The sequence below is a fragment of the Cynocephalus volans genome, chromosome 4, assembly GCF_027409185.1.
Source record: "Cynocephalus volans isolate mCynVol1 chromosome 4, mCynVol1.pri, whole genome shotgun sequence".
NCBI lineage: Eukaryota > Metazoa > Chordata > Mammalia > Dermoptera > Cynocephalidae > Cynocephalus > Cynocephalus volans.
Genome location: NC_084463.1, coordinates 84,578,052 through 84,722,230, shown reverse-complemented (window position 1 = coordinate 84,722,230; position 144,179 = coordinate 84,578,052). Strand labels below are relative to the sequence as shown.

At 37.2% G+C, this 144,179-nt stretch overlaps 3 protein-coding genes and 5 pseudogenes across 3 annotated transcripts; 3 read left to right on the top strand and 5 right to left on the bottom strand.

The window, feature by feature from the left end:
• Positions 1–3,809: 3,809 nt before the first annotated feature.
• LOC134376249 (tripartite motif-containing protein 51-like) lies at positions 3,810–13,935 on the bottom strand (annotated as a pseudogene).
• A 244-nt stretch (positions 13,936–14,179) lies between these two features.
• Positions 14,180–18,060, top strand: LOC134376248 (ferritin light chain-like; annotated as a pseudogene).
• An 11,482-nt stretch (positions 18,061–29,542) lies between these two features.
• On the bottom strand, positions 29,543–35,169 carry LOC134376247 (tripartite motif-containing protein 64C-like; annotated as a pseudogene).
• A 5,806-nt stretch (positions 35,170–40,975) lies between these two features.
• LOC134376246 (L-lactate dehydrogenase A-like 6A) lies at positions 40,976–45,713 on the bottom strand (annotated as a pseudogene).
• A 466-nt stretch (positions 45,714–46,179) lies between these two features.
• Positions 46,180–79,415, bottom strand: LOC134376244 (putative N-acetylated-alpha-linked acidic dipeptidase). Its single transcript, XM_063094864.1, has 11 exons — positions 79,185–79,415; positions 76,702–76,786; positions 73,306–73,388; positions 71,777–71,840; positions 68,166–68,233; positions 59,355–59,446; positions 58,442–58,532; positions 49,923–50,187; positions 49,543–49,624; positions 47,717–47,809; positions 46,180–46,369 (listed from the first exon to the last, which is right to left on the bottom strand). The coding sequence occupies exons 1-11, from the start codon at positions 79,413–79,415 to the stop codon at positions 46,180–46,182; spliced, it is 1,344 nt and encodes a 447-aa protein (XP_062950934.1).
• Positions 79,416–90,870: 11,455 nt separating this feature from the next.
• Positions 90,871–96,698, top strand: LOC134376243 (tripartite motif-containing protein 43-like). The gene is made up of 6 exons (XM_063094863.1): positions 90,871–91,266; positions 91,948–92,043; positions 93,470–93,700; positions 94,379–94,401; positions 94,939–95,036; positions 96,124–96,698. Exons 1-6 carry the CDS (start codon positions 90,871–90,873, stop codon positions 96,696–96,698), a joined length of 1,419 nt encoding a protein of 472 aa, XP_062950933.1.
• A 21,986-nt stretch (positions 96,699–118,684) lies between these two features.
• LOC134377019 (prohibitin-2-like) lies at positions 118,685–119,616 on the bottom strand (annotated as a pseudogene).
• Positions 119,617–121,093: 1,477 nt separating this feature from the next.
• On the top strand, positions 121,094–122,308 carry LOC134376242 (upstream-binding factor 1-like protein 1). The gene has a single exon (XM_063094862.1). The coding sequence runs from the start codon at positions 121,094–121,096 to the stop codon at positions 122,306–122,308; it is 1,215 nt and encodes a 404-aa protein (XP_062950932.1).
• Positions 122,309–144,179: the final 21,871 nt, after the last annotated feature.

Sequence of the window (144,179 nt, the reverse complement as noted above, 5' to 3'; positions counted from 1 at the left end):
GGAGGGGAGCCCAGCAACATGTTTTAACAGGCCCTCCAGGTGATTCCAGGTTTTGCTGTCCTATTGCATGGCTTCTAAACTGAGCTACAGCTTTATGTTATATATTACACATAACTTCAAGTAATAGTACACACATACCCACACCTTTAAACACACAGATACATAAATACATATAGAATAAAGTTGAGAATTTTTTATTCAGTCCCGTCTAAAAGGCTTTTGCTTCTCTCTGGGTCTAATGCGAAGACAATGATAGTCTACAATCAAGAACTCAGTTATGATGTGTATGTATATTTTCTATGTTGCTGCAAATTGTAGGATTTTATTTTTCTTTTTATAGCTAAATAGTACTCTATTGTGTATATATGCCACAGTATTTTTTATCCATTCATCTACTAGTGGGCATTTAGGTTGATTCCATGCATTGGCTATTGTGAATAGTGTTGCAATGAACATGGGAGTGCAGGTGTCTTTTTGATATAGTGATTTCATTTTCTTTGGGTATATACCAGTAGTGGGATAGCTGGGTCATAAGGTTAATCTATTTTTGTTTCTGTGAGGAACCTCCATACTGTTTTCCACAATGGCTGTACTGATTTACATTCCCAGTAACAATGCAGGAGGGTTCCCTTTTCTCCTCATCCCCATCAGCACTTGTTATTTTCTGTCTTTTTGATAATAGTCATTCTAAATGGAGTGAGGAAATACCTCATTGAGGTTTTAATTTTCATTTTCCTGATGATTAGTGGTTTTGAGCATTTGAGTTCCTTATATATTCTGGATATTAGCCTCTTGTCTGATGTGTAGTTTGCAAACATTTTCTCCCATTCTATAGGTTGTCAGTTCATTTTGTTGATAGGATCCCTCGCTGGGCAGAAGCTTTTTAGTTCGATGTAGTCTCATTGGTGTACTTTTGTTTCAATTGCCTGTGCCTTTGTAGTCTTGCTCAAAAAAGTACTGCTGAGTCTCATTTCATGTATCACCCCTCCTATGTTTTCTTCTAGTAGTTTCATAGTTTGGGGTCTTAAATTTAAGTCTTTAATCCAATTTGAGGTGATTTTCGTGAATGGTAAAAGATAGGGGTCTAGTTTCAATCTTCTCTTAGTGGATATCCAGTTTTCCCAACCCCTTGTGTTCAAGAGACGATCCTTTGCCTACTGTATATTCTTGGCACCATTGCCAAAATTCAGTTGGCTGTAAGTGTGTGGATTCATTTCCAGGCTCTCTCTGTTCCATTTTTCTATTTGTCTGTTTTTATGCCAGTAACATGCTGTGTTGGTTATTATATCTTTATAGAATATTTTGAAGTCAGGTAGTGTGATAGATCCAACTTTGGTTTTTTGTTTGTTTGTTTGTTTGTTTGTTCAAGATACTTTTAGCCATATAGGGTCTTTTTGTGGGTCCATACAAATTTAACAACAACAACAAAAAAGAATGTTATAGGTATAGCAGATTATTTTAGACTAATAATAACTTAATTTTGGTGTCTAAGAAAAAAAAACAACTCTATGCTTTAATGTCATTACCCCTTTACCTTTTGAAATTCTGTTGTTTCAAGTTGCATCTTTTAATATCTTTTATATAATTGTTGTATTTGTTGTTGTCTTCTGTTTGCCTTTAGTTTTCATACTAAGGATATAAGTGGTTTATTCACCACCCTTTCAACTTTATGTTCTCTATGTACTTACATTATTCGTGAGTTATGTAACATCAGATGTTTTCTTGCTGCTCTTTAGGCCTCTCAGCAAGGGCAGGAAATAAAATTTTCTGCCTGACATGGCCTGACCCATCTCAGATGCTAAAGGAGAGAAAAGCCAGGAAGTCCCAGTTCAGGGAGCTCCTTGGGTCAACTTAATTTATAACTTGCATTACAACAAAACAAAAACAACAACAATGGTAAAAATGAGAAAGAAAGAATTTTTTAAAAAGAATAACTCATATTCCCACTCTTCTACAATTTGGCAATTAAATATAGATGACCTTTTTGTTCTTATATATTTCTCACCAAATGACTCAGCTATGGGAATGCAATATTTGGAAAGAGTGGGAATTATTGTCTGGTCTTTCAATCTTCAGAAATAAATGTATATATACATTTCACATGGAAAATCTACTAAGTCTTTAAAATTTTGATTTTTGAAGGTGATCTTAGATTTCAAAAGCACAATCTCTCTCTCTTGGGGGCCTACAGATAAAAATCTCAAGGGCTTTATTTTCCAATTCTTAACCAATTTTATTAGCACAATTATTTTCTCATTGAAGTACAGAAGTGTGTATTTATTTAAAAAGTAATATATTTTTAAAAAATATTAACTAGGTTTTCTAGGGATGATATTAAAGCAATTTTATTTTATCCTTTTTTCTGTATTTTATAAAATGTTAATGAGAAGACTGTGGTATTTGTGTAATCAGAAAATAAAATATATATTTTTTGGTCCCACTTATTTGTAAGAAAATAGAATGGTTGATCCTTACAGTTTTCCAGGCATTTGGGGCTAATTTCTAGCCCTGCATAGAAGACAGACCTCTATGTTTCCTGAGGAAAATCTACACCAGATTCTACAAAGGTGATTCTATAAAGTGATATAAAGGTAAGATTCAGTTTTGAGTTTCACGTTCCTTTGAACTTTTCTCTGGTAACTACTGCCATCATCCAGGTGAAAATAAGGTAGGACTCTTTGACAAAATTATTCTCAACAAACCTTTATCTGGTATCTTTTCCAATAAATCTAGAAACTTGAGATGCTGAAACTAAGCTCTGGGAAAAGTTCTGGGTGGTTGGCAGAAGCCAAGAATGAACAATGCTTCAATAATCTGGTTTAGAAATTTCACTTTCCTCACCTTCAGCACATGCTTTTCTGCAGTATCCTGACTTGAGGCTGCACTCTAAGGAATACCCCATGTTCGGCAACAACCACATAAGAGCAGACCAGGCAGAGCCCTCCATCCATATCCTGTGTGTCACAGAGAAAGCTTTTCCCTCTGCAGCCTCCACAAGGCTTCTTCTCATTTGGGTGGCCTTTTTGAGAACTTCCCCTTTTTATGCAGATTAATATCAAAAATGATTTTGCCCAGTATTTACTAAATATGATTTGTAGATGCACAAACAAAAAGAACCTAAAACACAAAAAATATACCAAATTGGATGGTGCAATGTGGAAATATGGGCCTTCAATTTCCACTATAAGTATACCGTGCTGGTGGTGAGGTGAGAGGAAGTGTTGGAAAAAGCAGCTGCCCTGAGTTATCCTGGGCTTCATAAACCATCAGAAGGACCAGGAGACCATGTGGCTTTTCCCAGAATGGCAGTGTTACATGAAGACAGCACCTGGTGTATTATTCAGGGTTCTCCAGAGAGACAGAAACAAAAGTATATGTCTGTAATAAATATATGGCAGTGGATTTAGTAGGGGAATTGGCTCACAGGATTGTGAAGGCTGAGGAGTCCCACGATAGGCCATCTGCAAACTGGATGCCCTTTAGCGTGGCTCAGTTGAAGTGTGAAAGCCTCAGAACAAAGGAAGCCAATGGTGCCGTTGGTTTAAATGCTGGAACACAAGAGCTGAAGAGTCTTGAGTTCTGATGTTCACAGACAGAAGAGCTGAATGTATCCCAGTTCTTGCAGATAAAGAAAGATTCATCTTTTCCTCTGTTTTTTTTTTTTTCCCTCTCAGGGTCTCCAGCAGATTGGATGGTGCCCACTCATCTCGAAAGCACATCTTTCCCACCTAGTTCATTCATGCCCACATGCTAATGTCTTCTGGAAACACCCTCGTAGACACACCCCAAAATATTGCTCTACCAGCTTTCTAGCAAAAAGGGATGCTGTATATAAGGGAAATTTTAGCAACGTTAATAAAGCACACAGTTCTACCTTCATAATCCATGAATACTCCTATTAGATCAATCACCCTTGGCACATAATGCCATAAAAATGGGGAGATGGAAAAGACATTGCAGTGAATGTCCTCCTTAACACATCCAAGAAGAAAGAATCCCTCCTTCTCGTCTATCTTATCATAACTATTCTTCTCTTTCTAATAATCATTACAGACACCAAAAGACAAATTCCAAGAGTCCCCCACATCCACCTCCCTGTAATGTCTGCCAGAGGTAAAAGTCTGCACACCCCACACAAGAAAACATCCAGGTTTTGGAGAGATATAGGATGCATCATGAGGATCACATCCAACACTAGTCCTTCTCAACTCTCCATATACGAGGACTTGACTATTGACTCTTTGAGGATCCAGAGAAACATCCACTCAAAAAAGAAAAAGCATACATAGACATATATGTAAATAATGAAAATTTAAAGCCCTGAGATAAAAGTTGTTCTACCAAAAGGTTAATTTCCTGAAAAATATAAGGTTACAACAGTGAGAATAGCTTAGGTTGTAATATCTAATAAATTATAGGGATGATGAAAACATCTACAGAGCAAACAAATCCCTAACCAAAAATATTGAAAATTTTTGAGAATTCAAATATTGAGAGTCAAATGTAAAATCAATCTCTTTCAATTCAGTTTTCAAATCAAAATAGCCAGTAATTTATCTCCTGAACTTTCTTTTTAGTTATACAGGTTAGTATCAGAAAGACATTTCTTATTTCTAAGTAATAGTGTCATCATTTTGTTTTTTTTTTAAATTTTATTTTGTCGATATACATTGTAGCTGATTAATGCTCCCCATCACCAAAACCTCCCTCCCTTCTCCCTCCCCCCCCTCCCCCCCAACAATGTCCTTTCTGTTTGCTTGTTGTATCAACTTCAAGTAATTGTGGTTGTTATATCTTCTTCCCTCCCCCCCCGATTTGTGTGTGTGTGTGTGTATGTGTGTGTGTGAATTTATATATTAATGTTTAGCTCCCTCCAATAAGTGAGAACATGTGGTATTTCTCTTTCTGTGCCTGACTTGTTTCACTTAATATAATTCTCTCAAGGTCCATCCATGTTGTTGCAAATGGCAGTATTTCATTCGTTTTTATAGCTGAGTAGTATTCCATTGTGTAGATGTACCACATTTTCCGTATCCACTCATCTGATGATGGGCATTTGGGCTGGTTCCAACTCTTGGCTATTGTAAAGAGTGCTGCGATGAACATTGGGGAACAGGTATACCTTCGACTTGATGATTTCCATTCCTCTGGGTATATTCCCAGCAGTGGGATGGCTGGGTCGGATGGTAGATCTATTTGCAATTGTTTAAGGAACCTCCATACCATTTTCCATAGAGGCTGCACCATTTTGCAGTCCCACCAACAATGTATGAGAGTTCCTTTTTCTCCGCAGCCTCGCCAGCATTTATCGTTCATAGTCTTTTGGATTTTAGCCATCCTAACTGGGGTTAGATGGTATCTCAATGTGGTTTTGATTTGCATTTCCCGGATGCTGAGTGATGTTGAGCATTTTTTCATATGTCTGTTGGCCATTTGGATATCTTCCTTAGAGAAATGCCTACTTAGCTCTTTTGCCCATTTTTTAATTGGGTTGCTTGTTTTCTTCTTGTAAAGTTGTTTGAGTTCCTTATATATTCTGGATATTAATCCTTTGTCAGATGTATATTTTGCAAATATTTTCTCCCACTCTGTTGGTTGTCTTTTAACTCTTTTAATTGTTTCTTTTGCTGTGCAGAAGCTTTTTAGTTTGATATAATCCCATTTGTTTATTTTTCCTTTGGTTGCCCGTGCTTTTGGGGTCGTATTCATGAAGTCTGTGCCCAGTCCTATTTCCTGAAGTGTTTCCCCTATGTTTTCTTTAAGAAGTTTTATTGTCTCAGGGTGTATATTTAAATCCTTAATCCATTTTGAGTTGATTTTAGTATACGGTGAGAGGTATGGATCTAGTTTCATTCTCCTGCATATCGATATCCAGTTATCCCAACACCACTTGCTGAAGAGGCAGTCCCTTCCCCAGTGAATAGGCTTGGTGCCTTTGTCAAAGATCAGATGGCAGTAAGTGTGTGGGTTGATTTCTGGATTCTCTATTCTATTCCATTGGTCAGTGTGTCTGTTTTTATGCCAGTACCATACTGTTTTGGTTATTATAGCTTTGTAGTATAGCTTAAAGTCAGGTAGTGTTATGCCTCCAGCTTTATTTTTTTTGCTGAGCATTGCTTTGGCTATTCGTGGTCTTTTATTGTTCCATATAAATGTCTGAATAGTTTTTTCCATTTCTGAGAAAAATGTCTTTGGAATTTTGATGGGGATTGCATTGAATTTGTATATCACTTTGGGTAGTATGGACATTTTGACTATGTTGATTCTTCCAATCCAAGAGCATGGAATATCTTTCCATCTTCTTGTATCCTCTCTAATTTCTCTCAGCAGTGGTTTGTAGTTCTCATTATAGAGATTTTTCACCTCCTTGGTTAACTCAATTCCTAAGTATTTTATTTTTTTGGTGGCTATTGTAAATGGGCAGGCTTTCTTGATTTCTCCTTCTGCATGTTCACTATTGGAGAAAAGAAATGCTACTGATTTTTGTGTGTTGATTTTGTATCCTGCTACTGTGCTGAAATCATTTATCAATTCCAACAGTTTTTTTTGTAGAGGTTTTAGGCTGTTCGATATATAGGATCATGTCATCTGCAAACAGGGACAGTTTGACTTCATCTTTTCCAATCTGGATGCCCTTTATTTCCTTCTCTTCTCTGATTGCTCTGGCTAGTACTTCCAACACTATGTTGAATAGGAGTGGTGAGAGTGGGCATCCTTGTCTAGTGCCTGTTCTTAAAGGAAAAGCTTTCAGCTTTTCCCCATTCAGGATGATATTGGCAGTGGGTTTGTCATATATGGCTTTAATTATGTTGAGATACTTTCCCTCTATACCTAACTTATAGAGGGTCTTTGTCATGAATGAGTGCTGAACTTTATCAAATGCTTTTTCAGCATCTATAGAGATGATCATATGGTCCTGGTGTTTGAGTTTATTAATATGGTGTATCACATTTATTGATTTGCGTATGTTGAACCAACCTTGCATCCCTGGGATGAATCCCACTTGATCATGATGAATAATTTTTCGTATGTGTTGCTGTATTCTGTTTGCTAGTATTTTAGTGAGGATTTTTGCATCTATATTCATCAAGGATATCGGCCTGTAGTTTTCTTTTTTGGTTATATCTTTACCTGGTTTTGGTATCAGGATGATGTTTGCTTCATAGAATGAGTTTGGGAGATTTGCGTCCATTTCAATCTTTTGGAATAGTTTGTAAAGAATCGGTGTCAATTCCTCTTTGAATGTTTGGTAAAATTCTGCTGTGAATCCATCTGGTCCTGGGCTTTTCTTTGTTGGGAGCCTTCTGATAACAGCTTCAATCTCCTTTATTGTTATTGGTCTGTTCAAATTTTCTACGTCTTCACGGTTCAGTTTTGGGAGCTTGTGTGTGTCCAGAAATTTATCCATTTCCTCCAGATTTTCAAATTTGTTGGCGTACAGTTGTTTATAGTAGTCTCGAATGATTCCTTGTATTTCAGATGAATCAGTTGTAATATCGCCTTTTTCATTTCTAATTTTTGTTATTTGAGTCTTCTCTCTTCTTTTTTTTGTTAGCCATGCTAATGGTTTGTCAATTTTATTTATCTTTTCAAAAAACCAACTTTTTGATTCGTTGATCTTTTGAATTGTTTTTTGGTTTTCAATTTCATTCAGTTCTGCTCTGATCTTAATGATTTCTTTCCGTCTGCTAACTTTAGGATTGGATTGTTCTTGTTTTTCTAGTTCTTTAAGGTGAAGTGTTAGGTTGTTCACTTGCCATCTTTCCATTCTTCTGAAGTGAGCATTTAATGCAATAAATTTTCCCCTCAATACTGCTTTTGCAGTATCCCACAGGTTTTGGTATGATGTATCATTGTTTTCATTAGTTTCAATAAACTTTTTGATTTCCTGCTTGATTTCTTCTTGGACCCATATGTCATTAAGTAGAATGCTGTTTAATTTCCATGTGTTTGCATAGTTTCCAGAGTTTTGTTTGTTATTAATTTCTAGTTTTAATCCATTGTGGTCTGAGAAGATACATGGGATAATTCCAATTTTTTTGAATTTATTGAGACTTGATTTGTGACCTAATATGTGATCTATCCTGGAGAATGATCCATGTGCTGATGAGAAGAATGAATATTCTGAGGTTGTTGGGTGGAATGTTCTGTAGATATCTGCCAATTCCAATTGGTCTAGAGTCTTGTTTAGATCTTGTGTTTCTCTACTGATTCTTTGCCTAGATGATCTGTCTAATATTGACAGTGGAGTGTTCAGGTCCCCTGCTATTATGGTATTAGTGTCTATTTCCTTCTTTAGGTCTAATAGAGTTTGTTTTATAAATCTGGCTGCTCCAACATTGGGTGCGTACATATTTATGATTGTTATGTCTTCTTGATGGATCAGTCCTTTTATCATTAAGTAGTGTCCCTCATTGTCTCTTTTTATGGTTTTTAGTTTAAAGTCTATTTTGTCAGATATAAGAATAGCCACTCCTGCTCGTTTTTCTTTTCTGTTTGCATGGTAAATCTTTTTCCATCCTTTCACTCTTAGTCTGTGTGAATCTTTATGGGTGAGGTGGGTCTCTTGTAGGCAGCATATAGTTGGGTCCTGCTTTTTGATCCAGTCAGCCAGTCTGTGTCTTTTAATTGGGGAATTTAAGCCTTTAACATTAAGAGTTGTTATTGAAAGGTGTTGATTTATTCCTAGCATTTTATTGGTTGTTTGGTTGTCTTAGGTGTCTTTTGTTCCTTGCTTTCTGATTTACTGTTTGGTTTCTTTGTTTGTTGGTTCCTTAGGTTGTAGATAGTGTTTTTGTTAGCTTGTTTTCTCTTCATGAATGCCATTTTTATTGTACTAGCGGGTTTAGATTTTTCTTAGGTTTTTATGGCAGTGGTAGTTATTTTTCGGGAACCAAACCCAGTACTCCCTTGAGGATTTCTTGTAAGGGTGGTCTTGTGGTAGTGAACTCCCGCAGTTTTTGTTTGTCTGAGAAATATACTATTTGCCCCTCATTTTGGAAGGATAGCCTTGCAGGGTAGAGTATTCTTGGCTGGCAATCTTTGTCTTTTAGTATTTTGAAAATATCATCCCATTCCTTTCTAGCTTTTAGGGTTTGTGATGAGAAGTCTGATGTTAACCTGATTGGGGCTCCCTTATAGGTGATTTGATGCTTCTCTCTTGCAGCTTTTAAGATTCTCTCTTTGTCTCTGAGTTTTGCCAATTTGACTATGACATGTCTTGGAGAAGGCCTTTTTGGGTTGAATACGTTTGGAGATCGTTGAGCTTCCTGGATCTGAAGATTTGTGATTTTTCCTATACCTGGGAAGTTTTCTGCCACTATTTTGTTGAATATGTTTTCAATGGAATCTCCATTTTCCTCCCCTTCTGGAATACCCATGACTCGGATATTTGAGCGCTTGAGGTTGTCTGATATCTCTCTCAGATTTTCTTCCATGTCCTTGATTCTTTTTTCTTTCTTTTTGTCTGCTTGTGTTATTTCAAACAGCCCATCTTCAAGTTCAGAGGTTCTCTCTTCAACTTCGACAAGCCTGCTGGTTAAACTCTCCGTTGTGTTTTTTATTTCGCTGAATAATTTCTTCAGTTCAGCAAGTTCTGCTACATTTTTTTTCAGGACATTGATTTCCTTGTATATTTCCTCTTTCAGATCCTGTATACTTTTCCTCATTTCATCATGATGTCTAGCTGAGTTTTCTTGTATCTCATTCAGTTTCCTTAGAATTATCACTCGAAATTCCTTGTCAGTTATTTCAAGGGCTTCTTGTTCTATAGGATCTAGAGTATGAGATTTATTAACTTTTGGTGGTGTACTTTCTTGATTTTTTGTATTTCTGGTGTCTTTTTTTTGGTGTTTATTCATTGTGGCAGGGGGTTTCACAGTCCACCGGTTTGAGACTAATGACTAACTAGGATGTTGCTGTGGTTGCTAATTTGGTATGGCTCCCGCCGTGACTGCTCAGTTGGCCTCTAGTGTCTTGTGTGTGTGGTTGCCTCGGGTCTTGGGCTTCTCCGGGGATCCACCTTTCTGGTCAGCTTGTACTCTGCTGGGCTGGTGGATCACGTACCACAGGGTGTGTGATCTCTGTTGAGCTTTCACTTTCTGTACAGGACTTCTCCCCGTTCCGTGTGCTCTGGCCCAGGCTGTTAGATCGTGCAGTGGCGACCCCACCGGGTGTGTGGTTTCTGTCGAGTCTCCCCCCTCTGTGCACACTGTGCTGGGCTGGGGCGTGTCTTCTGCACCCCTCGTCTATCAGCTGGGCCTTCAAGACCCTGCTCGGCACCGCCTCGCCCAGGAAGTCTATCAGGTTTCTGCTAGGCACAGACAACCGGTCTCTCTGGGTGCCTTTGTAGCACTGTGTAGATCTTCCTCGGGTCTTGTTCACCTTTGTATCCCCCCGGTATAAACCGAGTCTAGTGCCTGCCTGCAGCCTGCTCTCCGGCAGGTTCAAGCAGACCTGGGAACTCTCCTACCACACTATTCCCAACCAGAAATTCGTTAGGCTTTTTTCCAAACTGGTGGTCGCAGAGATGTTATCTGCCTCCCAGTAACAGGAAGTTTACCGGGCCGGAGTCCAGGGTGTGGTGGAGTGACAGTCGGCCCGCCCGTACTTTCTAGCCCTCCCAACACTGGTCGGGACGCCCCACACCCCCAGCCCCGCCAGAGAACCGGGGAGGGAGTGGGAGAGGAGGCCGGCCAGCAGGGTCCGGAAAGCCCCGCGCCAGGCCAAGCAAATGGGCTCAGTGATGGCCGATCAGGGCGGAGCTGCCCGCACCTGGGAAAATGGAGGCAGCACCGGGGCAGTGAGTGGCCTGGTGGTGCAGGCGGGAGCCGCGTGGGCCAGGGATCACTCACAGTGCTGTGCCAGGTCGGGCGCTCGCTCTGTCTCTGGTTTGTTGCCTTCCGTGTTCTCGGCGCTGCCGCCTCGGGCTGTTCAGTCGCGGCGCCGCTCGGGCGCTCCCAGGAATCTTCTTTAATGCCGGCCTGAAACCTCGAATCCTGAATAGGGCAGCTGGCCGCCTTCAGTGCGGCCCCAGCCTCCGGGATCCTGGCTGCATCCACAGCAGCCCTGGCGCCGTGTTCCCTGTTTCAAGACTCGCTTTTGCAGCTAAGAATCAGTTCTTTTCCTGCTCCACACTTCAAAGCTGTTGCCTGTAAATGAGGCAGCCTCTCCTGCCGGGGGCAAAGTGGCGTTGAGCCCCCACGACCGGCCAGCAGCAGCAGTCCTCCCTTAAGAGATGGCCAGAGGAAGGTCCACAAGTTTCCCGGCTGCCTGAGGCCCAGTGGCCACCTTTTCCACCTCAGCTACTCCGCGCCAGCCGCCGCAGCCGCCGCCATCTTGAAAACCCAATAGTGTCATCATTTTGAATGAGATGTGAAGATATTCCCTTATCTAAGAACCTCTAAGGGAACTGGAAGAAAATCTATATGTCCATATGTGCATTTTTAAATATAACATGCAGCTTTTTATATTGTAAACTGAAATTATTTTTGTTTTTATTACTACTTTAGTCTATAAGAAATTCCTTTTACTTTTTTACATTGTAACTCATATTTTTTACATTATATGAATACAATCTATCCACTGTGAAAAAAATTAAAAACAAACAAGCTCTAGCAAGCTATATATCCCCCCCAAATTGCTTAACAATTCAAAATTAAATATACTGAATAAATGTATAATTTTGTATGTAACAGTGAGAAATTAAGCTGAAATCTGATCACTGATCCATTTATTAAAATTTTCATTTTCTATGTGTCATTCCTTTTACTAACTGTATGACTCACTACATATGAACCTGGGTCATATTTATGTTTTGCACTATCATTAACTCTTGATATTGTAAATCTGCCTGTAAGGACATACTCAGTTAAAGGATTGCATAGTTATATGATTCATTTCTGAAAATATCTAAAACCATTAACAAAGGGGAAAATATTTCTCACGGGCTCCTAACAATAAATACTAGATCACGGGAATACAGCCAATGGGTTGACACTCACCTTGGAAGTGGTTGAGCCCATCCATCAGTCCAGTGATAGGCCCCACACTGATCTCTGGATGCAAAGGTTGGGGCGTGTGCACCAGCACTGATGTACTCCTGCAAGGACAAAGATGCAGGGCAGCCATAAAAAATATTATTCTTATATATAAGAGACTTCATCAGAATACTTTTAATGCACTAATTTTGAAATTTAAAAATTACCACCTTGTCAAATTCTTATTCACAATTCCTGAATTTTTAAGTATATTGCTAAAATGTCAGCATTTAGTCTAATTGCTCCTGCTATTGCCCAGAAATCTGTAAAGATCCTTAGTCTCTTATGCCCTTGAGCATATTCAGGAATGAAATTCTGGTGTCCATTAGCAAACTTCACTGAAATCTCCATCTGGAAATGAGGGGTTCTCTGAAGACTGGTGTGTCTGTTGCTATCTTCACAGGGTAGAAATTGCAGAACTTCTCCAGACAGGGAGATCTGCTTCCTAAAGCAGAGCTTTCCTAGAGGAAAACACAGCTGTTAACACCTTAAGGGTTTGTTTCATCTATTTTTCAAAACTTGTGCATATAGAGTCTGTTGGTATACTCTCTCTCTCTCTTCCTTTCTCCCCAGCATCTGCTGGCAACCTCTGTGAGGTATTTGACTTTTTCACCACCTACAAAACTCAGCGGTCCTCCTTCATACATGTAGGCTTTGGAGAACTAAAAAAAGTCAGGAATGAAGGGACAATTTTTTATCATTTTGTTTGTTTGTTTTTGCAACATTTGTATTAAACCTGCCAAATAAAATCACTCAGCATGACACTAAAAAGATGTATACCTGGATGGGAGAGGGGAAAAGTAGATCCAGGCAGATATTGAATTAATATCCCAATAAATTATGCCATCACTTTTGTAGATCCTGCCTGATATTTGGGGAAACTCTGAAAGATCATCTGCTGGAATCCAGGTACACACTCACCTGTGCATTATGTCTCCAAAAGCCCGTGAGAAGAAAAATGGAAACAGTGCTTTTCACAAGATACCTCTTCCACTAGGTCCAGGGTAAGATTGTGAAATGGTTTCAGAAGTTATTATTTCCCCACTGTCTTTCTTCCTGGGAAGCATTTTCTATGTCCTAACAACAACAACAACAACAACAAACAACAACAACAAGAAGAAAATCAGTCTACCCTACTGTCATAAATTAATGTCCTGGTAAAATCTGATTTTTGAAGACATTCTCAGTGTGAGAAAAGGGGGAGGAGGCCTGGGGAGTCTCTGTGCTCTGCTATAACTATGAATAAGTTAATCAGCTATCGTTCCCAGGCCCTAACTAATTCCAAAGTTGGTATACCCCAAAATGATAGTAATGCAAGCCTAGATTCCCAAATTGCTCCATCTTTCTATGTCCATGAGTTAACCTAAATGTCAATAAACAGCTTATTCTTTTTTGAATTTTCAAAAAGTCAAAATATATTATTAATTTTTAGGTGGGAAGTATTTCTTGAGGATGTTACCTTAACCATTCTACAAAATTCTGTTGTTCATGGATAAAGTAGGAGGGATCTCTGGTTTGTAGAATCCCTTAGAGAGGCAATGTCCTTGAAACTAAGTAGCTGCAGTTTTAGAACAATGTTTTTGGAAACAAATGATGAAAATAGAATAGGAGATGGATTTCAGTTGAGACAGAAAAATAACTTCACATGAATGTTCAACATCCTGATACCCCATTTGTCAGTCATTACCTGGAACAGCTCCATATCTGTTTCCTTCAGTTCCTCATATGTCCTTAATATTTCCCTCTTTGGAGCCATTCTGAATTTACTTTCCTCGAGTTGCTAAAAAATGTCCTTGCCCTCCTTTCATAGTCTCTCTAACTGATGTTGCTCCTCTTCATGAAGAATTGCAGGCATCTTCTGACGTTCAGCTGTGGTTGCTTCTCTCCTTAAACTCATAACCCTGCAATGACACTGGGTGAGTCAAACCATCAACCTATTTCTCCATCTCCTACAGAATCTCATTGATTCTGTTTTGTATCAATTATTTTTAACCCTCCAAAAAAATTTTATTCCAATTTTTTTGCATTAGGATAAACATAGTTTTATCCAACCAATTACAGTCACTTAATTCATGATAAAGTGTTTTCTAAGACAGTCATAAAGAAAAATTAACTTCATTTCTTACTTGCAACCCCTATGTATGGAAAGGAAACCCAGTTCACGCTTGATAGATGGATTTTACAGCTATAGCAACTGGACTGGAATCTATTATTTAGCCCTATTTCTGAGATTTGGGGCAAGGTACTTTAAACCATTTTATATGTGGTGACCTCAGACTAGCCTGTTCCTTTCCATGCATTTCCTCCAGGCAAACCTGTTCTATTAAGGCTTCATTTACCATCTCACCTCCATTATCTCTCTGATCTCCTTTCCTTCAATTCTACTGTTACTCCATTCTGCCACATAGACCTCACGGTGGTTCCTTAAACCACCTTCCTACTCATGTTCCCAAATGCAATAACATTGCACGGGCTCTCTTTGCCACCTAGAATTCTCCCGCTGTGTACATGCTCATGATTGCCTTTCTCTTCAGGACTTTGTTTCAATGTGAATTTTCTAATGAGAACTTTTCTGACCCCCCATCTAAAACTCAACACGCATTTCCATGACCTACTCTTCTGTACTTTTTGTCAACTCCCCTCCTTTATTATTCTTCAAGAAACGTATCATGCTCTAACATATCATATATTTTACTTATTTACATATTGACCATTTGCCTTTATTTAACCTTGTTAGGGCAAGGATATTTTCTGTCTTGTTTACTGTTACATTTTCTAGGTTAACAGTTGGCATAGTCTTGGTGCTCATAAAATATTTTTAATTAATATTCATTTAAATTATCACATCCTCAAGATAACCATCTACAAAGAAAAAATCACTTATTTTAAAAATTCTTTTCAAGTACTCAGACTTCTCCTTATATTTATATATCCATTTCCATATTATGGCATGTTTACATGTACCCCTCAACATACAAAACCACATCTCTCATCATATTCCCCCACCACACATGATATGTTATTCAATTATAATTGCTTAATTTCAGGGTGTCCTTAGATTTGAGCCACTGCTCCCTCTGCCTGAGATTTTTCATCCATTTCCAAATGCTGTTTGTTCACCAGCATTCAGATCAATCCTTACCCTGCCTTTGAAGTTTCACTGGAATCTTCGATGCCTCCCAAATATCTCCTATACCCAACATTTAACCCATCCCAGCATATATGACAGTCTGTCTGATGCCTCATGTAGTTGTTGGTGTATAAGTACCGTGTTGCTTTACCAGGGAATAAACTAGCATGCTTTCGGTGATATCTGTGGCTTAGCTAGAAATTCAGCACTAGCCTTCTAAGATCTGGTTGTGGTAGTTTCCATATTCAGGTTTCTGTGATTTTCACAAGCTTTTTGCCATAAAGAGTACATTTTTCTTCTTAGGCTTCTCCAGCAAAATAACCATGAATTGGAGTGCCATTGAAAAGAATAATGTAACATTCATACCCTAACATATGGAGGGGGTCCAGAATGAGAGAAAAACCAGCCCCATTGAAAATAAAGAGGTTTTAATGTTTCCCTTATTTACCTCAGATGTTCGACATATCTGGGAGGCTTGAGGCAAAGGAACTCCAGAACAGACATTCTGAAAGGACTACACTAATAGAGTCCTCTGATACCCAAGGAAACCGACCCACAGGAATTTTATTTGTCCTTTACAGAAATGGATCTTCGGAGGCATCACTTGCCCTGTGTTCCTCAGCAGCCTACTAAGATACAGTGTCTGTGAATCTTGTGCTCCTGAGATTGACAGGAGGGCAAATAGTGTAGATTTTTGTCCTCTTCACAGAAGATCTCCTTTATCTCCTTGTGGGTCTTACACATATGTTCCTCAAAACTCAGGAATTGCCAGAGACTGGCTTTTCTGGCAAGGGAACCCAGTTTCTTCATATGAATATTGGTTTTAAGTCTCTCTGCTATGCTGATCTCTTGCATTCACAACAGTGAGCAGGAACTGAGATGTCTTGCCAGCAGAGGTAGAGACATGGCCTGCAAAAGCTGCACCCACAGCCCATGGTGACTAAGTCAATGAAGTACTTCATGCAGATGGAGCATGTGAGACCCTTCTGGAAGAATGCAAGATTCTGGGATCCATGTTTCTGAGAAAGAAGTAACAGGTCATTTCTGGGCCTGGGTTGGCGAGAAGTTTCTGAAGTTCTGTGTGCATAGTGATGGCTATACCCTCTTTTCTTAAAAAATGCTCCTTAAAGCAGGATACGCTCTATTTATTCTAGGACATAAATGAAAAACTGAGGCACAAGGAGAGCTGTCAGCTTTATAGCAGACCTTACTCTGACTACAAAACTTACCACCCCTTCCACTCCAAGTTCTCACTCCCTAAAAGAATTCACATTTGTTCAAGTATTGATTTCTTGGATGTGGATATAGGATTTGGGTTGTGGTCCTAATTGCTCTAAAACAGTCATAACTGTCCCCATTATTCTTTCCAATAAGTGATAATAGATTCGGGAGTGAGTGAGAATCTCTATTTTGGCCAATGAAATATGAGAAGACGGTCAGAGGGTTCTATAAAATGTCCTTAGAGAGAGGAACACAGAAGCACAGCTCCTTAAAACACAAACAAAACAAAACAGAATACAAATCAAACCAATCTAGGTTCATTCAAATAAAAAAAAAAAAGATAGAAATTGGGGTCATTTATCTTCCTGGGGATTAAATTAACTTCTGCCCGGTGCAATACAAACTCTGAACTGACTTTAAAAAATTTTTTTTAATGAACATATATTTTTATCACAACCCTAACTGGTGGGTACTATAAAGTATTATAATTCTGCTTCCTGGCAGAAAAATTGAGGCAGAGAGTTTAAGTAACACATCCCTCTAAATTTGTTTTAAGAGTTTATTTATTTATTTTAATATGAAATATATATAATCACATTTCAGCTGCAATATTTATTTTGGCAGTTCTACATAGTCAACTTTACTGTCCTTTCTTTAATAACACTGAAGAATTTAATGAAAGAACCAAGAATCTTAGAATTACAATTAGATTTGACAGGCCAGAGTCATTGTCAGGAACTTATTAATAGTTTAATAAAAGGAAAATCTCAAATCTAATGACAACGTGCCACACACATAAAATTATTCCTTAAAGTAACAATTTATTTGGTCTAACAATCAGGTTCTGAATTCTAAATTAGGATATTTCGGGAATCTCCCGATTTCCCTTCTAGTCACTGTTCTACATTTCTCATTATTATTTTAGGAATTTAAAATCAGTCCACCCAGCGGTCCTGCGGATGTCTCCTGCTTCAGCAGAGCTTGGACGGAACAGACCGGGGTGCTGCTTCCTCTCTCCCAGCTTCGGACTGCCCTCCAATCTCCTCTTTCATTCACAACCTCTGGCACCATGTTCTTGGCCACCTCCTGCTTCAGGGACTAATGAAGAGCATTTTTTGTGGTGAGCTCCTTATTGACAACCAATCACCAGCTCCCAGATTCATCACAATTATTCCACCAAGGTGGAGGCCGCAGTCAACCGCCTGATCTATCTGCATAGATCAGGTGGGAACACCCACCTCTCTCTGGGCTTGTGTTTTCACTGTGAAGATGTGGTTCTGGGGGGTGTGGTCTACTTATCCTGCGAGTTGACTCAGGAGAAGCGGGAAGGTGACGAGCATCTTTTAAAGATGCAAAACCAGCGCGGTGGCCCGTGCCCTCCTCCAGGACATACAGAGCCGTCCGAAGATGAGAGGATAAAACCCTGGATGCCATGGAAGCCACCATAGCCTTGGAGAAGAACCTCAATCAGGCCCTTTTGGATCTTCATGTCCTGGGTTCTGCCTGCAGAGACCCCATCTCTGTGACTTGCTGGAGAGCCACTTCCTAGTTGAGGAAGTGAAACTCATCAAGAAGACAGGTGACCACCTGACTAATCTCTATAGGCAGGTCGGCCCCAACGCCTGGCTGGGTGAGTATCTCTTTGAAAGGCTCTCCCTGAAGCACGACTAGGAGCCTTGTTGGGACAATGGAATAATTTCATCAGGCCCCTTGCCTTAGGTCTGGTTGGGGGTGGTGCTGGGCATTCTTTGTAAGCAAGTTGTGTGTGGGTGGAGTTAGTGTGCACATGTGCTGAGTGCCACCTGGCTGGTGTTGACTGCCTCAGGTGTCTGCCCTGCGCAGCCATGTACTCCATTCTATGGCTCCAAGAACTGTTTTTGCTGATCACCTAGCTCAGAGACCTGTGAGTGAAGGGTTTGTGACCCAGTCTGTGAATGCACAGGAGAAGTCTGTGAGCTCTAGACCCAGTCCTAGCTCGACAAGCCTCCAGAGCCCAACAGCCTTTGAGGGGTCTTTCTGCGTCTTCTGGTATCAAGGCTCCTGCCTGGGCCTCACCTTCCAGCCACTAGGCAGCTTTTTAACCACCCTGGAGCAGCCCTTTCCTAAGCCTTGGACCAAGTGGAAATAAAGCTTTTTGCAGGAAAAAAAAAATAGAAAGAAAGAAATTAAAATCAAGCCTAAAAGCTGAAGATTATGAAGGGAAGCATTTAGAATATTCAACAATAACGTCTTCTTAGTAAATTCAAAGTACCAATATTAATATACTAATTACATATGTGTGTATATGTATTAACATGAACTCTATGTATTCACTATACATACATACCTATAGCAGCAAACTCTGAATATTTTAGAGACTTTGCTGTAAAATTACATGATTTTGATAACTATCTTCTGAGCCCTAACAATATATTAAACAACCACAGAATATACAAAATAGAAACAATTAATATCCTAATAATCCATAAAATGCTTAGTAGGAATATGAGTTACAACTGGTATAATTTAGTAAATTTAGGATAGTAGGACATTTTTAGTACACAAGTTTATTAGTTTTTAAATAACAATAGAAGAAATTTCCTTGATAGTAGGCTTGATAGATAAGCTTACCCCAGGTTCAATTAATGATTTCTGCACTGATTCTTCCAAAACATCTGTTAAGTACAGCATAAGATCAGGAGCTCACTTGACGCAATAGTAACTTTCACAAAACTCCACAGTGCGGCCAACTCTAGGTGCAGTTCTTCTCTGGAGAAAAATGAACTTGTCTCTCATAGGTCCTTTTATTAGACTCTTTGAAGATCACACCCACCTCTTTAAAGCAATTATAGTCTCCAGGCATTTAAAAAGGTGCTATTAGGTTTATGCAGTGTTAGTAACACACCTCTGCACCATTGATTAAGTTGACACTACACTTAGTTCTAAAAACCAAGGTCTAAATGGTGCATCTCACACATAAATACTCTCATATTAGATGTATGCCAGTAATTAACTAAGATTCATTTAATAATGTTTATTGAGTTTCTTTCGAGAGACACACATTCCTCTAAGTGTTCCTCTAATACATCTACAGGATACTCCTGGAGTAGACCAACAGGGATAAGTCCCTAAACCTTAAATTCTTTTCCCTTTCCCGCACTCTAGGAGAGATCATTGATTAACAAATTAATCCCGTTCTCTTAGGGGTTGGTATCAAATTTACAAATATTTTGCCAATTTCATGGATGAAAAAATGAAATTATGGTATTATTTCAATTATTTTGTCTTCATTATTAATTAGAATTAGCTTCTTTTCCTGTTTACCAGAACTTTCATTTTCCTTGTCATGAATTAGCTCTTCATTGCCCATTTTTCTATTGGGCAATCTATTTTTTTCTGTGTATAAGTACAGGTTCTTGATTGCATTCTGCACACAAATTCTTTTTAAAACAAGTATGACATACAACCCATTCTTCTTGTTCATTGTCCTTACATCCTATAAAGTGGCCATAAGCACTGTGTTAACCAATATTGAAGCATCGCTGCTAGCTGAAATACGGATTCCATTCCTATGAGCCTTTGGCTACAACATTTTCATCCTTCAGTCAATACATAACCTTATTTTATTTGGGTTTCTGTTTAAAGACACCTTATTTAATACATATTATTAATTCATTCACGTTGAACTCACAGCCAACAGCACTGTAACTCGGGCCTTCACAAAGCTTATGTGACACACGTTATTTTCATAAAACACATCACAGACTTCTTGTGCTTAAAAACACTAGACGCTTCAGCTCTACGTTTGAGGGCCATTTTAAACCGTGAAATCAACAAGAAAAAGTGCAAAATGCGGCACCTGATATACTATGAAAATGACACTTGTTTACAGTATGAAAGTTGAAATAGGAAGGCAGATCGTCACCATTTTCAAAATTAGCTGGAAACATGCCTCTAGCAGGACTCAAATTTTTGCAGCTCTGTGCATATCCATGAATAACCAAGAAAGTCCTTTTCATATTGGTTTTTACAAATAAATTGTAGTGAGTAGGCAAATACAGAATTTGAATATTGCGGGTCGACTGTTTTTTTCTTTGTATGCCAGATTTTTGTGTTTTATATGAAAGTCCAAAAAAAAAAAAATCCCAAAACGATTTGGAAAGAGGCTATCCAAATATTTACTGAGACAGCAGTTTTGTGCCAATGGAGCACACAACCTATGGTTGAATTAGCTTCTTCTGTTGCTGATAACAGAGTAGTAGAACTGGGTAATTTATAAAGAAATGAAATTTATTTCTTACAATTTTGGAGGCTTGGAAGTCCTAAATCTAGGGAAAATATCTGGTGAGGGCCTTCTTCCTGGTGGGGTGACTCCCTACAGCCACCAAGAGTATCATATGGCTAGAATAAGAGTGAACTAATCTTCTCACTAGCTCTCCTTATAAAGCCATCAGAACAACACCCATGACCACCCATTAAACCATCAATGGATTAATCCACGCACAATGGCACAGTCCTCATGATCCAATCACCTCTTAAACGACCCAGCTTTCAAATACCAAAATTGCATTTCCCACCCTCTTAACACTGCTACAATGGAGATCAAGTCTCTAATACATGAACTTTTGGGGGACACATTTGGCCTGTAGCAATGATCAAGACAGTCATAACAGTGAAAATAAAATTTATTGGATCAAGGTGCTGGCATTTGGTGAGGGTCTTCTTGCTCTGTCATCTTATTGTGAGAGGCTGAAGGACAAGACAGCATGATCCTGCAAGGGGGAGAGAAAGGCGGAGAGGGAGAACTCACAGCCCCAGTCCTTTTTATAATCGACATGAATCCATTCATGAAGGTAGAGCCCTCATTACTTAATAATGTCTCAAATGTCCCATATCTTAAGACTGTTGCATTGGGGATTGAGTTTCCAATACATTCTTTTTTGGGAGATACATTCAAACCATAGCACCCATATCCCTACATATTTATTTTTCTCTCTTTCTCTAATAGAAACAGTGCCACAGTATACATCCTTGTACGTAAACCCTTGTGCACATCTGTGGGAAATTCTATAGTTTTGGTATTACAGGGTAAAATGTGTGTGTGTGTATACACTGTTAAATATAATTTTTCTTAGGAGAATAATCTGGATGAGGCGCCTGCATTAAGCCTAATAGAGTTTAACCACAGTAGCTGAGCTTTAGTTAATTATAGGATGCTCTGTAACCAATTAACCAATTAAGCTATAACCAATTAAGTTCTTCCTACCCTGAACTCCCATATTCTGTAAACATTGTCAGATCACATGATTGGTTAGAGTTGTCTGAACCTGCTGTGGTTCTGAGATCTGCCCCATTTGCAAGTCATTTTGTTTGATTTGCTTTATTTCTTTCTGCTTTTCTGTTTTGTTTTGTTTTTCTTTGCTTAACTAAACTCAAAGTTTAAAACTTGTCTCTTAACAGCACTCAAATGTTTAAAATTCCTCCAAATTGCCCTTTCAAATAGTTTTCATGTTAAGAATAATGAATACTTACTAATTAGTGGATAAATTCCTTTGAAATTCTGAGGTGATTGAATTTAGCAGAGTGAATATTTGCATTAGGTTTATAATGGGATTTAATGATGAAAGAATCAGGGTGTGTTGGTTGTTAATTAGCACATGAGTCAAGGGAAGGCGTGGGTATATTCAGAAGCCACAAATTTGACAGAATAAAAACAAAACATCACAATTCCATTTTAAATGTCTCTTTACTATGGTTTTATCTTCCATTTCTGCTCCATATCAAACACCTAAAGCAGTTGTCTTGATCTTGCACCCTCTTCCCCTCTCTCTCGGTGCTCTCAGTCTCTCTCCCCCTGCCATTTCTGCTTCTCCCTTTTCTTTTCCCCTCTTCTCTTGTATTTCATCCAGATTATTCTCCCACTTTTCAGTTTTCAGGTAGGTCTTTGTAGAATAACTTTATGTCCAACTATATGCAATACTTGCTCCTTTTCATGCATTCACAACACATACTACTCCAAGAAAAGTTTTCCCATTTTCTCAGCTAGCCGCATTGCTGACTCAGCCGCCCAAGTTTCTTCTATGCCAATCTGGTGAAGTTCTCAATTCTGACAGAATTATTTTTTTTCAGCAAAATGTAAACAAAGGACACAGGTGTTGCAGGAACTTTTGATTTAACCACTGCTGGGATCTGGGGGCCACAGACTGAGGGACTGCAAATGCGCACGCATCACCTCTAAGGCACTGCACTCAAGAGGCAGCATAAGACGTGTACAACAGTAATGTAAGAGGCAATGATTATTTTTTAATATAGTTTAAACATAGACAATCCTGCCTATTTGTTTAAGGAATCCGAAAATTTCACTTATGCCCGATCTGACTCACAACCTCTTTTCTCTGTGTAAAGACCAGCCACATAGGAAAGATGGGAGAAACCTTTGTTGTGCTCAATAACCCAAATATATTGAAGTTCTGAAACCAAGGGTTCTGTATTTGAAATTAGAATTGAGGAAAGCTATAGATGAAAATAAAATAATGTTGATAAATCAGAGATTTTCTTAAAGCTCGATTTTAATGAGGATATTAAAGCCAATAAATCCACAAAATTAAAGCAAAATGTTAAAATGGCATAATTTTTAAAAAATGGTAATATCAAAATGGGCTATTCCTCAAATTCTGTTTACTTTTACATTTTGTAATTTTTTTTAATGGTGAAAGCTTATCACTTAGTATTTGTCAGAAAGACAGTTTTCCTCTTCAAATAATATATTTTATTAAGTTCTACATTAATCAAAAAAATGCAGTCAGTTCTTAAGAACAGATTACTTGGTTTTCTGAAGGGTGGGTTGGGACACATGAGTGAGGGGGTCAGAACAGGCTGCAGGAGGTGGAGGCAGCCAGTCCAGGTGGTGGAGCTGCATCCAGGGAGGCCAGGCTGCAGGGCTGAGGGGAGGGGCCACTCAGAGCCAAACTCTCATGATGCGGATGCAGGCAGCAAGCTCACTGTCGCCTGGTAGCCGGGGTTCTTCTAGTAAGGTTCTCTCTAGAGGTCATTTTGTAAACAGTCATACTAATTTCTATTATTTTTGAAAATGCATTTCCTTCCCTCTAAACTTCCCTTAAATATGAAGTAGGAAATGTGCCCAATTGATGTTACTTACATGAAATTTATTTTCTTTTTTCTTTTTTTTTGTGACCAGTAAGGGGATCGCAACCCTTGGCTTGGTGTCGCCCGCACCGCACTCAGCCAGTGAGCGCACCCGCCAACCCTAGATAGGATCCGAACCCGTGGCGGGAGTGCCGCACTCTCCCGAGTGAGCCACGGGGTCGGCCCGAAATTTATTTTCTGAAAAAGGTCAAGATGGATGTCCTAGGTACCTAACTCTAGAGCTCTCTTGATTTCAGTTTTCAATAATATAACCTCTTATACTTTTTGCCAACTCCTAGTTCTACTTCCTTTCCCCATTTATTTTTTACGTATCTTCTTTCTTTTGTCCCCATTGTCCCAGTTCTGGCCGATATTTATTTTACTCCCAATAGTTTCCTCACAGTATAGAACTTAGTCCTAGAAGGGAAATATGACTGGTATGTTTCAGATTTACATAAGGAAGAGATGGCCTCAGCCCCATCACACCTTATCATGGACTCCTTGCATATTAAGGTGTACAAATGACCTTCAACATAGTTTTAGCAGCTTTTCTGATATTGTACTGCCAAACTTTTTGATGAATCCCTGTTGGTGACTTTTGGGGTTCTCAAGTTTATCAGATGTCCTGTCCCCTCTATATGCTTCCTCCTACAGATGCTGATACCCCACAGATCTCACAGCCGAGCCTGGATTGTCTGCACCAGTTCCCTATGCTTTGACATCACTACCACTAGCCTTTTCTCATTTGACAGTTTTTTGTTTCTGAAGACCAAACCCTGGAATAATTTTCTTTCAGAAAATTGTTTGCATTTTAAAAATTTGCTGTACTTTCTATCAACTGCAATTGCAGCCAAGTATCTCTCCCACCATTATCATCTACAAAATATATCAAAACAGAGCTGGTTTTATTTTTTAAATTTCATAAGTGACAATTTGGGTCAAAATTAGGTCCATATTCCAGCCAGATTATAGGCTTCTGTGACATTGTAGACTAATTTTAATAACTTTTTCATTTCTTTTAAAGTCATTTATCTTGTCATATATTATTCATTACTTAAAATTTTTTCATTTTAGTTAAATAATGGAAAAATATGGATTGGTGGGAGGTAGGAAGGACCGAATTAATCTACCATTTTTATTAAAACTACCGTGAATGAGGCATTTTACCAGCACTAATCTACACTTATAGATTACATTTATACCTAGTTCATGAATATATAAACAAGGAGACATATGCAAAAACATAATTGTTTTAACCAATGCTAGCTTATTTTAATGGTGCTCTTAGTTCATTTTGTGTTGCTATAACAGAATACCACAGACTGGGTAATTTATAAAGAAAAGAAATGTGTTTGTTAAAGTCCTGGAGGCTGGTGAGTCGAATAACAAGTGAGGCTCTCTGGTGAGGGACTTTTTGCTGTGTTGACCTATAAGAGAAGGAAGAGAGATCAAGAGAGCAAGAGAGGAATAAACCTGCTCTTACACCAAACTCACTCTCTGGATAATTAATCTACTCACAAAAAATAAGGACTTAATCCATTCATGAGGGCAGAGCACTTATGACCTAATTACCTCTAATTAGGCCCCACCTCCCAACACTATTGCATTGGGTTTTAAGTTACAAACACATCAATTTTGGGGGACACATCCAAACCACAGCAATAACAAATTGTGAATTTTAGTACAGATCTGTCAAATTCCAGTATTAGAGCTGCCTTTTTTGGACCAAATGATGAAGGCTCCTATAGATGACTTTTACTGGTCAGTCTTCTCTGGTAGAACGTTAGTGTCATGAGGTCAGGAATTATAGCATTCATCTCTGTATCCCATGCAAGGAAGACAAGGCTTAGAAAAGACTAGGTGCCTAATTAATTGAAAATCCATGCTTTAAAATCACAAGCAGATCCCCAGTTGAATTTGTGTATCTCACTATCTAGCCTGGGTTACAGACCTTACTACCACCTAGTAGCAAAAGTGGATTATAGTATCTGTTATTTGAAGTTAAAAGAATCATCTCTTTAAAGCTAATTTTACAACTTTAATGTTGAACAGGGCAGTAAATGGCATCATTTGTAACAGTGTTTTCCAAACGCATTCCACATTTTTTAGTTATCTAGAATTAATAAAAAAGATAATCTCTAACAGCAGTAAGAGAATGAAAGTGTATTTTTCATTCTTATCACATTACTGAAACAACCTACAAGACTCTAGAGGCAGTAAAAATATTTGACAACTTCTAGCATCATCAATGCCTTTTGCATTCCTTGTTTGCTTGTTCATTCAACATAAACGCAAACAAAATAAAAATATATTTAAAATGTGTGTGTGTGGGTTCATGTATGTGTGTGTTTGGTAACACTATGGTAAAACTTTCAAAGAGATTTCTGTTAAAATTTTATTTTAATTAAAAGTTTTAAAAATTATTTTTCTCTTAAGATGTTTCATTAGAATTCTCTTAATTTAGCAGAAACAATCTTATCTCTGCCCCAATCCTTGTATATTTTCAGTTTGAATCTGAAAGAAAATTATTTATTCCATTAATTTTTATTTTATTTTATGTATTTCAGATGTACAACATGATGTTTTGATACACGCATACATAGTGAAATAGCTACTCCCATCAAGCAAATTAATATATCCATCATCTCACATAGTTTCCCTTTTTCTGTGTGGTAAGAGCGCCTAAAATACACTCTCAGCCAAGTTTCATTATACAATACTGTATAATATTATTAACAACACTCCTCATGCTGTACATTAGATCTTTAGACTTATTCATCATACGTAATTGAAAATCTGTACCTTTGACCTACACAACTCCTCATTTTCTCCTCAACACCCACCCACCCACCCCACCCCTGACCCTGGTAACCACATTTCTATTCTTTGCTTCTATGCATTTGGCCTTTTTTTTTTTTTCTAAGATTCCACATACAAGTGAGATTATGCAGTATTTTTCTGCGTCTGGCTTCTTTCACATATGAAAATTAACTTTCTATATGTCTCCTAAATACAGTACAGAAATAAACTGCTAGTCAAGGGTATGTCCAAGTTTTATATAATTATTTTCCAGCTCATCCACATGTCAAGTTTTACTTTTTGTCATAGGAAAAAACCAAAATTTTTGAATGCAAAAAATAAAAAAAAAGGGTTACCAGGTAAATGGTAAATAACTTTTTGGGGGGGACAAGAACCTGGGAAGTCTCAGATTTTTGGAGTAAAGATTGGTAAGGATTCCTAGTGCTTTTACCTGGATTTAATTTCAGTTATAGGTGAGTCTCTGGTATTACCTATTCTAATATAAATTATGAAAGGTGAAGAAAGAGAATGCATTAAATATCTCCAGGAGCATCATTACAATAAGATACTTGGTGTAATGGCGGAGAAATTTTACTGAATCGATACACAAACTGTCCCCATCTCCCAAAATCAAAGACAAATACTAAGTGTCCATAAAGTGGCTAATTCTGCTTGTATGTGCTGGTAAATCTGATTTAAATGAAAAGAATGTTAGCCCTAAAGATTTCTTTGAAAGAGAAAAAATAAGATTACCAACTTCTTAGAAAAATTTTAGCATCAATAGAAAAGCTCAGGAACCATAGGTGGAATTAAAAAGGGATGCTGCGTGAAGTCTCAGTGGGTAAAACTACACAATCTGAAATCACTTGAAAAAAAGGTGAGACAGAAAGAAATTTGTGACAAGCTTTTTTTTCTGATAGGTAATTAAGTGCTGCATGAAATATGTTGGAAGGATGAAAGAAAATTAACTGCAGAATATATATGTGATGCTGAGTGAAAGAATAAGGGAACATTTCTGATAAATATTTTCAAAATTTGTAGAATCATCTCTGTCTTAATCATCCATTTAAGGGACTAGAAGACAAGTGAGATGTGCCTCACCACATGACAGGTCTTGAATAGGAAAACACTTGACACCTTGACAATAGTGAAAAGCAGGGTTTGCTCATTCTTGAATATTGAGATCTGGTCCTAATCTCAAGTAATAGCATATGCTTTTGTTAAAACACTCTCTCACTCTTTTTTTTTTTTTTTTTTCATTGAATGCTACCTCTTGGGTTTTCTTCTGTTGTGCCAGTCATTTAATTATTTTTTTCTTCTGACCCAAACAATAAAAATAAATTATCTTTTTCTGTGTATCCAATATTCCCAGATACATCTCACAGCTTGGTGTGTCATATGCCCAAGCTTAAACCTTAGGATGGGACCAGAAGTGATGAAGAAATCAAGTCATCCCCTTAAAATCAGATCTCCTTATTCTGTATTTTTTTTTTTGTCCAACCTTCCTGCTAGACGAGTCATGGCAAAAAACTGAACTTTCTTACCCACACAAATAAAATTTGTTGTTGAAAATATCAATATTCCCCTTGACCATGTCCAATATTTGGACAAAAATGTGAGACGTGCACACCCTCCAACTCATTTAAAGTTCGGGGTCTTTGTTAGATCAGATTAGCATGTGCCCTAACTAGAGCCATAAGAGCTTTCTACTTGCTCTGATTATCTGTTAGAAATGAACTCTCAGTTTCATAGGATTAAGCTCTTTACAGATGATACAATTTCTTCACATTTTAATAACTATTTATCAGTTATTGGTTCTCTCTCTCTCAGGGACATAGGTATCACATTCTATTATAAAATTTTGTATTCTGCATCATCTGGATTATTCTTTCAAATATAAATTTGTTTTGTTTCTTCTGTTGCATAAGATAATTTATGCCATTTTATGCTTAGTAAGTATTTAAACATGTATGCCAATTTAAATCCTGATAGTCTCCGTTCTTCTACATTCAATTTTCTATTCTCCTATCACTTTATATAGGATCTCCATCTTCCACTAATTTGTACTAAGCATCCCGAAAAGTGAAAATACTGTGGGATAAAATTATGTTCCAATTATATCAGACCACAATATAAAGGAAATTTCTTAGGCTGTGAATCTGGAAATCAACCCGTTTCTTATATTTTCATGACATTATGTGTTAATATTTTCAGTCCTATTATGTTACTTACATTTTTGAAAACTTTCTTAATGCTAGAATCAAATTTGTTTATATTAACTGTTTCATTCATTTATTTATCCACTAATATACCTCATATTTATTGTATACTATGTTCTATATACTACATTGGATAATAGGAATATAGTAGCAAATAAGACAAATACTTTTCCCTCTTGGAATTTTCAATCTAGTAGTAATATGTACCAATAAGGGTTTGTTATGAGAGTTTGTTGACTATTATGGTGAGATATTATATTATGTTCAGAGGGTGTGTAATAAGAGAACTACCCTGATCTGTGGAGTCAGAGGATTTTCCTGAAAAAACTTATTTGAGCTGAAATACGATGCATAACTAGGATTTAGAGAAATGGTGAGTTTGTCAGATACTTGGATCCACTTAACTAGGTCAATCTTGAAGAGAAAATAAAAACCCTCTTTTTGTTTAATAAGTTGAGATATACACCACTTCTTTCTTGTACCTCAACAAGGTTAAAATATGCTAGTAAAACACATTGTTTCAACATGGATGAAAAAAACTCACACACAAAAAGCCACATATAGTACAATTTTATTTACATGAATTCATAAAGATCAAAAGTAGATGAAGGGTTGCCAGGGGATGTGGGAGGGTGAATGGAGACTAACTGTTAATGGGTGTTGGGTTTCTTGTCGGAATGATGAAAATGTCTTGGATTTTAATAATTATGATGGTTGCACAACTCTGGATATACTAAAAAGCACTGAATTAAATGCTTTAGAAGAGTGTCTTTCACAATGTGTGCATTTATCTCAATAAACTCTTTATACAAAAAAGAAAAAAGCTATTGCGGATATTCTGGTAAATGCGTCATAATAAAAAAATTATAATAATTTAATAAACAAATTTATACACTCGGTATAGTTATCTTATTTTGTAACCATAAAGTAATTATGTTTCCTTAAATTACAATATGTTCGAAGACAGTCTGGCACAGTCCTGTTACCTCACATAAGGTGGTCTCAGGACCTCAGTTTCCTCCGACATGGGAATTCACAAGTAAATCATCATGAAGCCTGCCTTTCCACGGGGAAGCAAGGCAAGGGAAAGGCGTAAGAGGAGAAGAGAAGAAGGAAGGAAGGAAACTGTATATGAGGGAGCTTTTGTAAACATCGTAAAAGCTCACGATTCCATTGTCGTAATCCAGAAACACCCCAACTCGGCCCAGAGGCCTTTTCACATACTGAGTTAAGGGTGGGGAGTTGGTGGAGAGACTATAACGATCACCCCTCTTAAAAGAAAATAGTAAAAATGATTCTTCAGAATCATGAATGATATCAGTATCGGCTGTCCAGGAATCTTTACAGACTCCCAGAATCCAGCTGGAGGAGTGAGCCAGGTCCACCTCCCAGTAATGCCTACCAGAGGTAAAGGCCTGAGCCCCCCATGCCGCAAAACTCTCCACAGTCTGGAGCTCTCTGGATACACAGTGATGGTCATCTCCAAATATCATACTTCTAACATTTTCAGAAAGACTCATGTAGCAACTGGCTGTTTCCTTCCTCAGAGGATTATCCACTGCAGAAAGAGGCAAAAATTAGACCAACAAATGGTATCTCTACGTCCTCAGGGGCAGAGGCTTTCTGCCCAATTATTCACCTCATTTTCCCCTCCTCCAAGGGGAGTTCAGACTTACTCATCTTTGAAGAGGATGGGTTAGTAGGACCTCTACAGCACACAGAAATTCTTCAAGTCATAGAGAAAAAGAGAAAATAACAGAAAAGCTGGCCATACCACTGTATGAAGCAGTCATTTCATGTCCACTTTTAGATAATTTGTTTCAGTACACACCTAAAACTATTTTCCCTCTACTTTAGTAGAAAACTCTTCTTTTGTTGTTTGTCTTTAGTGGCATTCATCAATAGACATCACTTTGCTGTGATGCAGGTATTTATTAGGATACATGCTGTGCCTGGTACTTTCTCAAACATCAAAAAAATTGATAGAAATCGACATGCACAATTTACGTGTTTCTGATAAGAATATTCTGGCTTTACATTATCTTATTTTTAACTATTAATTATTTTTTACAAATAATTATTAATTATTTACATTGTTCAATCTAATCCCTGTTTGCTCTCTGCTGTCCACGCCTGCTCTCTAGTATGTGCCTAACATGGCTAGGGTGTGTGCACAGACCCCTTGACTTTCAGTTGTCTTGACATTGATCTGATAGCATTAGAATTGCTCTGCTTATGGCAATTTTAGTCGTCTTTTTGATTAGACAAAGCTTTCTGATTTTATAAACAGAAAATATTATTTGTACAATGCATGATAAATGCATTTGGAATATCCAACAAATCGAAAACCACTAATGCCACATTGTAAGTATTTACAACTGGAGGAAAGTATTTAAAACTGGAAGAAAATGAATAAACATACAATATTTCTTGCTACTCTGAGACCTAAGCCTTGTAACTCTTCAAAACCACATGACCTGCGTGAATACTCTTTCTTCTCTTCCTTATCTTGTGTCGGATATAATATGTGTCTTGTTAGGCATTTTCAACAAAGTGTAAGTTAAAAGTTCAGTCTTGATTATCCTAATATAACTATGCAGAGAGAGAAGATACAAAAGTTTTGGAAAGTCACTTACTACTTTCATGTCAGAAAAAATAAAATCAAAATGGGGATGGCTCATCACCAGAAACCCACTAAAGAAAGAAATTGAGGCCTGATTGTCAGAGGGCTGACTCTTACCTCTGAAGTGGTTCAGCATGTCTAGGATTCCAGTGATGTGCCATGAATTGAGCTCCTGGGTTCATTGGCTGGGGCTTTTGCATCAGCACCAGCTCAGTCCTGTAAAGAATGGCACCAGTTATACTTTTGGACTAAAAGCTAATCACATGGTTATTACAAAGGTAGCAGTTTTTAATCCAAGACATTTCATCAGAATTCTCTCATTTTCAGTTCGTTGGTATACATTTTATTGTAAAACTCTTGAAGATATAAGTAATGTTCATTTATTTTTTCTAAATGTAACATATCAAATTCCAAATTCCCCATTCTTCTCAGACATTACTCAATTTCTAAAATGATTGAGTGCCATTTCCTCCCCCACCCCTTACTTTACCTCAGGTAATGCAAAGATCTTGTGTTTACCATAGAGCAGAAAATTCAGGCAAAATCTTTGGGACTTCAGTCAGCAGTAGTTACCAATGATGCAGTTAGTGTCTAAAAGGGAATGTCCATTGAGCCAGAGGCTTTGATATTTTCTGCCAAGCAAGAGAATCTGCATCCTGCAAGACAGCCCTGATCCTGAGGGTCCTGAGATAGTCATTCCCCTCTGAGTTCCTGCCTACAACTGGGGCACGCTGTGATGAGCAGGGAATTGTCATTACTACTCATGGCGTAAACACCGCACTCTCACTCTCATGCTTAGGGAACCTCTTTCCTCTCTTTTGTACCTTCTGCTTCTCTAGGGTAGGGGCTTCCTCTGTGATAACTGAGAATAATCTCCTTGCTAAGATTTGTTGAAGTGGGCCCAGTTGGAGAGGTCGGGGGGATTGTGTGGAAAAAACCCAAAATAGCAAATTGATTTTAGGTATATTTGAACTTGGCCACATAAGAAGGAAATTTCCAAGGACAAGGAGCAAGAGTCCTTAGGGACTCTTTTGAAACAAAATGGAAAATAGCAACAAAGAACAATGTTAGTATCTCAACACAGACACAACAACTTCATAAACAAGAAATAATTTTCTCAAAAATCAGAGATCTTTAGCATAAACTCACCTTTCCAATATGTTTCCAAAGTCCTGCAAGGAAAAATAAGATAAAGTAAATAAAAAATAAGATAAAGTAAATAAAAAATAAGATAATCATGAAATTTCCATCATTTTGCATTTTCCCTGGTACTTTTCCTTTTTTTTTTTTTTGTTTAATAATGTGTTTTTTTTTTCCTTGTTCCTCTCTAGGGAAACATCCAAGGCTATGTTAACAACAGAACCTAAACTAAACTACGAGGGGCTTCCTCAGTGTGCATTAAGAAGAAAGGAACTCAAGAGGAGACCATGCAGTGTTGCAAGAAGATCCAGGTTCCTAGTTTTATCACCTCCCAGTCTACTTCCAGGGAGAGGTCTGACCACTTATGACAATTGAAACAAAACAGGGAAATATATATATAATAGACTGCATTAAAATTGATTACAGAATTCTGTAAACCTTGAGTTGACAAGAGGCAAAGGCTCAATGTCTTCAGCAAACTGATTTTGTGTGGGACAGCAGAGAGCGATGATCGATTAGGGGACATAAATGGAGCATTACCTCAGCAAAGTTGACTTTCCTCTGATCACACCGGTTGGCTGTTTTGTATAATCTCTCTGTGTGGATAATACTCCCAGTCTCCTGAAGAGCATTCTATCCTATGCTATTTCATAAAATGGCAAAACTCGCCCGGGGATTACCAGAATATGCATAAGTAAGTGATTGAACAAACATAACGACGGGAGACAAGGAGCACATATCACTCAGCTGAGAGAAATGGCATATGCAGGGGACATTTCAATGTCTGGACTGCGTTGCCAAGAAAAGCATTCCCGTGTCTCAGGATGGACCCTCCCCCTCACCTGGAGCAGCTCCGCGGCAGGCTTCTGGCACGTCTCAGCCAGCTCTCTGTGCATTTCTTCTAGGTGTTCTTTCTGTTGGGTCATCCTGACTTCACTGTTCCTGAGTTGCTGGAAAGTCTCCGCTGCTTCTCTGTCTAGTGTCTCTAGATGGAGTTGCTCCTCCTCGTGGAGAAACAGATGTATCTTCTGATATTGAATTTTGATCGTCACCTTCCGTAAAGCCACATAGTGCTGCAGAGATATTCAGTTAAAAAGATCACATGTCCTCATTCTCAACAGAAAACTTACAGCTTCAGGTATGATTTCCTTACAACTTACAACTTCAAATATATCAAGCAAATCATTTCTAAACTTTCTGCCTCAGACCTTCAAAGGGTCTTGAATATTTTCCAGTCTTTTCTGGCCATCCTTTATGTTTCCCACCCACTCTTCCTATTTAAATCAAAATTTACAGAGTCTGAGCTTCTCTCCCTACGACACTTCTACATAATTCTTACTACACCAATTACTTTCTCTACTTCCTGAATCTTCTTACTTTCCTGTTGTTCCTTCGCCTGATTTTTCTAAATATTTCAACATATTTAAGTATACATCATATTATATAGATTTTTAAAAATTGCTATATTTTTCTGCTATGTACTATTCTATTTCTCTTCTCTCCTTCACACTAAAACTTAAGACAGTTCAAGGCTGTCTTAACCTCAGTGTTGGAGAAGGTTTATCCAAACCTTCAAAGTTGAACTATAAATACCTATCACGTCCCGTTTATCCAATATACTAGTATTCTTTGCATTAGTTTGTGTTGATCTGTATACTTGTAATAACTGATGTACCACTTGAAACCACTACTTTTCCTGGGAAGAAACCACTATCCTTTAACGTGTAATTTGACTTTAAATAGTATAAGCCAGCATTATGTCAATTTGCATAAAAACAAATAAAACATTTTCATTCTTACCGCTAATGAATGGATTTTACTAGTTTCCTGATTTAGATGGTTTTGCATTTCCTGAGTCATTTTCCGTAAGGTGTCCATTTTCTTTAGAAATTTCTCCTGCAAAATAACCAAGAGCTTTAGTGACAAAGAAGATATTGTAGATTTCATCCCATTATCTATAGGAAAATCTGTGGTTGAGCGAATAGTAGTCTTGAGTTAGAATGGAGTGGTCAGGTTTTTCCATGATAAGCAATTTGATTCTAATATTTGGGATATTAAATGTGACGGAAATATTTAATAGAGAGTTTTAAGTCACCCTGCAGATAATATAATCCATCTCCTGAGAAATTTGTTTTTATATAATCTTTCTATAAAGGAGTTCTGCTTGCAGCAGAAGCCAGTATTCCTGCTACTAGCCACCTGCTCCACATCCGCACCAATTCCCCATATTTGGACAATGTTCCTAAGGAAAATTCCCTTACTGAGTGCTAAGCCCAACCATGATTATAGTATCACATTGATTAGCAACATGGAAAGGACATATCGATAGCTTGGGATTTATATTGAAAAATTACCACCTCCAACATCTCCATTCTCATCAACTTCATTATCATAAGTCCTCATCTCTCTCTCTCTGATTTAGAATCCTATAGATTCCAAATTTGCTTTAGGGGTATCACATACCCGGTATTCCTCCGCAGCACATTCTATCGAACTGTGGCTGTGAGCCCTGTGCTCCAGTGATTCAGAGCAGGGTCCACAGAGCAGGTTTCTGTCCACTTCACAGAAGAGCCCCTTTGCCTCCTTGTGTGCCACACAGATCTGGTCCTTAGAGCTGTCAACGTGACAAGGCCTGGCTTGTCTAGCAAGTGAAGCCAGCCTCTTGAGTGCAATATTGGTTTTGAAGTCTGGCTTCTCTGATATTTCCCTGCACTCAGGGCAGCACATTGACGTTTGGGCTTCCTCCCAGCAGAGGTATAGGCAGGGCCTGCAAAAGCTGTGACCACAGTTGATGGTGACAGGGTCTATGAAGTAGTTTATGCAGATGGAGCATGTGAGCTCACTCTGGAAGGCTTGCAAGGTATCTGAATCCATGTTTCTGAAAATAAAATCGAAAAAAAATTTAAAGAGAGAGAGAGAGGAGATAAAGTTATTCTTGTGGAAGTTATTCTTTGGAAAAAAGCTTTTGGATAGTTCTACTTGTCTGCTTGAGCTCTGTCCAATCTACACATTAATTTACCCTCAGTAGAAACCTAGGCTTGATAAATGTAGACAGACTGGATTTATACTGTGATACAAATGAGAACGTGAGATGAGATAGCCCTCTCATATCCTTTTTGTTTAAAAAAAAAAGCAGTGTTCTCAATCATACCTAAATTACTTGGACAAGCTTAAATCTTGGGGCAGAGGGTAAAAGTTGGGATGATACTAGAGTTATTTATATTAGCTGATTAATCCAGAAGCACTTCCAAAATCTCTCTGTCTCTCTTTTTTTCTCTCCCAATGACTCCATGAATGTAATAAACAACACAACTCCTAGTCTCTCTGCTAATAGTCCATGCTCTCTGCCTCCTATGTCACTGATGCAGTTTTCCAAAGACGATGAAAAATTGATTCAGTTTACTCTAATTTAATCAACGTTAACTTCAACTTTCAATGCCTAAAACTATAAACAGTTGAATTTATTCTTTTAACTTAAAAATCAAACTCATCCTTTCAAAAAAAGCAAAATGTAAAAATTATCTATTATTTCTAGTTTAGGAAAACAGTTTTCCCAGAGTCAATTCAGACCATCAGAGAGAGTACCTTTACTTTCAGAAAAGGTAAATATTCATCCTACAGTGATAATCAGTAACAATTAATCGATTACCTTTTAAAAAAAATAGATAAACACAGGGCTTTCTGCTCTACACTAAAGAATGCAGAGATAGGTTAATGAACCACAAATTAATCTTTATTTCCAATATTTCCTATGGTGATCAATGCTACTTCTTGGGAGCCCTTACCAGTTGGTTGGATTGTTTTTGAATACTTTTCAAATTTTAGTCTGCAAACTGAAGAGTTTAAAGAGACAGCAAATAGGAATTTTACAATGTTTTGTAATGAATTCAACACATTTTATGTTAATGTGTATAAAAACTAGTATATTAACACATTATATTGAACATTTTAGGTGGTTATGGGTTTCATAGTTGCATAAAAACTGCAGAAAATTATTTTTAAGGCCTAAAAAAAATCTAATATAGAAACTAATGGAATAAAAATAAATCAAATAACTTAATATAACTCAAACCATATATTACAAATGCTCTAGTTACAGATACTTTACATTGATGTCATTTAAGATAATTAGGAGCTACTTATTTGATTAACAAGACCCAAATGGGCTGACAGGTAAATTTAAAGTATTTCTGTAAAGAAAAGTAAGCATGAAGGCCTTTACTCTCAATTCCATACGCACCAGAGTCTACTATGAGCGGTCTCACGACTGGAACCTCTGGAAGATCTGTTGATATCAAGGTCAGCAGTCACTCTCAGCTCTTCAACACCTGGCAGCTGGAAATTCTGTCTTCCCTGGAGAAGAGGTCTTCTCTGCACGAGTGTGCTATTTAAGTGATTAGATTCACCTAAGACCACACCCACTTCTAGGAAATAGATGATTAAGTTATGCAGAAAGGTGTGAAACTGGCTGACTGGATTTACAAACTATAGAAATCAACACCGGGGGCTGAGAGTAACAGTAGAGGAGGTTTGTGGTGAGACTAAAAAACGTTGACCTGATGCAGGTTTTTCAAAGAGATATTTTAAATGAAGCAATTATTTCATTAAATAAATTTTTATTCTATAAGAAATGACCTCACAATTTTTAACATTTGGTTTGTTACTCTACTTTTAAATTTATCATTATTAATTAAGTTCCCAGCCATTCTTTATCTGAATATGTCCGACAATAAAACATTAACTGAGATAAACAACACATCTGACTGTGTAACTGTATCACTTTAAAAAGTGCATCTAGAAACACAATTGTATTTTAAACTACTATATCTTTAATAGTTGATGGAATTACTTATAATAATTAACTTGTAATGATTAGTTATATAAAAATAAAATCGATTTTTTGGATTCATTCACCTTGATGCATAATTTGAAATCAGATACTTTACACATGTATATATACATATATGTGTGTGTTCATATATGACATCCACCACAACGTGTGTATTTATATTAAAAGTACTATATGAGGCTACTTCAAAAAGTTTATGGAAAGACTCGTACATCTCTTAATTCATGTCTCTCAATTTTTACATAAACTTTTTGAAGCACTTTCGTATATAATAAATAATTATTTAAACAATGATTATGTATATACTCATCTTTAATAAATAACATTTAGAAAATTATTTACAATAGGTGTCCCACACTACCTATATTTTGTTGTCACCTATCAGAGTTTAAGAAATTAGCAATGCTTATGTATAAGTTGTGTAAATAAGTTATCTAGCAACTGGGGATTTATATCCTTTTTAGAAACCTATGAAAATAGTTTAATCCTGTTAGAAATTGGAAAAGTGAACAACTAAATAAATGTCACCATTTAAATATAATCAGATTGAAAAAAATTATAAAAGCTAGCATATCCTAGAAAGAGATGAAGTGTTTGTCCTCTTACCAATATATAGTGATATGAATTAATAAGTTTTCTTAAGTGTCATCTGACCAGCAATTATTCTTCAAAAAAAGGTATCCTAGGAGATTAAGAAAAGGTTATCATATGTGTGGACCTTTCCAAAAACTTTTTTCTTTGAAAACTGCCTCAATCATTTCTTACAATGTTGCATATCATCCACGTAAATAGAGAGAGGAAAGACATTCTAGTATTCTCATTTTTAAGTAATTAAAGGGTCAGTGGTATAGGATACCTTCCTTTAGTGTTGTTAAATGGAGCTTCCCCATAAGAGGGACTTATCCAACATTTGCTTACAACATCACAGTTGTCCCCCAGTATCTGTGGGGAATTAGTGCCAAGACCCCCCTCAGGTACAAATTCTGAGGATGCTCAATTTCCTTATATAAAATGGAGAAGTATTTTATATAACTTATGCATATCCCCTCATATAATTTAAATTATCCCTAGATTAATTATAATACCTAATAAAATGTAAATACTATGTAAATAGTGTAATACTTTGTGTTTTTATTTGTCTCATTTTTTATTGTTCGATTTTTATTTTTCAAATATCTCCAAGCCAGGGTTGAAATGAAGGGCTAAAATGAAGGGCTATGCCAGGATCATGTATTGAATACACAATATGGTAAATATGTCAAATCTTCCCAAATAGACCTATAGAGTAAATACCTTTCCAATTAATGGTCATATAGAGCTTTTTAATGCACGTGTGTGGAAAAGGAGAATTTGATTTATAATAGTGTATGTGTGACTGGGGCTCTTAGAAGATGCTTGTACTCTAGAGTGTAAGGGACAGGCTGCAACACTAAAAAGGAATTAGTGCTGCATTATCAGTCTTATCAACTCCATTCTTTCCGTACCTATAGACACAAATGAAACTGCTACTACATTGTTGCAAATGGCAGAGTTTCATTTTTTATGGCTAAGTAGTATTCCATTTTGTATATATATATATATCACATTTTATTTATCTAATTATCTGTTGATAAACATTTAGTTTGGTTCCAAATCTTGCTATAGAGCCACGATAAACACTGGAGTGCAGGTATCCCTTTCACATGTTGATTTCCTTTCCTTTGCATAAATACCCAGCAGTGGTATTGCTGGATCATGTGGTAGTTCTATTTTTTCATTTTGTGAGGAATCTCCATACTGTTTTCCATAATGGCTGTACTAATTTACATTCCCACCAACAGTGTATGAGTTTCCTTTTCTCCACATACTCACCAGCATTTGTTATTTGTCTTTTTGAAAATATCCATTCTAACTGGGGTGAGATATCTCACTGTGGTTTTGCTTTGCATTTCCCTGATGATTAGCTGCTCAGGTCATTTGTCCATTTTTTAATCAAAGTATTTGTTTTCTTTTTTCTTTTTCTTTTTTTTTTGAGTCTTAGGTTTTTCCGTTAATGAGATCGTGTCTTCTGCAAAGAGGAACAATTTGACTTTCTCTTTTCCAATTTGGATGCACTTCTTTACTTCAGTTCTCTCTCTTGCCTAATTGCTCTGTTTAGGACTTCCCGTACTATGTTGAACAAGAGTGGTGAAAGTGGGCATCGTTGTCTTGTTTCTGTTCTTTCTTGGCCTTTGTTGTGTTGATTCTTTTCTTCTATAGCTAATTTGTCGAGTGGTTTTTTTTTTTGTTATCATGAAGGAGTTTTGAATGTTATCAAACGCTTTTTCTGCACCTGCTGAAATGATCCTATGGTTATTGTCTTTAATTTTGTTGATGTGATATATCACACTTTTTTATTTGTATATTTTGAACCATCTCACCCACAAGATAAATCCAACTTGATCATGGTCTATAATCTTTTTGATGTGCTGTTGAATTGGGTTTGCTAGTATTTTGTTGAGGATATTTGCATCTGTGTTCATCAGGGATAATGGCCTGAAGTTTTGTTTTTGTTGTATCTTTTTCTGATTTCAGTTATCAGGGTGATTCTGGCCTCATAGAATGTGTGTGGAATAATTTTCTTTTCTTTGATTTTTTGAAATATCTTGAGAATATTTAATTCTCCTTAAGAGAGGTTTTAGGTTAATTATGATAATACATATTTATTACAAATATTTTTCTCAGTATGCTGTTTTCATTTTGTTTACATATCATTTACTTTGTGATTTTTTTTTTCCTTAGGTTTAGTTGATCCTAATTCATTCATCCTAAAACATACCTTCATTCCTTTCTGATTCTGTGGTTGTATTCTTCACATTTAACTATTTATTTTATCTGGAATTTAATTTGGTATTTGACTGTATTTTACCACTGAATTGAATTTAAATTATTTAGAGATTTAACTATTTGGCATCTGAATTTGATTTCTGTCCAAATAGTCCTAAATGATTTATTGAAATATACAGAAGTGTTTGATTTACTCAAGTGAATGTAGTGGATAGCATATGAATTGAAATATTTTTTAAAAACCTGAGTGATAGTCCCTGACAATCAGAGATGAAATTCCATATCCATTGGACTTTATAATCCCCTTCAGCCTTCCAAAGTTGCATATGTTTTGTTAACATTCTTATCAGATGAGTATAAAGTATTAAACCTGTGGATTAATCTAATCCATAGAGTTACATGGAGAAAGACAGTAGTGTCCTAATACTAGAACGTAACTTCAGTATGTACAGATGGAGCATCCCTAATCCAAAAATCTGAAAGCTGGAATGTTCCAAATTCAGATATTTTGGAGCACCAACATGACACTGCAAGTTGTTCATTCGTTGGCTGATGATGAAATAGCCAAAATGGTTCTGAGTCAAGGTGATTATGATAATAGTAACAATGGAGATGAGTGATTACACTGCAGAAAAAGTGCCTATAGACAAAATGGTGAAAATGTGTGATGGGCTTATTGGAGTCCTAGTGCAGCGTGCATTCATAACAGAACAAGAAGTGATGTCAGTTTATAAAATCAGAGAGAGACTTCTAAGACAAAAACCATTGTTAATGAAGCAGATGACTCTGGAGAAAACATTTTTTAAAAAATCCAGTAGAATGTCTCCTCATCCCTAGAGGACGCACTTCCTGGTCTCTAATGTTCTTCTGATGTTTCTTATCACTTAAAAAGCAAATAAGCAAACAAACAAAACAAAACCAAAATCAAAAAATGCTGTATAGTAACATTTGATCAAAACACACTAAAATCCTGCCCTTGTTTGCTGTTGCTGTTGCCTAAGAGCTGATACAGGCATTCTGGCAATGCTACTGTGGTGCTTGGGTGAGCTTTACGTATATAAGGTCAGTAATACCATTCCATCCCAGGATAAAAAGAACAATGAGGAATACTTCATCTATTCCATACAGGCCCTTAATTATGCTGGAAACTGGATGTGTTCTCCTAAGATTCATCAGAATACTTTCTGTTAAATCAGCTACAGACAGGCCAATGACCCCCAGATCACAACCTGACATTTTCATAATCTCATAGGTGCTGGCAATCACTTCTTTGTGGATATTTTTCTATTGATCAAGATCTTTATCAGTTATTATATCTGAGTTCAGCTCCTTCAAAGAGACACCAGCAACGTGAACTCCACTCCACACAGGAACACTTGAGTCTCCATCTCTCCAAGGATCCACCCATGACAGCTTTCATAGTGGATGCCAAGACTGTGCTCAATCAAGAAATGGAAACGAGCAATATCTAGATTACAGCCACTTCCAACAACACGGTTTTGGGGAAATGCACTCAACTTCCTGGCTACATAGGTTAAGACATCCACTGGATTGGAAACAACAATCACTTTGCAGAGGGGGTTGTATTGGATAATACTGGAAATCATTAATTTAAAGATGGCCACACTTCACTGGACTAGAATAGATTAAGTCATGTTTCTCCTTTTGCTTGATGTGCCCCTACTGTGATAATATGATAACCACTTGGCTGGAATATGCAGTGACAAATAATCTGTGCGGCAGACACTATTTGGCATTTTCATGAAAGGACTGTCAAGTTGAAGATCCATAGTCTCACCCTTCAGTTTGCCCTCACTGACATCTATAAGGGCAAGTTCATCATCACTCAGGCCTTTTAATAAGAGGTTGATAGTACAGACCAGGCCAGCTGACCCGTTCCTGTGCTGGAATCTTATTATGATGAACAGACTCCTCTGAAGTGAAATTCGTAATAAACTGACACTTCACAATCTCCATCTTGGACTTGGGGGTGAAAAGCCAGGCACCCCTGAGCAGGCCTGGAGCTGCCTGATGGGTACACAAGGCCATGCCCAGGTACAGGAAATTCGATCCCATCATGCTCACTCTATGGCTGGCTCGCAGGATGCTTGCACCCCCGCTCATGGCTGCTCACTCAAGGGCTGGGAGAAGAGAATGGAGGAAGGTGCAGTGATGCTGGTCGAGACGCCGAGTAAGTCTGACCACTGGACGTGCCTCCACTGTGGCTGCACAGTCTCGGCCTCAGCCCCCAACGCAGCTGCGTGGCCCACCCTCAGCCTGAGCCTCCAAGTACTCCTCTGGTCTGCTCAGACTAAGGCAGGGCTGCTTCTCCAGCAAGTGTATCCTGGAGGTAGTTTAACAATCATGTATCCTCTTTGACATTTGACAGGTATAACAGGCCAACCCAGATTCCTGGAATAATTAGTTTTCTACTTTTAGTATGTACCCCGAAGAAAAATGCTTCTCTGAACTATAGATGAAAATAAGGTGAACTCCTCCAATCCATAACCCACCAGGAAGTGTGAGGTGCATGTGCTTTGTTTCCCAAAAGCTGCCCGCACCACTTCCCAGGGCTGCAGGAAACATGGGTTCGTGTGTTCTGGTGTAGCCAGCTGGAGGGCCTTCTACTGAGAAAGGATTCCGGTGCTTTTAAGCCAGTCCTGACCATGACACACATCTGGGAGGTCAGCAGAAACTTGACAGCAGGAGAAGGACCGACTGTGACTTACTGCAACACTAAAATCTCACCAGAGAGGATACAGCTTCTTGTGCCAAAGGAAAGCCTGGGATTGTAAGTCCCAATTAAAAACGATTCAAGAAGATAGTGATGTCACTCTACTGTGAATTTCTAAAGCTTGCCACACTGCAAAGCTGAGCACACCCACCCCACACCCCACATAAAGTGAGACCCAGCCCAGAGCCCACAAAGAAAGACCTATTCTCTGATAAGGCAGCCATGGCTACTTTCCTGATTAAATCATTCGGGGCTTTTCTTTTTAGCCAGTGATAATGTTGTAACAAATCCAGCCACCATTCTACTGCAGCAACAATACCAAGGAAAATTCCACCTCTAACTAGGAAAAGTCATTCATCCCTGGATCCTGGAGCTTCCAACCCAGAGGAGGGTTCCCCAGTCCCAGTGCCTATTGCTGCCATGTTTATACCATAACCACTTTCAAGATACCATTTTATACCCATTTTAGAGATTTAGAAACTTAAGAACAAAGTGCCTTAATAATTTGCCTGTAGTCATACTTTGAGTAAGTGGGAGCACCAGGGTTTGAACCCAGGCAGTCTCTTTTCTAAAATTGTGCTCCTATCATCGCACTACCTCTGTGAATAAGTTATATTAAATGGTTGCTGAAGTATGTTCTTAAGCCACAGAATTACAAAATGCTGTGGGGGAATTCGTAGTGCATGCTTGCAGTACTGACTGAAAGTTCACAAAGATTTCAGATTTCAGGTATTTTGTGGGTCTTTGTCTGTTTTTTTAGAATGTTAATGTTCCCCTTGTCCCATGTCTATCATATTGTCCAGCTCTCTATCAATGACACCAATAAAGGCTTTTAGCATGCTCAGTCAAACCTCATTACAAAGGCATTGCTGAAGTCCTAGTGCTGACACTGCTCCACTTTGCCAAGTATGTGATTTCCCAGAGTCCCATATATGCGCGCTACTCTGATTATTTACGAAATGAGTGTCTGATATGGACTCTGCATAATAGCCGGGACTGGAGCCACAACTAAATAACAAACTTTGTCCCTAAAGAGCTTATGGACTAGCAGAGAATACCAGGGAAAAGACAGTCATCCTGGAAGTCCTCCTAGAAGAGATAAAATCTAATCTGAAACCCAAAGGATAAGAAGAGGAGTCATTTTTTCTGAGGGTGAAGTCCACATGACGCAGCCATTATCATGAGAAAAGATTCAGGTTCTGGCCTGTTGCTGGTTTGGTGCCCCCATCTATACTTAGGCCAAATACTTTCTAAAATGTAAATATGACCATATCCCTACCTTGCTTAACCTTATTATGTGACTTTTTATAGACTACAGGAAAATAGTTACACTCCTTTGGATGACTTCCCAAGCATGACAGGATGTATCTGATGCTTAATGTATGGATGTTTTCCCCACACTCCTTGGATTACAGTAACAATGAGTTCTTTGAATTTCTCTAACGTGAGACACTCTTTCATAAATCTGTTATTTTTTATAACATGATTACTTTGCCTGTGGGAATATAAATAAATAAAATCACTTTGAATCAGTTTGACATTGCCCAGTAAAATTGAAGATGCACACATTTTACAACCCAGAATTTCCACTTATAGATAGGAATTGCCAGGAAAGATAATCTCTCGAATATTTACACTAGGAGACATGTTCATAGGAGTAAAACACAGAAAATACTCCAAATATCCACCAGTAGAAAAGTGAATAAATATATTTTATGTGCCAGTTTTACAACTTTTGGTTCTTCCACTCCAAAGTCACTCTTTGATTGTCTGCTTTTCATAAAGGGATCTGGGCCCTTTATATATTTTTCCTTTCCCAAGTGGTATGATGCTAAACTTTGTGAGTAGAAGGCATTGGAGAGACATTTCAAAAAGGGGATTTTTTTCCTTGCTTTCCATTGGCTCACTTGGCAGGCTCTGCACTGCAAATGACTTCTCCAGCATGGCCCCTACTGCACACATGGCTGCACCAGTGCCCAGATCTTGCATTGCAGGCTGCTGCTATAGTACCTGGTTCCTGCAGTTCATGGTGCTCAGCAGAACCCAGCAGCCAAGAGCTTCTCCTGACACTGCCCTTGGGAAGATTTGTAGTGGAATGCCTCTGGCAAGACATTTCCTCATAAATAGCTTTCCACAGTTATCTAGAAGTCAAGTTTCTGGGGCGTTCTGGAATGAATTTGCAGCAAGATCTGCTAGTGAAGCACCACAGTGGTTTCTCTACTACTGAGTGTGGCCCATGGAGTGGAAGGAACTCTTCACTGGCGGCTCCAAATCAGCCATAAGGATAGTGGCTACTCCTTTTCTCTGTTATTCATTTTTTTATTTAGAGTTCTCCTTACCTTTTGATATAAAATAGTTCACTGCTCCAGTGCTGTTATAATTAATCATTCTTTATATAAACTTGCCCTGTTGACCTTACTGTGTAGTTTCTCTGTCTTGATGGATCCTGACTGATAAATATTACATTCAGACAAGTGAATGCTCTATATTAAGGATCTGTTGAACTCTGGCCACAGTGATACATAGAAGAAACATCAAAGGCTAAGGAAATAGTCAAGTATCAGAAAAATACACGTAGTATGATTTTATTTATAAAAAGTTCAAAAACCACAGGAAGCCAAAACATGTAAAGATACAGTAATGTGTGCTAAAAGTATAAAGAAAAAGAGTAAAGATAAACCTGAAATTTAAGAAAATGATAACCTCCGGCAGAAAAGGCACAATTGATCAGCAGTACGTGGAGGATCCAAACATAATGGAAATGTTTCTTTCTTAGTCTGATTATTGGGTTTACAAATGTTCATTTCTATTATTTTTAACTGTACACATATGTTACATATAAACTTATATATAAATAAAATGTTTCTTAATTTAAAAATAATAATCTCTTGTGGTAAAAAATGACTACATTTACCAGGAGTGGGATTAGATCAGAATTTCTTAATTAATATGCTAAGATAAGGTTCTTGTCACCTTGGGGTGGCCAGGCAGGGCCTGAGGAGGCCTCTGGCTTGGAGCAGCCTTGTGCATTTTCCTCAGTGTGCTCTATAATAAACATGATTTTCTATGTGTGCAATCACATGAATAGAATTGGAAGTGCTATAGTAGAGTTGATATCCTAATAATTAATGCAAGGTAAGAGTTTTACTATGTTAGTCTGCTCTCTTTAATTTTAATACTTATTTCAATATCAACTTCAGAATAACCTTCTATAATTATAGAATAAAAAGTCTCCTTTTTTATCTACAGAGAGAAGAAAAAAATGGGCAAACAAACACACACACACACACACACACATGAGGGTACTTCAAAAAGTTCATGGAAAGATTTGTATTCTCTTTTAATTCAATTTTTTCATAAATTTTTTGAAGTACCCTCATCTGTGTTTGTTTGTGTGTATATCCTTCAACTTTTTCAGTTAATCGATATTACCCGTCATGATTCTTTCTGAGTGATATACCATACAAATTCAACACGGGTTCTGTAAAGAACCCTTTTAGGCTACTTCTCTCAAAGTACCTGCTGCAGCCTGTACTGTAAAGGATGCGACAGAAATCTGTCTCTTCACTTCGCCCCAAGCTTTGGAAGGGTGCACTTTGCTTTCAATATCAAACAGAGCATCAGAAATTCCTGGGAAGGATTCCCCTGCATACTTGTTGTGGCTGCTTGGAGCATAGATGATATGCCTGTTGACAAAAGAGTTTGCAGTCTATTAGTTGTCCAAATGACACACAAGAGACAAAGAGGACTCTATAATTCCTGCATTGCATATTTCTAGTTTTATGACTTGAATAAGCCACTTGTCACTTCAATCATCTCCAAAGACTAATCTACGAAATTTGTGTTAATTAATTTTAACATTAAATAGATAATTTAAAGTGGCTCAGAGCTACAACAACAATAGCAACAGCTGTTGATTACCTATTATGGACCATGCCTCATATTCATGAATTTACCTACGATTTTTCTAATCCTTATAAATAAACTCTATAAAGTTGATATTAGTATTTCAGAAGAGGAAACTGTGGTCTGAGCAATTAAGTGATTAAACGATTTGTCTCAAAGCACACTGCAAATAAGTGCTGATTTGCTGCTATACCATAGTAGCCTCTGAATTATACCCACAACTGTGATCATTAAAGTCCTGTTTGTTTTCATCCCACTTACTACTGTATTTTTTTCTTCTCTTTAAAAAAGTCACAATAGGATGCTAGAATGCTTAGCTAGAAGCATGAAGAATAATTACAAACAATTTTGTGATGTTCCACATGACCTAGTCAGAAAACTGTTTTATTGAAGAGTCTAAGGCAGTTCATGTAATAGCCCTAGAAGAGAAGAACTAACTCCAAAGTAAAGAGGTGAAGAAGTAAACAAGCACATTCATGCTGCCATTGGCAAACCAGCTACCCTGTTTGGACGATGTCCTTGCTCCCAAACCCTTCGAGAATCCCTAGACTGAAACATGACACCATTTCCAGCTGTCTAATTATCAATTCATTCTGCAATACTTGTTAAGAATAGCCTGGGAACATTTGATGTTTATCAGAAATAATACAATTATCACAATTTAGGGGGAAAGAAAACCTAGATGCCAACATTAGGGGAGTGAGTAAATAAATATATGTTTATTATATATTATATATTTATATATAGATTTATTAAGTGTTATGTGAATACATAAACACAAGTATATTTAACATAGGAAAGATTAAAATTATATACACCAAAATATAAACAAGATTTTATATTTGGCTGATGGGAATGAGAAGATTTTTATTTTATTCCTGTGACTTTCTGGATCTTTTAAATTCCCTAAAATGAACATATTTGTCTTTTATAAGAAGAAATGGAAAAAAGATACTAAAAAAGAAAGATATTCAAGAATCTACATGAAGAAACAATATAGTTTTTACTTATTGCATATATTTTGAAATTTTCTATTTGCTTGCAAGAAATCAACTATGATATTTTTCTATAGTGCAAAAAATAAGAAAATGTGACGTTATAGCAAAGAGACATACTATTTTTCTTACCTATAGAAAGGCCTGCCTGGTAACCCTAAAGGATCAATAAATGCTCGTTCCAGAAACATCAGTTGATCATTCATAATTCTCAATAACATTGGGCTAAAGAAGGAAATAAATATAGTTATAACTTCATGAAATGTATGTACTACTCAGCAAACTAAAAATTTAAAGCAAAACGAAAATATTTTAAATTACCATAAAATGCTAATTAAATAACATACATAATTACCATATTTTTAAAAATCCTATAAAATACTATTCTGCTATTTTGCTTCATATTTTATAGGTATCTTATTATATTGCCTTATAATCATCAATTTTAGGGTTACAATGTGTTGAAATTGGTGAATATTTAATCTAGTAAGTTCTTTCCTCCTAGGCATTAAGGTGTTTTGAATTATTTGCTGTTACAATTTTATAATTCATATTTTTCTCTGAGCAGTCTTTTTCCCTCCAAACCTGAGACTCTTTCTTTAAGCAAATTCAAGAAATGGAAATACTAAGTCACAGTATCAGAACTCTATGATGGCTCTTGAAACCGTTGCAATGTGTATTTATGCCTTCCAGAAAAATGCGAGAAAAATGCAAGAGCCCCTGCTTCAGTATACCGCCTGGAGCAATGAACACAACCAACTTTTAAGTTGTTTTTAATTTAATGAGAAAGTAATAATAGTATTTTCATTTCTATTTCATTTTTTGAATTATTAGTGAACTAGAATATTTTGCTATATGTGTCTTCTTTTTGAATTATTTTTCTTGTCCATTAGCGCTATTTCCAACTTTGTTCTTTTGGAATTTCTTACAAAATAAGTTTCCAACTCTTTTCTCTTTGCTTTTTAGTATTAATTTTCATATTCTGAACCATTTTAATCTTTGCAAATCTAATGGCATCATTTTCCATTGCTTTTAACTTGGCATCTTTCCTTCAAGAAATTTCCATTTTTAATAAATAATTCTTCTACACTTGTTTACGTTTGCATAAAATGTGAAGTGAGAGTCTGAATTTACTTCTTTTATTAATTTCTAACAGAGATTATATAATATTATTTATGAGTAATTCTTTCCCCATTGATTTCTACTATATCCTTCATTACAAATACTTTCTTAAATATCACTGACCCTATGTCTAAAGCATCTATTCTTATTTTTCCATGTATTCTTGTATCAGTACCCAAGGATTTGATATTTCTATCATGATATTATGTTTAATACACAGTAGATGTTCATCCTCATAATTCTACTTTTAAAAAATTTTTCCTTAGTGTTCTTACATTTTTTCTTCCATCTTTATATTTAGCTCAAAATATATTTTATGTTTGTGATTTTATATAGAATTAATCCTAAATGATTAACATTTCCAAAAATAATGGCTTCACAGTATTTACCATTCTATATAAATAGAATTTAGCCAGCTGAAAGTGGAAATGAGGAATTCTATGTGGAGATAATGACTTCAAGAGAAGGTAGTGGGAAATTATGCTCTGAAAATAAGGCAATTTGCTGAAGTATGATGTATTGATGGTGAAGGAACAAGAGACAAAACTGGAGAAAGCTGGGGTCACACAGTGGAGAATCATCGATACTCAGGTGGGCATGTTGTAACAAATCCGTTGGCACGGAGGAGCCATTGCATTTCTGAGTGGCACGGTTCTCATTCAGAATGTCGGAAGCAGGTCTTTGAGAGATATGGCAGACCTGTACAGGATTTGTTAGAGGGGAGACACAGAAAACAGCAAAAAATTTCCACAAATATTTCAGCAACAAAGAATGTCAATTAGTATTTCCTTTCAAGCATATCTATTATGTACACAACTTACAAATGTAGAACATACTTGGTTTTCTCGAAGTCTTGTAGTCTCTCACTGAACTGAGAAGCAATTTCTGTAAAATTCTTTACTGCAGAAAAAAGTGAATCTGAAACAGAAATTGTGGTCATGAAAAGCTTAAGAATATTTCTAATGGAATTGTTCTACAGTTCAAGAACAGGGAACAATACAGAAAGCCATGTTCTTTTGTGTTTTACAAGGTATCTTTACTTTGTGTGTCATAAGATGTGGGAACTTACGAAATGAAAAAAATATTTATAGGTAAATATTTGATTATATGGAATAGCAATAAATAATAAATGAGCTAAAAACTAGGTAGGTCATTACACTTCAGAGATCAACAGAAACATATAGATAATGAAGTTGAAAGAGAAAGAGTAACATACCAAATGATACACCATATGTTTTCATTTCTTGTGGATGTTTCATTGAAATATTGTAGATTTTGTCAGCATACTTTCTTAAAACTACAGCATAATCTCGACAGTCAAAAGGGAGCACTACAGAATTGGCTAGTTCAAACACCATCCCTCCTCGAACCTGGGCCACAGTAAGGTGATATTTAAATGTTGGTTCATAGAACTTTTCCACCAATTCATATGTTTCATAGACACTGTGATACAGTGGATAGCTGCTGAATTTGTTTGTTTCCTACAAAAAAATAACAAAATACATCTCTTGTAAGATAGCTTATAAGAAAATGCCTAGCGCCATGTTTACTATTAATATCAGTAAGAATGTTTGGTCAATGGTGATTAAAGGAAAGTACTTAAGCACCTACTTAGTAAGCTACTTACTAAAAGACTAATATTATAGTATTTAAACACACTTTAGGTTTGTGCCAATTAAACTATATGTGTAAATAATGTAAATAATATTATAAAAACTCTTTTTTAAAGATACCTAAGAGGCTTGCCTTTAAAAATATAGATGTGGAAATGTTTTTAAAACTCTGAATAAACGACAGGACATTATTGTAGTTGAGTAAAAATAATTTAAGAAAACAGACAGAGAACTTTTAGAGGCAAGTAAATAAGCATTATACAATATTATACAGGGGAGTACAATAAATCGTTTAACCACTGAAGTTCTGTGGATAAACGATTCTCTGACAGGCAGTGTGCTGAAGAGTGGAGTTTGAGAGGTGAAGGGTTCAGCAGGAGATCTGAAATCTCACTAAGGACAGAGAGGGGATACTAAGACAGGTGTAAGGAAAGCCAAGAACAAACAAAAAGACAAGGAGAGGACTTTTCAAACTGTGAATTGCTGATTTATATCTTTGACCATTTTTAAGATGCTCATTTTTTTGTTATCGATATAAAAGAACACTTTATATAGCAGTGTGTTGAAGAGACTGGAACTCTGAAATTATCTTTACAGTGTTTGAATCCAATCTTCAAGACTTATTACCAAAAACTCTAGATGTTCACTTTACCTTTCTTAGCAGTAGTATTCTCATGAGTAAAATATAGATAATATCAATATCTACCCTCACCACCACCACTATATTAGCCTTACACTCAACCTCCATGGCAGGAGATTAAAGATTTACAGTCTGAGAAGAATAACTTTTTTCCAAAAAAGACCTATAGATACATAATGTTGGCTGTAAATCCCCAGCGGTCTTTGTCCTGTTTGGAATTGAGTTCAATATCTTTCTGCTGTTATAGTATCCCTATTGCAATAGTCTTGAATAAAGTCCTTCTTGCCATTATAATAAGTGTCAGAAGAATTTTTTTCTTTAACAACATAGAACTGAAAAGTGAAGTTGCAGCGTAAGCATGTTATTTATAAACATAGAGGTAGGTATCAAAGAAACCAATTTTTAAAAAGTGAAAAGAGTTCATTTGATTAACAGAAATTAGTGGTGGAGTGACCATGCAAGTGAGATAATGAACCACTTTTTTTAATCATAAGCTCTTATGGTAATGACATTTTATAAACTATGTACATATGATACCTGATGAAAGTTAAACTATAAAAGTTATCATTAACAACAACAAAAGAAATCATGAATTTTATGTGTTGAAGGTGTATTATAAATGCTACTTGTTGTTTAATGATTTGCTGTTTGTTTAATGATGGGAGACACAATAATATACAAAAATTCAAATATGTTTATGTCTGTATACTGATTAATTTTGAATGATAATGAGGATACAGGAGTCATAGACAATTCCTCCATTTCCAACTGAAATGAACAAGTGAATACATTGCCATCCAAAGAAAAAATATATATATTTAAGGGAGTCCACAGAAGTTCAAGTTGGCAGACGTGAGTATTGGTACCAACTGACATGTGAATATAGGGCTCAGGATATGATATGTGATAACTATACCATGCAGTAGGAGCACCATCAACCTCTGAGACATTCTTCTGCTCACAAATTCCCCTATTCCTCTAATGCTTGAGTCACTTCATTGGAGTCAGAATTGTTTGTTTAATATATAGTTATAAATATTTCTGTGGGACTGCAAAATGGTGCAGCCTCTATGGAAAATGGTATGGAGATTCCTTAAACAATTGCAAATAGATCTACCATACGACCCAGCCATCCCACTGTTGGGAATATACCCAGAGGAATGGAAATCATCAAGTCGAAGGTATACCTGTTCCCCAATGTTCATCGCAGCACTCTTTACAATAGCCAAGAGTTGGAACCAGCCCAAATGCCCATCATCAGATGAGTGGATACGGAAAATGTGGTACATCTACACAATGGAATACTACTCAGCTATAAAAACAAATGAAATACTGCCATTTGCAACAACATGGATGGACCTCGAGAGAATTATATTAAGTGAAACAAGTCAGGCACAGAAAGAGAAATACCACATGTTCTCACTTATTGGAGGGAGCTAAAAATTAATATATAAATTCACACACACACATACACACATACACACACAAACCGGGGGGGGGGGGGAAGAAGATATAACAACCACAATTATTTGAAGTTGATAGAACAAACAAACAGAAAGGACATTGTTGGGGGGGAGGGGGGAGGGAGAAGGGAGGGAGGATTTGGTGATGGGGAGCATTAATCAGCTACAATGTATATCGACAAAATAAAATTAAAAAAAAAAAAATAAATAAATAAATAAATAAAAAAAAACAAAGTGCCAAGTCAAAAACATGAGAAACAGAATGAGATCTAAAGCATAATAACAGTAATTTTTGAAACATACACAAAAAATACATGTTTTGCGAGACATAAATTAAAGGCTACACTTTAAACTCATTAGAATTATTGCCTGTGTGTGTATGGGCAATGTGGTGGGGAGGATAGGTAGATAGGTTTTGGGGAATTGGGGACAAAAAAACTGAAACAGAGAAGTGTCCTGCCCGGAACAAGTAAGCTAATGGCCATGAACTGACAGAAATAATTAACTGCATCTGAGGTCCAGGACGTTACAAATCAGTTGTAGAGTATTTTCAACTACTTAAACTCACTTCTCTCTGAGTGCACTGATATTTCATTGTCTGCTCATTTAGCAATTATAGTCCGAAAATTACAATTTAAGCAGTATTATAATGTCGTAGTTCACCTTTTGATAATGTTTTGGTATAGCTATTTTTGCAAAAGCATTTCGTGTTTATAATTTGTTTCTAATCAATTAATCTGATTTGGCTTCTCAGTTACATTGCAATCAAGAAAATTTTGCCCTAATATGCACAGCTCTGTGAACAATAAGAAATAAAAATGTTTACATTTTAAAACTTGATAAAGGCTTATCATTAATCTCAAATTGTACTTTTGGGCTGACTGGTTAACTCAGTTGGTGTTTTAACACCAAGGTCAAGGGTTTGGATACCCTTACTGGTCAGCTGCAAAAAATAAGTAATTATATAAAAATTCAACTTAAGAACTGAAAAAAAAAATCGACTTTTAATTTGTTGTACTCGTACCAGCCAGCCACCAAAAAATAAAAAAATAATAAATAAAAAAAAAATAATAATAAATACATAAATATTTCTGAAAATTTTCCAAGCATGGAGAAATATGACAGCAACCAGATACAGGAAGCTCAGAGGTTGTCAGCCAAATTCACTGCAAGGAGGAACACTCCAAGACACATCATAATCAAATTATCAAAAACCAAAGACCAAGAAAGCACACTGAAAACAGCCAGAGAAAAGAAACACATGACATTCAACATAGCACCAATACTTCTGTCAGTGGATTTCTCTGTGGAGACCCTACAGGCCAGAAAAGAGTGGGATGATATATTCAAAGAGATGAAGGAAAAAGACTGTCAGTCAAGAATTTTGTATTCAGCAAAACTAACCTTCAAATATGAAACAGAAATAAAGTATTTGCCAGAAAAACAAAACCTAAGGGAATTCATCAACACTAGACCTGCCTTACAAGAAATGCTAAAGAGAGTTCCTCAATCTGAAAGAATAAGATATAAAGGAGCAGGAAGAAAACATTTAAGGTACACAGCTTATTAGTAATGTAAATTCACAGACAACCTCCAAATACTCCAGTGTTGTAAGGGTGGTGAATAAACTGCTTACATCTTTAGTATGAAGACTAAAAGACAAACCTAACAAGAAAATAACATATACACAACTATATAGGACACAGGCAATATTAAAAGATGTAACTTGAAATAACACAATGTCAAAAAGTGAAGGGGAATGACGTCAAAGCCTAGAGTTGGCTTTGTTTTTTTTTTCTTAGATATCAAAATTAAGTTGTTATTAGCCTAAAATAATCTGTTATACCTATAACAAGTTTGTTTGTGAGCTTCATGGTAACCATAATACAAAAACTTAGACATACTGAAAATAAATAGTGAGTCATCAAAATACAGTACTAGAGAAAACCACTCAATTAAAGAGGAAGACAGTAAGATCAGAAAAAAAAATCAACAAATCAACCAGAAAAAAAAGTAACAAAATGGCAGAATATATATCAATAATAATTCTACATGTAAATGGATTAAATGCACCAATTAAACGACACAGACTGGCTCAATGGATTAAAAAACAAGAACATCAACTACAAGAAAATCACTTCACCTATAAAGACATGTACCATCTAAAAGTGAAGGGATGGAAAAAGATGTTTCATAAAAATGGAAACCAAAAAAGGAGCAGGAGTAGCTATACTTATTTAAGATAAAATAGACTTCAATCCAAGGAATTAATATATATATGTATTTATATAAGGAATGTTACTATACATTGATAAAGGGATCAATTCAGCAAGAGGCTATAGCAATTCTAAATATATATTCACCCAACTCTAGAGAACCCAGTTGTATAAAGCGATTACTATTGGAACTAATGCGAGAAATAGGCTCCAACACAGTAACAGTTGGTTGTTTTAACACCCTACTTTCAGCAAAGGACAGATCATCCACACAGAAAGTTAACCAGGAAACATCAGAATTAATCTCTAATCTAGGCAGATAGGACCTAACAGACATATAGAACCTTTCATCCAATGACTGCAGAATACACATTATTCTCAGAAGCATATGGAACATTTTCATATGTTAGGTCACAAAACAAGCCTCAACAAATTTCAAAAAACTAAGATCATATCAACTACTTTGTCAGACCACAATGCAATAAAACTAGAAATAAACATCAAAAGGGATATTAAAAACCATGCAAACACACAGAAACTAAACAACATGCTCTTAAACAATAAACGAGTCAAAGAAGAAATAAAAAAGGAAATTAAAAAATTCCTGGAGACAAATGAAAAGAAAACATAACATACCAGAATCTAAGGGATACAACAAAAGCAATTCTAGGAGTGAAGTTTATAGCAATAAATGTCTACATCAAAGAAGAAAGACTTCAAATAAACAACCTAACATTATATCACGAGGAACTATAAAAATAAGAATGAACCAAACCTAAAATAAATAAAAGGACAGAAATAACAAAGATCAGAGCAGAAATTAGAGATTAAAAAAATACAAAAGATTAATGAAATAAAGAGTTGGTTTTTTGAAATGATAACGAAACTGATAAACCTTTAGCTAGACTAAAGAAGAAAAAAAGAGAGAAGACTCAAATAAGTAAAATCAGAAATGGAAAATATCACAGGAATACAAAGGATCATAAGGTATTATTATGAACAACTATATGCAAACAAACTGGAAAATCTAGAAGTAATGGATAAATTCCTGGATACAAACAACTTACCAAGGTTGAATCAGGAAGAAGGAGAAAACCTAAAAACACCAATAACCAGTAATTACATTGAATCAATAATGAAGTCTTCCAACAAATAAAACCCTAGGACCAGACATCTTTACTGCTGAATTCTACCAAATATTTAAAGAACTAATTCCAATTCTTCTCAAACTCTTCCAAAAAATTGAAAAGAAGGGAATACCTCCAAATTCATTCTACAAGGCCAACATTAACCTCATATGAAAACCAGAAAACATACAACAAAAAAATTGCGAGCAATACCCCTAATGAACACAGCTGAGAAGATCCTCAACAAAATACTAGCAAACAGAATCCAACAACACATTAAAAAAATCTATCACCATAATCAAGTGGGACAGACCCCAGGTATTTAAAGATGATTCAACACATGCAAATCAATAAATGCAATACAGCACATCCACAGAATGAAGGGGGAAAAAAAGATCATTTCAATAGATGCATAAATGTATTTAATAAAATCCAGTATCTCTTCCTAACAAAAACACTCAACAAACTAGGTATAGAAGAATATATCTCAACACGATAAAGACCATATATGAAAAACCCACAGCTATTATTATACAAAATGGACAAAAATTGGAGGCTTTTCCTCTAAGATCTGGAACAAGACAAGGATGCTCACTTCTCTCACTGTTACACAACATAGTACTCGAAGTTCTAGCCAGCACAGTAACGAGATAGAAAGCAACAAAGGGCATCTAAATTGAAAAGTAGGAAGATAAACTATCTCTATTTGCAGATGCCAAGATCATATACATAGAAAACCCAGAAAACTTCACCAAAAAATTATTAGAATAAATAAATGAATTTAATATAATGGCAGGATACAAAGTCAACACACAAATATCAATAGGTTTCTTATATCCAAATAATGAAATCGCCAAAGAAGAAATCAAAAAGTAATCCTATTCTCAATAGCTAGCAATTAAAGTAAATACCTTGGAGTAAATTGAACCAAGGAGGTGAAAGATCTATAAAACACTGGCAAAAAATATTGAAGAGGATACAAATAAATGGAAAGATATCCCACGTTCATGGGTTGGAAGAATTAACATGGTCTAAATGTCCATATCACCCCAAGGTATCTACACATTCAATACAATTCCCATCAAAATACCAATCACAGAAATGGAAAAAACAATCTTAAAATTTGTATGGAACTACAAAAGACCCCATACTGCTAAGGCAATCTTGAATAAAAACAACAAAGTTGGAGACATAACATTTCCTGACATTAAAATATTTTATAAAACTATAGTAACCAAAACAGAATGATTCTGGAAGAAAAAGAGACAAATATGCCAATCGAACAGAATAGAGCCAGAAATAAATCTGCACACTTACAGCCAACTGATTTTGAACAAAGGTGCCAAGACTATAGAGTGGGGAAAAGACAGCTTTTTCAATAAGTGGTGCTGGGAAGACTGGATATCCACATGCAGAAGATTGAAACTTGATTCCTATTTTTCCCATGCACAAAAATCAACTCAAAATAGGTTAATGACCTAAATTTAAGACCCAAAACTGTGAAACTAACTAGAAGAAAACATAGCAGAAACACTATGCAAAATGGTAGTGGTCAGCACTTTTATAAGTGAGACTACAAAGGCACAGGCAATTAAAGCAGAAATACACAAATGGGACTACATCAAACTGAAAAGCTTCTGCACAGCAAGGGACACTATCAACAAAGTGAAGAGAAAACTTACTGAATGGAAGAAAGTGGTTGCAAACTACACATCAGACAAGAGGCTAATATCCAGAATATATAAGGAACTCAACTCAACAGAAAATAATAATAATAATAATAACAACAACCCAATTAAAAGTGGGCAACAGACATTTATCAAAAGAAGATATACAAGTGGCCAACAGACACATGAAAACATGCACAAAATTACTAATCATCAGGGAAACGCAAATTAAAATTGTAATGAGATATCATCTCACCTGAGTTAGAATAGCTATTATCAAAAAGGCAGACAATAACAAATGTTGGCGAGGATGTGGGGAAAAGGGAACTCTCCTCTTTTGTCAGTGGGAATATAAACGGGTATTGCCATTGTGGAAAACAGCATGGAAGTTCCTCAGAGAAATAAAAATTTATCTACCTTATGACCCAGCTATCCCACTACTAGGTATACATCCCAAGAAAATGAAATCAATATATCAAAAAGACATCTGCATCCCCATATTCATTGCAATGCTATTCACAATAACCAAGAGATGGAATCAACCTAAATGCCCATCAATGGACGAATGGATAAAAACCTGTCATATATATTCATAATGGGATACTATTCAGCTATAAAAATAAAAGTGATATCCTATCATTTGAAGAAACATGGATGGAATAGAAAATTATCATGTTAAGTAATGTAATTCAGGCACAGAAAGACAAATACCACACAATCTCTCTCGCATGTGGAATCTAATAAAAAAAATGTGACTCTCAGACTCATAGAAAGAAGTAAGAGAGTAGAATAATGGTTACCAGAGGCTGGGAGGGGAGGTGAGATTCGGTGGGAAAGAGATTTGGTGGACTAGCAGGTAGAAAACTATGCTATCTACCCTAACTGAATCATTGTGCAGTATATGCATGTATTGAAACAACACTGTATCCCACAAAATGTACAAGTAAATGTTAAAATAAAAAACATATATATTCATAAATAATCTTGAAGAAATTATTGATAGACTCACCCAATTTTTTGTATAACGTGCTCTACCTGAAGGAATTCCAAGTCTTTGGAAGAACACCTCAAAATCATTGCCAGATCCTAATTTGTTAATCCTATTAGGGGTAAAATAAGAGAATTATTTCAGAGTAATTTCTTCATCAAGTAAAGATTAAAAATCAATAAAACTAAACTTTATTCTTACTATGACAAATATAATTTTTAAGTGTACAACCTTAGACATGCAGCAAATAACGGGAGAAATATTAATTCTGATCACAAAATACCTAAGTCTGTAACGTAATTTTGTGTAGAAGTGATATTTTATGTAATTTTTTTTTAGAGATTCCTTCAGTTGGAAAATATTTTCCTTTAGATTACTTAATTCTTCTTATCATCTAAAGTTATTATACATGATAAAGTAAAAAGAATCAACAATTTTCCAGATAATTTAGAAATGTTATGCCCTTAATACTTAAAATTATTCATAATGTTGACATCTACAATCTCATACAACTGAGATATTTATTCCTCTTCTCTTGCTTGTGTAGATACACAGTGCTGAAGTGATGTTTATACTTTTATTAGAGTAACCACATTTCTTAACTGTATGATGTTCAGAAAAAAATAATTACAGAGTGATGAGGGGACTGAAATATGAACAGAATTACTTTCCACCATTACCTCCATTATAATCTTTTTAAAAATCTCCTATGTGTATATGTTACCTCTTGTTAAGAGCATCAGTTTTTGAAGACCTACAGTTAACTTCAAAACACACAGTAACATTTTATTTGTAAACCTAAGAATTGTTTTACCTTTATGAGATTTTAGAGCATTATGAATGTTAATTTTTTAAATTATTGATTGAAATAAAATACTCTTTTATTTTCAAAACAATCCCAGACTAAATTCTGTAGAAAGTTTTGTTTGTTTACCTGGGCACGCCACTGAACTCAGGTGAGGAACTTTTCTCACTCCAGCTCTCATAAAGAGATTTGCCTTCAAAGCCTTCATCAGGGCTTTGCAGCTACACAAATTAAAACAAACAAACAAATAAAAGACAACACTTTTAAATCAGATGTATTAAGACCTAGATAGATATCCATTAGACTGGGAGTGAATGGCTAAACTATAGATTAGCAAAACAAGGAATGTGATCCATATATTAGCAGTCATCAAGAATTGCAGTGAGTTTCTGAAAATATGGGAAAATGCTCATGTTATCCTGTATAGATCCTGTATAGGTGCAAATACATTATAAAAATAAATGCATGAATACATAGTAAAGAAGGCTACACCAACTTATTACCAAGCCATTGTTTTTAAGTGAATGATCATATTGTATGATCTTTTGTCTATTTTTTTATTTTCTACTCTCAAAACCATATATTCCTTCTCCTCTTATAAAAAATAAAATGGAAAGAGGCAAACTGGATAAGGGAAAAAGCAGTCCTTTTAATATTATTTCTTGCAACTAAGGGTGCCAAAGTCTTAAATAATATATAATAAAGTACAATGTTAGTAATAATGTATTTAATTAATTATTAATGGTAATTCTGTTAAGCATTGGGCTTCAAATAAATTTTCTGGTGTTACAAATGAGAAAATAAAGGGAGTAAAATATGACCTATTATTGAATACTATACACAGAGAATTAAGTGTTGTGCCAAAAATATTCAGCAAACTAAACTGTAGTTAATACCCCATAGTTATTTACAGGAAACCAAACAATACATGGCATAAAATGTTTTTATTTTATATTTTAAAAAGCACTATGTGCTATTTTTCCATGAACTCAATTCAGAAAGTTTATAGAGGAGTACCTATACTGTTTAATACTTTTTGTAGATACCAGAGACAGAGATAAATAAGACATATAGCATACTCTCTAATAGAGATGATTAGTATGTAAGTAAAAATGTAGAATTCAGACAGGAGAGGCACCCAGGGAGGCAGGAGAACAGGCCAGCCACCTACCTAGCCCCACCCCACCTACACAGTTGGCAGGACCCCATGCACCATGCCACAACCATGAGTCTTCACACAGCTTCTGTGGAGGTGGCGCACAATAGCCATGAACACAGGTAATATTGTTGCAAGCATAGCTCACTGCCTTAGTAACATCCACAACAACTGTGCAGGTGGCCCACCACATATTCAACTTCATTGTCACAAGGAGAGTCAACGGAGGAGTCTGGAAAAAGAGGAAAAAGTCTTTCTCCTAAAGTCTACTTCAGAGTAACAGAAGAAGCAACTGATCTACCAGATGAGCAAACATCAACGTAGAGATACTAGAAATATGAAAAAATCAGAAATATGACACCCCAAAGGAATTCAGTAACTCTCAAGGTCAAAGAAAGAATCCTAAAAGCAGCAGGAGAAAAGCATCAAGTCACTTATAAGGGTGCACCCATCAGTCGAACAGCAGACTTCTCAACTGAAACCCTACAGCAAGAAGAAAATGGGATGACATATTCAAAATACTGAAAGAAAAAAACTGCCAGCCAAGAATATTATATCTGGCAAGGCTATCCTTCAAAAATGAGAAAGAAATAGAGTATGTCCCAGGCAAGCAAAAACTGCAAGAGTTCATCACCACATGACCAGTCATGGGAGAAATACTCAAGGGAGTCCTGCAATGGAATCCAAAAAACAATAATCATTACCATGAATAAACAAATAAGAACAAAATCCACTAGGTAAAACACAAATAAAAATGAGAAAGAGAAAAGAAACTAAATATTACCACCTCAAAAAAAAAAAGAAAAGAAAAAAAACCACAAACATTGAAATCAATAATACAAGGAGAAGTGAGGAACAAATGTTACTCTCAAAACATATAAACATAAAGCCATAAAGTGCCAGGAATACAACAATACCTCTCAATAAAAACCCTAAATGTAAATGGAATAAACTCCCCACTCCAAAGACACAGACTGATGGATTAGATAAAAAAGCAAGACCCAACTATATGCTGTCTTCTGGAGACTCATCTCACTGGTAAAGGTGCACACAGACTAATAGTGAAGAGATGGAAAAACATATACCATGCAAATGGAAACCAAAAATGAGCAGTAATAGCTATTCTTATATCAGATGGAAAGACAATCTATGCTCTTGGCTTAGGAGAACTGACGTTGTGAAAATGTACATACTACCCGGAGCAATATACAGAAACAATGCAACCCCCATCAAAATACCAATGAAATTCTTCACAGAAATAGAAAAAAACAATCTTAACATTCACATGGAACAACAAAAGACCCTGAATAGCCAAAGCAATGCTGAGCAAAAAAATATTAAGCCGGAGGCATCACACTATCTGACTTCAAATGATACTAAAAGCTATAGTAACCAAAAAAGCATGGTACTGGCATAAAATAGACACTCAGACCAGTAAAACAGAATAGAGAACCCAGAAATCAATCCACAGGCTTATAGCCAATTGATATTTGAGAAAAGCAACAAGAACATACACTGGGGAAAAGACTGCCTCTTCTGTAAGTGGTGCTGAGAAAATTGGATATCAATATGCAGAAGAATGAAACTAAACATGCACCCCTCACCATATACTAAAAACAACTAAAAATGGATAAAAGACTTACTTAAGTGTAAGATCTGGAACTACAAAACTACTAAGGGAAATTCAGGGGAAACACTTCAGGAACTAGGACTGGACACAGATTTTATAAAGAAGAGTACAAAAGCCCAGCAACAAAAGAAAAGACAAATAAATAGGTTTATATCAAACTAAGAAGCTTCTGCACAGCAAAGGAGACAATCGACAGAGTGAAACAACAACCTACAGAATGGGAGAAAATATTTGAAAACTATACATCTAACAAGGGATTAATATCCAGAATATACAAGGAACTGGAGAAATTACACAGTAAAATAAGTAAATAAATAACCCAATTAAAAAATGGGCAAAGGTGTTGAATAAACATTTTTTGAAGGAAGACATACACATGGACAAAAGGTACTTGAAAAAATGCTAAACATCACTAATCATCAGGGAAATGCAGATTAAAACCACCTTGAGATATCACCTTATCCCAATTAGACTGGCTATAATCAAAAAGACTGAAAATAACAAGTGCTGATGAAGATGTAGAGAGAAGGGAACACTCCTACACTGTCGGTGGGACTGTAAATTAGTACAACTACTTTGGAAAACAGTACAGAGGTTTCTCGGCTACAGGTAGATCTACCATATGATTCAGCAATCTCACTTCTAGGTATGTACCCAGCAGAGTGGAAATCATCATTTTGAAGGGATACCTGCACTCCCATGTTCATCACAGCTTTATTTGCAACAGCCAAGATATGGAACCAACCTAAATGTCCATTGACCGAAGACTGGATGAGGAAAATGTGGTACATATGCACAACGTAATATTACTCAGCCATGAAAAGAATGAAACTCTGCCATTTGCAGCAACATGGATGAGCTTGGAGAAAATTGTGTGTGTCAAGTGAAATAAGCCAGGCACAGCAGAAAAAATACCACATATCTTCACTCATAAGAGGGAGCTAAGAGAAAGAAGGAAGGAAGAAGGTGACTTGGACTTGTAGAGGAAGAGAGCAGACCTAGGCTTGCAGAGTGGGGTGGAGGGGTGGAGAGAGGTTGGGGAATAACTAGGTTAGGGACATGGAGAATAACTGCAATTCGTGGAAATGGGCATGCTCATAGTATTGACCTGGCCATCACATCTTGTGCACAAGTGGTGATGGTCAGATTTGTACCCCATGAATATGCATAATCAATTTTTAAAAAGGTAGAATTCAATTAGGTACTATAATAGATATATATGCAAAGTTCTATCAGGACAAAAATTAAATTTGCATAAGCATGAAGAGAGATGCATAAGCATGAGAGATGTTATGTCAACATCTTAACTTGTAAAATATGAATGAATGAAGCAATAAAACAATTTGTCATGTTTATAAATTTACATGAAACTTTGATACAAGGGACAGCAAAACTTCATTTATTCTAAAAAAGGCAAATTTGAAATAGTGTGAAAGTATACTACTAAATTTTCAGTCTATGAGCAAAATTCGAAATGTTACAAATCACTATCCTAAAAGAAACACAGCAAAATAAAACAAAATATAAAATTACAAGCATCACATAATTTCAAACCTGACCTACAGTGCAATATTTTTGCAAGTCACAGGGTGCCACCAACCCAGCTAGTAAATAAAAATAACTGCGAAGTTTCTTTAGCATTCATCTTAAATTACATGAATGGTGGAAATTCTCTGGAATACCATGTTTCAGAGATTTTAATTTTTATACATTGCATGGTAATTGATAACATTGAAGGCAAATGATGAAGCTCTTAAATAACTAGATAGATATTTTCAAATTAATTTTTATTTTCCTCTAAAAGAAGTTAAGATATATAATTAAATCCCATGCTTTTCATACCAAGGCTTAATGGCATTTAGGTTTTATTTACAATCCCTATTTGAAGAAAAAAAATGTGTTTTTCTTGGTAACTACATTTTAGTTGGTAATTTTATCACATTGTGAAAGTTGTCAGAATCAAAATGATTCACTGTGTCAAACCCCGACAAATAAGAGTTGGGGAAGGTCATGATGGGAGGGTTCTCACGCATAAATGCTTGATGACGGGAACTATTACAAAAGACTCTGCAAAAACCGTAACCTTGAACAGAGTCCATCACAACCTTACACACACAAAAATTCTTCTGGAAGGACATATGCCCAGCCACTGCCTGTCCAACCTCGGAATGTTGCCACCCTTGTTATTGATCCTTGTAGCCTAGGATAATTATCCCAAAACAATCATGTAATGCTCTGCATTTTTCTTTTGTCTTCCTTTACCTCTCTGAATACCCACGTAGTTTACTACAGCATGTGTATTCTCACTGCAATGCCCTATTCCTGAATAAGCATCATTTTCTTTTAGAAAGCCTCTCTCTGTAATTCAGTTTGACATAAATGGTATTCAGAAGCAGGACCAAGTAAGCTCACCTTGGACAAATTGGCAGCCCCTGGATCTGAGTGCTGTGTAAACCAAGCCCTGATGCTCTACATTTCTGGGGTCACCCTTTCTGCCCTGGTGAATCTTCTCTCAGATTCTCGGACTTCCTCCCTTTGGTCAGTTCTTTGACATTACTTAGGATTTGGTACAAAGTCACCTTATTGAGACCAGGAAAGCTTTTTTTTTTTTATTTATTTTTATTTTTTTGGCAAGCCTCTTCTGGTAGAAAGACAAGTGTCCTGGTTTGAGAAATCTGGTTTCTACACAATTTACATTCTGTCTGTGAGGCCTGTCCTTTTTTGGTGAATTTGTTTTCAGTTCTGCACAACTGATTTATTATTTTGTTTGGTCTGTGTGCCTGGCTTTTTTTTTGGTATTTTGGGTCCTTTTTGGTTTGGTTATGCGTGTCTGTAAATGATGTGGCTCATTTCTCTTGCTTGTTTCTGAAAATACTGTAAGAGCAAAAATAAACATTCTAAATGATGAACACCGATTAGCTGATTGAAAGCCACTAGGGTGGTCACCACCATTAAAAACACTGGTCCAAAATCCTGACATTCTCTGACAGGATTTATAACATTTTCTTTCCTCTTCAGAGATTAGTAAGAAATGGAATGAGATCCTCAAAATTCTAAAGCAAAACAAACCCTCTAAGGACTTCAAATGGCTGTTCATTCAGAATCAATGGTCCGTTCTTGTGCAGATTTCTAATCAATGAACAAATTACACCAAGGATAATTTATGTCAATTAAAGGGACCACTCAAGCTCTTCAAATTTATTTTTCGTAAATCTTCCCCAGCTATGGATGTTAATTCTACTCAAGTAGCTTTTTATTCCATGTTTATGAATGGCCTTTCTTGATTGGTTTTACAGCTTGTTAAAAGAGCTCACACAGAACGGTTAACTATGCCAACTCCTGATTTAATCAACTTAGCAAATCTACTTGCCTGCACCTTTGAGGACACCACTCAGGAAAAAGAAAACCACTAAGATTTTTTTTTTTTTAATTATTGGTTATGAATATTCATGAGATACACAAAGCTGATTGTCACCCCTCATGTCCATGATGTGGGGGCCAGATTCATTCTGGCTGTATACCCATTACCACAAATTGCATTTGAACCCCATGTCCCCTACCCAATTATCCCCAACGTCTCTCTCCCTCCCCATTTCCCTCCCACTCCACTTTGTAGCCCATAGAATGTTCTCTCCCTCTGCAAGTCCAACGCACTGCTGTCGTCTTGCTTTCCTTCCTTCTTTCTCTCTTAGCTCCCACATATGAGTGAGTACATATGGTATTTATCCCTCTGTGTTTTGCTTATTTCATTCAACATAAGTTTCTCCAGGCTCATCCATGTTGTTGCAAATGGGAGTATTTCATTCTTTTTTTTATAGCAGAGTAGCATTCCATGATATATATATTTCCTTATGCAATCTTCCATTGATGGACATTTAGGTTGGTTCCATGCCTTCATTTACAACAGATCGAAATGCCCAGACAAAGCATTAAGTGGAGACCCTCTGGTCAATGCCATGATTGTAAAAAACTAGGTCACTGGAAAAGAGATTTCCACAATAGAAAAAGGGCCCTGAAATTTTTTTCTCAACTTCCTCCATCCCCACCAGAAAATCAGTCTCAATGAACTGAACACTTCCTAAGAGTCATCCCTTTTGGAAATGTAAATTTAGGCTTTTCTAGCTAACAATTGCTTAAGGTGATAGAACAATTAATTAAAGGATTGATATTCTAAAAGTAAAAGAACTAGATAAATGTTTATAAAAGTTAGGTTGTGAGATCAAACAGGTACAAATCTTGAGCTCAGAGAAAAAATATAAGTAATTTCTTTCCTGCATAAAAATTGTTTTGTCTGCCACTCGAGGAACAGAAACAAAGCAAAAAAGAAAAAACAAAATCACCTGTAAATGGTTTTGTTTTCTTTTGGTTTTTGGTTTTTTTAAATACTTCCCTGCCCACACCCACATTGACTATTTCAACAAACCAGACTGGTAAACAAAAGAAAAATGTGTTGTTAAAGATTCAAGGCTGCTTGAATGTTTTGGTTTTCTTATACAATTCAGCTGCTATTAGCTAAAATGTAAACATTAGAAGTTTAACACTAAATTCATTTGAAAACGAAAAAAGTGTTTTACCTATTGGGGCAAATAAAGTTTATCCATGTAAACAGGTACCATGTTGTCAGAAGTATAATTTAAATCCAAGTGTCTTTATAAACCAGTGAGTTTGTATTACTATGTTCTACTGTTTTATGACTAAAATTAAAAAATTAAAACGAGGAAATCTGCTTCTATCCATGTGTTTGTGTATTTGTCTCTATGATTTTATGCTGTGTATGTAATATTTTTTATCAAAATATATGAAAGAGCTATGATTATTTATTTTTTTAAAGTATGTAAACCAAATATTTTATCAAAAATGTAGTAACTAACCCAAATGTTTTTAGTTCATGTGACTTAAGTAAATCTTTGATAAATAAGCTGGTTTTTAAATTTGTGGATAAAATTTTTTAAATGTCTTCAGAATGGTCAACATACATTTTTGCCTGGGTCAGACGATTTTAAATTTGTCTCTGTTAGATGTTTAAAGGTGTCAGGGTTTGACACAAAGATTATAAAACTCTTAATCCAGCCTAAAAACAGAATGATCTTGTTTAATATTGTTGGTTTATTGACCACAGCTATATCTTCTGAGTTACAGGCAAAATACCCATATTTTTTTTAACTTTAAGATTATTGTGTAGGTGAACACCTGATATTCACAGGCTATAATGATGTCTATCAGCAAAATAACTTGAAATGATGACTAGCTTTGTCTAACATCTCAGTTTATATGAGCAATCTAGTTATAATTGATAAAATAAATAAATTAGGTGAATGTGAATAAGTTAATTTACAAATGAACTTTTCATGTAATTTGAAATTTCAAAGTTATGTCATGTTAAATTAAATGATTGATATTCATTAAATGTCTGTGTCATTTACAAATAAGTAAAATACTAATATGTGGCAGACAGTTCAAGATATCTTGATTTCTTGGTTTTCACTAGATATTAAGGTTACTAAGAGTTAAAAATTCTAATTAATGTCTAATTTTCTATACAAAATGTATTGAAAAATTAAGGTGTGTTTTTGATAAGGAAAATTATAAGAATGGCTTAAAATATGTCTTTATTAAGGAAAAGAATAATTTTATCTAAATTCAGAGGTTATTAAAGTGACCTACATGGTCACACCCAGCCTCTGTCCCAAATTGATTTGTCCCTGGAAATCAGCACCTGGTTTTCTTATGTATACTCTTCTCAGTCAGAACTCCTCCTGTGTCTTTATTTAATTGGTACCACTATAGTAAGGAGTATAAACCAGGGTTAAAATTAAGGAAAGCCATAGGTAGGACCAAGTCCATGGATCAGCTACTGTACAAGTTGCATGACTTTGGTGGTTGATATTCTTTCAGCTTGGTTTCCTCATTTTCAATATGATGATGGCAGACATAATGCTATTCAAATGCTCAGATACTGACTTACTGTGACATGGAGAGGAATGAAGAAATGTGTGTGAACAGTTTGTTGCATTTGATGCTCTACAGAGTGGATATTTATTATATGAAAAAATTAGATATAAAACAACGCCAATGTGTAACATAATAATGGCACCTCAAGAAAACATCATTTGTAGAATTTAGATTTTCTTAAATTATATGTAATTGTTTTTACCTCTTTTGTTAGGTTATATACCAAGCTGTACATCAGTGGTGTACAGTCAACTCTCAGAGTGTAGTTTCCTGAAAAATAAGGAAATAGAAGATTGCTTTTTATTTCATTTATTTCTGAAATTCTTTTATTCAAAGACCGTTGTTAACTCCCTAGCCAGAATGATCCTCTTAAAACCTAAATTCAATTAAAACTCTCCAACAGTTCCGCATCTCACTCTATAAAATCCTCATCTTCACCATGGCCCACTGTGCCACACATGAAATGACCCCAGGTCACCTCTCCAAATCTTCATCTCTTTACTCTGCCCAAGAATTCTGTCTCAGGGTCTTTGCACACACTGTTCCCTCAGCCTGGATCAGTGTTCTGCATTATATCTGTGTGCCTTATTCCTCCTCTGGTCTAATGTCACATTTTCTAAGAGGTTTCCCCTGACCACCCTACCAAACAGCACACTCTTCCCCACTCTCTGTCTTAACCACTCCATTTCTCTCTTAACGTTGGCTTATTTTTCTCCATATTACTCATTTACCTAACATATCAAGTACATGTCTTTTTATTATCTGTCTTCCTACTAGAAAATAAGTTTCACAGGACTAGGCACTCTATTTAACTTGCTGCCATAGCCCAGTTCTTTAAAACAGTTGTAGCATTTAGCATATACCTAATACATATTTATTGTGAAAATGAATTTGTGAGCCAGGAGCCTTCTACCTGGTTCTGAATAGAGAGCAGACATGGCATTCCCATTCCTCAGGAGTTCAAGGGCTGGCAGGTGTGAGAGTCAAGAGAATCAGCCAGGAGAGGTGCTCTTGGGAGGCCTTGGGAGCACAGGGATGGGAGGCCAACTCAGGAGGACAGTGTGGGGGAGAGGAAGTTAAGACAACTTCACCAAGGGGGTGACTCTTGTACTGAGTTTTCTAGAACCAGAAGGAGACAGCTGAGCCAAAAGGAAATGGTAGTTTCAGCTATGGGCATAGCCTGTACAAATGCCCAGAAATATAATAGCACACGATACACTCAAAGGTTGGCAAGTAGCTTTTATCCCAAACCTTAGGATCCATGTTTGGGAACAGAAAAAGTTGAGGCTTTAGAAATAAATAGTGACACACTAGAAGGATTGCTTATGGAACTTGAAAAGTTGATTTTAAAATTCTAAAATTCATCTGGAGGAATAAATGTGCACAAATAGCCAATGCAAGTTTTAAAAGAGAAAAAGTGCTTAAAAGAATATCAATTAGGGAAGGGGGTAGATTGGGAGCAATTCTACAATTTAAATGCACATATTGCAGGACTAAACAATTATGTTTGTAGCGCTCTACCGTCCCCTCTCCTTATATAGAAAAAAGCATGCAAATAAAAGGATATTTACTGCAACAAACTGAAGCGATCTGACCATCAACTAGAGAATTGGTACAAAAATTGTCCTATTGAATATATTGTGGCACGTTTCTTTGTTTTCCAGTGAAATAGATCCATATTTATTGATATGAAAAGTTTTCCATAATATGTCGCTGAATGAAAAAAGAGCAGATGCAGAACCATATAGCTGTAATATGATACCAAAAACGTGTAGAAAGGAGTGAGAGGCAATAGAGTGTAGTGGTTAGAAGGAAAAAGCTGAAACAGACCAGCTTGATTTGAGTCTAAGCTCAATATTACAGTAGCTGTGTGACCTTGGGAAAATTAATTTACCTTTCTGAATCTCAGTTTCCTCTTCAATACAAAAGAGATAATAAAGCATACTTACCTTACAGGATTATTGTGAGTATTAAATAAATTTTTACATGTAAAGCATTTAAGACAGCACCTACTACACTTTTGGCATTCTGTGTAAGCTAAATTCTGTACTGTATAATAATGTCAACATGATGGAATCAATCCAAACAGAAGACATAGCACACTTGGAAAAGGGATTAAGTTTAAGAGTGGTTTGTGTTGGGAGTGCTATGGTTTGACTGTGTTTCCCAGAATTCATGCGTTAGAAATTTGGTCCCTGATGTGGCAGTATTGGAAACTGGAGCCTTTGAAAGGTGATTAGGTCAAGAAGCATTACTGCCACTTGCATGCTGGACTGGATTAATTCTCACAAGAGTGAGTGGGTTCTCCCTATCACACGAGTGGATTAGTTCTCACTGGAATGATTAGTTCCCTAGAAAGCAGGGTGTTATAAAGCAAGGACACCCTCCTGTTTTCCCCCTTTCTCATGCGCCCACTTTCCCTTAGCCAGTAGCCTGAGAGGAGGAGGAAAAGACAACTAAAATGCACTGTGTAAACTAACTTTTAGGACAATGTAGTTCAGATGTGTGGACAAAGAAGACAATGTAAATGTCAAAATGACTCCATCAAGGTACCACGTCCCAATTGTTGACATGGAAAATGTACTAATACACTAAAGAAAATATTCTGAAAGTCCACCCTACACTCACATATTCCTTCATTTTTTTGCATCCATGCCACAAATATTTACTTAATGAAATACTCCATGCCACAAATATTTACTTAATGAAAAACTAGAAATCAAGGAGTGGACAAGCAAGACACTGTCTGTTCCCTGCTGAAGAATACTATCTATTGTGGGAGGCAGTTTATAAAACAAATAATTTCTTGAAAATGATAGCGATGAGTGTTATGAAAATACGGCTTCTCTGAAAAAGTGACGTTTCAGAGGAGACTGTAAGGATAAGAATCAAACAGGCAGAGAGGTACTGAAGAGCAGTCTGAGAATAGAGAACAGCAGTTGCAATGGCTGGTACGCTGCATTTGGTCACAGAATAGAAAGATTAGCGGAGCTGGAATACAGTGACAATGGACTCCTTAATTTTAGTGAAATCAGCTTGAGATGTCCTTTAGTTCAACTTTTTGCTTATTAAAACCGTATCCATTCTTCTATCTCAAATTCCTATTCCAATGCTTAAGCCTTTCCTGAAGTTGCTATTATTATTTCCTCTGAACTTCCAGAACAGTTTGATTACATCCCTCTTATAGCACCTCTGTATATTATAATTCAAGACTGATTTATTCTACCATCTATACTGAGCCATAAACTCCTGAGTATAAGATCATTCCCTGCTAACCTCTGACTCCTCTGAATCCCTGGAAAAGTACATTGTGCAGAGAGGAGCTCAGTAAATTTTGTTAGAAGTAATAAAAAAATTAAAAATAAAAATACTAGATAATAAATGAAATCTCAGAAATCAGTGTTTTTTTCAAAATTGGTATGCATGATATTATGATGAAACTGAGGGTTAAATTTAAATGCTATTTTTCTACCCCATTCTAAATCATAAAATTATTTAGATCCATGACTTACTTATTCAACAGATAGTTAATAAATTCCTGCCATATAAAAGGTAATCTGCCAGATGGAGCAAATCAAAAAATGCTGTTGTACTGAATTAGCACTCCATAGGGCAAAGCACATAAAAATTTTAAAGAATCTTTCAACTAGGGCTGCCACACGGCTGTGAGTCAGGGGTAGCAACCTGACAAACCAGCAGAAGATTCCCTAACCATACATTAATAGAATGCCTCCTGTGTTAGTGCATAATTTATGAACTAAACTGCTCATCATAGCATGATCACATCTTTTTTATGAGACAAATTATATTCACCTTCTATAGATGAATCAGCATTAATATAGGCCACACCACGCTCTTGAAGGAGTCTGGAATTCTCCTATAATAAAAAGATAGAAAATTAGAAACATAAAGTTGTAACCCACCCTCTCACCCCCCACACCTCCCTGCACATCCACATTTACTGTATGCAGATTTCTGATTTAGGCTGGTCCATGTTAAGCAAAAATTTGACATGTAAGATTCTCAAAAGAGAGTTACTTTGAAAGAATTTCAATAAAGATTATTGTTAAGAAACAGCAGGAAAAACTTTTTTAAGGCTAGCATTTAAGGTGAAACTGTTCCTACACTTATGATAAATGGAAAAGGAGTTAATTTCTTATCCATATTGTTGTTTATCCTTCAAAAAATTCTCTTAGCAAACATGAATGACTTAAGAGACTTTTCAGTGAAAATCTTCCCATGAACATCTTACTATTTAAGCAAAAATTCTTGCCTGATTCACAGGGAATGAGCTACTTCAAATTTACAGGTTGAAAAATGTATGAAGTTGATGTCTCAGTGCCTGGAACATGATGTCAAGTTCTCCTATGGGATGCTACCACCTACTGGTAATGTTTGATAATTGCACATTTTTAGAAAACTGACAAAAAGTGTAATAGTTTTTTTGAGATATCAATGTGGATTCTGAGTCTCCAAAACATGCAATTCCTAGGCATTTTGAGTGTATGATAGAAAATACAAAAAATATATTTTATCAAATCTAAGTGATAAAAATAATTTGAAAGATACAAATCAAAGCCTCAAAATATCTAGGCTCCTTCTAACATCAGCATAAATCTTTTTTTGTAAAAGCTTCAAATAGGTCTACAGGAGCACTATTTTTTTTTCCCCAAACAAAATTGAAGTTGACAGGGTTTCACATAATACGTGGAGTATAGCAGGAGCCAAATAAATATTTGCAGCATGACTGGAAGTAAATGGAATAAATATGAACCTTGCATGTATTTACAGCTAAAGCTTCTATTACACAAAGCCAAAAATACATGCAGGTAAAATCACTTTTCAAGGAACCTAGTAAATATTATGTGATGGGACTTTCTGCCACACTTTTCACATTATTTAATATGGAGCAGGTCATTATGATATAAGGAAGATACATTTGAAAAGTATACCTTATTGAACAAGTTCAAGGGGCCTTTAAATGAGGTTAGCTTTAGAAGCTATTTAGGGAAGAATAATAGAATCATGATAGAAATCAAACATATTTTGAGTATGTTGTCTAGTATAGCTACTTATTTACTACCACGCTTCTGGGAAATAAAGATAAATAAATTTTAACAATTGACATTAAGTGCCTCTAAAAAGCTCAAAGAAAACTTAGTTTTTCGGTGACAAAGGGATTTTTATTGCTGATTTTTGAATGAGGTTATATTGCTTCAGATTTTTTGGAAAAACTTTGAATATTTTCTCACTTGATTCACTTGTCATTTTTACATGCTTAACAATTAAGCCCTAACTTTTATTATTATGAAAATTTATATTATAGCAAATTATCAACTAACCTCTGCCCACTCAGTAGAACCAAGAAGACCAAATTCTTCTGCATCCCAGCTTGCAAATAAAATTGTTCTTCTAGGCCTCCATCCTAAAATATGTGCATACATGTAAATGCTGAAAAAATTAATCATATACCCCAGACATTACTAAGCCCAAATTAGAAAAAACAAAAAACAAACAAACCAAAATGTCCCAGTGTGACCCCTTTCACCCTGGCATAATTTAGGTCAACAAGGAATTTCTAAACAGTCCTGCTCAGATATTGTGGGTAGGGATAGGACAGCTCAATATCTTTGAGCACCAAAAACCAACCCCATAAAAGAATTTTTTACAATCCTTTTTCCTCCCATAGAAAAGTGACTGTATGACCCCCATCCTAATTTCTACTTCTTTTCTCAGTAGGAAAGATTAATTTTCTATAGGTAAGAAAGAATCCCTCTAATGATTATCCACCGAAGTGGATGTTGTGGTATTCAATCAGTCACCTCTTCACTCCTATATGTCACACTACAGAGAGAGTGACAGCAGCTCAGTGGTTAGTATCTAATAACATTTTCTTGGACAATAGAAGCTAAAATTGTTTTCTTAAATTCCCAGCTTTGGGTCCATAAATCAACTTGGGTTTTTTCTTATAAAACTATGAATATTTCTGTTCAAATATTTATAGAAACATATGCTTTCATTTCTCTTAACACTTTGGAGTTGAATGACTAGGTCATACAGTAGATACATGCTTACTTTAAAAAAACTGACAAAGTGGCTATACTTTTTAATACTTTCACCAGCAGTATATGAATGTTCCGGTACTTTCACCTACTCACCACTATTTATAAGGCAGCATGTTTTAATTTAAGCTATTCTAATAGGTCTGAAGTGACATTTTATTCTTGTTTCAGTTTATATTTCCCTAGTGATTAAAAATTAGTCATTTTTAGTATCTATTCAGTACTTATTCACCAACCATATATCATTTCTGGTGACATGTCTGTTCAATTCTCTTAACAGTATTTTATTGGACTGTTCATTTTCTTATTGAGTTTTGAGCATACTTTCTTGCGAAGTCTTCTATCTGATAGATGATTTCAAATACTTTCTTCTATCTTTTCATTCTCCTAACAGTGTCTTTGGATTGAAAGATGTTTGTTTTCTTTCATTTTTCTTTCTTATATTTATGTGTCCATGATGGGGACATGTTTTTAATTGTGATAAAGCTAATTTTATCAGTTTTCTATTCTATTCATCATGGTTTTTGTCTCATATCAAAAAGAAAAGATTTTACTTAATTCAATATTTCAACTTATTTTTCTAGAAGTTTTATGGTTTTAGGATTTACATTTAGGTCTATAATCCATTTTGAGTTAATTTTGTGTATGATACAATGATACATATTTAATACTTTTTTTCTATTTTTTTGCATATGGATATCCAGGTGTTCCAGCAGCATTTGTTGAAAATTAACCCTTTCTTCACTGAATTGCCTTGCACTCTTGTCAAAAATCAGTTGTCCATAAATATGGGTCAATTTCTGGACTCAGTTCTGTACCATTTATCTGTTTATCTTTAAACCAATTTTTATTTTATCTTTATTATCTATATTTAACTTAATACCATGCTGTTGTGAGTGTTGTAGCTTTATAACATGTCTTGAAATTACTAGTGTTAGTCCTACAACTCTGACCATTTTTTGCAAAAATCTGTTGACTGGAGGTCATTTGCAATGAGGTCTTTGCTTGGGGAGCTAGAGAGCCTGAGAGACTGCAGAGAGCCTTGGGCATCCAGGAAGTGAGGGCAAGTAGGTAAGAACCTAGAGCTTGTCTCACCTCCTTGGCAACTGCAATCCTGCCTTGCAACCCTCCTGCCAGCCAGTGGGAGACCAGAGCCTGGTCACCTGGACCTCCAGGGAGGTTGAATGGTAGTCCTGGGTTCTAAAGGGACTTCAGCTAATATAGCCTAAGGCTTGAGAGAGGGAATAGTGGGGGAGGGGGAAGGGCCTTGAAAGATTGATCTCTTTGAACAAACTGGAGTGCTCCTGGAATATCCATCACCCATACCACACCCCCCAAAAGTTGTTTTGCTTCCAGTCCGGCAGCCAAGCTTCCTCCACCTCATTCCTCTGGAAGTGGTAGGAACAGAAGAGAGGACTGGGGACGGGACTAAACAGGCACTGACTGCACAGAAGGCTCGGCACCTCCTTCCCCTTCTCACTGCCCAGTACCTATAAATCCTCGACTATGAATTTCATTTCCTCTGCTCTAACACACTGCCTCCATCAAATTGGTTCAGCCAGATCCCTGTGCCTCTGTCCTCTGTTTGCCAAGCTGACGGCCTTTACCTGGATCTCTATCTCTCTGGCTCCACACCTCCACCCCACCTCGCTGAAGCTTCTGAGTGTTGAGCACATGTGGGTCCCTCAGTGCTCCCCCAGCTCCCTACCCCCACCCCACCCCCTGCACCCCCCACAGCCGCCCCTGGCAAATTAAAAAATAAATCAGTAAATAAATAAAAATGAAATTATCTGGAATGAAGGAGCTCAGGAAATGTCTGTCTAGGCCCTGTAGGTCATTTTTCTGTGGCAGAACCCAGATGGTGGTGGGAAGGTAAGTTGACCTCCACCACCTGAGAAATTGAAGCTCCAGGTCCCCCACCCCGAGCATCCAGACCTCCAGCTCTCAATACTCCCGCCTGGTCTGCGACTCTGGCAGGCAGCACTGTGGTGGATGGGAAGCAGGGCAGAACTCCCAGAACCTCTGTAATCCTACACCAAGAACTTCTGCTCTCTGAGGGATTTTTGTATATAATAGGAATATCTCTCTGTGCCCAGATATTGTAGGGCTCAGTTTTGGATGTAACAAGGAACGTCAAGGCAATCTTTACTCAGGAGCCTTCTCCCCAATGCCATGCAAAAACTAGGGAAGACTTCTTCCTAGTTCCCGCCAGGAAGAGGGGCTGCGGAGTGGAAAAGCAAAGTTGGGAGGCACTACCTGGAAGAGGCCTCTGCCCTTCACACTCCTCTTCCCCAAATACTGCCACCTTCTCTCGGGTCTAGCAGACCTGGTAGCCCAGCAGGTCCAGGAAGCTCCACTATCTATAAGGCTCTGGGCCAGCAGGTGGGAGTGAAGACAGGGGAGGGAGAGTAGGAGAGAAGGTCCAGAAGACCCCAGACCATAAAGCCCCAGGCTCTTCAGCCCGGCAGAAATCATCAGTGGCATTCAGGGCCAAGAAAGCAGGCTGGGAATGCAGGAGACTTCCAGATTGGTGTTTGGCCTCTGGAGAAGCTTAAAAATATTAATTTGGAGGAATTTTGAACCTGTGGGGCTGGGGGCTGGAAAGCCAGTACAGTCTTCAAACACCTGATCTGTGGCACTAGGATTTTATTGAAGTGTTGAGACAGATGGCTGTACTGCCACCACGTGGGACACAATCTGGTGTTGTACCCTCTGCTTCAACATGCACGTTGGGTGGCCCCAACCAGCACTGAGTTTCAGCCTAAAGCAAAGTAGGGGGGTTCCATAAGGCTGCCACCTGGACTCAGATCCCCGTGCTCTAACAAGAGAGAGTGCTCACCAGATGCTGAGCAAAGTTTATAAATCTTAACACAAATGTACAGGGTTTCTCAGTTGGTTATCTTCTTGGGTGGCCCCATGGGGCCTGGCTGTTTTACCTCTGAGATCATGTAATTATTTAACCTAGTCTTTTTCCTCCATTAGTGTCTTTGCACAGTTTATGTATAGTAGGTGCACAGTAAATGCTAGGCAAAGGCACAGTGAGGAAGCAAATGAATGAGCAATTCTGTGGGTTCATTACCCTATGAATCAGACAGTAAATTCACCGTCAAGTTAAACTGGGCTGCAGATCCACTTTAGATCCATTAAATGGAACAGCAGATCACTGATCCAAAGACACATGCATTTTTATTTAATGAAAGCAATCAGCGTCCTGGTGAAAACTTTCTGGAATCTAATGTGAAAGGAAATACTAAGGGCTTCTCTTTGGGAGTCCACCAGCTTGAAAAGCAAAACAAGGCAGTTTTCCTTAGGCCATCCCTGTATCATGTTAGTGGGTGAATGGGAAGAAAATTCAATAAATAATTTGCTTTCTAACTTGAGAAATTTGAATCCTGATATACCTGGATAAAGTTCTCAGCTTTAAGGAATCTCTAATCAACCTAACTAGCATAAGGATTTACAGAAAATAATTTTCAGGAATATCTTTGGCTTTTACATCATCTTTTCAATATTTTGCTGTTCAGTTTGAATACTTTATATTTGAAGTATTCAAATTTAATATAGTAGTCTTAAATTTGAGAGGAACAGGTTCTATGAACTATAGCTTTTCAAATTTGCTTTTTAAATTTTAACTTACTCTCTGTTGTCTTAACAAATTTTCTAGAAGAAATATTCCTCAGAAGAAAGTTTCATTCACTCAGCATGTATTTATTGAGTACCTACTATGTACCAGGCATTGTTCTAAGCACTAGGAATTCACAGTGAACAAAACAAAAAATCCTGCTCTCGTAGTACTTATATTACAGTGATGTACTTAACAAGAGGTCTTGTATATCACCCCTCTCCCCACCAAAAAAATCTGTTGGGAGTATTCAATTAATGCCCATTAGTTCAATTTTGTTAATAGTCTTATGCAGTCATCTATTTTCTTATGGATTTTTCTCTCTACTGATCTATTATTATTGAGATAGGTATTGAAATTGTTACCTAACCTATCTGCAACTTCAACAAACAAAAGACTCAAAATTCAAAATGTTGGTGATAAAGGAAGTAAGCTTTATTTAGGACAGGAAAACTGCAGGAGATGGTAGACTAACCCATCACAAAGCTCGATTTTACTTAGGGATTTTTAAAGAGGGGATTGAGGAAAAGGAATGTAGAAGTGAAAAGGAGGAGAGAAGAGGACTTGAACCTGTGGGCTCCTTGCAAGGAGACAGGTACAAAATATCACCAAGGCTCTGTCTGGTTTCTGTTCTCATCCTTGACATTATCTTAGGATCCTATAGGATTTTGATTTGCTTTGGAGTGAAGTCACCTTTTTTGCAACATCTCTGTGCAGGGCTCTGGCTGACTTTGTTGGTTCCCAGAGTCAGCTTCCAGGCATTTGGCCTTGATCACTTCTCAGAACTCTGCAAGCCTCAATGAAGGACTTAGTTTTGCAAGATACTGATTAGCTTTTCAATGGTTGTATTAGTCCATTTCTATTGCTTATAAAAAAATACTTGAAACTGGGTAATTTATAAAGAAAACAATTTATTGCTTATAGTTTCTGAGGCTGGGAAGTCCAAAGTCCATCTGGTGGTGGTGACAGTGAACCAGTGGTCTCACATTGTAAGATGGTGGAAGCAGAGAGAGCAGAGAGAGTGAAAGACAGACTCTTCTCTTTTTGTAAAGCCCTCAGAATCATGCTCCTGACCACCATTTTTAATCCATTCACTACTAATCACCTCTTCAAGGCTCTACCTTTCAGTAATCATAATAGGATTTCCCACCCACTTACCAGTCACAGTGGGGGCTAAGATTGTAATACATAAAATTTGAGGAAAACAATTCAAGCTTCAGTGAGTTTGGGGGGAACATAATTCAATCTACTACATTCTGCCACTGCCCCCCCAAAACTCATCTCCTTTTCACATGCAAATACATTCATTTCATCCCCAAAGTCTTAACTTGTTTCAACTCAATAGTCCAAAGTTCAAAATTCCGTCTGTGAATTAAAAACAAGTTATCTACTTCCAAGATGTTTGTGGGACAAACATAGTGTTCATATTCCCATTCCAAAAGGGAGAAATAGGCCAAAAGAAAGGTGTAATAGGTCCCAAAAAAGTCTGAAGACCAGCATGGCAGGCATTAAATCTCAAAGCTGGAAAATCAGGTACCTTGACTCCATGTTCCACCTCCTCTACATGCTGGTGTGTGGGTTGGGTACTGAAGTCCACGGGTAGCTCTGCATCTATAGCTTTCCTGGTCTCAGATGATGCTTTAGCTGTCTCAGACTGGCATTCCACTCTGGTAACTCCACAAGTCTGTGGTCTCCAGGGCAGTCCCATTCTCATGGCTCCTCTAGGCATGGGGCCGTTGGGGTTTCTCTGCTGCGACTCTGACTCCATGTTTCCGCTCAGCATTGGTCTAGTGGAGTTTGTCTGCGGTGACTCCACCCCTGTGACAGATCTCTTCCTGGGCCCCCAGACTTTTCCATACATCCTTTGAAATCACGGTGGAGGCTCTCAAGCCTTCCCAGCTTTGGTATTCTGTGAGCCTGTGGACCTAACACCGCATTGATGCTGCCAAGGCTTCCGGCTTGTACTTTCCAAAGCTGCATGTCCAGCCACACCTGGGAACAATTTAGCCACAACTGGTGCAGCCAAAGCAACTGGGGTGCTGGTGTGGGGAGCAGCATCCCAAGGTGGCCCTGGGCAGCAAGCCTGTGGAGGGCACCTCAAGCCAATGTTATCCAAGACCATTTTGTCTCCCTAGGTCTTTGGGCCTGAAATGGTAGTGTTGGCCCCCGAGGCTCTTGAGGTGCCTTCAAGGCCTTTTCCCCCTTCTCTTGACATTCTCTTTCTTCTGCACTAATCTTCTTAGCTAAGGGTCGGTCACTGGGTTGCACCATTCCATGCTCTCTGCTTCTTTACCACATGGCCAGGCTGCAAATTTTCTAAATCTTTACACTCTGCTTCCCTTTCAAATTCTGGCTTTATGCCGTGCCATTGCTGCCATAACTCAGTGTAGGCTGTTACAAGTAGTCATGCCGCTTCCTTAATGCTTTGCTGCTTAGAAGTTTCTTCTGCCAAATACTTTGGTTCACAACTCCTAAAGTTCCAACTTCCACAAAGTCCTAGGACATGGACACAATTCAGCCAAATCCCTTGCCCAAGGGTGATCTTGGCCCCAGTTTCCAATAAATTCTTTCTTATTTCTACCTGAGACCTCCTTAGGATGGCCTTTACAATCCATATTTCTATCAGCATCCAGCTCCCCACCATGTAACCAGTCTCTAAGACATTCCAAACTTTCCGTTGTCTTTTTGTCTTCTTCTGAGCCCTCTAAACTCCAACCTCTGCCCAACACCCACTTCCAAAGCTGCTTCCACATTTTCAAGTATTTCTTATAAGCAATACCCCAACTCTCTGGCACCAATTTCCTGTATTAGTCCATTTCTGTTGCTTATAACAAAATACTTGAAACTGGGTAATTTATAAATAAAATTAAATTTATTGCTTACAGTTTTTGACTGGGAATTCCAAAGTCCATCTGGTGGTGGTGACAGTGACCCAGAGGTCTCACATGGCAAGATGGTGGAAGCAGAGAGAAAAGAGAGAGCAGAAAAAGAAAGAGACAGACTCTCCTCTTCTTTTAAAGACTTCAGAACCATGCCTCTCATCACCATTTTTAATCCATTCACTACTACATGGTCCTACAATCCAATAATCTCTTCTAGGCTCCACCTTTCAATTACCATAATAGGATCTCCCACCCTCTTAACAGTCACAGTGGAGGCTAAGTTTCTAATACATAAAACTTGGGGGACACAACTCAAACTTCAGTGAGTTTTGGGGGGGATGTAATCAATCCACTAAGATAGCCTTGTTTTTCTATTTAGCAAACAAGATAAGAACATCAGGGGATGCGAAGAAAGAGAGAAGAAAAATACTTGTGTCCCTTCTAAATTTTCATTGTTCAGCCCCGGTCGTTTTAGGTCCCAACAGGGCTTCAGTTCTCTCACTCCAACAATATCTCTGACTGCAGTACTGCGTTTTTCTATTTTTTCTTTTTCTTTTGGCAGCTGGCTGGTCCAGGAAGGTTTTTCTATTTCTTATTTCTGTCAGTTTTTGCTTTCTCTATTTTGAAATTGTTAAATAGGTGCTTAAATGTCTAAGATTATGTCCTCTTTTATTACTATGAAACAAACTTTTTATCCCTGGTAATAATCATCTTTGTTCTGGAATCTACTATATCTATATTTTCTGCTTTCATTTGAAAATATACGCATGATGTATCTTTTTTCATCGTTTTACTTTGAGTGTATTTGTGAATTTATATTTAAGGAGTAAAGTGTAGGCAGCATATAGTTGCATTTTTCTCTCTGATCCAATCTGAAAAATTTTGCTTTTAGTGGAGTGTTTCCACTATTTACGTTGAATGTGATTACTAACATGGTTAGAGTTAAGTCTTATCTTGCTGTTTCTTTGCTCTTTCCCCATGTGTTCTTTATTTTCCTTTTTTATGCTTTAAAACTATTATTTTAATGTTGGTTTAGATTTTATTTTGTCTTCTTTCTTGGCTTGCTTGCTGTAACTCCCTTTAGGAAAAAAAAATTGTTCCTTGAATGGTCATGGTATATACATATAACTTTTTTATTCTACCTATAAGTGATATTATGCCACTTCACACATAGTATAAAATCCATACAATAATATACTTTCATTTCTCCCCCCCAACATTTGTGCTTTTCTTGTCATAAATTTCGTATTTACAGATATTACAGAAACTTCATTACACTGTTATGATTTTTGTTCACATCATCAATTACTTATAGAAGTTTTTATGTGATAATAAGTTTTCTTACATATTTGCCTATGTAATTACTAATTCTGGTTCACCTCATCCTGTGTGTGTGTGTGTGTGTCATTGTGTGTGAGTGTACAACTGTTATAGTGTGGGTCTCCAGGAGATGAATTTTTCAGCTTTTGTGTGTCTAAAAAAGAAGTTTATTTTTACTTGAAAAAAATTTTGTTGTTTTTGGAAGATTTACCCTGGATGTAGAATTCTAGGTTGAAAGTTTATTTTGTTTTGCTTTTCCTATATTATTACTTTAAAGGTGTTACTCCTGACTAAATACATTACAAAATAAATAAAATTTAAAAAGTGCATTACAAAATCAATAAATAAAAGTTTTTGCTCAGTTCCTCCTCATTGCATTGTTTCTGACAAGAAATCTGTTGGAAAATCTTTTTTCTTCCATAACATGTATTTTCTGTTCTTTCTCCCTTCCCACTGCTTTTCTCAATGTCACTAAGTGTGAACAATTAGATTAAAATAGATATTGCTGTACTTTTCTTCCTTTCTTTCTTCTCTTTTTTCTTCCCCCTGCTTATTGGCTCATTAGGACTGTTGGGTTTGTGAATAATCTGGAAAGATTATGGTCTTCAAACATTTTTCTGTCCTTACTTTGTTGGTTACCTTTGGGGACCTCAATTACACACATTTAGATCACTTGAAGTTGTCCTATGGCTCACTGACACTGATCATATCTTAAAATTCTCTATTCTCTCCATTTCATTTTATTGTTTTTGATGCTATGAATTCAAGTTCACTAACCTAATCTTCTGCAATGTTTAATCTGCCTTTAATACCAGCCAACATATTTTTCATTTTAAAGATTATAGATTTTATGTCTATATTTTAAATTTCTGCCTTTTCATGTCTTTTATATCTCTACTTACTTTATCTGAAGATATAAAATATGATTATTTTTAAATGTTTTAATGTTCTTGCCTGCTAATTCTAACATCTGTGTCAATTCTGGTTCAATTTTGATTGTTTCTTTTTACTCTTTAAGTGCATTATTTTTCTTCTTCTTTGCATTATTAATAGTTTTTTTTCTAAGTTGCATCCCAGGCATGGTAAATACTTTTGAGGGGTTCTATATATTTTCTTTTCCATTACTCTTTTTGAGTGCTATTTGGGAGCACTATCAAGCTATTTGAAAAGAGTTTGATCCTTTCAGATCTCTTTTTTGAGATTTGTTAGCCTGAACTAGAGCAAAATTCAACCTAAACATAATTATTCCCTACTGCAAAGTTAAGTCGTTTCTGTGTACTCTGCCCATCGTTTTAGAGAACGGTTATAAATAATTTTGAATAATATATATTTTTTAAAATAATACTTATTTCTCTACTTCACTGAGGAAAGAATGGTGCTAGAAAAATTGGAAAAGACATAGAAAAAACTAAAAGCTTTGGGGGTGTTCTTAAAAAGGCACAGTTGTACAAACCTAACACCATGATCCACCTGAAATATATATACATATATTATGTACAGTTTAGAGATTGAACTTTTAGAAAACTAGAGGTGGAAAGGGAGGGGGGAGCGGCGAGGGAGGAGGCTAATGAGGAATCGGTCAATGGACACAAGGAATGATGGTGTATGGTAACGATGAATAAGTAACTATACTGATCTAACCACCACACATTCTACACAATTATTGAAAATCAATGATGTGCCCTGCATGTATGTATAATAACAAAAACAAATTTTGGGCAATATTAAAGTATAAATAAAAATTGCCTGTTATCCCATTAACCTTGAATTTTGTTAAGAAAAAAAATTTGTCTTTTAAACAGAGACTGTAAATGTAACAAATAAAACTTAGTTTGATAATTTATCAAACAAACAAACGAAAGAAACACACATTTCAATATCCAGCATTCCTTCCACACTGAGATGTTCAGAATAGAAATGTCCTCTGTTCTCTCCTTTATATTATATGTCTTTAATGAAATATCCCCCCCTCCCTTTCAAAAATCTAACATTCATTCTAATTGGACAGATGAAGATCCTGAGTTGAAAGTGACTCACTTAACTTGCCCAAATTTCTACAGAAATGAACAAAGTAGAACCTGGGAGTTCTTGGCTGGAACGAATTTGTCGATGGCAATTACGACCTGATGTCCTCCTTTCAGTTTTCAACGTAGATCAGGAAACAGCCTGATTCTGAAAACTACCCTGTAGAAAAAATGGAAAAAATAAATATTTTTGTCAAAAAAAAAAAATTATAATTTCCATTCTTCCAAAACCTCTGCATGGTCAGTATAGAGTCTTTAGGTGAAGAATACTTCAGGAAAGAAAAGCATCCAGATTTTTTTTTCTTTTTTTTTTTCATTTTAATTTATTTATTGAATCAAAATCGATTATACATATTTTGGGGGTTGAACATTGAAATATGTTGATCAAATCAATATTACTAGCATATATACTGTTACAAATTGTAATTATTCCTTATGCCCCTTGTCCAAGCTCTCCCCTTCCCTGTCTCCCTCTCCCCTCCCCGCTCTGAGTTCCCTAGATTTCTTCTCTCTGTCTGAAAGAATAATGGCTACTCTGTTGATTTGTTGCCTAGATGATCTGTCCAATGCTGAGAGGTGTGATCCGGGCCCCCAGTATTATCGTAGAGCAGATGCTTCTTCTGTCACTCTGAAATGGGCTTTGTGGAGAGAGACATCCTCTTCTTTATCTCTGCTGGTGACTCTCCTGTGTGAATGCACTCCAGTGGTTGGTGGACCATCTGTGTGGTGATTGTGGTGTTTAGCTGCTTTCGCGGAAGCTATGGTTATTGAGGTGGCTGTGGTGAGCCACTCACATGGAGGTGATATTTTCGGCATGCTCCTTGGCCCTGAGGTGCTGGCGTGGTGTGCTGGCTCTAAGCCTCTGGTTCCCAGGTAGGCCCCAAGGCATTAGTGTTGTGCCTGGGCTGGAACTAATTTTTTGTCCTTTGCTTACTTCTAACACAGGGGAACTTCCTGTGGGAACCAGTACTTGAGCTGTGTGGTTGAATTAAATTGCTGCTTTGCTACTGTTTCCCTAGGGAAGGCTTTTTGTGCAGCTCAGGGTTTAATGGTTGATCCTATAGGTGCTTCCGGCTGTCCAGAGATCTGGTGGATCTGTGTTGTATAGAATCTCTGATCTGGGCCTGAGTTTTTTAATCAAACTGCACCCCATGCAATTCTGCATTCCCAACCAGCCTCCTCTTAGTGGTCCTGTGCTGATTGGGGGGGTTGGCTGTCCTTGCTGTGCCCCAGTGTTCTCCTGTCAGGCTTGTCTCCCCTCCGCCCTGCTTCAAACACTTCCCATGTGCCGGTCCCTTGCAATGACTCACCGGCCTCTGAACGGCTCCCTTTTCTCAGCTGTCCTGACTCCTCACTCCTGCGTGGGTCCACGGGAACCCTATTAGTGGTCTTGCTGTCCTGGGGACCGCCAAGGCCCTCTTCTCCCCTGCCGCCTCCAAGTAACGCCATCTGAAGGGCACAGCTGCGACTTCTGCTGGCTCCTGCTCTATGCGCTGATCAGGTCCAGCCTTAAAGCAGCCGCGGCCTAAAATGCTCAGAGCAGTTTTTTCTTTCTCTCATCGTGGTTTCTCCCAACTTCATGAACTCCGTAGGTCTCTCCTCTTCTTCCCCTGAACTCCAGTGGCCCCAGCTTGGCTGATGTTACATTTTTATAATTATAAATTGGTTGATTTGTGGGAGAGAGTGACACTGGGAACCATCTATTCTGCCATCTTGACTGGAAGTCTCGCATCCAGACTTAATTATCAACTTTTGGTAGAGTTGGGATATGAGTTATTTATTTAAAAATACATTTTTGTTCACTATTGTGGTTTCTGTTTTATTACAATGCATTTCATAAACTTAGCACTAAAAGGAGAAATGAGCAGTTCTCAAAGTAGCTAGCTCAGGAACAGGCACAAGACTGGGAAGAGGCGGGTGTCAAGAGATGGTTTTGTTGGAGTGAGCAGGACTGAAGCCATGTTGGGACCTAAAACCACATGGACTTTAGAAACAAAAAACAGTTTTTTTCCTAGCATGCATTTCTCTGAGTTCCCTCTTTCCCCATGCTTTCTTGATATTTTGAACCTTGGTTGTGGGGCAAGATGACATTATTTACATAAATGTGAAGTTTTCCAGTCAGCCTGGAGCTGCATACTTGTTATGAGACATGCACTATCCAGATCCTGAGAAACCAAGGAAAACATCAATAAAGTTATGCTGATTCCACCCTGAAGCAAATCTAAATCTTGTAGGACCCTAAGATAATATAAAGGAGGACAACAGAAGGCAGATGGAGTTTTGGTGAGAATTTGCATTTGGCTCTTTACATGTCCTCTTCCCTTTTGCTTTCCAATCCATCAAGCTCTTTAAAAATCCTTCAGTGAATCTGTGTCATTGAGATGGTTTTAGTCTGGCCATCTCCTTCGTGTTTACCAGAAAGATGGGTCAGCCTAACATCTCCCACAGGTTAGTGGTATTCCTAACTAAATAAAGCTGACCTCCTATTTCATCAACAATTTGACTATTGGGTCATTTGTTTCTGTTTTGGCACTGGGCAGCCAGACTTGGTTTCAGCAATAGTTTTTATAAGCCATCCAGGAGATGAGTGCTCAGGGCGGCCTAGCCTCCCACTTCAAACCGACAAAGTGATTGGCCATGGTAGCATGCCAGGGCTTACTCATTCGTGCTGTAGGAGCGAGGCTGGGTCCACCTGTGGGTGCCAGCTGCCTGTGCTCGGCCGGCCCAGAGGCTGGGATTTTGGGGACTTTCCCAGTAGCTGATGGAATCTATTTGCTCCAGGGAAGACTCCAGACTTGGGTTTGGTAACAGTTGCACTTAATGACAAGTACTCCTTCCACACCTCTCCTCATTTTGAGTGTTAACATTTCTGCAAGACTTACTTTTTCACACACATCTTCTCATATTTGTGAAATCAGGACAAGAGAACAAATTGAGGCCACATCTTGAACATCCGAATGTTTAAAGTGTATTACTTTAGCTAACAAATTTTCAAAAAATATCTTTTATCCTCCTACTTGGAAAAATATTATATAACATCATAATGATATGGAAGGTTGGGCTGGAGTTTGAAATTATCAGATCTCGGCATGGAGCAGTGTTGGCTATTTTGCTCTGAGAAAAATAAACCAGGAAGAAAAGGCTGAGCAGCTCACAGTTCAGACAGGGAATTTGGGACTGAGGCTACCAGAAGGACTCTAGGAGCCAGAAATCCTCACAAACATCTCTGCCAGTTGGGTTAGATTGGGGAAGTCTGGAGGGACCATAGAGATGAACTCTACTGTACTGGACCCAAAGTAAGAACTACTCTTTTACCCTCTTCTGCTTGTTTATGAAGCTAAGACAAGAGGATGGTCTGTGCAGTAAACAGCAAAAGCTCCCCCTTGACTCTCACTTTTCTACTTCCAGAACTCCAACGGCTTTTCCTCCCGCATTTGACTGGCTCCATCCACTGGCGCTGCAGGGTCAGGAAATTTGGGGGAGTTTCAGATTCTTATAGGTTACTCTCCACTCTAACTCCACTCTGCCCCATGCATCCAGGCGTCTGCTCAGACACTTTCCGTTTCCATCGAGATTCTCTCTCCTAAGTCCCTGCCCTCTGTTCTCAGAATCAAACCTCTGCCTCTGGATGGCTCAATTCAGGGGAACTCCCAGATCTCAGAGGAGTCCAGCAAAGGAATAGAGATCTTACGGTGGAATGATCCAGCTATGCAAAGATGGGCTCTCTCCTTTCCTTCTCTCCTGCTGGAGGTTTGTTCCTTCAGCTCCTTAGAACCTTGCTTTCTCACCCCACTGTCCCCAATGTTCTCTGTGCAGCCAAGGCTGTTCTCTAAAAACTTTAGTCCACAGATCTGAGCTGCTTCTCCAGAATCCATAGCTTGGCTTTCAGACTGCATGAAAGAGATCTGGAGCCAATTGTAAGTGGTAAGAGACCTTTCTTAAGGATCCATGGTGGCATATCTTTCCACCCTATAAGTAGTGAACTAAAATTGTTGTGGGGGGAAAGCCTCTATTATAATTATTTTCTCATATGAAAATAAATTCTGATTTACCTGAACACAACTCCTCTTCCCCTGATCTGACATAGGGTTTCCTTGGACTGGAGCTTCCTAACCTCTCTCTCATACCCTCTGAGTGGAGTTGTGGAGTGCCAGGCAGCTAATCCTGTATCCTGCTGTTGAGAGGAAACCTTAGGTGGCTTTATGTAGAGTGTGAAAGGCAGGAGAAATCACCGCTCTAAAGTGTGGGCCGAAGTTATTCTGACATTAAATTGTTACTTTAAACCCCCAAAATAAATCAATACAAAAAATGAAACACTTCCTACAGTGACAGAATATACGTAAATCCAACCTCGGGCAAAATATTCCCCAAGTTTCCCAGACATTTGTTAAAAATCATTAACTAATGAAGTAACCTATTTTATCTTTTTATAAGTTAAAAATAAAAATCATTAATCCCCAAATAAACTTTATTATATACCAAGTCACCATTTGTGGACTTATTTGTAGAGAAATTTGTAATTCTTGATGAAATCATGTTTGTAGAGGTTTGTTTATGGAGATCAGCCAAAGTGTTAAGTCAATCTCTTCCTTTGTTCTGTAAAAACCCAATCATCCAGGTTAACACCATCTGAAAACCCCTGAAATGCAATCAATTGGAAAAATGGGTGTGGTCTTCAGAGGCTCAATAAAAGGACAATCAAGGAGCCCAACTCATTATTCTCCAGAACAGACTGAGTGCCTTTCGAACTCACCTGCCTTCAGAGACTTTTGAATGCTGTCACTACTGCACAGTGAGGCCTTGCTCCCTGAGCCGAATTCATATTATTGCTTCCTCAGCAAGTATTGGTGAGACCATAAATATATTCTTCGGTGAGTATACAATTTACTGAAGTGAAGTTCCTGCTATTTTTTGTAACAAAAACAAATAATTTTAATTCATAAATCAGCAAACTGAGATGTTTTCCATGAAATGATGTTGTTTGCTTAGTTAGTAAAAATGACTCTATATTTATAACCTATTTACAAATTAAACTGTTTTTAAATCTCATCATTCTATACATTTTTGAATTAATATAATGATTTTTGTCTATTTTATGTTTTTTTTGGTTGTTCATATATATGGTAAAGACTTAAAAGTAGTTGCCAGATATCTTACAGTTTTGTAACTGTTGTAGGTCCTATAAATTGGTACATTCATGTACATATACAAAAGAGAATATAGTCAATATATAAGTAAATAATGCATAAAATAATTAGAAAAGTATCGCTTTTGATTGTAATTTTGTCTCTTTCGAAGCTTTGTTTTTTTGACTTAAACGCTAATGAAGCCAGAAAATGTTTAGGCTTGCAGAAAGTGGCACTGGTATTTATGAAGAAACCTCAGTAATGGGAGTGCCATCTCTATTCATTTAGTGTAGAAATGAAGGACTAATTTTTTAAAGTAAACTTTTATTACATGATAATTAAACTTTTTTCACAATGTGAAAGGGTGCCTGATAGTTTAAAGGACTTGAAAAATATTGGTATTTTAATTCTTTAATTATTGGTTTCTTTGAGCATAGGTATGTAGATAAAGATAGGAGGACAACTTAGTATGTTAATATATAAAGAGGCTCGCTGAAATGTGATACAGTTTTACAAAGTTTAGTTTAATCCGTTGTATGAGTCTGTTTTCAGTTGCTTATAACAATACCTGAAACTGGGTAACATATAAAAAAGAGGCTTATTTATTACAGTTCTGGAGACTGGGAGGTCCACAGTCCAGGGTGAATATCTGGTGAGGACCTTCTGGGTGGGAACTCTCTACCGGGTTCTGAGGCAACCAGGATATCATAATGGGGAGAATGGCCTGAGCGGGAGAGAGCTAACCTTCCCATTGGCTGTCCTTATAAATTCATCAGAACCACTTGCATGACAACCCATTAAACCATCAACTTTTTACTCCCTGAATGGATCAATCTATTTGGGAGTCCCACTAGTTGAGATACAATCACCTCTCAAAGGCCTAACCTTTCCAATACCAGCATTGGATTCCCCAGCTTCTTAACACTGTTACAATGGAGATCAAGTGACAAATGAACTTTGGGAAACATGTTTGACTGACAGCAACCTTATTCTCATGTATTCAAAAGCTGATTTTGGATTAAGATCTGTTTAAGACCACAAAGGACATCAAATGAGAAAACTTGCTTTTGTCAATATGTTTTGAATATACAAGTTTCTTCTACATTTTTATCAATGGGTTGTAAGAAAAGCACACTCTGGATGATGAGTGAGAGAAAGAAGATATACAGATCAGTGGCATTCTGTACATTACTTCATTTTATTAATTTACTTTTTGAAAGTTTTATTATCTGTAAGGATATTGTATTAACATCATGTCTTTAAGTTGATAGACATTTCTTGGAACTGTAACTATACTAGAAAATGGTTGTTTGAATTACCATAGTGGCTTAGCAAACAGTGGTTCCTTGGTTAGCTGATTTTAATGTTGCATAAAAAGGTATACATTCTGGCTACAACAGTTACTGGTAGAGTGATGAAGGAGAAGTCATCAAGACATAATGGTTATGGTAATTAAGTGAAATAATGAGGTTAAAACTGAGTCCTAATCTCTTTGCTAAACCAATTACTTGAAATGAGCAACATAATTGATTTTCAGATCAGTTCAAACCTCCCCGTGGATCTACAGATTGAGTCAAACTCGTGCGGTTCAAGCAATTTATTGGAACCTAAAACCTCAGCAGAACTGCAGTACATTTATGGAGTTGGAAAGGTTTGGCAAAGTTGATGCATGTTGGTTAGGCAACCAAAAAAGTGTTCTACAAAGCTCAAGAGATTTCTTTAGGACCAGTTTTCCATCTGTGTCATAGCCAAAGTCCATCCTACTCTAGATAGAAGTTTATTATCGAGTCACAACTTGAGTAAATTTTTGCTTTGGTCTTTGCTTTTCAGGACAGAAACATAAACTGTTCTGATTTTCTTCCCTGAGAAAAATGGACTCAGACATCCCAGAAGCCTTCCAGAAAGAACTCACCTCCCTCGTCTGCATGAACTACTTTATAGATCCAGTCACCATAGGCTGTGGGCACAGCTTTTGCAGTCCTTGTCTCTTTCTTTCCTGGGAAGAAGCCCAAACTCCTGCTCGTTGCCCAATGTGCAGGGAACCATCACAGCAGAAAGACTTCAGAACCGATATTCGTGTGAAGAAGATGGCTTCCCTTGCCAGACAGTTTCTGAGCTCTGAGGAACACATGTGTGGGACCCACAAGGAGACAAAGAAGATCTTCTGTGAAGAGGACAAGAACCTGCTGTGTGTGCTGTGCTCTCACTCTCAGGGGCACGAGGCTCACAGACACTGTTCCATTGAAGAGGCTGCTGAGGAACACCGGGTGAGTGGTGCCTCTGAGGGTACTATGGAAGCCGGGAGCTTGTACAGCTAAGAGATTATGAGGACAAACAGGATCATGATGATGATCAATTCATTCTTTCCTGATGTGTCTAATGTGCACCAGATACTATTCTAGGCACGGAAAATAGAGCTGTGAATAAAATACATACATGTCTTCGTGAGGCCGACAGTCCAATGGGAGGTTGATAAAGTCAATGTTTATTATTTTGGTTATTGAAAATTACGTTAACATCATCATAAAACTCCCATTTTCACCGAACCACTGGCTACTACAACTACTTGGGCAAAGAGGATTTTATATGGGAAACATGTTTAGTATTAAGAGACAGATAAGTAGGATAAAGTACATTGAGATTAGCAGGAGAAAAGCATTAGTAGATGAAGATTATGAGACAAGATGCTTATCTGAAAGCCAGCCGACTACATACAATCTTTACTTGTCTGTTTCTCTAGGCTAATGATTACATTAAATGTGGTCTACAGTCTCGAATCTTCCAAAACAGAAAGTTTATGGAGGGTAAACAGGCAAACGTGATATTTGTACTTTCTCTAAAGTACTTTTATTCAACATTCCTTGCCTTTCTCCATTAGTTAGGGTATGAAATCCATAGTATTTGCTTTTCTGGTGCTCACATGCATAGGTTTTTTTTTTTTTTTACAGGAGAAGCTATTAAAGCAAATGAGATCTTTATGGGAAAAATTCCAAGCCAATAAGAGAAATCTAAATAAGGAGAGGAGACTAACCAACCTGTGGATGGTAAGTATGAGACTGTTACTTTCCTCAGAACTGGCTTGAAGCAGACATGATAGAGAATTACCCATTAAGAACGTGAGCTGAAATCATCATGTGCAGTGAGATTCTACGAATGGGTAGAACAATAGAAAAATAATTCACCTTTTCAGTGTAGGGTCATGTTCTTAGTTTTTCCTGACACTAATATATTAGCAACTACAAAAAAAATCCATCAAAAGAAAGTTGAACAAGTGGTTAGACGAAGCAAAATACAGAGATTTTTGGAAATTCAGTAACCTTTAAAGAGTTTAGGCAAAATATCTCAGATTTAAAGTCAATCTGAGTCCTGAGAGACAAATAGGTGTTAAAGGGCCATGGGTATTTCAGGCAGATGTTTATGCATGAGATGAATTCCAGAAATTAAAGGACGTGTGATTGGTTATCGCAGGTATTTCATACTGATCAGCACAATGAGTTCTCGGGGTTAAAAAGGAAGTGCGATTTGAGAAGCAATTTAAGAAGTGTAGCTGTGATGGTAAAAACTGAAAGCACAGGGGCTAGACAATATTATCATTCAATTTTTTTTTTTTTTGTCGTTTTTTCGTGACCGGCACTCAGCCAGTGAGTGCACCGGTCAGTCCTATATAGGATCCGAACCCGCGGCGGGAGGGTCGCCGCGCTCCCAGCGCAGCACCCTACCAAGTGCGCCACGGGCTCCGCCCCAATATTATCATTCAAGTAGGAGAAAATAGAATATGTTGAAAAGCTGAAAAAAGGGCAAAAAATAAAAAGAAATTGGAGGAAGTGAGAAAATGAATACATGAATATTGGAAGTAGACATGCAATGAAATGAGAATTAATGTTCCTAAAGTGGCAGGTCAATATGGAGCCTGTGACATTAGATAGGAGGAAGGTAGACATCAGGATGATAGAAATCTTTTGAGGGTTTAGGTATTTTAGGAAGACCTTGTCTGATGGCTTCTAATCCATCTGCTAATTTTAAGTGGTCAGGTTGCAGAGTAGAGAGATTTGCGACTAGAGACTAGTGTATTAAACAGATTAGACTATTGCATATAATAATTTAATAATAAACCATAGATTTCAACTGTTTTAATATAGTGTTTCAGATGTGAGAAGATGCATATTAAAGATATTAACCCTGGAAGGCAATTTTCCAGGTGTCTCAGAAACTTATGAAGAGGATAAAAGTGTTTTGAGGAAAGAATGATTACTTTCTTTGTGTTGTTAATAAAGAGAGAAACATAAATGAAGGAGGAAAAGAGAGAGATGAATTTTGTGGATTCCAAAAATTGGGAGGAGGTGAATTTATGGTATCTGTGGCTGATTAATAGAAACCATTAGCCAAGGAAAAACATATATGGTTTAAGTTTAAGTGGAGGAGGTTAAAGGTTGCCTGAATATGTGATCAACAAAATCCATTTCCTTACAGGATTACGTGTATCTGCGCAGACAGATGACCAGGGCTGAGTATAGGAAGCTACATCCGGTTCTCTATGGGGAAGAAAAAGAATATTTAGAGAACCTGAAAAAGGAAGGCTGGCACATTTTACAACAGCTCAAGAAAAGTGAAGCCCAAATGGTTGAAAAGTGGAGACACCTAAAAGAAATGTATGAGGAACTGATGAAAATGTGCCATAAAGCAGACAAGGAGCTGCTCCAGGTAAGAATTTCTTTTAGCTGAGGTTCATACCTTTAACATCCATTGTTTATTTGGTACCAAAAATATATTTTCTCATCTCCTGCATCTGTGGTGGAGGTCATTTTCTCACTAGGCATAGTAGAGATACTGTAACTTTTAACCATGAACAATAAAGCTGTATATAATTGTGAACACTTTCCCCAGAGAAGATTCCCTTCTATAATTCTTATATACCTTGTTCTAATAACGAGAAAAGAACGACTTATTCATGGATATCCAATAGATAATATGGGAACATTTGGGAAAAGTTCCCATTTACTTTCTTATTCTCTTTGGATGCCCTATATCTGAATTGCTCTTATTTTGAAATACATCAGTCTTTAGAGATAACCCCTAGAAAGAACGTTTGGTAGACAGGTAATTTTTGCAGCTACGCACAGTTACTATGGTTGCTACCCACCTCCTTCTCTTTTTTTTCACCCTAAGGGTTTGGAATTTATTAAGAATTTAGATTCTGTCAGTATGTTTGTACTGGGTTTATTATTTAGAAAGGGAAAGGGTGAATTTAGAATATTTAGAAGAAGGTTTGGGGAGTGGTTGTGATTGAAACTTTTCTTAGCTTTTCAAAACCCAAAGACTGAGCAGTCAGAATGCCCAATTTCTGAAGAGAACTCATAGCTTTTTTTTTTCTTTTTACAGGATTTAGGAGACCTACTAACAAGGTAAGTTTGGCTTTCAATGTAAACAGGGGTAATATGAGGGCTATGAAAGATCTCAAGCTCTTTCTAAACAACTGAAGCCGTTATACATTAGATTATATTGTTTGTTCATGTGTCCAAGTATTTGTGTGTTTTACTGAGTGTATAATTCCCTGTGCCTCTTTATCAGAAGTTAGTCTTGACTCCCTGCCCTGTGGCTCAGAGTTATGCATTAAAGGCTTAATGAAGAAGTTGCTAGGAAATAGCTGCCTATGTTTTTAGGATTCAACATCTTGAAGTGCATGGACTAGTTTTTCCCAGCTCGTAGGCAAGAGAGGCAAGAACTTCTGAGAATCAGGGGGATGAAAGCAGGTAAGCATAGAGAAATGTAAGAAAGATTCTGGAAGAATAGTGCAGTCCTATAAGATGTTTGTGGAGGTAACTGAAATATCAGAAAGGAGTTTTGATATAGTATTTTCAGTTGAATGTTTATGTCTTTTCTTAAGCACCAGGATAAAATATTTGGCACCCAAAAGATTAACTTAATTCTCCTTCTTCCAGGAGTGAGTCTGTGCAGCAGCACATGCCCCAGCCTGTGAATCCAGAGCTCAGTTTAAGACCCATCACCGGACTGATAGACAGGTTTGACCACTTCCGAGGTGAGTGGCAGCCACTGGTGTGACGTGACTGCATAAATTGTGCTTCAGTAACAGTTGTCTCTAGCCAGTATTTCCCCCTCTATTGATCTTTCATTTAGGAGAAGAGAGAAGCCTGTGAGTAGTCTGAGTGTTTATAGTTCTATTTGTACTATGATAATATGGACAAAACTGAAAGAGAGCTGGTGAAAAATAAATGTCATTCAGACCTGTAATGAATTACATATATAGAGAAAGAAGAAACAGAAAAATGGCCCTTTGAGTCTTTGAATCACTCTTTGATAACATGTCAGATGTTCAATGAGTTGTATAGAACTGCACATTTATTCAGTAATTTCCAATTTCAAATTAAACACAATTAATATTGATGATAGGGTGTTCTATATGCAAATATTTTTCCTAAAAAATTTCTTAGTCATTGAATTTGTAAACAACATGAAGTACAATGTATATGATGAGAAAAATAGGTGAATAAACATACTGCACAAGTAATATTTTGTGAACAACCAAAATAAAGTTGGCAGTCGATGAGGCAGGAGTAGAGCTCCGTGGTACATCCAAACCTGGAGGGTCCCCGCAGGCAGAGGAAGATTAGGCATCACGGAAGCAGGAGAAAAGGCAGAAAATTCCTAGTAAGAAACCGCTTTTAAAGCCATATTCAGGTTTTGTTCTTTAGTGTAAATTAACTAGCACATAATAACACCAGCAAGGCGATCACCATTTTATAGGTCTCACATTGATATTCTCTCTCCACATCCCCCAAAGCTGCAGGGAGGGTAAGGTTTGTTGCCATGGAATTGCAGCAATACACAAGTCTCCAGTTTTTCATGTTCTGTAAAAAGTAACCAGGGAGAAGTAGGCATGACTTCCCTTCCCTTTATAATCTCTGAATTTTTTAGATTTTTTTTTCTATTGAGTTTAGGTATGGGTTTCTTCTATAGCTTAACAGGTAGCACATGAATCTGATATTTTTTCAGCCAGAACTGCTTTTGTGGACCTGACCTGTTTTTCTTAGTGACACTCTAGGTAGATTTTCTTATTTCATGCATGATTTTATTTTTATCTTGACTAGAATATTCTTTTTCCACAGTGGAAATTTTCTTCGATAATGAAATAACCAATCACAATATCAGTTTTTTTGATGATGTGAGAAATTTGAAGTTTAGACATGACCATCAAGATGCCTCTTTGAATTCTGACAGATCTAACTATTTTGCTGCATGGGGAGCTCAGAGGTTCACCTCTGGAAAACATTACTGGGAGCTGGATGTGGACAACTCTTGGGACTGGGCTCTAGGAGTCTGTAAAGATTCCTGGATAAGAAACACTGGCAAAATGCTTGAATCTGGGGACACATTTCTTCTTCTGTGTGTGAGGGAGGATAATCATTACACTGTCTTGACCACCCCCCCAGTGATTTATCATTACATAAAGAAACCTCTGGGCCGGGTTGGTGTGTTCCTTGATTTTGAGAGTAGAAGTGTGAGTTTTGTGGATGTTGCCAAGAGTTCCCTCATATGGAATTACCCCACTGGCTCTCTCAATTTCCCTGTCAGGCCTTTTTTTTTGCACTGGCCACACATGATCAGGCATAAGTCAGAAACCAGATGTTGTCTGGGAATTCCATATCTGAAAGAGCCCTTCTCAGTTGAAGCAAATCAATAATGTTTGACTGTATTGTTTTCTCTCCTTTAATATAACCTCATTTTATTGTTATTAAATAGAATGTATGAAGTGAAAAATTGTGTTGGCTCATTTTCTTTTAATTAAAATCATCTTTTGCATCCCATTATCGAGAATATATGCTGTGGTTGCTTACATGTTTTGTGAGCTTGCTGAGGTTACACACATGCATGGTTGTACAATTCCAATTTAACGATCTAATGGGGTTTGCACATTTAGACAGACCTGGTTATCCACAAAACACATGTCAGTTTGACCTCTTCTCTCTCTTATTGATATAATAAATCCTACAGTTGTATCACCCTCAGGGAAAAAAAGAAGCAACCATACATATTATAGAAAACTATCTCTGACCCTCAGGACAAGGATTGACTTTTGTTTTTATGATCCCAGAACAGCCTTTCTTTTCTTTAACTTTTATAATAATATAAATGCCAAAATATGAAGCAAGTCTATTATATTCACTGCCAGAGTCCCTGCAGATAACAAAATGACTGCTACATATTGAAAAGTTAACAGTTACTTGAATCATTAAATTAATAAATAAATAAGACAATTATTTGAAAGGAGTAGTTTTGCTATTAAAGATAGGAGTATTAATTGAATAGTATAAATTTTCAGGATTTGCGGTTGATGTAAAAAACTGATTAAATTACACAAGGCTATTTCAAACCGAATCAATTTTCCACTGTTTTCAGAAACACCTGTTAGTGTGTTGAGAAGCTGGGAGTAAAGAGACTATCAGCATCAAGGCTAGATGCAGGGGTGTGTGTGTGTGTGTGTGTGTGTGTGTGTGTGTGTGTGTGTGTGTGTTACAGTCATGGTGTCCATGCATTATTTATTTTAATTTATTTATCTTAATTTAAGACCATCCCCCAGGTTATGAAAGATGAGATGGAAGGATGAAATACAAACGTGTGCCCTTACTCTGTGTTCCCATTTCACCATGATACAATATTTTGTTGATTTTTGTTTCAGTTGTTCTGTGACACACTTAACTATATATTCACCAATGTATTTCCTCCACCAAATACACTTCCTGAAAATATTGCCGAAATTAACAAATGCTTGTTAATTAAAAAAGAATATCTGAAGTTTGGTAGACATTGCTGTTTGCCATTCCTGGGAATGAGTATTAGCTGTGTGGCCTTGAACATGTCACCTAATTATATTTGCCACAGATTCATCATCTGTCATTCCTAGCAACAATAAGAGCTTACAGAGCTTATGTTTATCGAGCATTTGTCATGCATCTTACATATAAATGTGTTCTATATGCTTTAAATATAAAAAACCCTATAATCCAATGATAACAATAAAGAAACTAAGCCAGGAAGAATTTAAACAATTTGAACTATGTGACTGGTCTCCAAAATCTGTGATCTTGACTTTGCTGTGTGTTGATTCTCAGATGAAATAATGTAGGTAATCAACAAACATTTCAATGACTGTTGGTGACAGTCAGATTACATAATGCAAGTATAAAGCTTATCCTAGTATCTAACACAGAGTGAACCCTAAACCTATTGTTTTAAGCCTGGGCATGGCTGGGAGTGCTGGATAAACAAAGATTTTTCTTTTTCTTTTTTTTTTTTTGTTTTAGTAGGAAAAAAAAAAAATCAAACAACAGGCACAGCAGAGAAATACCCCCAGGAGGTTGTGTTCAGTGAAGATAAGATGATCTTTATATTTCTTTGAGTTAGAACCAGGAATGGGTATTCAAGGATGAGTAAACTCTGCTTTTCTCCATTACTAAGTTGAGGATTATTCACCTATCCATGTCTGGCTAACTAAAGGTCATGTGGCAAGGGACATCTTACTCTTTTAAAAATCTGTTAAATGGATGATTAAACAGTAATGATTATGCAAATTATGAAAATACATATCAGTAATATTCCCTTATTCTTTCCATCCCTACCACCTAGATTCCATAGTGAACCTTTACTCTCCTCCTCCAGTGCATTTCATACAAATCTTTATTAGCTAATGGAGAGAGTTCATCACAAGCTCTTTTTGACTATCTGCACTTCAAGTGATCTCAGATTGTAGAATTTCACTTTCTGGGCCTTCAACCCAATGCTTTCTTCATTTACACCTAAGGCTTCTGAGCTCTCTCCATTGACACCAAAATTTCAACAAGCAACAGCCATTTCAGCCTAAATATCGCCTTGCTACCGATATTTTTCTTTTTTGCAAAGAAATGTTATAGCTAATATTCTTATTTAGCATGGATTTACTTGTACGTACAGGCAGAATTTGCTTCTATGGGTATTTAAGATTTACCTTTGGTTTTGAAAGAGGAGGAAAATGTGTATCTATTTGGCAAATTTTCTCTGCCATTAAACCAAGAATTTCTTATTCTAATCATACTTCTGGAGATATTTATTCTTTTTACTTTCTAAATCTTTAGTTTTGATGACCTACATTGGAATTATTAGCATATGGGACATACCTGTGGTGGAGAAGTAAAAAAAAAAAGGTGAGATTACGTGGAACCTTGCAAGTTACATAAAAAATCGGGGACTCCCCTTGTTCCCATGCTCAAAAGGGTTTATTCGTTTACTTGTTTGCCCTCTTTTTGGCAGAAATTTAATTCTTTATAGAAATAAAAATAAAAGCTGATATGGAGAATGAAGCATATGTGAGATAATACCAAGGAGATGAAATTGTAAATAAGATAATGCACAATGTGAGAAGAGAATGTAGTCAATGATGAAATCCTGAGAACCCCCTAACATAAAGGACACTTTAAGGAACATGAGAAACGAAGGAACTAAGATTAATTAAAGGTAGTAGGAAAAAAACAAAAACAAAAACAAAAAACCTCTTTGTGGCGAAATAAAGCAAATAAATGAAAATAACATAAATGCAGTGTTTCCCATGCCCCCTCAATTTTATCAGCATTACTTAATTTATCATTGTAACTAACTCTAGCTGAGGAGCCTTTGGATTTAGAGAGGAATGTGGTGTCTTCCTATCAGCTTTCCTTTTATTCATTGCTAGTGACCAAAGATTCGGGATTATTTGAAATAATGTTACTGTTATGAGATCATGGTAACTATACTGTTTTTCAATCAGAAAGTGTTATTTCTGTTCTCTGCTCAACTCCTGATGTGTGTGTGATTTTGGTCAAATTTCCTCATGTCTCTTTAGGTTTTTTCATTATATGCTCAGATATGCCGAACGACAAATTTCAACAAATTTAGTTAAGTGATTAATTGGCTTTTATTCATGATTCATGAATTGATCAGCATATCATTGAGAAATAGAGAGGTGCTGTGCTAGAAATGGCAGAACTGTTTGTTTTTATAAGGTAGCTTGACCAGGAACAAGGAAACAGCATAATATAAAAAGTGGATTGATTAACATCAGATTCGTTCAGTTATTCTTCTTGTAAGAATTAAAGCACAGAGAACTTCCTTATCATGCTGGCTAAAAATGGCCTGTTCGTACATTCGACTATTACCTTATCCCTCCTGAGTTCTCAGAAGGTCAGTTAAGGAACTTAGATTCGGTTTAGTGATGTGGAACATTAACAATAATGACTCCATTTTAGTTTGGTCTGTTGAGGCTTAATGCAGGAGCTCAGTCCACATTAATGGCCTCCTATAAATTTTATTCAACAGATTTTTTTTTTCATTTGATGTCTCAAATTTCTGTGACTTTATAGGATTTGATTTCCCATTATTGGTATTCATTTGAGGTTTCCTTAAAAAGGAAACAGGCCAGTCACCTAATACAAATTGGTCTTTGAGACCTCTAAACCTTTCAAATTTTTGAGGATCAGAAATCTACAAGCATGTTTTTGGTTTAAAGACGGAGCTTAAGTTCATTGTTTTCTTGCTTGAGAAAATTAGAAATAAGATACTTTGTGAAAGATGGGCAGAAAATCCACAGAAAACTGAATGAGGACGGAAATGTGATTGTGATGAGGAAATGGGATCAATGGGAATTGTTTCCTTCCTTCCTTCCTTCCTTCCAATCTTGGAGAAAGATTATTTATTCATTCATGCGCTTGTTTATTCCCAGCCACTTGGAATTCATCCCTCCCCTCACCTGCAGTCCATTTCCAAAGTTATTTGGGAAACACCCACTACTAACACTGCATTACCCCATTTCTATTAAGAAAACAAATCACACTAATGGAAAAGAAATGTGATGCAAGGCTCAGAAAATGATGATCGAGAAAAAGTCTTGTGACTTTTGTAGTTTTGTGCTTGGAAGATTGACACAGTTTCCAGAAAGCTAGAGTGGGTCATGGAAGCTTCTCATATCAAGTGAAGGAGGCAATGCCTCTGCAAATGTTCAGAGTACAAAGACATCATTCCTCACTTAATCTGTAGTAACAACCTTCTTCAAGCACCAGGTAAGAACAGATTGTAGAGGCTGTTATTTCCTCCTTACATGCTATCCTTAAACACTTCTCTGTAATTTTGCATAGATCAAAAAATCATATCTATTTCTACAAATTGGTTGGCTAGACTGTGACTAACTAATTTATTTGTATTTTTCTTTCTCAATATTACTTATTCACCAGTATGCTTATGTTTTTACACACAAATCTCCTGAGAATCTTATGTTGCTGCCTTTTATGTTCATTTAGAATTTAAGAACCAGGTAGTATGTCTAAACTACTTTAAGGATCTTATAAATATATCATATGTATTTTTTTCCAATTCTATGGAAAAGATTTCAACTGGGGGTAATTTTTCCCTCCAGGGAATATTTATTGATGTTTGGAAACAGTTTTGGTTGTCACAAATGATAGTTAGTACCGATATCTAAGGGTAGAGACAGGGATTTGGCTCAAATCCTACACAGCATAGCCAGCATCACCCCCCCACAACCCCCAACAAAGAATTATGAGTCCCAAATGTAAACAGTTCTTAACTATGAATCAGAGAATCTCAACATAAATTAATGATAATAATAACACCTAAATAAGCCAGTTACTGTAGAGAACAGGCAATCAGTAGCAATCCTATCTAAATTGCAGGCTGAGAATGACAAAAAAATACTTTTGGTCTAAGCTTCATATGGGACTCCCTGAAATAACTCTAGATGACCAATTTAAATTTATACATATTTAAGGTAATTTGTGAGGATTGCCACCATGATTTGAGATGTTATGCCTTTCAGTCTGCAAATATATTTTTAGTACTATGAATAATGATTCTGAATTCATTCTTGGATTACTTCATTGCTTATTTATTAATCATTCATGCTAGGTACTAAGAACAGATTGTTTTACTCTGGCTGGTCTTTTTCAGGTTTACCAGAGAGGCGGGTTAGCCTAATATCTCTCCTCTGGTCCCCAGTATTCCTGAATAAAATCTGACTACCATTTTCCACAACATTTGACTTTCAGGTGGCTTGCTTTGTTAGGGTGCAGGAAACCTGACTTGGTTTTGGTAACAAGACTTTGGCGAGCCTCAACCAGGAGCTGAATGTCCTGGAGTAACAGATTTTGGCAAGCCAAGCCAGGATTTTTGTTTGGGGGAAGCAGCCAGACTTGTTCCTGGTAACAAATTTTGGTGAGCCAAGCCAGGAGCTGAGTGCTCCCGGTGGCCTAGCCCCGCAATGAATAGAGCAGTTGGCAGCAGGAGCAAGCTAGGGCTTACCTGTTCATGCCGTGGGAGTGAGGCTGGGTCCACCCATGGGTGCCAGCTGCCTGTGGTAGGGAAACCCCATGGATGGGATTTTTTGAGACTTCTTCTGATTTTGCAGCAGTGGTGTTAACCACCAATTCCCTGCCTTTTGTTTGGTGAAGGAAGGCAGCTCTAGTAAGGGATTGACAGGCTCTGAGCTGCTAAGTCTCACTAGGAGTTCTACACTATTTTTGTTGTTGTTGTTAAAGGTAACATTTTGGATGTGAGAAATGACTCGAGGATACCGAAGCCAGCATTTTGTTTGTTTATTTGGGAAAGCTCTGTCTGTTTGGTTTTGAATAACTAACTACGTTTGTACCATTTGATCATTAAAAATCCAATGACTAAAAAGAATTTTTTTGTGTGTGAGTTTCTCTTGGCAAGTTTGAGAAACAAACTATGATCTTGACAGCTATAATTGGCTAAGTCTCTGGAGAAAATTTGTCTATCTGTGCACACAGTTCTGCAAGAGTTAAGACAGAAACTTACTGTTTAAGAGAAACCTATTAAAAGAATCAAGGCCACTTGGATACTTTGTTTTTCTTATACAATTCACCCACTCCTAGCTATATGTAAATACTTGAGAATTTAACCCTAAAGTCATTTGAAACTGAAACTGAAGAAAAAAATTAGAAGAGTAAAAAAAACAGAAACTGAAGAAAAAAAAAAAAGATTAGAAAGCTATTTTTTTTTTTTTAATCAGACTGCTATGACAAATGTCTTCAGAATTATCAGCGTACATTTTTGCCTGGGTTTACTGGTCAAAGAGGATTATATTCATCTCTTTTAGAGGTTTTTAAAATTTAAGTTATAAACCCAGCCTAAAACAGAATGATTTTTGATTATGCACTTTTTAGATAAATGAGGCTAATTTAATATTGTTGCTAGAAAGGAACAAGTAAGTAGGAGAAGAGAGATGTGAAGAAAGCTATGTGTAAGAAAGCTTCTTGTGTAGTGAACTTTTGTCCTAAAGGAAAATGATGGGTTATGTAGGAAAGAGGACTTATAGGACAGAACTGAAAGTCTAAAAGCATGTGGTGCAAATGTCTGAGTACGTCTTAGTAATGGTTTGTGAAGGGGAAATTTATGAAATAATTTTGTGTGATTAAGTTGGCTATAATTAGAAGAGAATTATTTTGATATTACAAGACACTAATACAGAACTAAATTTCCCCTATCTTTGAACAAAGTTTTCTTGAAGAATTGATCTGTTCTTAGTAAAATTGCAAGATATTTTGATTTTTCTCTAAAGGCATCTTCAATTAGATTCATGGAAAGAACTGTAACAAGTACTCTTAAACACAGCTTTCAAATATCTTTAAGAACAAGAAGAAAAGTTTTTCAGATCTCTAATAAGAAATGTGATCAGTATATAAAACTGCTAATCAAGATCAAGCAAAGCAAAAATTAATTATATACAGTTAAATAACTAATGAACATAATGTTTTGCATTTCTCATTGTTGGTTCTTTACTTAAATGTTTTGTTTTCCAGATTTAAGGAAATTTTGTCACTTAAGCTATGTATAACTTACAGCAATTTGGTAAATTATACTTATATGAACAAAGATAGAAACATTTGCCTTTTCTCCCTATTTAATTTCTCCAAAATTTGGAAAGTGATTGTGAGTGTCCTTGCGATTTTTATGGCAATATTTGCATAAGTTCAATAAGATTTTGCTTTGTCTTTGTAATAGGATACAATTGGAAAACATCAGTTGTAGAATAGCATGTCTCTTTTAAGTTCCTGACCCCACTTTCTGTTGCTCTTTCTGTTGCCTTGATTTGGCCTAACTGCTGTTTCATCTTTCCCCCCAATGTGGGACATGACTACCTGGGAATAAGCTTTCCCAGGACCAAGGGATCAGTCTACCTGGGTATGAGCCTCCCCAGCACTGAGGGATCAACACAAAGAAAAGTAAGACTTTTTCAGTCATGCAATTGATCATCAATGGTTTCATGAGAAATGTTTTGATCAAAAAGAGGGAAATGATGTTTTATCTACACAAGCAGTTCTTTAAAAGTACTCATAGCCTTGAAGGTGGTGGGGGCATAATTTTGATGAGACATCCTGTTTCTAAACAAAGGATTCATGTAACTTGTTAAAAATCATTGATGTACCAATTAATGTATAGCCTGGTAATTCTGGGTAAGGTACCTGTTACCAATCAATTAATAAGACAATAAACAAATGTCCTTCATCCCTCCACCACTCCAGTCCAGTACCAAGAACTGTGCCCTCCATCATGTCAAATAGTTCCATTCCAAATTAACCCTTTCTTCAACCTGACTCAACTAGAAGCAGTAAGGTGAGTTGTTTCTGTTCCACAGAAATGGAAGGAACTATTGATAGTGTGGAAGATGTTGGAATGAGCAGGACTGAAGTCATGTTGGGACCCCAAATCCTATGGGCTCTAAAAGATTTTAAAAGGTCACTGTTTGTTTGTTTGTTTGTTTTTTATTAGCATGCATTTCTCTGAGTTCCTTTTTTTCCCAAGGTTATTTGTTATTTTCAACCTTGGTTAGGGGACAACATGACATTATTTATGTGAATGTAAAGTTGCTTTCCAGTCAGCCTGGGGTTGTAAACTTGCCACCAGTCACATATTACCCACATCCTGAGAAACCAAGGAAGACATCAATAAAGCTATGCTGACTCCACCTCGAGGCAAATCAAAATCCTGCAGGACCCCAAGATAACAGCAAGGATGGGAACAGAAACCAGATGGAGGCTTGGCAAGACCTGCACTTGGCTCCTTGTATGGAACCCCCACAGCTCATATCCATCTCCCTTCTGTTTTTCATTTCCCACATTCCATTCCTTCAATCTCATCTTTGAAAACCCATCAGTAAATTTGAGTCTTTGAAATGGTTTTAGTCTGGCCAAGGTCCTTCAGGTTTACTGGAGAAATGGGTTAGCCTAACATCTCTGCTCAAGTCACTGGTCTTCCATAAATGCTGACTTCCATTTTCACCAACACTTGACTTTGGGAGTGTTTGGTTTTTTGTGGGGGCAGGAAGCTGGACCTGGGTTCAGTAACAAAATTTTGGTGAGCCTAAGCCAGGAGCTAAATGACCTGGGGTAACAGATTTTGGCAAAGCAAGCCAGGGTTTTTATTTGGGCCAGGTGGCTGGCCTTGGTCTTGCTAACATATTCAGGGAGCAAGGCATTGAATGCATACTACAGTAATTTTAGTTACAATTTGGGTTAATGCTATGAAGAAAAAAATCCAGGGAGTTAAGGAAATATATAATGAAGTATAAACTTAGGGTAGACTAAGAAAGTGGCATCTGAAGACACTTGAATGGTAACTAGGGTGTGGTGGGTAGGAAGTTCAAGCAACTGAGAAATGCCGTCGAATTAGGAGGGAGCCAGAAACAAAAGTGGAGTGAGGTAAGAGGGGCCAGAGCATTCAGAGTTTCATGGGCCTCAAAAAGTCTTTTAATCTTAAGGACAGTTTGTTAACTGTTTACTATTTTTTTCTAATTATTTTGGTATATATATTTTTTATTTCTACAAGATAATCATCCTTTACAGATATAAATATATCAACAGTTTTATTTTCTACTTTTCAATCCTATAATTTTCTTTTCTTCTTTCCTCTCCTACCATTCCTCCCCCACCATTTCAATAAATTGTAAAAGGTAAGACTTCCAGTACAGTACCCAGTGAAAGCAGTAATAGTTAATGCCATTGTTCTTATATCTGCTTCTACACATCTAAGAATTTCCCATGTACAATGGCATTGGATGTTTTTCTTCTAAGCATATACTTTCTCAGATTAAAAAAAAACTTTTATTCATAGTTTACTAAATGTTCTTATTGTGACATTATGTTGCATTGCTTTAGACTGGCTTTAAAATCTAGAAAATGATCAATGTATATTTGAGATTAATGTGTTTCATAACATTGAATTTTGTGTCTGCTTATCATCTTAATCTTGTTAACTAGGTAGTTCAATTACCTGATGTCCTTGCTGAATTTTTTATGTTCTTGCATTACCCATAATTGAGATATATATTCATTATCTAAAACAATGGTAGATTTGTTAATGTATCTCCATTTTTGTTTCAATTTTTTGCTTTTAATTTTGAGGATATTTGTCAGGCTAGAATGCTTAGAATTGATATACCTTATTGAACTGAACATTTTTATTCTGTAATGTCCCTCTAAAACAAACTAAACTTTTTTATTTAATGGTTTGCCTGGGAGAAAACCAGAAATATTAATTTTGTTTCACTTAGAATTTTCTGTTCTCTTATTTTCAAACTTCCCTTATCATAATAATTTAGTGTGTCTTCTAAACAATAGATTGTCATTTCTTCTTTTTGAAGAAATGAAAAAATACATTTTTAACTGGTAAGTTTAATCCATTTTATTCATTTTAGTTATTGACATATTTGGAATCATTTTGCCACTTTAATTTTTAAGGTTACTTTCTTCTATATAATTTGTGGTTTTTTAAAAAGATAACTGTATCATTCCCCCAACCAAGATAAGCACAATTTTATGTCTATTCCCTTTTCACCAAAACCCATTATACTCTTATTGTCAAAAATATAAATTTTAATTCATATGTATATATGCACATTCATTTTTTGCTTTGATCTTTGGTTATCTTTTTTCTCTGCAATAAGCTTTATCAAGACATTCAATCATTCTTGCTTTCCATATTTTCTGCATCCTCTGAATTTATTTGTTCAATAGCACAATAAGTGCTATTGAAATATGTCATTTTGTGGCAACCTTTGAACCTAGTATACTTGAGAAAAATATTAATTATGCCCTCAGTTTGAATGATAAGTATGCCATACTGAAGTGTTTAAATTCCATTTTGAAATAAGGAGATCTATTGAGAAGAAAAGATTTTCCAAGATTCGTACATGAAATATATTTGCATGGCTGGCTTCATGATATTAGCTTTATTGACAGGACTGTATCTTCTGGGTAAAAGAAGCAGCAGGACTGCCCAAGTGTAGCACTGAGAAGCAAGTGCGCCATAATGAAGAGTTTAAAATAAATAGGAGCTTCATTTGAATGTTCGGTTATGACAACAGATCAGCTGGTGGCATTACAGACAGTCTGCAGGCAGGAAGAGGCAGTGACTAAGAGATTAAAACAATTTCCATAGAAAGGAGGCTTTATTGTTGGTGTGGAGCATAAATAACAGGAGACTAAAGTAAAAACACTGTAAAGAAAATGTCTAGCCAATTATTTCAGTTATCCCTAACCTATCCCTCAACAAATTATTTTCTAATGTAGACCCATTATCTCTAAGCCAGAAAGCCATACTTAACTGAACCAATAAATGAATATTATTCTCATAAAAAAATTATTTCACTTTGAAAGTACATCTCAATGTTAAATACACATATACTTTAAAAAAAAATTTACTGTATTTTGTCAATAGACAATGTGGTTGATTATTGTGGCCCATTACCAAAACCTCCCTCCCTCCTTCCTCTCCCCCCTCCCTCCCAACAATCTCCTTTCTGTTTACACATGTACTTTAAATTTTACAATTTCAACTTTGGGAGATTTTGCCTATAGAAACATTCACTAAAACACCTAAGAAGAAAGATGAATATTACTTCATTATTTTCAATTACAAATAGGAAAAAAAAATAGAATATATTTAGTGATAATGTAATAGTTTTATTAAATGTGATACAGAATATTTAGCCATTTATAAAAGTGAAGACGTTCCACATATATTGACACAGAAAGGTGCTCATAAAGTCTTTGCATTTTTTAGAAAGATTTTCAAATTAAAGTAATATATGCATATGATAAGAAAACTTTAACTACAGAAGAATACAAAGTTAAATATAATAATAGACTGATATAATTAAAGCTCAAGATGGTGCTTTACAAAGCGTTAATTTTCAATGAGAAATATTAAGATGGACCATATAATGAAACATCCCAGTGATGCAAGGATGGTTCAAAATATATGTCAATAAATGTGATACATTACATCAACAAAATCAAGAACAAAAACTATATAATCATCTAAACAGATGCAGAAAAAGCATTTGACAAAATTCAACATCACTTTATGATAAAGACTCTCAGCAAATTAGGAATAGAAGGAAAGTATCTCAGCACAATAAAAGCATTTATGACAAAACCCACCACCAATATCATTCTGAATGGGAAAAAGCTGAAAGCTTCTCCCTTAAAAACAGGAGCAAGACAAGGATGTCTACTCTCACCACTCCTATTTATTATAGTATTGGAAGTAATTGCCAGAGGAATAAGTCAAGAGAAATAAAGTGCATCCAGTCTGGAAAAGACAAAGTCAAACTGTCCCTATTTGCAGATGGCATGATCCTATCTACACAAAACACCTCAAGACACTACAAAAAACAAAACAAAAACAAATAAACAAACAAACTAACAACTCTTAGAGCTCATAAGCAATTTTAGTAAAGTTGCAGGAAACAAAATTAACTTGCAATAATCAGTAGCGTTCTTATACTCCAATAACAAATTACAATAAGAAGAAATGAAGAAAGCAAGCCCATTTACAATGGTCACCAAAAAAAAAAAAAAAGAAAAGAAAAAGAAAAGAAATACCTAGGAATCAATTTAACCAAGGAGGAAAAAGATCTGTAGAACAAGAACTGCAAATCCCTGCTGAAAGACATTAAAGAGGACACAAAAAGATGGAAAGACATTCCATGCTCTTATATTGGAAGAATTAGCATTGTGAAAATGTTCCTACTACCCAAAGCAATCTATAGAGTCATGTGCAATCCCCATCAAAATGCCAATGACATTCTTCGCAGAAATGGAAAAAATAATCCTAACATTTATATGGAATGGCAAAAAAACCCAAATAGCCAAAGCAATCTTGAGCAATAAATAAATAAAACCAGAGATATAACAATACTTGACTTCAAATTATATTACAGAGCTACTGCAACCAAAGCAATATGGTACTGGCATGAAAATAGACACTCAGACCAGTGGAACAGAATAGAGAACCCAGAAATCAACCCACCTACTTAAAGCCAACTAATCTTTGACAAAGGCAAGAACATACACTGGGGAGAAGACTGCCTCTTTGATAAATGGTGTTGGGAAAACTGGACATCCATATGTGGAGAATCAAACTAGACCCATACTGATGGAGTTGGGATGTGTTGTCCCCTCCAAAACTCATGTGGAAATTTGATCTCCAATGTGGCAGTGTTGGATACTGATTGAGTCATGGGGGCCAATCCCTCATGAATGGATTAATGCTCTACCTGGTGGTGGTGGGCTTGAGTGATTTCTCACTCTATTAGTTCCTAAGAGAGATGATTGTTTAAAAAGACACTGGCACCTCCTCTCTCTCTCTCGCTTCCTCTAGCCATGTGATCTTCCTGTACCAGCTGGATGACTGCTGCTTTCTGCCATGAGCAGAAGCAGCCTGAGGCCCATGTCAGATGCAGCTGTCCCAGAATCCTAAGCTAAATAAACCTCTTTTCCTTATAAGTCACTCAGTCTCAGGTATTTCTGTTATAGCAACACAAATGGACTAATACACATACCTCTTGCCATACACCAAAATAAACTCAAAATGAATTGAAGACTTAAATATAAGATCTGAAACTATAAAATTCCTAAAAGAAAACATAGTGGAAACACTTCAGGAAGTAGGACTGGGCTAAGGTTTTATGAATAAAACCCTGAAAGCACAGGCAACAACAACAAAATAAACCAATGGGATTATATCAAACTAAAAATCTTCTACACAGCAAAAGAAACAAAAGAGTGAGAAAACAATGTACAGAATGGGAGAAAATATTTACAAACTATGGATCTGACAAAGGATTAATATCCAGAGTATATAAGCAACTAAAACAACTTAACAGTAAAATAGCAAGTAACCCTATTTAAAAATGGGCAAAGGAGCTAAATAGGCATTTCTCAAAGGAATATACATAAAAGACCAACAGACACATGAAAAAATAACATCACTAAGCATCAGGGAAATGCAAATCAAAACCACATTGAGATATCATCTCAACCCAGTTAGAGTGGTTATTATCAAAAAGACAGAGAATAACAAGTGGTGGCCAAGATGCAGAGAAAGGTGAAACTGCTACACTGTTGATGCAACTGTAAATTAGTACAGCCATTATGGAAAACAGTATGGAGTTTCCTCAAACAACTATCGATAGAACTGACATATGATCCAGCAACCCCACTGCTGGGTATATACTCAAAGGAATGAAAATCATCATGTCCATGGAATATCTGCACCCCCATGTTTATCGCAGCTCTTTACAATATCCAAGAGTTGGAACCAGTCTAAATGTCCATTGACGGATGACTGGATGAGGAAAACGTAGTATATATACACACAATGGAATACTACTATGCCATAAAAAATAGTGAAATTCTGCCATTCGCAGCAAAATGTTTGAATTTAGAGAAAATTATGTTGAGCCAAATAAGCTAGGTACATAAAGAGAAATACCATATGTCCTCACTCATAAGTGAGAAATTAAAAGTAAAAATAAAAATAAAAACAAAAAAAGAAAGGAAGAAAGATACAACCACCATAATAATTTGCTGAACTTTCAAAAGGAGATAACTGAACTAAGGCCACCAGAGGTGGGAAATTGGGAGAGGGGTTAGTGAGAAGTTAGTAAAGGGTCACAAAAAATGATTACTACATTGTGTCCTGATCTGCACATCCCATATTGCACACAGGTATGGATTTTCAATACTTTACCCCATAGATATGTACAATCAATTATGATTCAATAAAAAAAAGAAAAAAATCAGAAATTCAAAATGGAGTTCTTACATAAAATGTGTGCTAAGGTTCTGATTCCATTCCTCTAGCATGCTGACAAGAAAATAAATAAGTGACTAACAGTGGCTCTGTTAAGCATGGGAAAGTCAGTTCAGTGACGGCGGTCACTGAAAACTGGTGCTTCTTTTGTGCATGCGCTTGAGATTGAAATTTTGGGGGTAGCATATATCAAGGATGAAGTCATCCTCATGAAATGTGTGCTCTGGTACATAAAATTGTCAAATACCAGATTGCCTTAGCAGAATGTAGCTTCAGAAAATGTGTTCTTACATCAAAGACCCAGAAAGAGATCAAATATAAACTCAGAAACATCCTTATTCAAATTTCATTGTAACTTTGGAACTCTTTTCAATAGCAAAAAAATATGCACTATTCAAAAAAAGAAAAATATTCTCCAGCTCTATCCATGTTAAAGGCTGGATAGTATTCCTTGTGTGTATAAACCACATTTTCTTTATCCATTTATCCATTGATGGACACTGTGGTCTCTTCCATAACTTGGCTCTTTCAAATAGAGCCACAAAATGAACGCATCCATTAAAAATACTGATTTCAAATTCCTTTGGTAAATACACAGAAGTGAGATTGCCAGATCATATAGTAATTCTCAGTTAGACAGAAAGAGTAAGTTTTTAGGGGTTTGTTTTGAGATCTATTGCATAGCCTGGCGAACATAGTTAACAATAGTTAATAATATACTGTAATAATAATGTACTTCCAAATTGTTAAGAGAGCACACTTTAAATGTTCTTACTATAGAAAATAAGTATTTGAATTGATAAATATGTTAATCAGCTTGATTTAATTATTATTCATTGTGTTAATAACTCATAACATCATTTTGTACCCTATGATTATATATAATTATGAATTGTCAATTTACAATAAAATGTTTTTAAAATCTTATTATTTTGAATTTTTTTTGTATTTTTGTTTATTAGGCTATAAATCTCTTACACTGCAGGTAGCAATGCATAAAAGGAGTTCACATTGCTTTAAATAATTTAAAATATCAGTTGCTATCTTTTTTATTATTACTGTTAAAGGCAAAATTCTCATAGCCTCGCTCCCTTGTGTTTGAGGTGTTGCATGTAATAATTAAAGGCACAGAAAATATATGGAGGAAAGGAAGAGGTGGCCACTCTTGATATTGGTTATCACTGTATTAGTTTTTTAGGGCTCCTGTAACAGATTACCACAAACTTGGTAGCTTAATCCAAGTTATTCTTTGACAGAACCGGAGGATAGATGTCTGAAATCAAAGTGTCAGCTAAGTCACACTTTCTCACAAGTCTCCAAGGGGATAAACACTTTTTCCTAGTCTCTTCCAACTTCTGATGACTCCTGGTGTTGCTTAACTTGTGGCAACATAACTCCAATATCTGTCTCCTTCTTTAAATGACTTTTTTTCCTGTGTCTCACTCTCAAATATTCCTCTTCTTTTTTTTACAAAGGCATCAGTCACTGGATTTACGACCTACCCTTAACTCACATAATCTCATCTCTAGAGCCTCAACTTATTACATTTGCAAAGACCAAATTTTCAAATAAGGTCACATTGGGAGGTACCAGGCATTGGGACTTGGATATACCTTATTGGGGACACAATTCAAGCTACTAGATCATTTAACAAATAAAAGAAAGTTTTTCTAAAATCCAGAAAATTCAGTCTTTGCTTACAAAGTTTTTCTTCTGCCCTGTATGTATATCACACATACCAGGGAGAGAAATTTTTGAAGCAAAGTTTCAAATTTCAAGTTGTCCCATAAACTTCTTTAGGTTTCTTTTCTAGATCTAGAATGACCAGGTCCATAATATGTAAGAATTTTACATAGGCAAATTAGTAAGAATTTTAATGGATGTTTGCAAAAATCCTCCAATAACATCATATAAAACACATCAGTAGTATGGAAGAGTACACATTTCATAATCAGCAATATTTTATATCATCATCTCTTAATATTGACCAATTTAAAATTTTATAATTGTAGTTCACTTATTGCTTTCTCGAGGAAACAAATAGCTTTTCATTAATATCATGGATGTTCATAATCTTCAGTAATAGTAAATATGTTAAAATTTAAATAATCAGAATTTTGTATTATAAACATATACATGCAACATTTATTGACTTTCTTAAATCATTTTTGTTGATTATTAAATGCCATATAAAATTGTAACTAATGACACCTAAATAGCTATTAATGTGACTTATATGAGAGATATGTATCTGTATCTGTTAATATATTCTTACAAAAATAGCTTTTCCCCCCCCAGGAGTTTTATTCTTATTACCAAAAAATCGTAAGATATAGAGAGATGATAAATTTTTTAAAAAGAGAGTCAAGAAGTTATTACATTGAAATGAACACAAAGGAGTTTAGCCATTGTGATATTTTTCTGTACGTTTTTGTCTGTGTCTATGCATATTTATAATTTTAAAATATTTCCAAAATTAACTAATATTTACAGTTTTGTAAAACTATCTATTTAAAATTTTCATTAATTTAGGCGTTTCAAAGTAATATCCTATTGTTCAAAATATTCAGTTAATTACTTGTTGGTAACTCATTTAGACATAACTTTTTTTTTTTTTTTTTTTTTAAAGATGACCGGTAAGAGGATCTTAACCCTAGACTTGGTGTTGTCAGCACCACACTCTCCCAAGTGAGCCACAGGCTGGCCCTAGATATAAAAATGTTAAACAAAGGAAGCCTATTTCTAAAATAACTTATGAAGCCTGATACTGCTAAACATTCTTTATTCAAATAAGTCATTATTTAAGTCCAGGTATCTTTTTGACCAATTTGAATTTGATCAAATTGATTTCAACAAAATTATGTGCTTTTTGTTGGAACCAGCCCAAATGTCCATCATCGGATGAGTGGATACGGAAAATGTGGTACATCTACACAATGGAATACTACTCAGCTATAAAAACGAATGAAATACTGCCATTTGCAACCACATGGATGGACCTCGAGAGAATTATATTAAGTGAAACAAGTCAGGCACAGAAAGAGAAATACCACATGTTCTCACTTATTGGTGGGAGCTAAAAATTAATATATAAATTCACACACACACACACACACACACACACACACACACACACACACACACACACACACAAAACCGGGGCGGGGAGGAAGAAGATATAACAACCACAGTTACTTGAAGTTGTTACAACAAGCAAACAGAAAGGACATTGTTGGGGGGGGGAGGGAGAAGGGAGGGAGGTTTTGGTGATGGGGAGCAATAATCAGCCAAAATGTATATCGACAAAATAAAATTTAAAAAAAAAAATTACGTGCTTTTTTTTTTTTTTTTTTCTCCTACTCACTGCCTATTTAGTCTCCCTAAATTTAAAATTAAATCAGCCAGGAGTACCAGATATTTGAGCCCTACTCTTTCACTCTTTTTCTCAAACCACCCACAATAATCACTGACATGTTAATCTTTGATTCTAAAGACTGTAGACATTGATCAGGAATGAAGGGATTTAAATTGCCATGATGAAATGCAGATGATATAAAATCCTAGATCACAGTGAAGAAAGAGCAGAAATTATGAAAGAAGGGAAGGATGTGTATTCAAATGTCATATTAAAATATTGTCAGATGTTGAGGCTGGAATGAGAGTACGGGGAAGGATCCCAGAAACTCAGACATGAATTTGTCCTGTGGGTGTATAAAAACCAGTGCCCAGAAAAACCAGCACTAGGGATGGGCGTTTGAAGTGGGTTATTCATGGAAATTAGTAAGAGAGTTAATCCAATCAATGGTGAAGGTATGTCCTTCCGCTCTTCAGGTATTGACTGGATACTCCAAAAACCTAATCAGGGTGAGCCTTTAGGTAGCCTAATATAAAAGAGTTCTAAATGCAAGGTTTGTTCTCTTCAGAGGCCCTTGAATTTGGTTGAACTGTGGAAACCTGAGAAAGTTACAGCTGCCGTCCAGACAGCCCAGAGTACGTAGAACTCCTGTCAATTGGGTAGATTTTCTTGCAAGCACTGATCAGAACAATTATACATCGTTCAGGCGAGTACAGAATTCTGAGAAGAAGAATTCATGTGTCTTTCCCTTAATTTTTTTTAACCAAACTGTCAGAAGCCTAGTTAATAAAAATCATGTAATTGTTTTCAGTTTACTCTTGAGCTATAGAATTTTGGTCTCTATCATTGTTTTGAAATTAATGATTTTTTTTCCCCTTTATTTTATGTTCCTCGTATATACAAATTGTGAAATTCTGGAGGGGAAGGCCTAGCTATCTGTGGTTTTATTTTTGGCATGGGGCCTAAAATTAATTGTAAAATATTGTAGAATGTGAAAGGTGCTCTCATTTAGAACTTCAGGCTTCATTCTTGGTCTTTAAAGTGCCCAGTAACAATCCAGAAATTATTGATAGATGTGGAAAGGTGGCATTGCGGACCACACTTATGTACCAGAATTGAGAGGATTTTCTGCTGAACGATTCCTACACTGGTCTAGAAGTAGTAATCCTGATAACCTACTGTCATTTATTTTAAAAACACAATATATTAGACTTCCAAATGTGGATGACCTTTGAAAAGTACGTCTGACATGATTGTGGAGTATGTTGATCTGTTCTCAACAATGGTTACCCTTTACATTAAGGTTATTTAAATGCAAGAGTATTGAAAAAAAGGTTGTGTTCTAACCAAGATTGATGCAATACTAATCAATTATTTTGTACCAGGGTAGATGTTGTGAGGTTTTTAAATAAAATAAAATAAAGTATTGAAAGTGACTAGTTTGGGGCTGACCGGTTAGTTCAGTTGATTAGAGAGTGGTGTTGATAACACGAGGGCCCAGATTTCAATCCCTGTACTGCTCTGTCACCGTAATAAAATAATAATAATAATAGTAATAAAAAGTAACTCATTTTGCTCACTAATTTTGGTGAATGGTTTTTGGTTTTTTTTAAATTTTGGGGGTGTCTAATTTTAGACTGTCTGTGTATAGTCATTTTTCTCACATTCTGCCCACAGGTAATAAGAAGAGTATGTCTATGTATAAGTGCAGAAGACAAAATGCATGAAACACAGAGAACTGCTTCCTCCTGTCATCTCACACAGCACCTGCATATTTCTCCACAATGGTGATTTTTGGTTGATATTTTATTTGTTGGTGTATGTGAGCTTCTGATGAGAGAGAGATTGTTTTCTTCATCTTCACATGCCTGACAAAACAGTCCCAATTATACTGTATATAATTCTAAATAATATACTTGTTCTGATATTTCTTAATACAGAAAAGTGTTTATTGACTTTAAAAGGAGTGAGGAATTTAGTTATTTAACTCCTTAAACTCTCTCACACACACACACATACACACACACACACACACACACACACACACACTGTTTTCCTTTCTCTTATTTTCCCAAAACACTTACATCATGAGTTTTGGTTTAATTATTCTATCAATTATTGTTTCTCTGTAAAATGAAATCACAGCTAAGCCATAAGATGTACTGTTATTATATTTCTTTTTTATTAATTTTTCCAATTTTCGCTAAACCTGCCACCTCATCCTCAAACTCTCTGTACTAAAAATCTCTTCTCAGGATTTACATGCCCACCAGCTGATCCCTCCTGTTCATCTAGAGGTTGTTTTTTCCCTTTCAGGTTTGTGAGTGGAAACAGCTTCCCCCTATTTTTAGACTTGAGAGCCTTACCTTGATGGTTCTCCTAACCTTGGTGACAGCATTATTAGTAGTCCCTTCATTACATTATCTTGAACCACCTGAGTCTGTTTTCTGATTTTTTCTAACTCATAATTTTACAATCTCCTGTTGTTAATCAAATTTCTCACTTTTGTATTTCTAATATTATTTTGAAGTTTTTATTTTTGTTATGGTATTTTTAATTTACAAAATCTATCTTGCTCTCTGAATGTTCTTTTAAACAGTCTTCTGTTATTATTATTATTATTTTTAAACTATTCTACAACTTTGGAAAGTTATATAAATTCTTAGATTTTCTATTTTCATCATCTCTGTAATAGAATAATAGTAGTAAACCCACTTCATGGAATTGTGAGGAGAAAAATGAGATAGTAATTGTAAAACACTTGTGTATTATTTACATAGGGCTGCAATAATGAATTATCACAAATTGAGTAGCCTACAAGAGTAATTTATTCTTTCACAGTTCTGAAGGCCGGAAGTTGAAAAGCAAGGGTTAGCAGGGTTGGTTCCCTCTGGAGGCTCCGAGGGAAACTCCAGCCAGTGCCTCTCTCCTGCTTCAGGTGGCTGCTGCCAACCTGTGCCTTTCATTGTCTTGTGGAGGCATAACTCCACTGTGCCTCTGTTTCCACATGGTCTTCTCTGTGCCTTTGTCTCAAACCTTCCTCTTCTTTCTCTTATAAGAACACGAGGTATTGGATATAGGTCCCATTAAATCAAGAATGATTTCATCTGGAAATCATCAAGTTAATTACATCTGCAAAAACCCTATTTCTAAAAGGTCACATTCTCAGGTATCAGGGTTGGGACTTAGACATACACTTTAGGGAGACACTAGTCAACTGAGGAAAATTTGGAAAAATGTCTGGCTTGTAAAAGAGCCACATAACAAAAACATAACTCTATTTTCATTTCCATTGCTCTATACACATCATCATAACTTTTAGAATTGGAAAAATAGCAATTCTTCTTTTTTAGATTCATATTTCAAATATTATGCATCTGTTTTCCAATGTCAATTTATATAATTTACCTTTTTTTTGAGTTAGAATACATCTTATATTTATTTATTTATTATTTTTGGTAATCCTCGCTTAAAAATACTGCTGTTGGAGGTTTATGACAATTTCTTTTATCTAAATTATTTGAAAGTAAGTTGTGACCATAAATACAATGTATGGAATTATTTATTCATTCCTTTTTCTACTTTTTTATATGAATGTTACTTTTACTTATTACTGTCTTTCTGTTCTGTTAGTTTGTTTTTACTTTTAGTTTTCTGACATTGATGAAATAGGACTTTTTCTGATATTTGAAATTAATAAGTCAATAATTTTTAGTTTACTTTCATTTTGATCCTCCACTCTTGATTTATTTCAATTTTTTTTGCAAGACTTAATTATTTTTATTTATGTCTTCATTCATTAAGAAGAATTTTCCAAAAACATTTTTTACATTATGGGCTATGACTTATCCCCTATTCTATCTCAGATACGAACTTTAATTATTCTTTTAATCTTTTAGAATGTTTTTTTAAGTAATAAAAAATTACTAATTCCTGGGATGGTGGTTATCGCTTCCCAACCTTGCAGGAGAGAACAACACTGAAGGAAATCACTGAGAGATCACACACGGTCCCAACATCCCCTGCCACTACAGAAGGAGGAAAGTCATTCCCCTGAAAAAGAGTTGCTCTCCAGTCTTCCTTAATCCAAGAGGAGTTGGGAGGAGGAGTACACAGGGGACCATCACATGATAATGGGGCCGTGGTGGGTGTATGCTGGACCCTTAGCTGGCTCTTCAAACAGTGGAGAAGAAACAGATCCACATCTTGTCTGGGGGTGGAGTTCTGGTTGCCAGGCTCATTTCTTACCCTTGATGAGGCTGTCACCTCCCCAGGTGAAACTTTCATCCTGTGAGTTCAGCATGACCTTGTCAGCAGTGAGATAGGTGTGATTCTGTGATGTGGCGATCGTCTTGGAGATGTTCTGGGCTGTCTGGATCTTAAGAAGATCGATGTAGCCAGTGTTCTTGCTCAGTGCTTCTCCAAGCATTTTGGCGGCCTCAGCCTCTCCCTCGGCCTGCACGATCTTCTGCTGCTGTTCTTGCTTTGCTTTTTCTACAAAGAACTGGGCCCACCGGGCCTCCTGCTGGGCCACGTGTTTGGCTTCTACAACAGCTGTGTACTCTCGGCTAAAGCCTAGCTCGGTGATGGCTACATCATCCAGGATAAGGCTGAAGTCCTTGGCCCTCTCGGTCAGCTCCCATAGGATCAATAGGGATACCTGGGCACGTTGGGTGATCAGCTGTGAGGCATTGAACTTGGCCACCACACTCTTGAGCATTTCATTGACAATGGACAGCAACGCTCGCTCCTGGTAGTCTAGCCCTGAGCGCTGGTACATGCTGGGAAGCTCCTGGACATTGAGCCCAGACAGCATTTGCAGAGAGATGTTCACCATCTGCAGGTCTTTGGAGCCTGTAGGGGAGGAGATTTTCCTGCGTCTGGCCCGAATGTCCTAGATAATGGGGTACTAGAACCAGGAAATCCTAAAGTGAAGGCCCTCGGCCAGGATGGTGTCCTGCTGCAAGCACCAATCCCATTAAAGATGGCTCTGTGCCCACCTTTCGTGGTGAACACGGATTCGCGGTCACTACAGACCGCGGCGCCTGCCCATGCCCCGGGACCCGGTGGGCAGCCGTCCCTATAAGTCCTTCACGGTCTGGGCCATGTCTGATCCTGAGGCGGCCGCACAGCGCCAGAGGACAGGAGCAGGGTGTCGGCCCGCCTCTGCACCACTCCAGGTTACGGATCTCACATTTCACACGAGGGTTCGGCCAGTGGTGCTCGCGGGAGCTCTTTTAGAATATTTTAATCTATTATTTTCAGACACATGTATTAGTTATGTGATATTATTGTAATTAGGATCTTCAATCTTCCAGTAAATTTTTAGACGGCGTTCAAAACCTTTTAGACTCACTGAGAATTAAAAATAGTTCTCAAATCATCTTCTCTGATATTAAGAAGCTCATTCTCAGAAATTCCCCTTTCTTTTGAAGTCTGAAGTTTTCTTTGCCATCTCGTGCATTCTTTTTCTGAAGGTGCATGTTATATTTCTCTTGCTCCTGTGTCATTCACAAAATATATGGTATTATCTAATGTTTTATGCACTGTATTTGTATGCAAATTGGCATATGTGAGCCTTAGCTTAGAATAGGATATTCTGAAAAGACTATTAAAAGGGTCATGAGAATTTGGGAAGTGATCTGAGAAACATGCACAGAGATGTTACACTAGAAGAAAAATTTGATTAGAAAATAATAGCCGACAGATTTGTCCCATGTTCAAGTTCTTGTAAGTGCCAAGCATATGGGAGGGATTTTCTAGAGGAGGTAAAACTTCTCCTAAGACTTAAATGTGAGGAAGAATTAACCAGGTAGAATTGGAAACCTTTTATAATACTCATTAATTTTTTTCTAGAAAGGAGAAGCAGTATGGTTCACCAGAAAGCATTCATTCCAAAAAACTTTATCAATCAGTCATTTACTACAGATTTATGTGCCACCCATAAAGAGACCACAGGTGATGCATATGGTGAGGAGATCATTAACTTGTCTCATTCTAGTTCCAGCTCCTCATTTGCAACTTTAGTTGTGGGTATCTGGTCTGCAATTAGCAAGTGGCCATTATCAGGGCACTACGAAGTGAATATTCTTTCCCTTTTAGTCATTCTGTTTTCATTTTAATGTTTTGCTCTCAGTCTCCAGGGCTTTACTGTTATCTGAAGTTTCTTGACTGAGTGGCCTGGTGTTTGACTTCTTCAGTTCGCTTGAAGATAGGCTCTGGTGAAATTTGGCAAAAGGCAGACTGGAGTAGGGGGTTTTGGTGCATATTTTCAACATTTCAAATGTAGCATATGAAAGGAAAATATAAATTTCTATTTAGAAGTAGGCGATTCTTCATTTACTGTATATTGTTAATGGTAAATTAATGATAGAATGAGTATATTACAAGTGGGGTGTAATTTTTCTCATTCATACCATAAACAGTGAGTAACGTTTTTTTCTCTTTCTCCTCAGAAACATAGAATCACACATACTGCAGAAATTCCAGAAATAAATCATCTGCCGAATCTTGAGAGTGAAGTTTGAGCTCCTGCTGAGATATCTGAAGGACTAGGATTTAATAAGCAACCCGAAGACCGAGAAATGGTACTGCACAGAGGACAAGACTGCTGGTCCAATGAAGACATCCTGAGGCTACTGGAATCCATGGAGAATAATCTCCTGTCCAATAACAGTCATTTGTTTAAAACAACCCTATCACATCAAGACTGGGAAAAAGTAGCTTTTAAAGATTTTTCTGGAGAAATGTGTAAGCTCAAGTGGTTAGAGTTTTCTGTTAACTTGAAGTTCCATGCTTTGAAAGAATTAGTCCTGGAAGCTAAGGAGCACATTAAAAATACCTACAAAAGCAAAAACTGCAAGAAACATCCAGACTTCCCAAAGAAGCCCCTAACTGCAGATAACCGCTTTGTCAAGGAGAACTGGCCTCAGTACTCTCAAAGGAACCCTGAGCCGACCAACCGGGAGCTGAACAAGTTGCTGTCTGAGAAGTACAAGGAGCTCCCAAAGCAGATAAAGCAGAAATATGAGGATTTCCAAAAGGGGAAGCAAGAGTTTGAGGAAAAACTGGCTCAGTTCGGAAAAGACCACCCTGATCTAGTTGAGGACTCCAAGAAATCCGGTGTCCCCAAGAGGAGCCATATCAAAACCCAACAGAAGTTTCAGAGAAATGTGAAAGAAGTGAGGTCTCCTCCAGAAACTGATGAATTTTCCAAGAAGATGAAATTCCATGGAGAGCCCAGGAAGCCCCCTATGAATGGATACCACAAGTTTCACCAAGATTCATGGTCGAGTAGGGAGCTGCAACATTTGACCCTGAGAGAGCAGATGGTGGAGATTGGCAGACGCTGGCAGCACATCCCACGGGGCCTGAAGGAACATTACAGCAGCCAGGCTGAGGAGCTGCAGAAACAGTACAAGGTGGACCTGGATCTCTGGCTCAAGAGTCTGTCTCCCGAGGAATATGCTGCGTACAAAGAGGCAACCTATACTAAGTGTAAGAACAGGCCCACGACAGGAGGCCCAAACCCCAAGTTTAGACGAACAGATCTGCAGTCCTTACCAGCAAAGAGTCTTCAGGAAGGACTTGGAAAGGAGCAGGGACTGGAGGTTCAAGGGACAGAATCAACAGAGAATTTTCAAGTCAATTATCATCCCTCATGGGGATCAGAAGAGAATAAGAAGGAAGACGGGGATGAGGACGATGGCAGTGGAGATGAAGATGAAGAGGATGAATCTGAGGGCAGTGGCTCCAGCTCATCTTCCTCAGGGGACTCCTCAGATTCAGACTCCACCTGAGCTTTGTTCATACACTAAGGGTTGAACAGGGAACTTTCCAGCAAAAGTTCAGGGCATCCGTGTTAAGGGGAGAGAACTCTTCTGCTCCTTTTTACTTCCTTGCTTCATTCCTTCCCTCTTCTCTTCCTCAGTATAACATAGGACAAGGTGGGAAGAAGGCAACTTGGAGCAATACTCTCTATATCGGGTCCATAAACCTGGGAGGTGAGAACCTACGTGGAGAATGAATATAACTATGAGTCAGTTGCCCCCCGCCCCATCCCTCCAATACCACCCCTGGAGGAACTTTATGCAGTTAAGGCTCTCAGAATAAACAAAGAGATGCTTGGGCTGTGGGGGACACCCTGGATTAGACTGAATATTCTTGAAGTGAGAAATTTTAGTTTGCTCATTTTTATCCTGCCAGAGGTGGTAGGGGTCACCCATGAGTCTGTGACCCGTCCCTTCTTTGTGGACTGTCCCTCAGGGCTCTGCACTAAATCCAGAGTGGGGAGTATTTGATTAGAGGTAAGGTAGGTGCCTTAAGAAAATTGTCATACACCTGGTATCTCTCTCTCCACTTCTTGAAGTCAGTAGTCGGCCATTCCCACACCTGGAAGTGGGCAGAGTCATAGAAGCAGCAATACTTTTATATGTATGTTTTAGTGCTCAATGAGACAGTTCTTACTAATCAAAAAAATGTAAAGTAAAAAAACCCAAAAAACCTTACATATAACGTTTAAGTGAGGTTCTGCATAGGAGCAATGCATCATGGCTTTAGGCACTGGTTCTAAGTGAAGTTTGCATTTATTCTGGGCAGAAGCTCCAAATCCTTCCTGCTTCTACAGATGTAAATAAATGTCATCTTTAGCATTCAGGATAAACAGAGAGATACATAGAAATGTACAGATGTAGATAGATATTCTGTTACAGTATCTGGTCTGTCTAAATTCATGCACCAGTATCATTGATTTAGTTATTTTGGTTTTCCTGTATGTTTGAAAATCTACTGAAGGCTACTGCATTCTCATGAGACTTTTCTGTCTGAAAATGCCTAGCTATTGTTATATTTTTTTCTCAAGAATATTAGCATTACATGAGTAGTTGTATCCTTTTGATATGAACACCATTAAGGATTGAGTGTTTATTTTGCTCCTACATATTTTATTGAGCTATGATTTATAGGAGTTTTCCTAGGTAAACAATAAGTTTTGGAAAATAATAGCAATATTCACAATTTTTATACCTCTATTTCTTTCTCTTTCTAAATGTGTCAAATGGAATATCCAGAACTATGTTAGCTAATAACAGTGATATGTTCGTGTCTTGCTTCTGACTTTGAAGCTGATGCTTTTAGGATTTGTAACCATGGAAATGAGGCTGACATATGCATTTGAAAAAAATTACAGCATATTAAGAAGATGCCTATTTATTTATATTATTAATTGGCTTTAAGAGTCATATTTGTATATTATTTTTTATCAAATCCCTGTTACCATATATCAATGTAATTTTTCCTTTGTATGTTAGTTAGGGTTCTCCAGAGAAACAGAAAGAACACAGAGGAAGAGAGAGAGAGATTTATTATGAACAATTGGCTCACAAAGTTATGGGATTGATAAGTTCCATAATCTGGTGTCTGCCACCTGGATACCTGAGAAAGTTATTAGTGTAATTTGGTATGAGTCTGAAGGCCTGAGAACTAGCGGACTGATAGTATAAATCTCAGTCCAAGGGCAGGAGAAAATAAGATGAAATGTTCCAGCTGAAGCAGTGAGGCAGGAAAGAAAGAGGCAAACTCTTATCCTCTGCATTTTGTTCTGTATAGGCCCTCAAAAGGTTGTATGATTTACAACTCTGTTGGGGAGGACAATCTATTGAGTCCACCAATTCAAACTAACACATGAAATTAACCATCACACTTAGTTATGTTAATAGAAAGAATAACTGAGCTAAAGAATTACCTAATACTGAGCCCTTGTCACTTTTCAGAAATAAACGTACGTGGCTATGCTGTATTGAAAATATGACTAAAGTTTATGCAATTCCTTCAACCATTCTTATGTCAGATATGTTATACTTGTGCAGCGCTTCTGAATATATTTAGAAAATTTGTTACCCCTAAGTTTTCACATTGCGTAGTCTAGGTTTGCATTGTTCATTTTCCTCCAGACTAATAAGACTTTAGAGGTACAGGAAACAGAACACTATATATTTAAAGTCCAAGGAATTCTCTCACTTTCTTCCCTAGAAAATTGAAAGAAAACATAGATGGGGGAAAGCAACTAAAGGGGGAAATCAGTCACATTACTGTTCTAGACACACAGAATAAATTGGGTTAATATTTACTCTCTTTAACGTTGCAGAAAATTGGAGAAAAATTGAATGGTAAATATAGAAGGGGTTAACTACATTCTGTAATGTGCATGGTATCATGAAAGACCAGAGCAAGGGTGGGTATTCCTTCTTAACTTGATGCTTGAGCTGAATATTCGAGGAGCTAATATGTCGAAGAGGAGAAATGAGATTTTCAGGTTAATTACTTTACGTATTTTTCACACTCATTAACTAGCTCTCACTCATCAGACTTTCCCTTTTTTTTTCTTGTATCATAAATTCCTGGTTTTCCAACATGGCCTTCTCAGTTTCCTTTGCTGCTTTCTCTTTCATGAGGATCTGCTTATTCTCATCTTAGTCTATGCTCCTTTCCAGCATGAACTCATTATGTTCTGTGCTTTTATCTATCAATCTTATTAGAGATAATAAGTCCCAAATTGATATAAAGTCCAAATATATCCTCAAAAGTTTGGGTCGCAAAGTGATATCTCATTGACATTTTCATCACAATTTTGCTCTGGAACAACAGTCTAAAAATGTCAGAAATTCAGTATTCATCTTACTTCCAAACATCTTACTTCCTTCCTTAAACATGCTCTCCTTTGGCAATGATCCCTCCAATCACCCAATTGCTCCTGTCTTTTTTATTTTACATTCATTGATGTTCCCTTGTTTCCTCCCCACCATCCCAGTGAAGGTGATCGACCCTCTCAACACACGATCATAAATGTGAGCCCCAAAAGGGATGACATGGGACCTTCCAAGCTCTAGTAAAATTTTAATAAATTTTCTTGATAATTAAGTTTTTATTAGCTTTGCTGGTGGCTAAACACAAAATAAGGAGAGAAGTTACATTAATGAAGGAGAAAATATAATTTAACAATTGACAGTTTAGAAATATTTAACAATTAAGAGAAAAAAATTTAATTTAACATATAAAGGTCTTTGAAAGTTTTATCCTAGCTCTGTGTATATGTGTGTATATATATATATATATATATATATATAAAATTATATCCATATTATGTATTTTATGAATATATATAGAGCAGACTCTTAAATATGTTTCCATGTTTTATTTTGTTACAACAATTTCTTATTAAAGCCTATTTTCAGTTTTTACCTAATAAACAGAAAAGGAACTAATGAACAAGGCAGTTTGGGCTCAAAAAAGGGCTAACATTTTTATTACCTTTAGAGTTTTATAGGCAGTTTCAGTGGTATGTTAAGTGTAAATATATGCTTTTTTTATAGCTTCTGGGGATTTAGCTATTTTTATATGAAGTCTAGTTGGCTGATGTGTTGAATTTATTTGAAAAACATTGTTGCAGGTTATGTCCTTTGTTTCCCTCCATTATATTAAATTTGCAAAACTAGCTTTAAAGACCTGATTCTTTTTACCTCAAGATCTGAAGATACCATAGTCACATTTGCCACTAGGAGGTAGTGAGTCCTGTGGCCCAGACTAGGTAGTGAGATGTACAGATTCAACTGGGGCTCTGCTTATGATTTTAAATAATGCATTTTTAAGTTAACTTTGCATCTACCTACTGTTTTCTAAGTCTTCTCCTCACTCGGTGGGATACAAAGATGAAAGTCTCAATTCTTCACTTGATGACACTCATAGTAAAAGGCAGTGTAACTTGAACAAAAAAACACAAATACTGAAATTGGAAAGATAGCATTAGTTAAAATAATTATCTCTTATGTGTTTTCTTATCTACATATTCATGCATTTAGAATAAAATTACAGCTAGATTTTATATAAATGAAGATTAGACTTAATGGTTATAAGTGTCTAACAGCAGATTCACAAAAAATGTGAGGTTGATTTCTATCTCCCTTTTTTTCTCAATTTCATCCATCACCCATATTTCCCCTTTACTTAATATCAAGAAAAGCAACCTTTAGGTGATATATATTATATAACAAGTTGAATTACATTAACACAAATGAAAATACAATTAATGATTTTTTTTTTTTTTGCAGTCCACATGCCACAAAGACTACAATCTGCTAGAATTTGGTCTCAATTTTGACCTAAACTATCAATTCAAATATTTTTTTTTCAATAGTGCTGTTGTAGTATATATTTGTACATGCTAATGGTGGGAGACCCTCAGCTACAATGTCAATTGATAGAAATGCAGTACATTTTTAAAAATGTAAAAACTTTTCTGAAAGGCCACTAAAGCAGCATTTGTTTTTTGATAAAAATAGTGATCAGTAGAAGAGGTTTTAGAAGTGATGTCCAGACAGAGGGAATAGAATACCCCAAAATTAAAGTAAAGAAGCATGTGATGCCTTTGGAGAAATACTTCTATTATTTATTTGTCCTGGTCTTCTCTTACACGTAACTCATAGAAACTGCTAAAAGCATTAAAAACATTGAGATCTGGGTCGGAGGCAATTTTTGTTTATATATTTCTAAAAGTTACACTCGAGAATTCTGGAAAGTAGAAAGGTGCAGTATGTTTTAGAGTACTCCCAAATATATAAATAAAAAGAAAGATAAATTAGAATAACAATCAAAACCCATGAACACTATCTACAACAAAACTGAGTAACAAAGTACCCCCAAACCCCAAAACACAAGCAGGCATAGAAAAACTGGGGACAACTACAAGATCCACGAGGTGTGAGAATCCATCCAGGATAAAGCAGAGGGAGAGAACAGAATATTTAGTGGATTTGTGAACCCCAAAATTTAGCAGCAAGGATTCATTGGAAAGTGTGGAAGGCCAAATTATAAACAGCTGCAGAAACTGGGTAGGGTGGGGGTTTGCATAAGGTGTGCAGGGACTGGGACCATATGGTTTTTACAATTCTCATGCAATACTAGCCCAAAAGCCTTTCCAGGATTCAGCTCCACACTGAGGAGAATATACTGAAGTAAAATGTGTATTAAGCGAGGCCAGGACAATAAGATCAAAGGAAGAGAAGATCCCATAATATAAGTGGTGAGAAAAGCAGAACCAGCAGAACACAGAAAGTAAGGGAACGTATTATTGTACACCTTATGAAATCAACAGGCGATCTCTAGAGCCAGGAAAAGCTATCACGGCCAATCCTTAGCTTAGACAGGAAGAATAAATACTTTTTGCTTCATATTTAAGGAGAGTCTGGGGGGAAGAAACTACCTTTCCAAAAACAAAAGACCTTAGTGGCTGTTCAGAAAGTGACCTCTAGAATTCCTAGAACGTTAGTGTTGGGGCTTCAGTGAGCCTGCCGCCTGCATCCCCAACCCTGAGAGAAGTGCCTCTGAGGGGTTCTCTCTAGCAAACTGTTCTGCAGATCCACAGCTCCTCAGTCTCATAGCATTCCCCTCACTGGCTCCAGCTCCAACAGCCTGGTCACCTCAAGCTCTTCCTGACGGTCAATTGCTGCAGTGTTTCCTGATCCTCGCCTCAAACCTCCACTCTTTGTTTCTCCAAGATTCTAAGAGGTTTTTGTTTGTTTGTTTGTTTGTTTTTTGCCTGTCCTTGTTCAATAATACCTTGTCCAATAATTCATTTTATTCATATATGTGTATATGTATGTATCTACCTATACCTATACTTATATGTATCTATGTATCTATCTGTATATACACATGCATATGAGAGAGACAGAGATGTGCACATCTGGAGGGCACAGCCTCCCTAATTATAGGCAGCTGCCACCTCCAGCTCTCACAGGCTGATTCCTTTTCTGCATGACACAATATCAATATGGAAACTACAAGGGGACTTCAGTATCTCATATGTAAATTCAAGTGGAAGTCTTTGGTTTTAAGAAATAAGTCATCCATCCTTGGGAGATGGAGGTTGGGAGTATGCACAAAAAGGGTTGAGGATTGATCTTAACTACTTATTATCAGTGGAGCAGTCGAAGTGAGGGGATATTTGAGGTGGTTGTCTTTCTCTGGTTGGAGTCCTTCCCTTTCTCTGTCATGTTAATAATGGTGGGGAATTTTGGCTACTGGGAACAGTTTCTATATGAAGTGGATAAATCATGAGCACTAAAGCTCTTGGGGATGAGGCGGGAAGAGCTGCAGGGACTGCAAGGAGGGACTGTGATGTCTTCAGGGATGAGACAGTCTCCTTCTGTGTTGTCCACAGCTCCAGGATAAAAAGAGAACTCTGTCTTCACTCTGCACACCTCCATTATATCTATGAAAAGGAGGTGGGTGGGTTAAAAATTAGTGATCTGAAAAGACTGTGTAATTTTCCCAAAGGTCAATTGAACCACCACAGAGACCTACACAAGAAGCTGCAGGACTCCTCCCTATACTCAGGGAGTCCCACTGTCCCCAGTGTCTGGGTTTCCCATTTAATCAGGGAAGTGCAAAGCCGGCAGTGGAGCTCACAGACTCCCTGAAACTTGCCTGGGTGAGAAAACAGCCTGCAGGGTCATGGTCCCTAAATCAGTGCTCCTTCCCCTAATACACAAAGATTTGAACTTGGCTGTAGATTTGGGCCAGGAAGGAACATGAACCACCACCTCCTCCTGTCCCAGGGCACCCAAGAAGGCAGCAGTGCCCAGGAGTCCACAGGGACTGAACCAAATGTTGTCCTTGAGGGCTCTCTGGTGCTAGTTCTCCCTAATGACTGGGATATGGGGATGCGATACTGGGGGGTGGGGGACAAGGGGTGTATACATCAGGCTGCTCGGGGGTGCGCAAAATGAAAAAGGGGAAAGCAAAGGCCTGTGTAGTGGCCAAGAGGGGAGAGGACCATGGCTCACATCTCAAGAGTTTGGGAGAAAATGAGGGATTAAAAAAAAACAGGAGCCCTAGAGCAAATGAGCTAGAGTGAGGGTGGGAGGAATTTGGGGAATAAAGAGGGGTCTCCAGCATTTCCCACCTCGGGGAGACCTGCACTGGTTCACTGCAACTTTCACAGCCAGAGGCAGTATAGAGGGTTAGAAATTTTAATTCTCATTTGATTTTTAAAATCAGTTTTTTAGGTAATGCATGTATGGGGCAAAAGCCCCCAGCTAGCTGAGCAACAGCCCTTCTAATCAACTCTAATCACTGTTTAAATATGGGATTGTATACTTTGAAGATTTTACAGCTAATAGGTGGTTGACATACTGATTCTGTTAGGAGATTTTAAAGAATTGCTGTAGGGAAAAATGTGAAAAAATGTCTGCCAAAGGCAAGTTTTTTGTTGGTGGAAACTTTAGAGACAATTGTACTTAGATTTAAATGATATTACTAGTTTCTATTGCTTAAGCTACACTTAGCCATAGATAATTTTTGTCACATTGCCCATGTATTTGTGTCCTTTTGAAATGATTGAATCAACTGAGTTTTCTTGTGAAACTTCCTTGTCTTTACAATAAAAACAGAAGCTAACGTTGAATCATGTCTGTACCCAGTCTTCCCCTTCTAACAGAGGAGTTGCTGAGGTGCAGTCCCTTCGGGCTTCTCAGTGCATTCATATTGCTTTGAGTAATCCTTTTTTGATTATCCATTACACAGTGAGAAGTGTAACAGGTGGGTCCCACCCCAGCCTGCCCAACTGGAGGAGGGGCCTTTCTTGGATGACTATGATGATGATATGTATGGTGAAGATGATGAGGATGATGATGATTGACTTGGAATCCCAAAATGTGCCTGGGATGGATCAAAAGATGTGAATTTAGTAAGGAGCCATACATAGGAGATCATGAGAGGAAACCCGATTGGGCATAACTCAAAAAGAGAATCCAAACCCACTCAGACCTCTGGAGTAGGCTTGCAATCCCAATAGTTGCCTTTATTCAAAATTTCTAAGACTTTTGTAAGAAAGGGCAGTGTGCTTCCTGCCATCCTCATCCCACTCCAGATAGTAAATTTCTCCTATAGTAATTCTACTCCTTAGATTTTACAGAAAAAAGTGCATCACCTTTGGAAGGATTTCCCCTCTTCCTGGTTCCATTGAACCATTGATTCCAGATACTGGGTTGATGATAGACTGCTGGGTTAGTAGATACACATATTAATATGTGAAACTCCTACAAAAACAGCACAGATATAATTTAAAAGAAAATCAATTTATCTTTTTTTTTTTTTTGGTGACCGGTAAGGGGATCGCAACCCTCCTGCGCTCAGCCAGGGAGCGCACCGGCCATCCCTATATAGGATTCGAACCCGCGGCCGGAGCGCCACTGCGCTCTCAGCGCTGCACTCTCCCGAGTGAGCCATGGGGTCGGCCCTCAATTTATCTTTGAAAATTCTAAATAGCCAGCTATCTAAAATAAAATCAAAAGCTTTCTGTTAAAACACTCACACATTACAACAAAAAACAACAAATGAACATAAAAGCATAAGAGACAAAGAGTCTAGACTTCTGAACTTGCATACAACTGGCTGCAATGCAGTAAATATCAATCAATCAATCTCAAGAATTTTATATTACGTAACAGGGGAAGCTTAGTTGGAGCCAAGGGGGTTTGCTCTCTCAGCAAGTTTTATCAGGCAGTGTGTCTCTGGCAACTTTTTTGATGCAAGCTCTCAAGCAAAAGGCAGGGAAAGAAAGAAAGATACAATACCCTTGAAATTTTATGCCTTAATACTCCTCAAGCTTTTGTTTTCCTTCCTGCTGCTAGAGACTTAGCTGAGACTCTGTTGATTCTCATCTCTGTTATTACAAGAGCCTCTAAACTTGTCATACCTTTATTATGGTAATCAGCTGATCCATCTTTCAAAAGTTGGCCAAAAGAGAAATTCATCTAAAAATAATCATATTATTTTTTATACTAAAAATCCTTCAAAGGGTTTCCAAATCTGATATCATAAATTCTCAGTTCCGTAGCTCATTATATGACCATTTTCATGACTGGGTCTCTGGTGACTTTCTAGTCCTCATCTGTTACCATTTCCTATTGTCTGATTAATTTTTGAGCAAAAGAGAGCTATCTCTGGCGTTAACACTCATTTTAGTGGCTTGCTGCTTACTGACTCCCCTGTTATGCTGTATCTGATTTAAATCTCATTTATTTCTGATTTAAATCTTATTTCAGGAATCACTTCCTGAAAAATTTATCTTGATCATCTGCATTAAGCTATCCTTTTCCTATGTTTTTGTAGTGTCTTGAATGTTATAGCACGTAACACAGATCAGGGTCTGATGTAAATACCTGTGTTCAATTAAACATATTAACTCAATCAACTTTCTTGTTGATCTGTGTCTTAGTCAGTTCAGACTGCTATAACAAATATATCAAAGTTTAGATGGCTTAAACTACAAACTTTTATTTCTCACAGTTCTGGAGGCTGGAAAGTCCAAGGTACAAGTGCTAGCAGATCGAGTGTCTGCTGAGGGATGTATTCCTGGTTTGCAGATGGCCATCTTCTTGTATCTTCACATGGTAGAAAGCAGAGAAAGAAAGCAAACTCTCTCATATCTTCTCTTAAGGGCATTAATCCCATTCACGAGGGCTCCACTCTCCAGACTTCCAAATACCCCATCTCCAAATACAATCACTTTAGGGATTAGCCTTCAACATATAAATTTGGGGGGAGGGGGAAGGGACCTAAATATCAGCCCATGGAAATAGCCTGTGTGCTTTTATTTATTCATTTCCAAAATGTTTTAATTCCTAGTATGTGCTTTGTACAATGCTAAACAATATGAATACAATTGTGGACAGGTAAAGCTCATCCATGAAGTGAAGTCTACAATCTACTGAGGACAGCAGATGCTGAACAAGGTCTCTGACTGTGAGGAGTGTTGAAAAAAGCAGTACCAGACACTATGAGAGCAAATAATAAAGGAGCTCAAACTAGTATTACAGTCAATTAATGGCACTAAAGATAATAAATCTGAAACACCAGCTTTAACTAATGTTACCATCAAATTAAGTGAACTAAAATTGGTGTATATTCTTAAACAATAGTCTTTTCTTTCTTTTTTTAAATTATCCCAACCACTGGTTTAAATGAGATTGCCAGGAACAAATGAAAGCTATAAAGTTTACTCTGCTTACACGATAACAATTTAGCCTGCCAGAGTTATAGATAGATCACTTCAGTTCACTCACTACACTTCTCAACCATAGTCTCTAAACCCTGAAGGCTGACCTATTATGATTATATCATTAGATTTCCTTTTATCTCTGACTTATAATTGTGATAGATGTTTGGAGAACCCCAGAGAGAGAGACAGGTGGGATAAAGGAGTAAAAGGCCAGGCTATTTTCCTTGATTATTCTCTGTAAAGTAACTTGGGTAGGTAAGTTTCCCTTAAGAGAAGGTCACAATTCCTATTAAGGGGACTAATTTATTTGACTCTCTTTCTAAGTTTCAGAAACCTCTCCATCCATTTTTCCTTTTGTGCTTAGAGGAAATAACAGCTACACAGGTGCTGACATTGCTTCCTGCACTACTCCTTGGATTTTCTGTGTACAACACTTACACCTAGTCCAGAACATGGGTTACAGTTGTGAGAAGAGGCTGCAATGACATGCAGCTTTAAAGCACTCACAGTTAGCTTGGTGGACGTCAAGAAAGATGAGAGATTCTCTCTACCATCCTCGTTTCACTGCACTGTTATGAGGTAGAGGGGTGGCATTCAGGTGTTTTTTAAAAATCCAACTTTGGTAATCCACTGATAGAGAAGAAGACACCGACTTGAATGTATGAGAAGAAGTGAGGAGAGGGCTTTTGATTTCTGAATTCAGAGAATGAAGTGAAAAAAAAAATCCATGGTTGTTCACAGATTATCTCTGTGCTAAGATAATGCTTTGAAACTTATCACCTATGCCACTGTTTTGTAACTGCTTGTTTGTTTATTTCTGTAGAGGAAAGTGTTCCACCTGGTTCTTTTTTTTTTTTTTTTTTTTTTTTTTTTGCAGCCTGCCTGGCATATACTATGTGTTTAAGATCCAGTTTTAATTCATGAATGAGAGAAATCAATAGTAGGAGATAGGCAGAACATCAGCTGAAAGGAAATGTGCTTCATTGGTTCTAGGTAAGCCATTAAATATAAATCAACATTTATAATTGGGCATTTAAAAAACCCAGAACATGGGGTCAATTCCAGGCTTTTATCTATATTTGGGATAAGACAATAAAGGAACTATTTAACCCATATTAGCTTCAAGTTGCTCGTATATAAAGCTGAGACAGTATCGTAATTTGTAGGTTTTCTGTGAGGATTAAGAGCAATGTGTGTGTATTAGTCTGTTTTTGTTGCTTACAACAAAATACAGGGAACTGGGTAATTCATAAGAAAATGAAATTCATTGCTTACAGTTTCAGAGGCTAGAAAGTCCAAAGTCCAGGGAACACATCTGGTGAAGGTTTTCTTTGGTGATGACTTCAGTGACAGCAGGGTGTCACATTGCGAAATGGCAGAGAGCAGAGAGACCAATCACCTCGTTCACCTTCCCAGAACCACGCTACTGACCACCATTTTTAATCCATTCACTACTGCATGGTCCTACAATCCAATCATCTCTTCAAGGCTCCATCTTTCAATTACCATAATAGGATTCCCCACCCTCTTAACAGTCACAGTGGGGCCAAATTTCTAATACACAAAACTTGGGGGACACCATTCACGCTTCAGTGAGTTTGGGGAGGATATAATTGTCCACTACATTCTGCCCCTGGCCCCTCAAAACTCATGTCTTTTTCACATCCAAATACAGTAATTTCATCCCCAAAGTCTTAACTCGTTTCAACTCAAAAGTCCAAAGTTCTAAGTCCCATCTGTGAAATCAATAAAAGTCATCTACTTCCAAGATACAATGGTGGGACAAACATAGGCTACATATTCCCATTTCAAAAGGGAGAAATAGTCCAAAAGAATGGTGTAATAGATCCCAAACAAGTCCAAAACCCAGAAAGGCAAGCATTAAATCTCAAAGCTGGCAAATTATGTACCTTGACTCCAAGTTGGCATCCTCCACACCTTGGTGGGGGGATTGGGTCCCAAGTCCTCAGGCAGCTCTACTCTTATGGCTTTCCTGTTCTCAGGCCACACTTCAGTTCTCCCAGGTTGGTGTTCCATTCTGGTAGCTCCACAAGTCTGTGATCTCCATGGCTGTCCCACTCCTGTGCTTGGTGAAGCATGGTGCTGATGGGTTTTCATTGCTGCAACTACAACCCCACATTTCCACTAGGCATTGCTCTAGTGAAGACTCTAGGTGGTGAATCTCCCCCTGCAACAGGTCTCTTCTTGGGTCCCCAGGGATTTCCATACATGCTTTGAAATTGGGGTGGAGGTTCTCAAGCCTTTAGAGCTCAGGCATTCTGTGAGCCTATAGACCTAACATCACATGGACACTGCCAAGGCTTCCAGCTTGTATTTTACAAAGCTGCAGGTCCAGCCACACCTGGGACCAATTTAGCCATAGCTGGAGCAGCCAAAGCAGCTGGGGTATTTGTGTGGTGAGCAGCATCCCGAGGTGGCCCTGGGCAGCAAGCTTGTGGAGGGTGCCTCAGGCCTGTTCCCTGAGACCATTCTGTCTCCCTAGGTCTCTGGGCTGCAAATGGAAGGTTTGGCCCCAGAGGCTTCTGAAATGCCTTCAGGGCCTTTTTCTCCTTCTCTTGATAATCCCTTTCTTTTGTACTCATCTTCTTCGCCACCATTGCATTTTTCTTCTGAAAATGCTCTCTGCTTCTCTACCACATGGCCAGGCTGCAGATTTTCCAAATCTTTAGACTCTCTTTTCCTTCTGAGTTCTGGCTTTATGTTATGCCTTTGCCACCATAACTCAGAATAGGCTATAAAAAGTAACCATGCAGTTTCCAGAATGTTTTGCTCCTTAGAAATTGCTTTCACCAATACTCTGGTTCATAATTCTTGAGTTCCAACTTCCACAAAGTCATAGGACAAGAACACAATTCAGCCAAGTTCCTTGCCAGTTCATAGCAAAGTTGATCTTTGCCCCAGTTTCCAATAAATTCCTTCTTATTTCTATCTGAGACCTCCTTAGAATGGTCTTTACAGTCCAAAGTTCCATAAACATTCTGGTCACCACCATTTAACCAGTCTCTAAACCATTCCAAACATTCCCTGGTTTTCTTGTCTTCTAAATTTTCACCACCATCTAGGCTTTTTCAAGCCTGTTCCTCCTAATTCCTTTAGACTGTTCTCAACACCAAATTCCAAAGCCATTTCTACATTTTCAAATATTTGTTATAAGCAATACTCCACTTCTCTCATACCGGTTTTCTGTATTAGTCTATTTCTGTTGCTTAAAACAAAATATATGGCACTGGATACTTTAGAAAGAATATGAAATTTATTGCTCACAGTTTCAGAAGCTGGGAAGTCCAAAGTCTACGAAACATATCTGGTGAAGGCCTTCTTGGTGGTGACTTCAGTGACAGCCAGGTATCACTTTGCAAAATGGAGGAAGCATCATCAGAGAGACTAACCTCTCACATGCTCTTCTTTTAAAGCCGCTAGAACCACACCCCTGACCACCATTATTAATCCATTTACTATGGCATGGTCCTACAATCTAATCACCTCTTCAAGGCTCCACATTTCAATTACCATAATAGGGTTTCCCACCCTCTTAACAGTCACAGTGCAGCCAACTTCCTAATACATAAAACTTGGGAGACACAATTCAAGCTTCAGTGACTTTTGGGGGTAATCCACTACAGCATGGAAGAACAAGTGCCCGGCACACCGTAGTCACCGTCTTTCATTTTTCTCTTCCTTTCCCAAAGCCACCTCTACATCACAAAAATATCCTATTGAAAGGGGTTTGAGAAGAAACCGGCCAGGGTTTATAGAAAAGTAGACAATAATAGAGGTGAAATGGAAGAGAAGAAAATTGAATGGCACTCAAAGAGGAAAAAATAACATGAGACATTTAAAGTCCAAGAGGCAAAGTAAAATTTATTATAAAATAAGTGAATTTCTACTAGCACAGAAAAAAAACTTTGAAGTCGTCTCTTTATTTGAGCAAATAAAGCAAGTAGGCAACTACAATGTCAAAGAAGTGATAAGTACTGGCTTTAAAATGGTATTGATCATAGAACTATTCTTCCATAGTATATTTTCAATACTTCAGGAATGAAAGAAAAGCATTTTTCTGAAAATATCATGGAAGCAGAGACAGTTCACTAAACCAGAAATTCTAAGCTTTTATCAATTTTTCAATCCAACATTTCCCAAACACCTATAATACTAAGCATTGTACAAGGGCCTGGATTTACAAGTGCTGGCATGCATCTCTTAATGACGATATGTTCCGAGTAATGCATTGTTAGGCGATTTCGTTGTTCTGCGCACATCACAGAGTGTACTTACAAACCTAGCTGGCATAGCCTACTACACATGTAGGCCATATGGTATAGCCTATTGCTCGTAGCCAGCATCACACACACACACGTGAGTGTGCATTGCACTGCAACATTAAAATGGCCATGACGTCACTAGGCAGTAGACATTTTTCAGATCCATTAAAATCTTATGGAACCACCACTGCACGTGTGGTCAGTCATTGACCAAAATGTCATCATGTGGTTCATTACCATAGTAGAAGCTAGACTAGGGAGGGAATTAGGTACCATATTACCAGATACAGAATTACAGTTTGATGAAAAGCCTGTAAAGGTAGGTTTGTGAGGCACTAGAACAGAAACAGGGAGCCTCAAGTCCAGAAAATTAGCTTTCCTGGACAAAAAGAGAAGCAGTGAGTGCTGAGGGAAGGCTCCAATTTCCAGGCAGTTTGAGGGGTTGTTTACCTACAAGTTGTGTTGCACTGGCCCAAATCCAACTTTACCTACTGCTCTGGACTTGATAAAGATTTTGTGACCCTAAAGTAGGCCAGCTCTTAAAGGGATTCTCACTCTCCCAGGTGTTTCACAGTTTGAGTCTCGAGTCAGGAAGTGGGTTGTTTCATTATAGAGAATGGGGGTGGCAGAAGCAGGACTAGAATTCAGAGCTCCAGACTTCTGATGCCCCAGATTCCATCTGCCTGAAGCCTAGTGTTGGGGGTGAGGAAATGACAGGATGGGAAAAGTGGCTGAATGAGACTAGAAACTGCTTTCCTCTACCTTCCTCACTTTTGCCACATCCTTTCCAGACGGCACTTTCACCATAGCCTTGGAATGGAAGAAATGAATTTAAGATTTGTCATTGAGTGCTGGGCTTCCCCTGGAAATCTTAGCCAGTAAAAAAGACAATAGCTCCGCCGTGTTAATTAATTCTTCTCAGATCGAGTTAGAGGGGTGTGCCGTGATGCTGCTTGAGGCTCCCGATTCTGTAATCATTATCTGAGAATCCTTGTGCTGCCCCCAAAGCCCCAGCACCACAGCTCCTGGGAGGCGGCTTTGGAGAAGGTTAGCAGCCACATAGGGAGGAAGACACAGGTGCAGTCACGCCCTGGCAGGAGAGGAAATGTGCACCAACACGTGGCATTTTCTGAAGACCTAAGTCACTAATAAACGAGAAAAAATAAAAGGACAAAAAGATAATTCTCGCTTGTGGCATAGCGGAGCTATGGAGAGAAAGAAGGCAGTGAACATGCATTGATTAAACCACAGCAATCTGATATAAATATAATGGGAACCTGAGTGGAGTGGAAACAGACCATTTTTTCTATCCTCTCACACCACAACAGGCAACAACACAGAAAACAGAACCCTGTGACCAAATGTGTGGGATTTACCCCACACACCCCAAGCCATACTGTAGCCAACACCAGCTGTGTGCTCTCCAATTCAATTCCGATACTATATACCTGGAGATAGTGTCAGATCCCACAGGTTAAGGGTTCAGTCCCGGAGACTCCACCCACCTTCCTTCTGACACCAGTCTCAAGTTACAGGTTGTTTTAACTGTGCTTTTGACAGACTGGCTGTAAACTGGGTTTTCCAAAACTTTATCCTTGGGTTTGATTAATTTGCTCAGTGGCTCATGAACTGAGGGAAACACTTATGTTTGCCTGTTTAGTAGAAAATATGTTTTAAAGGATACAAACAAACAGCCAGATGAAGATACATACCTGTGAGGTTTGGAAGGAGTGCAAGAGCTCCTGTCCCTGTGGGGGTGGGGTGCAACACCCTCCCTGCAAGTAGAGGTGAAAACCCTCCACATGTTAGCTGTTCAGAGCTTTTCCTAACCCAGTTCTCTTGGGGTTTTATGCAAGTTTCATTACATAGGCATAATGGATTAAATCACTCCCTATTGGAGAATAACTTAACCTTCAGCCCCTCTCCCCTCCTGGAGGTTTGATGGTGGGGCTGAAAGTCCTGTCCCAGTATTTTCTGTGACCAGCCCCCATCCTGAAGCAATCTAGGGGCTGCCAAGACATTAGCATACACAAAAGTAACACTTAGGGCATTCAAAGGATTTTATGAGTTATATACCAGGAAAGGGACAGGAGGCAACAAAGACCAAACCTATATTTCACAACATCACCGAGTCACATGTGTACTTTAAAATTTTCTAGTAACCCATACACCTACAGCCACCTACAGCCATCTGATCTTTTACAAACAATCAAGTCTACACAGTGGGGAAGAGACTGCCTCTTCAGCAAATGGTGCCGAGAAAACTGCATATCTATATGCAGGAGAATGAAACTGGACCCGTACCTCTCACCATGGACCAAAACCAACTCAAAATGGATTAAAGAATTAAATATGCACCCTGAAACAATAAAACTCCTTACAGAAAACATAGGGGGAACACTCCAGGTAGTAGGATTGGGTACAGACTTCATGAATAGTACCCCAAAAGCAGAAGCAACCAAAGGAAAAATAAACAAATGGGATTATATCAAACTAAAAAGCTTCTGCACAGCCAAAGAAACAATTAACAGAGTGAAAAGACAATCAACAGAGTGGGAGAAAATGTTTGCAAAATATACATCTGACAAAAGATTAATATCCAAAATATACAAAGAACTCAAACAACTTTACAGCAAAAAAAAAAAAAAAAAAGTAATCCAATTAAAAAATGGGCAAAGGAGCTGGATAGACATTTCTCAAAGGAAGATATGCAAATGGCAAATAGACACATGAAACAATGCTCAACGTCACTCAGCACTTGAGAAATACAAATCAAAACTACACTGAGATACCATCTCACTCCAGTGAGGGTGGCTAATATCCAAAAGACTGAGAATGATAAATGCTGGTGAGGTTACAGAGAAAAAGGAACCCTCACACACTGTTGGTGAGACTGCAAAATGGTGCAGCCTTTAGGGAAAATGGTATGGAGTTTCCTCAAACAATTACGGATAGATCTACCATATGGCCCAGCTATTCTACTGCTTAGAATATACCCAGAGGAAAGGAAATCATCATGTTGAAGGGATACCTGTACTCCAGTGTTTATTGCAGCACTATTTACAATAGCCAAGAGTTGTAACCAGCCCAAATGTCCGTCATCAGATGAGTGGATAAGGAAACTGTGGTATATCTACACAATGGAATACTACTCTGCTTAAAAAAGAATTAAATTCTGCCATTCACAGCAACATGGATGGACTTAGAAAAAATCATATTAAGTGAAATAAGTCAGGCACAGAAAGAGAAATACCACATGTTCTCACTTATTTGTGGTAGCTTAAAATAAATAAGTAAATAAACATACAAACAAGTGGGGGGAGGGGAAGAAGACATAACAATCGCAACAATTCCTTGAACTTGTTAACACAAGTGAACAGATATGATGTTGATGGGTGGGAGAGGGGAAAGGCAGGGGAGAAAGAGGAATCCATAAAGGAACATGAAAATCCACTACATTGTATACTGATAAATTCAAATAAAAAATAAATAAATTTTAAACAAAGATATGGTCCAAAAAATATTTTTTGAATGATAAACAAATAAAATAAAATTTTCTAGTAGCCACATTAAGAAGCATAAAAATAAGCGGGTAAAATTACATATATATTATTTAACCCAATATATCCAAAATGTTTTAAGTTAAATGTGTAACTATTATAGAAACTTAAAAAAAAATTTTTATTGAAACATATTTCCTGTACATATTTATTGGCTCCAGGGTTATATCTCAGTGCACATGTACAATGTGTGATGATCCATTCAGGGCAATCAGCATATTCATCCTTGCCAAGCCCAATCATTTCTTTATGATGTGCACATTTGATCTCCTCTCTTTTAGTTATCTGATAACATGCAGTAAGTTATTGTTAATTACAGATTGCTGGGTCTGTACACTGATTGGATTTATTTTTCCTATCTGACTCTAATTTTGTGTCCATTAACCAGCCTCTACTATCCCCACTCTCTCGTCCCCCTCCCACCTCTAGTAGCCACAGTTCTTCTCTCTCCTTTTAACAGGTGAATTTTTTGTTATTTATCTGTTTTTTGTTTAGTTTTGTTTTCTTCTGTTTTTTAGTTCCCACATATGTGAGAATATGCAGTATTTCTCTTTCTGTGTCTGGCTACTTTCATTTAACATAATTTTCTCCCAGCTCATCTACATTGCTGTGAATGATGGAATTTCGTTGCTTTTTTGTGGCTGAGTAGTATTCCATGGTGTTTATCTACCACATTTTCTTTATCCAATCATCTCTTGATGGACATTTGGGTTGGTTCCATATCTTGGTTATTGTGAATACAGCTGGTATAAACATGTTGAAGAGATACCTGCACTCCCGTATTTGCAGCAGCACTATTCAAAATAGTATAGAAACTATTAACGTGAGGACCGAGCCCGTGGCGCACTCGGGAGAGTGGCGACACTCCCGCCGCAGGTTCGGATCCTATATAGGAATGGCCAGAGCACTCACTGGCTGAGTGCCAGTCACGAAAAAGACAAAAAAAAAAAAAAAAAAGAAACTCTTAACGTGACATTTTACTATCTTTTCTTAGACTAAGTCTCAGAGATCAGCGTGTATTTTACAACGATCACAAATCTTAATTCATACTAGTCACATTTCAAGTGCTCAGCAGTGACTAGTGGGTAGAAGCTATGCTATTGGATAGTGCAGAATTACACAATTCTGTACATTATTTTTCTTTTCAAATTCCTATATTCTTTGAAGAAAAATGAGAGAGAATAGGAAAGCAAAGGGGAAAAGTGAGGATAGAATGGAAAAAGTGGGGCAGAAAAACAGAGTAGGCACTGGTCTAGCAAAGACCCCTCAGTCATAGCCAAAGGTCTCACATGCACTTCTGGATTCATTGAAGGGGCCCTTCCTGGGTCTTCTCCATCTTTCCAACCTCAGATTCATGGCTCTTCTCTGCAGGTGAAATACTGTGTAGTTAGTGCCAACTGAGATCCACACACCCATGTGGACCTGAAACTACCACTCTCAACCTAGGAGAAGGATCCAGACACAGATCCTGGGAGCAGCAGGAGCCTTGGGATGCTGGCTCCATGGGATTTGGGACTGTATCATTGATGGACACTGGGCTTAGGCCCCTGCTGGCCCTGGCTGCACAACACAGGCCAAGCCTCTGTCAAGTCCCTTGGTCCTATTACCCCTTCTTGCTCAATCACCAGAGGTAACTGGACAAAGTCTGAAAGCTCCACAGGCATCCACCACATACTGGAAAGATGGAGTGGCCTCACTTGTTGGCCAGAAGATCTCTTAATACTTTGAAAGCAACTCGGGGTCCTGAGGACTCGTGTGCAATGAACAGCACAGAGGAGCACGGAAGCATTTTCCCCACACTATCCTGAGATTGGTACTATGTTCGAGAGGATCTCACTCTGGACTCCAGATTCCCACAACCAGAAAGAGGGTAAATGGGATCCTCTGCTGGTTCCCAAAGCCTAGGTGAGAAGGCAGTGATTTCTTCTAGAAGAAGAGACTTTAGCTTAAGGCACTTACTTGTCCAAACTTTCAAGTTCCCCTGACCTGTACTTTGAACTCCAAAGCTTGATTTTCAGGGGCCTGGACTCCCTCTTGCCTCTCTGGACCAGAACTAAGCCCCCAAAGGAGCCTGAGTGGTACCTGAGTGAGAGGAGAAAGTACAGGGTCCAGGCCCAACCCTCCTGCCCTCCCACCTGACAGCACTGAGCTCTGGACCAGACTTCAGACTTGAGGTGTTCACCTTTACCATTTCTACTCTATCTAGACTAACTGTGCTCTTCAAAAATGTTGATAATAAACAATGTTTTCTTTTTTATAACATACATCAATTAAAATGAAAATATTGTAGCACCACTCAAAGATGTTGTAAAAATGAAAACTGCTGTGTAATTACCACCATGCTCAAGAAACAGAACATTGCCGGAACGTGGGGAAACATCCCTTGTTCCCTCCCAGGAATTCCTTCTCAAATGTGCCCTTTTTCCTCACTTCTTTCACCATATGTGTGCTTCTGACCTTATATAAAATGAAATACTTGGTTATGCTATCTTTGTTTATGAAAGTTCTATCTCTTAAATTTATATTTATAGTGCATGTAGTAGTTAATTCTCATTGCTGTATCTTATAATATGAATATCTCACATTTTAATTTTCCTCTTGTTGGGCATTTGGGTTGTTTCCAGTTTGGGGCCATTACAGAGAATGCTACTATGAATATTTTTGCACACGTCATTTTATACACATTCACATTTCTGTTGATTAGATATCTAGATGGGTCATAAGACTTGCATGTGTTCAGCCACAGTAGGCACTATTAAACTACATTTCAAAGTCATTGTAGCAATGAACATATCACTAGCATATATTACAAGCCAACATTTTCCATATTCTCATCAACATGAGTACTTTCAGATTTACTATGATTCTAAATATTAGCATTTCTGTGAAAATCTCTATTGGAGAAAAGGAGAGGAAGACTTGCCATACAGAAGAGCAATATTTAATACAATACTTCCTATAATCTCTGGAGTTAATTTTTTATTTCCTGAAGGAGGTTCACACCCTGGTAGCATCAGGGGCCAGGGCAGGGAACGGTCTTTATACAGACAGCTGATTCAGATGTCACTGTAGGTTAGAACTGTCCCATTTCTAACACTTGTTATGCTTCACCCTAGCTGTCCTTTTGGCTCGCAGAAGTACAGCAGTACGATTTCTGTTAGGGCCAAGCACAGATATGCTGCAGGGTGAGCATATTGGTACTCTCCGCATGTGGATCAATTCCCTAGCCCAAATTATGACTGGTTCTTGTTTTTGAACTGAAGTGAGAGAAGAGAAGAGAAAAGAAAGGGAAGTAACGTAACAGGCAACTGGAATGGTTGAAGCCTCAGGAGCGGTGAAACAAAACTGTGACAGGGCCACTAGTCCCCCTATTAGGCCATGTCCAAAAAGAAGAGTGTTATAGCAACACAAAACGGACTAAAACAGAAAATATTTTGTGTTGCTATAACAGAAATACCTGAGACTGAGTAATTTATAAGGAAAAGAGGCTTATTTGGCTTTCGATTCTGGGACGGCTGCATCTGGCTTGGGCCTCAGGCTGCTTCTACTCATGGTGGAAAGTGGCAGGCAGCTGGCAGGTACAAGCAAATCACATGACAAGAGGAAGCAAGAGAGAAAGAGAAGGTGCCAGGGTCTTTTTAAGCAACGAGCTCTCAAGGGAACTAATAGAGCGAGAACTCACTCATTAATCCCCCTCCCCCAGGGAGAGCATTAATCCATTCACGAGCGATCCGCCTCCATGACTCAATCAGTTTCTGACACTGCCACA

What these genes read in the sequence shown, in the direction of transcription:
- LOC134376244 (XM_063094864.1), bottom strand. Translation starts at nt 79,415, where the DNA reads ATGGAGTCAGAGTCGCAGCAGAGAAACCCCAACGGCCCCATGCCTAGA. An exon ending in TGCTGATTCATCTATAGAAG is followed by an intron (nt 68,234 to 71,776) that starts GTGAATATAATT and finishes CTTATTTTTCAG; the next exon opens with GAAACTACACTCTGAGAGTT. An exon ending in AACATATGGTGTATCATTTG is followed by an intron (nt 49,625 to 49,922) that starts GTATGTTACTCT and finishes TTTCTGTTTCAG; the next exon opens with ATTCACTTTTTTCTGCAGTA.
- LOC134376243 (XM_063094863.1), top strand. Translation starts at nt 90,871, where the DNA reads ATGGACTCAGACATCCCAGAAGCCTTCCAGAAAGAACTCACCTCCCTC. An exon ending in CAGACAAGGAGCTGCTCCAG is followed by an intron (nt 93,701 to 94,378) that starts GTAAGAATTTCT and finishes TTCTTTTTACAG; the next exon opens with GATTTAGGAGACCTACTAAC. An exon ending in CAGGTTTGACCACTTCCGAG is followed by an intron (nt 95,037 to 96,123) that starts GTGAGTGGCAGC and finishes CTTTTTCCACAG; the next exon opens with TGGAAATTTTCTTCGATAAT.
- LOC134376242 (XM_063094862.1), top strand. Translation starts at nt 121,094, where the DNA reads ATGGTACTGCACAGAGGACAAGACTGCTGGTCCAATGAAGACATCCTG.